Below are 144,179 nucleotides of genomic sequence, written 5' to 3'. Positions count from 1 at the left end.
AAGGTGGGGAGGAAGGCGACCAGGACGAACTTGTAGTTGCCGGTGGCGCAGGCGTCGGCGAGGCTGCCTTCGTTGCCGTTTTGGCCCCAGTAGACGGCGATGCTGCCGGCCTCCGACATCACTCCGGCGACGGCCAGCGTGATCAAAATCACACAGAACACTTTAGATGGAATCGCCATCGCGATATCGAAGCAGAGACCGCTAATAAAACCGGCCGCTTAGCAGATGAAGAAAGATTCATGCAATCTTGTCTATTTATAACAATTTAGCAATGCGATCATGGATTTACATTTACAGTAAATTAAGAACTGGTGCATGCGATTGGCCGTCAATGCCGTCGCCTGCGCGCAAAGGTCTCTAGATTTTGTCGTGTTCGATGGCAGATTGGCCGATAGCTTCTACTCTTGATCGTTTACGAAACGCAGCAGTTTATTTTGAATCTTTTTAAGCAGTGTGTTTTATTCTATTTTTGGGCATTCTCTCTTATTCATTTTCCTAATAAATTCTAAATATAATTTATACGCAATGATCTGTTTGAGATCGAGAGAGATGATGTATCCACGATCGAACTTTTTTGGTAGGTCGGATGCACGTGAGGTCGACTTTTGTCGGGTTGGCAATTGTCAGATGAGTGATTGCCAAATCAGTACTCCGGTAAAGCAGTTCGGATCCTCTGTCCCGAAACCTCTCTGTCCCCATATTTCATTGTCGATCGGACGGTCCAGATCACATCTCAAGGCATCATGACATCTTTAAGATGTGTACAGTATTTTTGTGATGTGATGTGATGCCTTGAGATATGATCTGGACCGTCCGATCGACAGTGGGACATGGGGACAGAGAGATTTCGGGACAGAGGATCCGAACTACCGGTAAAGGCCCTTGGTGTCGGCGCCTGAAAGGGCTGAAAGAGGAGTTAAAAGGGAGGCTAAGATGAAGACACTCAGGTTAAAGTGTGGTGGAGATGACAGTGATGAAGTGAAATATCAATACCACAAGGTATCTTTCAATGTTGTCATCATTAAGTCATATAGGACGTGAATAGATGATTAAAATTATCAAAGATCTGGTACCTCTTTCCAGAGTCGTACATGTATTTGACGAGGTTTGAAGGACATACTAAAAAAATAATCTTTTCACTATGATAAATAATGATAAAATTTAATTTACAAATAATATATATACTAAATACATAAATAAATAAAAAATAATATATTATTATAAATACTACTCGTCTAGCTATTTTAAAAGTAAAAATATTTATAAAATCTGAATAATTCAATTGTTAGACTATTTCTTTCTCAATCTATAACATTGATAACTCATTTAGTGTATCATATAACATTGAGACCAATGCGATGATTGCAGGTAGTAGTAAGGCGACAAGCAGTAACCATCATACAATTAGGTTGTCATTCGCACAAACGATCGGAGTAGAGTGTGACAGCCACCGCGCTATGCAATTAGGTCACACGAGCAAAGGCCAACCACCAACCCATGTTGCGTGAGATAGCCACTGCGAGAATCGACGTGATTAGGTCGCACGAACGACCGCTGTTGCATGATTATGATACCATTGGTGTTGCGTGTTGCAAGACGAAGAAGATGGTTAAAGAAAAAGATTAGGATTACCTCTTGTTCAGTGAATCCATGCATTGGTAGAAAAGAACACTGGAGAAGAAATCACGTGCAAAGAAGAGCAATACCAAAAAAGAAATTGCATTCAAAGAAAAGTCGTGCATTGGTGCGTGCCTCGAAGCAGTGAGAATAGGTTTAGCGACCATTTAGGGTCCATGTCTCTCATTCTGTTTTAGGTATAATTAAAAAAAATAGATCCTTCATTGGGTTGGGCCCTGAGGTGGTTGCCTCTCTGGTCTCATGGAAATTACAGCTCCCTCTTTCTTCTTCACTAAAGAGTGTTGTTACCTTTCTATAGCATGCATTATTCTAACTGTCGTGTCCCTTCGTGCTATGGTAACTTCACGCTATTATAACTGTTGTGTTGCATTGTTGGATTTTAACTTGGATATGACTCGGGTTGAGTTTGGCCATGAGTCGGCTGACTTGACCCGAGTTTAATCATGAATTGACTGACTCAATTGGAATGCATTGACGCCCTAGGTTTGATTGATTGGAATTGAACTTGTAAGAGCTGGTCTGACTGGATTTGAGTTTGTCTCAAACTCATTAGGATTTGCATTGATCGGCTTGCCACGTCGTCCCTGTTGTCTCTTCCATACCACACAACTTATTCGAGCAAATCAAAATGAAAGAGTTTGGATAACAATCTTCCATGTATCGTAAACTTTTTAGTCTACATAATTCTATCAGTTGTTAGTTATTCTCAAGTAGTAAAAAGTGATTTATTCGCTCCAAATGTCTTCCTGAATTAAATCATAAATAACTATTAATTTGAACAGTTAAATAACATATGGAGGATAATCACCTAATTATTAATTGAAATTTGAGCCCTAAGTCTTATGATGATAATACTATCATACGCTAACCAACTAACCAACAGTCCGTCCATCCATCCAGACAACACCTCATGAGTAAAAAGGGTTGATAATGAAAACTACTCTACGTTTGAAAAATTTAAGTATTTAAGATTAAATTGGAAAATAGATTTCTTAGAAGATCTTCACATTTCATCTTTAAATATCTGGCCTTTTTTCACAACTATTTCATTACACGTAATGATGATAAGACAATAGAAATTAGACAATAATTAAAAGAGTTTTTTTTTTATTATTATCAAATGAGCATCATACTCTATCAATCTTTACCAAATGATATAGTTGTTCTCAAGTATATTGTTCAATATTATTATCTCTTATCATACACATTAAATCTTGAATTAATTGGACATTGCTACAACACATACTTAACATGTTCAAAATATTGATATTGTAACAATTATAATTTTATAATTGCTACAACAAATATTCAATATGTTAACTTACTATTTATACGGTAACAATTACGAAATATAATTACTATAACATTTTTAGTAACTATAAAAAATAATACTGATTTAACCTATTTATATAATATTCATTGATCCGGTTGTAAAAACAGGGGACCCCTGTCCAGTAGAGTCAACGCCACGTGGAAGTTAAAGTGGCAGGAGGCCGGCCGGAGAGGGGTGGGTCCGACCGGCCGGTCGGCCGGCCGGCCGGTCGGCCGGCCGGTGTCTGGTTGATGGTTAAAGGCGCCCTGCAGAAAAACAGGGTTCCGGCGCTCAGTGGACAAGATTGCAGGGCCGAGCGGACTGCACGCTTGACCAAAGCCATAAGGTAGCATACTGCTAATAGTCTCCACAAATCGTGTGATTGAGAATCTCCTCGAGTAAACCACCGCATACGTCCGGCCGAATGTAGCGGAAGCTGGCCGGCCGGACGCTAGATCGCGAGCAAAGGGGAAAAGATCTTTCCCTGACAGCGGGTATGTTCCACATGTAGGCCATACTCCGAATCTTATGACAGGAGGTTCCTCTGTCCCATCGAGGACATACTTGGACTGTAGCAGTATGGGTCAGGTAAGCTCACTGACAATCCCTCACTTGGGTATGGGCCGCGGACACGTGTACACCTTGGTATGTGTACACTCGCTTCTCCACTGCCCTATATAAAGGCACTCATCCTTCGTCGGAGGTATGCATTCTGATATTTTGGGAGCCACTCCTTCACTATTTGCTTGCCTGACTTGAGCGTTAGAAGGTCGCCGCCGGGAGCCCCTTCCCGGCCCGACTTTTGTGCAGGATCGCCGGAGGTTCGTGCTACCAGTCGAAGATCCACGTTAGCAGCCGGGAAGCGCCACGTGCCCAGCGTCCGTTGATTCAGCATTCGAACAGGATCAATTTGGCGCCGTCTGTGGGAACGCTCCTGCATCCGAACGGAAATAATGGACGAGGCTAGACGACAACACACGGTGACGCTTTCCTCGGAGGAACTCGACGCTCTGATTGAGTTGAGGGCCGCCAAGCTTGTGGAGCAAAAACAGAAAATAGCAGCCGAGCGGCCGGAGCAGCAAGCAACTGTTGGATCGAGACCGCGCTAGAGGGGGGGGGGGTGAATAGCGCTCGTGGCTAAAATCGTTCGATTATCGGAATCGTAAAACGTAAGAGTTAATGCAGCGGAAATTAAATTAAGAGACACAGACACGAAGGAGTTACTTCGTTCGGAGCCTAAGGCGACTCCTACTCGAAGGCCCGCAATCCTTGATCGCTTTCGGTGGGCAACAACTATAAATCCGTTAAATAGTTACAGATTGCAAGTACAATAATAAAATATACCAACAACAATGTAGAATCGAAAAGACTGAGCTCCGGGTCGTCGGGGTGTACTTGCAGCACTTCAGGATGGTCGTATTCGCAGCACGTTGCAGAAGATCGCTTTTCCAAGTTGTATTTGAAGCTGCACCTCAACCCTCCTTTTATATGCGGTTCCGGGCGCCTGGATCCCTTCCAGGCGCCTGGAGTGTGACGTGGCCAACCAACCTGGATGCTCCACGTGGCGAAGTCGCGCAGGGGATAAACTTTGGTCCCGGGCGCCCGGACCTGTTCCGGGCGCCCGGACCTCCGGGCGCCCGGATCCATTCCGGGCGCCCGGACACTCTTTTTCCAGCAGGTTCCTCACCTGCAAACAAAGGTTAGTCCGAGCAAAATACCCTGCAAGACAGTGTTAGAATATGATAAAACATAGTAAGGAATAAACGACAGTCTTCGGACTGTCCGAGTCTGACTTTGGATTTCCAGCCGGAAACCCTAGGTCGACGCCTACTGTTCCCTCTGCGGGGAACGCGTCCTCACCTACTCCACTCAGGAGATTTACCTGTTGCCAGCCGATCCTCCAGATCGACTGGACTTTTGCTCAGCACCCGATGCTTCCGGACTTTCTGCTGGACATCCGCTTCCCCGGCTAGTCCAGTCTTTCACCTGGTTCGCGACACCAGGACTTTTCACCTAGGGTTACCACCCCCTAGGACTTTTGCCTGAAGCCCTCGACCTGCCAAGACTTTCCGCATAGGGTTACCACCCCTATGACCTAGGGTTACCGCCCCCTAGGGTTTTCCCTTTGCCTAACCGCAGCTAGGACTTTCCTGAAATCCTCAAGTAGACTTGTTAGACTAACAAACATCTTAACTTTGAATTCTTTGCCGTTATCAAAACACGAGTTCGATCGTCGGATGCTTCCCGCACCAACAATCTCCCCCTTTTTGATTATGGCAACACAAATTCAAAGTTAAGTAAACAAGCGAATAGATAGTCATTTTAAACATAGACAAAATTTGCTAAGTATGGATGAACAAGGTAACTAAAGTAAATTTTGCCCTATATACTCCCCCTTAAGTTTTGGCTCCCCCTTAACTTTTGCTCCCCCTTAATTTTTAATTTGAATTTTATATTTACTATATTTTTGCTACTCTCCCCCTTTGCCATAACTCAAAAAATGGGCAATGTGTAAGGGGTTGTACATGATTAAAGTTAGCAATATTCAACAGAGTTTGGAAGTTAAGGTCAATTGGAATTTAAGTTTTTAGGACCAGATTATTCATTTAAGTTCAGTTGGTCCTTAAGTCCAAGCACAAGTCATGTTTATATATTAGGTATCAGAGCTATAGAGAACAAAACATTCTTGAGAAAGAAATTGAGTATCTTTTGCCAACTGTCTAACCTTTAGTTACTTGCTGATTGTCTATAGGACAATAGCTTTTACTAGGTTAGTCAAGTTTAAGTTATTTAGGTCCAGATAGACTTGACTAGAGCTGGAGAACTTTAACTTGATTAATGTTTATTGCATATTTAACGCCTAGACTCATATTGATGCACAGATATAAGCATTCTTGAGTCCAGGCTATACCCTATGCATCTCACACCATTCTATGTTTTTCAATCACAATCAAGGTAAACCTAGGTATTTGTGAGATGCTCTGGCTTAATTCTAGGGGAACATGATATCTAGGGGGAAAGGCTAGGCTAATTCCAGAATTTGAAAGTCTATTAAAATTGGAGTTTTGAAAACTATTTTTCCTAGAATTTGAAAACAAAATAATAATAATAAGATATCTATTCTACCCAACACATTCCTATTTGCCTTCTAAGTCCACTGAACTCAAGTTCAGGTAAGGGTTTTGTAAAAATGTCAGCTAGGTTTGATTTGGACTCAACATGGTTGAGTGCAATTTCACCTTTAGCTACATGATCCCTTACAAAGTGGTGTTTTACCTCTATGTGTTTGGTCCTAGAGTGGTGTATAGGATTTTTGGTCAGATTAATTGAGCTGATATTATCAATAAAAATTTTAGTATTTTTATAGTCTAGTTGATAGTCTTTTAGTGTATGCATCATCCATAACAATTGAGATGCACATTCTCCTAGAGCTATGTATTCAGGTTCTGTAGTTGATAGAGCAACACAATGTTGCTTTCTGCTTACTAGGCACTGACCTAGAATCTGGCAGCCACCACTTGTACTTTTTCTGTCTAGCTTGCACCCGGCATAGTCTGAATCAGAATAGTCATAAAGGTCAAAAGTGCAAGTTCTTGGATACCAAAGTCCTACATTTAGAGTTCCTTTAATATACCTAAGTATTCTTTTGACATAAGATAGGTGTGACTCTTTTGCACATGATTGGTATCTAGCGCACATACCTACTGCAAATAATATGTTGGGTCGACTTGCAGTTAGATAGAGTAAGCTACCTATGACACTTCTATAGTATTTTGAGTCAACTGGTTTTCCTTCAGGGTCAGAGTCAATGTTTATGTTGGTTGCCATTGGAGTATTTATTATTTTTGAATTTTCCATACAGAATTTTTTAATTAACTCTTTAGCATATTTAGTTTGATAAATGTAGATTCCATCTTTAGTTTGTTTAATTTGTAAACCTAAGAAGAAATTAAGTTCTCCAACCATACTCATTTCAAATTCATTTTCCATTAATTTGACGAATTCTTTTAAGAATTTTGAATTGGTTGAACCAAAGATTATGTCGTCAACATAAATTTGGGCTATAAAGATGTCTTTTCCTATAGTTTTCACGAACAAAGTAGGATCGATTTGTCCTTGGTTAAATTCTTTTGATATTAAGTAATTAGATAATCTTTCATACCATGCTCTAGGGGCTTGTTTTAGTCCATATAGTGCATTTTTTAATTTAAATACGTGATTAGGGTAGTCCATGTCTTCAAACCCTGGAGGTTGGCTTACGTAGACCTCTTCCTTGATAAAACCATTTAAAAAGGCTGACTTAACGTCCATTTGGTACAATTTGAATCCTTTATTGGCTGCATAGGCTAATAACATCCTAATGGACTCGAGTCTAGCTACTGGAGCATAAGTTTCATCATAGTCTAAGCCTTCGACTTGACTAAACCCTTTGGCTACTAACCTTGCTTTGTTTCTTACTATATCACCGTGATCATCCAACTTGTTCCTAAAAACCCATTTAGTGTCTATTATTGATTTATCTATGGGTTTAGGTACAAGGTCCCAGACCTGGTTTCTCTCAAATTGTGCTAATTCTTCCTGCATCGCAATGATCCAATCTGGATCAGGTAGGCTTCTTCTATAGTTTTAGGTTCAATTTTAGAAATTAGAGCAATCTGACTAAGGTTTCTATAGGACGATCTAGTTCTGACTCCTAGGTTTGGGTCACCCAAAATTTGGTCAGGTGGGTGAGAGGAGCTTATTCTAGTTGGTCTTATTTGTGAGTCAGAAACTGGTTCTTCTGACTCATTAAGATTAGGTTGGATTTCATCATCGTCTGCTGCTCTAGGATTAGTGTCAATATTTTCATTTATATTAGGTAAATTGTTTTCTTCATCAAATATTACATTAGTTGTTTCTTCAACTTTCAAGGTATTTTGATTAAATACTCTAAAGGCTCTACTGGTTGAGGAGTATCCTAAGAATATTCCTTGGTTAGATTTGGGTGTAAATTTTCCTAAGTAATCTTTAGTATTTAAAATGTGAACTTTACACCCAAATACTTTTAGATAGTTTAGATTGGGAATTTTATTATAGTAGAGTTCATATGCTGTTTTATTATGAAATTTATTAATTAAAATTCTGTTTTGAATGTAATTTGCAGTATTTATTGCTTCAGCCCAAAATTGATGATTTAAGTGATATTCATTTAACATAGTTCTAGCTGCTTCTTGTAAAGTTCTATTTTTACGTTCCACTAGTCCATTTTGTTGGGGAGTTCTAGGACATGAAAATTCATGTTGGTATCCATTTATTTTACAAAATTGGGTGAACTTATGATTTTCAAATTCCCCTCCATGATCACTTCTTATTCTTTTAATTTTAGTATCTTTTTCATTTTCCGTTAAGTTGCAAAAATTACTAAATATTTCATACGTTTCATCTTTTGTTTTTAGAAATTTCACCCAAGTGTACCTAGAGTAGTCATCAATTATTACTAAGCAATATTGGTTCTTGTTTAGTGATTTGACTCCATGTGAATCAAATAGATCAAGGTGAAGAAGCTCAAGTATGGTGTTGGATCTTTCTAGGTTAGTTGACTTGTGGGTTGACTTGGTTTGTTTTCCTTTTTGACATGCATCACAGATTGAATTTTCAATAAATTTTAATTTGGGCAAACCTCTAACTAGACCATTTTGACTCATTTTTGAAATAAGTCTTGTGTGTGTGTGACCCAGCCTTCTGTGCCACAGTTGGGTTTCCTCTTGCTGTGTCAGGAGACACTTTATTGAGGAAATTGATAAATCAATTGTGTAGATGTTATTTTTTCTAAGTCCCTTAAGTTTAATTTCTGGATGTTCAATATTTTTAACTAGACATCCAGATTTATCGAAATTTACTAGGTATCCGCTGTCACACAATTGACTTATACTTAGTAAATTAAAGTTAAAATTTTCAACCAATAAAACATTTCGAATAATGAAATCGGAACTAAGTTCAATATTACTTTAAGTTTACCGTTGTTGCCGAATGCAACTGATCCTAGACTCTTGTACTTGAGTTTGGTAAACTTCAATTTATCTCCAGTCATATGTCTGGAGCATCCACTATCTAACATCCATTGATCCAATTCCTACACATGAAGTAGTTGAATTGGTTTCTTTTTAATGGAGATAGCGTGATTGAAGCAGACACTATGTTTATTGAGTTTGAGATTTAAGGTCTTCAAATAATTTTGAATTTTAAGTGTTTCAAATAATTTTAAGTTTAAAAATTTAAAATAACTTTTAAAAGATTTTTCAATAATTTTGAAATTAATTTTGAAAAGATTTTTAAATAATTTTGAAATGATTTTTAAAAAGATTTTTAAATAATTTTGAAATGTTTTTTAAAAGATTTTTAAATAATTTTGAAATTAATTTTGAAATGATTTTTAAATAATTTTGAAATGATTTTTAAATAATTTTGAAATGTTTTTTAAATAATTTTGAAATAAATTTTGAAAAGTTTAAATAATTTTGAAATTGGTTTTTGAAAAGATTTTTAAATAATTTTGAAATTAATTTTGAAAAGATTTTTAAAGTAATTTTGAAATTAAATTTGAAAAGATTTTTAAGTAATTTTGAAATTAATTTGAAGAGACAATTTTATTCCTTAGTCATCTCACCCGATCTACATTGTCAATCAGGGAACCCTATAATTGATGTGAGATGAATTGAGGTTCAATTTACAGGTTTAGTTTAACTTTGTGTTAGATTCAGGTTTAGCTTTGGGTTTAACAAGTAGACATTCTTTGGATAAACTTCTGGGCTATGGTGAGTCACAAGGAACTCATTAAAGTAATCATGCCTTCGAGGTTTCCCAAATAGTCCTACCCACTGAACTTAATACTAACCCTTGGTCTAACTAGTTAGGATCCATTTAAGGGTAGCTTCGGTCAGTTCCACTTGGCCAAATGCACCAGGTCGAAGTCATATCTTCCTAGACATGCGATGCCCAGGTTTTCCTAACGTACTATCATCCAAAAAATTTCACCAGTACTGTCTTTTAAGTTAAATCTAACCCTTTTTAATCTATCCTTAATTACCCTACCGGGTAGTCTACTCTTGTTTTACCCATTCCGGGTAAATTAGGTTCAGTTACCCTGTCGGGTAGTTCAGTTGGAGGTGCCAGCTAGTTTGGATCCTCCATCTACTTTTCACAATTTCGATTTGTTGAATTTTGAATTTGATTTTTAATTTTAGATTTTTAATTTAATTTCGAATTTATGAATTTGATTTTTAATTTAATTTCGAATTTTTAAATTATGAATTTAATTTCGAATTTTTAAATTATGAATTTGATTTTTAATTTTAGATTTTTAATTTAATTTCGAATTTTTAAATTATGAATTTAATTTAATTTTGAATTTTTTAAATTATGAATTTAATTTAATTTCGAATTTTTAAATTATGAATTTGATTTTTAATTTAATTTCTAATTTTTTAAATTATGAATTTAATTTAATTTCGAAATTTTAAATTATGAATTTAATTTAATTTCGAATTTTTTAAATTATGAATTTAATTTAATTTCGAATTTTTTAAATTATGAATTTAATTTAATTTCGAATTTTTAAATTATTATCGTTTTCATTTTAGCTTTCCCTGGATCACGGCCTCGATATGGTCGGTCGAGGTAGTATATTTGATCATTCGGAACCCAGTATTGGCCAAGTCCAATTTGATTGATCAATTTGGACTTGGGGACCCATGCTTGGACTGATTTACTACTTTGTTTGTTTATTAAGGATAAATAGGATTTAAATTTCTTTTTATATCCTAGCCCAGTTCTATTATATACGGCTCTTTGTGTCCCAAGAATTAGATCCAAATTCTTGGAGCCCAGAGAGAATTTTTCTAAAGTAATTTTTAAATCTTTTAACTGATTTTTCAGATTTAAATTTTCTTTCTCAAGTTGTTGTACTTGAGTTGAATCTTCAGTTAGAGGTTTTGATTTAGTTACTTCTTTAAGAATGGTTACCTCTTTTAAAAGTGACTTAATTTTCAAATTTGACTTGGCTAATTTTCGAAGTAAATAATTGACTAAATTATTAAGCCTAGGAATACTTACAGTGGAGTCTGGCCCTTCAGAAACGGATGCGGATCCGTGGCTTTGTTCGGAGTCTGCTTCTGACTCGCTCTCGGATTCGCTGATTTGGTCCCGGGCCATCAATGCGAGTAAACTCGTTTGGTTGAGTTCGTCGTCTTCGTCCTCCGAGGAAGATTCGTCCCAGGTTGCCTTTAGGACTTTCCTTCTTCTTTGCTTCTTGGCTTCCTTTTGATTGGGGCAGTTGGCTTTTATATGCCCCTTTTGGTTGCACCCGTAGCAAGTGACTTCGAACTTTGTCTTTGAGTTCTGTTGAGCCTCCTTGGATTGAACTGCCTTCTTCAGATCTTTCTTGTTGAAGCCCTTCTTCTTCTTGTAGAGTTTCTTTACAAGATTCACAAATTCGCTGGCCAGTTCATCTTCTGAATCGGGTTCGTCTTCTGATTCCGATTCAACTTTTCGTCGTCCTCTTGATTCCCGTGTTCGACTCGTTCCTGCAACCAAAGCAATCCCTTTCTCGGATGGCTGTGCATTAGTTTGTTCATGGAGTTCAAACTCACTAAATAATTCGTCTAATTTTAAGGAGGACAAATCCTTAGAGACTTTGTAGGCATCTACCATTGATGCCCACAATGTATTCCTTGGAAATGAGTTTAAAGCATACCTTATGACGTCCCGATTCTCTATCTTCTGCCCGATTCCGTGAAGAGAGTTGAGGATGTCTTGGATTCTCGCATGTACAGAACTCGTCGTCTCGCCTTCCTGCATTTTTAGATTATATAACTTATTAAGTAGAAGATCTCTTTTACTTACCTTGGTGTCGTCAGTGCCTTCGTGGAGTTCGATTAGCTTTTCCCAGAGCTCCTTTGCGGAGGTGAATGGGCCGACCCTGTTGAGCTCTTCCTTGGTAAGGCCGCACTGGAGGGTGCAGGTAGCTTTGGCGTCGGCTTCCACCTTTTTGATTAGAGAGGCGTCCCACTTCTCGCAGGGAGTCGGTTTGCCGTCGTCATCGGATGGTAGCTGAAGTCCCGTCTTAATGATCATCCATGTTTCGAACTGAATCTTCAGATACGTCTCCATTCTTCCCTTCCAGTAACCGAAATCATCTCCGGAGAATAGTGGGGGACGAACAGTACTGAACCCCTCTTGTTGAGACATTTTGATCTGAAAAAGTGCAAAAACACGAAGATCTATTCCAAGACTGAGTCTTGGATTAGTAGTGCTGGAGGCAGAAAAACGAGCTCAAGTGGTATTGACCAACTTTGAGCAAAAATGATTCGATAAAAGAATTAAAATATAGCTATAAAGCTAAATGTTAATTGACCCTTTTTTAAAAAAAAAAAAATACCACGGAAAAAAAAATTTGTTTTGAAAGGTGGTTGCACCAATTCAAAACGACTCCGCTCTGATACCAATTGTTGGATCGAGACCGCGCTAGAGGGGGGGTGAATAGCGCTCATGGCTAAAATCGTTCGATTATCGGAATCGTAAAACGTAAGAGTTAATGCAGCGGAAATTAAATTAAGAGACACAGACACGAAGGAGTTACTTCGTTCGGAGCCTAAGGCGACTCCTACTCGAAGGCCCGCGATCCTTGATCGCTTTCGGTGGGCAACAACTATAAATCCGTTAAATAGTTACAGATTGCAAGTACAATAATAAAATATACCAACAACAATGTAGAATCGAAAAGACTGAGCTCCGGGTCGTCGGGGTGTACTTGCAGCACTTCAGGATGGTCGTATTCGCAGCACGTTGCAGAAGATCGCTTTTCCAAGTTGTATTTGAAGCTGCACCTCAACCCTCCTTTTATATGCGGTTCCGGGCGCCTGGATCCCTTCCAGGTGCCTGGATCCCTTCCAGGCGCCCAGAGTGTGACGTCGCAGGGGATAAACTTTGGTCCCGGGCGCCCGGACACTCTTTTTCCAGCAGGTTCCTCACCTGCAAACAAAGGTTAGTCCGAGCAAAATCTGCAAGACAGTGTTAGAATATGATAAAACATAGTAAGGAATAAACGACAGTCTTCGGACTGTCCGAGTCTGACTTTGGATTTCCAACCGGAAACCCTAGGTCGACCCGACGCCTACTGTTCCCTCTGCGGGGAACGCGTCCTCACCTACTCCACTCAGGAGATTTACCTGTTGCCAGCTGATCCTCCAGATCGACTAGACTTTTGCTCAGCACCCGATGCTTCCGGACTTTCTGCTGGACATCCGCTTCCCCGGCTAGTCCAGTCTTTCACCTGGTTCGCGTCACCAGGACTTTTCACCTAGGGTTACCACCCCCTAGAACTTTTGCCTGAAGCCCTCGACCTGCCAAGACTTTCCGCATAGGGTTACCACCCCCTATGACCTAGGGTTACCGCCCCCTAGGGTTTTCCCTTTGCCTAACCGCAGCTAGGACTTTCCTGAAATCCTCAAGTAGACTTGTTAGACTAACAAACATCTTAACTTTGAATTCTTTGCCGTTATCAAAACACGAGTTCGATCGTCGGATGCTTCCCGCACCAACAGCAACGTCCGCGCCTGGTGCCCGAGCGTAAGCACCGCAGGCCACCGTTGCATTTCATCGGGCCCTATTCCACACCCCTAAAGCAACGGTCAAGCCGAAGTAGCCAATCGGGAAATTCTTCGTATTTTGCGCGCGCTCGGCTCGACCATTTGGGAGGAAGTTGGGTGGATGAAGTGCCGGGCGTCCTATGGGCCATCCGAACAACTCCAAAGGAAGGAACGGGTGTCACGCCTTTTCATCTGGTATATGGCGGCGAAGCGGTGATCCCCGTTGAAGTTGGTGTCGAATCCGTGCGGATCCAGAGTTACGATAAAGGCAACGCCGAGCGGAGGAACATGGAGCTGGATTTGGTGGATGAAGAGAGAGCCAAGGCGTCCGTCCGGCTGATAGCGTACCGCCAATGAATGAAGCAAAACTACAACCGGCGCGTCATTCCCCAATCATTCCAGGTCGGCGACCTTGTCTGGAAGAAAGTCAAGCCGGTCGGCGGCGTCGGCAAGCTGGAAGCTCCTTGGGCGGGCCCCTTCAAGGTTATCGAAAAGCTCCGCTCGGGCGCTTATTATTTGGAGGATGAAGACGGTCGGCAGCTAGATAGACCATGGAGCGCGAATCATCTCCAGCCTTATCGAGCTGGGTGAAAGGTGCATTGATGTAATTCATTTTTGTGTATATTTTGGTCGCCCATGTCCTTATAATGCAGGAAGCAAGAATGATTTTAAGGATCGATAATGGGTCCGTCGAGCTCCGACGTTAAATATCGAGAGACGAGCCGGCGCCTATAAACCCTCCGAGCGGAAGGCCGTCGAGCTCCGACGTTAAATATCGAGAGACGAGCCGGCGTCTATAAACCCTCCGAGCGGAAGACCGTCGAGCTCCGACGTTAAATATAGAGAGACGAGCCGGCGTCTATAAACCCTCCGAGGGGAAGGCCGTCGAGCTCCGACGTTAAATATCGAGCCAGCGCCTATAAACCCTCCGGCGGAAGACCGCCGAGCTCCGGCGTTAAATATCAAGAGACGAGCCGGCGATAAATCCTCCGAGCGGAAGACCGCCGAGCTCCGGCGTTAAATATCGAGAGCGAGCCGGCGTTTATAAGCGGGAGGCCGTCGAGCTCCGGCGTTAAATATCGAGACGAGCCGGCGTCTATAAACCCTCCGGCGGAAGCCGCCGAGCTCCGGCGTTAAATATCGAGAGGCGAGGCGTCTATAAACCCTCCGGCGAAGGCCGTCGAGCTCGAGGCGTTAAATATCGAGGCGAGCGTCTATAAACCCTCCGAGCGGAAGACCGTCGAGCTCCGACGTTAAATATCGAGAGACGAGCAGGCGTCTATAAACCCTCCGAGCGGAAGACCGTCGAGCTCCGACGTTAAATATTGAGAGACGAGCCGGCGTTTATAAACCCTCCGAGCGGAAGGTCGTCGAGCTCCGACGTTAAATATCGAGAGACGAGCCGGCGTCTATAAACCCTCCGAGCGGAAGACCGTCCACGTGATACATTCCGGCGGTAAGAGCCGATCGACGATAGAGCCTGTTCTTTAAAGCCAACATACGGCCGAGTGGCTCGCTTAGCAAAAATAGATGAAAAACCCCTTTTAAGGTAAGGTGCTAAGCAAAAGACAGTTAATACGAATTAAAAATGGAAGCGCGTGAGCGAATAACATTCGCACGCCGAGCGGCTATGCAGTCGCATGCTGAAAGGCATTTTTTGAAAACAAGCGGCTTAAGCTCATGTTATAGTATGAAGCCGATCGGAGGAGTTTTAAAGAACACTTTAAACATGACAAGAGAAAAATTTCTTGCCCAAATCCAAAGTTGCAAGAACAGAAAGATGATCTATTTACGCCAAACGCGGGGCAAACAAAGGAAACTACAGCAAAAATACGTTGTGCCGAGCGGCAAGGATACAAAAAAGATTCATTGTTTGGCCGAGCGGCCCAGTTACATGGGGATTCCTACTCTAGATATTCATAAAGCGTCGAGGGGATGTTGTTGAGGAGAGCTGTTTGATCTGCGGCCGGGATAACAGCGGACTCGGGAAGATGCCCCTTCGACTTCAGATACTTGGTGGTGGCGGTCATAGCCAGGTCGAAGGCCGTGAACATCCACTCGCAGACTTTCTCCGAGAATTCGGGCGAGCGGATGTAATTCTGTCTCAGAGCGGCAACTCGGCTCGGCTCGGCCCCTTGGTATTCTTTGAAGGTCAATTGAGACGCGGCAAGTGTTGGAGTGTATACTGAAAGCCTAAACTTTGTAAACATTCATTATGAATAAAGAATCACGTTTGGTCAAATTGTCTACATTTGTTTGTAGTTGTTCATATAATTTATATTGTAGATAACATAGTATGTGGTGTCACATGCAGAAGATGATGTTATCAGTACCTTATAAATTATAAACAGTAGCTCACGACTAAAATGGAAAGGAACAAACCATTAGAAGGTCGTAGTGTAATTAGGTATTAGTCTATCTTGACTATATAATTACACTAGTACACTCAGAGTATATTGAGTAGGACCATTAGAGGTCGTTTCTTTTATACTGACTTTGTAAAGGAACAAAGACCTCAGTTATTATGGAAGTGTGTGCTCTTAATCCTAATATAATAACAAGCACATATGTTTGATATTTATTTCTTTAATTTATCAATGGGTGAGATTTAGTTCGATGAATCAATAAACTCGATAAGTTGGGAAATGGTATCACTTATAATGTGTGTTGTTGATTATAGAAGGAAACTGTGTCCTAGAGATACTAGGTTGATAATGTCCTCAAGAGGAGCTCATAAAGATTGTCATGTTAAACCCTGCAAGTGGACTTAGTCCGACATGATAATAAGGTTGAGTGGTACTACTCTTGGACTTAGATATTAATTAAATGAGTTGTCAGTAACTCACTTAATTAGTGGACATTCGATATCTTAAACACAGAGAGACTAACACACTCATAATAAGAAGGAGCCCAAAAATGTAATTTGGGATTGGTGCGGTAGTTCAATGATAGTTCTCTAGTGGAATGAATTATCATTGATAAAATTAAGTTGTGTGTTCGGGGCGAACACGAGATGCTTAATTTTATCGGGAGACCAAAACCAATTCCTCCTCTTGGTCCCTATCGTAGTCTCTTATTTGTAGAGTTCTATACCCACCTATACCCACCTTCTATACCCACCCAATAGGGGCCGGCCAAGCTAGCTTGGGAACAAGCTAGGGCCGGCCTAGGTATGAATTTGGGTGGCCGGCCCTAGCTTGAACCCAAGCTAGTGGGGGCCGGCCAAATTAAATTAAAAAGGAATTTTAATTTTAATTTTTATTATGTGGAAGAAATAATTTATTAAAGAGAATTTAAATTAAAATATTTCTCTTATAAAAGATCTACAAAAGATTAAAGAAAGAGATTAGATCTCTTTCCTTATTTGTAAATTGGTGAGATATTTTATTTTCTCTTTAAAATTATTCACATGTTGATAAAATTAAAATTATAGAAATTTCCATTTATCAACCATGAAGAAATTTTAAAGAGAATTTTTTTTTTAAATTTCCGGAAACAAATTAGGAAGTTTTAATTGTTGATTGAAACTTGTCCAATTTGTTCTCCAATGATGTGGCCGGCCAATGTAGGTTTATTTGAGAAATTTTATTTTATTTTTCTCAATTAAATCATGTCAAGGAAATTGAGGAAATTTTATTGTAATTAAATTTCCTAATTTGCCTAGGCCAAGGAATATAAAAGAAGGGGTGAGGGTGCCTTCATGAGAGACAACATCTATTATTTCTCTCCCTCTTTTGTTCCTTGGTGTGGCCGGCCATCCTCTCCCTCTCTTCCTCTTGTGGTGGCCGAACCCTTCTCTTCCATTGGAGCTCTTGTGGTGGCCGGATACTACTCGGAGAAGAAGAAGAAGAAGGAGAGAAAACTAGCATCTCTTGGAGCTTGGTTAGTGTTTTGATTTTCTTCCTTGGTGAAGCTTTCTCTTTGTTGGCCGAACCTAGCTAGGAGGAGAAGAAGGTGATTGGTGGTTTCTCGTCTCGGAAGATCGTTGCCCACACAACGTCCGAGGTTAGAAGAGGAATACGGTAGAAGATCAAGAGGTTTTTTCTACAAGGTATAACTAGTAATTTTCTTTCCGCATCATGCTAGTTATTTATGGAAATAATACCAAATACAAGAGGCTTACGTTCTAGAATTTCGAATATGTTTTTCGATGTTGTGTTCTTTTATTTTTTCTTTTCCTTGTGATTTGATTGTTCTCTTTGGTTAACCTAAAGTTATTTTAGGAAATTAAATATTATCTTTCTATAAAAGGTTTTGTCTAGTCGGTGGTGGTTGCTCCCATATCCAAGAAGGCCATGTGCCTCGCCACGTCGAGACCAATTATGGAAATTAATATTTAATGGAATTAATAACTTAAGGAGACTTGGGTCGAACGTGTTAAGTTCCGCAGGAGATCCAAGTCAAAACCTAAAAGAACAAATAGATTAAGTTTTGGATCAAACGTGTTAAGTTCCGCAGGCGATCCAAAATTTAATTTAAAAGAACACATGGTAGCTAGGAAAAGGTTCAAACCTTTGTACAAAATTTTTGTACAGTGGAACCTATAGGTTTTCCAAGTAGCAACCAACAATTGGTATCAGAGCTAGGGTTTTGCCTCTGTGTATTTGGTATTTAGTTTAATTATGCACATGTCATACATAATTTAGGCAGGTTAATAGTAGGATGTGCTAACTTTGTGGATGCAGGATCCAACTATTATGGCTTTTAGTTATTATGTGTGTGATTGGACCCTTGGACATGTCAAGGACATTTATATGTGTGTGCATGATTGTATTAAAATACAGCAGGAGCTGTATTTAGTTTTATTAGGATTTTATTTTTGATCTAGATACATGTACATTCCTTTTATGGAATATAGGATCAAAAATGTAAAATTTTATTTATGTCGCGGATCGAATCTTGCAAAGCGTGGAACCTTCTAAGGACCAGAGGTGCAGCGGAACTAGGAGCAAGATGGATGCGACAGCTAGACCCGGTAGCGGTGGCCAAATATGGCAGCAGCTTGGGATGACAACACACGGAGGACAACTAGAGATAAAAGCCATAATAGTTGAAAATTAGATTTTCTATTTATTGCTTTTATATTGTGCTATGTGTGCATGTTAGTTTACAAGTTAAGTAGGCTAGCATAGTTAAAATTCCTCATTTATAAATAACTAAGTGGGAGAGAGATTTTTAAGTAAATCCAATGGTCTCCATTACTGGTTTGTAAGTGATGCAAACAAGCTTGCGCGTTGGCTCTGAGTGCCTTCCTCCATAACGGATGAGCTTGTTTGCAGATCACTAGAACAGATTTCCATTTTTGGATGACTATAGGAAGTTAATTAAGAGCGTGTGATCTTCCCCAATGGAAGGGGCATAATCTTATTAATGGACTTAGTGTCAAGTAATGGGATACACTTAGACACATCTAATAGTATCCTCTCCAACGGAGTCACTGCTATTATTTGTGTGACCAAATAATACCAACTATTAATTTTATTTGTCAAAAGTTAGGTTGACAATATAATAAAATTAATGGGTTAAAACCCTCCTTTTACAAATGTTGAATTTGTATACGTCCACACTAACGTGACATACAAAATTCACGGTGTTATGAGGTGTTGGTTAATTTAAAATAGTATTGTTTGAGGAATCAATATTATTCTAAATTTAGAGTTCTGACCAAAAGTTATTTGTGATTCTTAGGATGACTTTCAACCCATTGTCCATCATACTTCAACAAAATAGACTTACTGGACCTAATTACATAGATTGGAAAAGGAACCTGGACATTGTTCTGACTGCTGAAAGCTATAAATTTGTACTGACTGAACCTTGTCCTGATGCACCCACTGGTGAATCTACCCAAGAGGAGATTGAATATCATAAGAGATGGGTAAAGGCAGATGAGATGGCGCAGTGTTATATTTTGGCTTCAATGTCAAATGTATTGCAACATCAGCATAAAGATTTACCAACAGCTTATGATATTATGAACAATCTCAAGGAACTCTTTGGTCATCAGGATAGGGCTTCTAGACAAGAAGCTATGAGAAAGATAATAACAGCCACCATGCAAGAGGGTACTCCTGTGAGGATCATATCCTAAAGATGATGGCTTATCGAACGAGATACTGATCCTTGGAGGAGAAATTGATGGAAACCCGGATCGATATGATCCTCAAACGCTACCTAGAAGTTTTGAGCGATTTCCTTTGAACTATAATATGAATAAGAGGATTTATTCATTGGGGAACTACTGACAGAACTTCACAGAAGGATTATTTCGTCACAATTCTCAAATTCACTTTCTTTGAAAATGATTCTACTTCTAAACCGAAGGAAAGAAGAAGAAGAAACAAGTGGCTCAGAAAGAAAGTGAATAAATCTCAGAGTACGGGATTTAAAGTTGGAGTGAAGAAGAAGGGCAAGTGCTTCATCTGTAAGCAGGCAGGACATTGGAAGGCGGACTGTCCTCGTAGGAACCAAAACAAAGGTATATCTCATGCTCTAGTTGTTGAAACATGTTTAGCGGTGTTATCTACCAGCACCTGGTGTGTAGATACGGGAGCCACTGATCATGTCTGCAATTCTTTGCAGGGGTTCCAGGAAACCCGACGACTATCTGAAGGGGAGATTACCGTCTACATGGGCAATGCTACTAAGGTGGCAGTTGTTGCAGTGGGAGACGTCTACTTATCTTTTAGTAGAAATAAAAATTTGGTTTTAAGAAATTATCTTTATGTACCCAGTTTTAGAAAGAATTTAATTTCAGTTTCTAAACTGTTTTTAGATGGATATTCAGTTTCTTTCAGTAACGATGTAGTTATTAAAAGAAATAAAGTGATTATCTGTTCTGGTGCATTAGTTGGCAAGTTATATACTTTAAATCCAATTTCTTCCACAAAGCAAAACATGGAAATTTATAATTCATCTTCTAATTCTAATAAGAGAAAAGAACCTTCGGAAATGAACCAAGCATATCTTTGGCATCTAAGGCTTGGTCATATTAACTTAAGTAGGATTCAGAGGCTTATAGCCGATGGACTTTTGAGTTCATTAGAGTTGGAAAATTTTCCAACTTGTGAATCCTGCTTAGAAGGTAAAATGACCAAAAGGTCGTTCAAGGCCAAGGGGTATAGAGCCAAAGAAGTGTTAGAATTGGTTCACTCTGATTTGTGTGGTCCTATGTCTATCCAAGCAAGAGGAGGTTTTGAATATTTTGTCTCTTTCATAGACGATTATTCAAGATACGGATACATTTACCTAATGCGCCGCAAGTCCGAGTGCTTTGATAAGTTCAAAGAATACAAGGCTGATGTGGAGAAACGATTAGGTAAAAGTACCAAGACACTACGGTCTGATCGTGGTGGCGAATACCTCTTAGGAGAGTTTAGAAATTACTTATCCCAATTGTCTGCACCTGGAACACCCCAACAGAATGGTGTAGCAGAACGAAGGAATAGGACTCTTATGGAGATGGTTAGATCGATGATGAGTTATTCAGAATTACCAAATTCGTTTTGGGGATATGCTCTGGAAACAGCAGTATACGTTCTGAACTTAGTACCTTCTAAATCAGTTTCTTCTACTCCCATAGAATTGTGGAATGGGCGAAAACCCAGTCTAAGACATATTCGGATTTGGGGTAGTCCAGCACATGTGCTGAAACCAGATGCTGATAAGTTAGAATCTCATACAGAAGTTCGCGTGTTTGTAGGGTATCCCAAAGGAACAAAAGGTGGTTTATTTTATAGTCCTAAAGATTAGAAGGTCATTGTTAGCACCAATGCCCAGTTTTTAGAAGAAGACTATATAATGGATCACAAGCCCAGTAGCAAAGTTGTTTTAGAAGAACTTAGAGAGGACACGTCTACTTTAGTACCAACAGTACAAGATGAAGTACCACAAGAGACTGCAACACGTGTCACACATGATACACAACCACGTGCCTCGTCGTAGTGGGAGGGTTGTAAGCCACTGAAAGATTCATGTTTTGGGAAAGTCTTCGGACTTGATGAACATGAACCTGATCCTGAACATATGACGAAGCACTCCAAGATATGGATGCAGCATCTTGGAAAAGAGAGATGAATTCTGAAATAGAATCTATATATTCTAATAAGGTCTGGAGCTTGTAGAACCACCAAATGGTGTAAAAGCTGTTGGATGTAAGTGGATCTACAAAAAGAAAAGAGGGATAGATGGGAAGGTGGAAACCTTCAAAGCAAGGCTTGTTGCGAAGGGGTATACTCAGAAAAAGGGAATCAATTATGAGAAAACCTTTTCGCTAATATCTATGCTTAAGTCTATCTAGATACTCTTATCTATTGCTGCTCATATGTATTATGAGGTTTGGAAAATGGATATTAAGACAACTTTCCTTAATGGAAGTCTTGAAGAAAACATCCATATGAAGCAACTAGAGGGGTTCATTGAAAAAGGCAAAGAGCATCTAGTGTGCAAGCTAAATCGGTTTATTTATGGACTAAAGCAAGCTTCAAGATCTTGGAACATCCGATTTAATGAAGTAATCCAGTCGTATGGATTTATTCAGTGTCCGGATGAGTCTTGTGTATACAAGAAGTATGATTGAAACATGATGGTATTTCTTGTACTATATGTAGATGACATTTTGTTAGTTGGAAATAATATCAAAGTGTTGTTGGAAGTAAGGGTATGGTTGTCCAAGCAATTGGATATGAAGGACTTAGGAAAATGTACACATATTCTTGGGAACAAAGTAATAAGGGATCGCAAGAAAAGGATGTTGTGCCTATCCCAAGCTTCATATATCGATACAATCCTTGCTCGTTTTAGCATGCAGGATTCCAAGAAAGGTTTCTTACCTTTTAGACATGGAGTAGCTCTATCTAAAGAGATGTCTCCAAAGACATCGAAAGAGATAGAGGACATGAAAGCAGTTCCTTATGCTTCGGATGTAGGAAGCCTAATGTATGCAATGCTATGTACGAGACCTGATATCTGTTTTGCCGTGGGCATGGTCAGCAGATATCAGAGATTGGACTGCGGTAAAGCATATATTAAAGTACCTGAGAAGGACTAGAGATTATATGCTAGTTTACCAAGCAGACGATCTGATCCCTGTGGGTTATACGGATTCAGATTTTCAATCAGATAGGGATAACAGTAAGTCTACATCAGGCTATGTGTTTACTGTTGGTGCAACATCCCTCAGGTCAAGGTTGACCTGGTTAACCAAGCTGAGTCTTGGTTTGGGTTTAGATGTTTGACAATAAGATATTGATCGAAGAAGAGTCAAGTAGGTCAAGGTTGACCGGATACTTGACTGGGAAGTCCTAACTGGCATGTTAGGCAGGTGAAAATCCTGGTGAGTAAAGCCAGGTGAAAGTCCTAGTGAGTGAAGCTAGGCAGAAGGAAATCCTGGTGAGTGAAGCCAGGTGAAAGTCCTAGTGAGTGAAGCTAGGCAGAAGGAAATCCTGGTGAGTGAAGCCAGGTGAAAGTCCTAGTGAGTGAAGCTAGGCAGATGGAAAACCCTAGTGAGTGAAGCTAGGTGAAAACCCTAGTGAGTGAAGCTAGGTGAAAGTCCTAGTGAGTGAAGCTAGGCAGATGGAAAACCCTAGTGAGTGAAGCTAGGTGAAAGTCCTAGTGAGTGAAGCTAGGCAGATGGAAAACCCTAGTGAGTGAAGCTAGGTGAAAGTCCTGGTGAGTGAAGCCAGGCAAGGAAGGAAATCCAGATGGATCAAGAATGATCGGACATCTGGTGTTGGGAAGTCCAAGTAGGTCAAAGGATTGACTGGATACTTGGCAAGGAAGGAAGTCCAGATGGGTCAAGGTTGACCAGACATCTGGTGGAGTCAAGTAGGTCAATGGAGTGACCGGATACTTGGCAGACTAGTAAAAGTCCAAGTGGGTCAAAGGATTGACCGGACACTTGGTGGGAGTCTGGCAGGTCAAGGGAGTGACGATGCGAGGCATGATGTACCAACAGGTCAAGGTTGACCGGATGTTGGTTAGGGAGGTTTGGGACTTGGTTTTGGGCAAAACCAAGTCGGATCGATCCGTGGATCGATCAGGCCGTGGATCGATCGGTGGATCGATCCAGTTCTTCCGTAACGAGCCACGGATCGATCCGTGGATCGATCCGAGGTCCCGATCGATCGGCCGATCGATCGGGACGATGCTTCGCGTGATAAGCGCCGGATTGATCCGTGGATCGATCGGTAGCTCTGACTGGCGCCTCAGATCGATCCGTGGATCGATCAGCCTCCGATCGATTCGGAACATTCGAATCGATCGGGATCCGACCGCGTCGGGTTTAAAGCCGCAGGCGTGGTCTTCGGCATATCTTCACGAGCTCTTCTTAGATTCATTCCAGCTCCTCCACAGCTCTCTACAAGCACGTGATCGCCAGTTCTTGAAGGTTCTTGGAGGCTTTCCAAGTCAAGAGGCGGATCCATTGCAAGAGGAAGAAGTTAGGGTTAGGGTTTTTACTGCACATCTTGTAAGCTTTTGCTTAACTTGTATTTCCCTTTCTTCTTCTTCTTGTATTGAGAGTGTTGTAGGGCTTCTCCGCCTTTGGTAGTTACCATAAAGGAGTGTTATTCATAGTGGAGGGTGTGTGCGTTGGTGTGGATCCTTGGATTAGTCACCTCTTGTGAGGTGGATACCAAGTAAAATCCTAGTGTTAGCGTTTTGTGTTTGTTTCTGTATTTTCCGCTGCACATCCAAGAAGAAACAAGCAACGCCAAGCAACGAAGCGCACCGAGCGAACGCGACGAGCTATTCACCCCCCCCTCTAGCTACTTTTGGTCCTAACATTTACTTTAGGAGGTGGAGCCATTTCATGGAGGAGTGTTAAGCAGAAATGCGTTTCGGACTCAACCATGGAAGCTGAGTATGTAGCAGCCTCTGAGGCAGCTAAAGAAGCAGTATGGCTCAGGAACTTTCTAATGGACTTAGATGTGATTCCTGGTTTGCCCAAAATCATCACAATTTATTGTGATAATAGCGGTGCAGTTGCAAACTCGAAGGAACCACGAGCCCATAAAGCAAGTAAACATATAGAGCGCAAGTACCACCTGATACGAGATATTGTGAAGCGAGGAGAAGTTGTCATCGCCAAGATTGCATCAGCGGATAACCTGGCAGATCCTTTCACTAAGGCCCTTCCGGCGAAAGCTTTCGATCGGCATGTGGAGGGAATAGGAATCAGATGTATGGTAGAAGATATGGCAGCTTAGTCATTAGTATAAGTGGGAGATTGTTGGAGTGTATACTGAAAGCCTAAGCTTTGTAAACATTCATTATGAATAAAGAATCACGTTTGGTCAAATTGTCTACATTTGTTTGTAGTTGTTCATATAATTTATATTGTAGATAACATAGTATGTGGTGTCACATGCAGAAGATGATGTTATCAGTACCTTATAAATTATAAATAGTAGCTCACGACTAAAATGGAAAGGAACAAACCATTAGAAGGTCATAGTGTAATTAGGTATTAGTTTATCTTGACTATATAATTACACTAGTACACTCAGAGTGTATTGAGTAGGACCATTAGAGGTCGTTTCTTTTATACTGACTTTGTAAAGGAACAAAGACCTCAGTTATTATGGAAGTGAGTGTTCTTAATCCTAATATAATAACAAGCACATATGTTTGATATTTATTTCTTTAATTTATCAATGGGTGAGATTTAGTTCGATGAATCAATAAACCTGATAAGTTGGAAAATGGTATCACTTATAATGTGTGTTGTTGATTATAGAAGGAAACTGTGTCCTAGAGATACTAAGTTGATAATGTCCTCAAGAGGAGCTCATAAAGATTGTCATGTTAAACCCTGCAGGTGGACTTAGTCCGAAATGATAATAAGGTTGAGTGGTACTACTCTTGGACTTAGATATTAATTAAATGAGTTGTCAGCAACTCACTTAATTAGTGGACATTCGATATCTTAAACACAGGGAGACTAAGTACACTCATAATAAGAAGGAGCCCAAAAATGTAATTTGGGATTGGTGCGGTAGTTCAATGATAGTTCTCTAGTGAAATGAATTATCATTGATAAAATTAAGTTGTGTGTTCGGGGCGAACACGGGATGCTTAATTTTATCGGGAGACCAAAACCAATTCCTCCTCTTGGTCCCTATCGTAGCCTCTTATTTGTAGAGTTCTATACCCACCTATACCCACCTTCTATACCCACCCAATAGGGGCCGACCAAGCTAGCTTGGGAACAAGCTAGGGTCGGCCTAGGTATGAATTTGGGTGGCCGGCCCTAGCTTGAACCCAGGCTAGTGGGGGCCGGCCAAATTAAATTAAAAAGGAATTTTAATTTTAATTTTTATTATGTGGAAGAAATAATTTATTAAAGAGAATTTAAATTAAAATATCTCTCTTATAAAAGATCTACAAAAGATTAAAGAAACAGATTAGATCTCTTTCCTTATTTGTAGATTGGTGAGATATTTTATTTTCTCTTTAAAATTATTCACATGTTGATAAAATTAAAATTATAGAAATTTCCTTTTATCAACCATGAAGAAATTTTAAAGAGAAATTTTATTTTTTTAAAATTTCCGGAAACAAATTAGGAAATTTTAATTGTTGATTGAAACTTGTCCAATTTGTTCTCCAATGATGTGGCCGGCCAATGTAGGTTTATTTGGGAAATTTTATTTTATTTTTCTCAATTAAATCATGTCAAGGAAATTGAGGAAATTTTATTGTAATTAAATTTCCTAATTTGCCTAGGCCAAGGAATATAAAAGAAGGGGTGAGGGTGCCTTCATGAGAGACAACATCTATTATTTCTCTCCCTCTTTTGTTCCTTGGTGTGGCCGGCCATCCTCTCCCTCTCTTCCTCTTGTGGTGGCCGAACCCTTCTCTTCTATTGGAGCTCTTGTGGTGGCCGGATACTACTCGGAGAAGAAGAAGAAGAAGGAGAGAAAACTAGCATCTCTTGGAGCTTGGTTAGTGTTTTGATTTTCTTCCTTGGTGAAGCTTTCTCTTTGTTGGCCGAACCTAGCTAGGAGGAGAAGAAGGTGATTGGTGGTTTCTCGTCTCGGAAGATCGTTGCCCACACAACGTCCGAGGTTAGAAGAGGAATACGGTAGAAGATCAAGAGGTTTTTCTACAAGGTATAACTAGTAATTTTTCTTTCCGCATCATGCTAGTTATTTATGGAAATAATACCAAATACAAGAGGCTTACGTTCTAGAATTTCGAATATGTTTTTCGATGTTGTGTTCTTTTGTTTTTTCTTTTCCTTGTGATTTGATTGTTCTTTTTGGTTAACCTAAAGTTATTTTAGGAAATTAAATATTATCTTTCTATAAAAGGTTTTGTCTAGTCGGTGGTGGTTGCTCCCATATCCAAGAAGGACATGTGCCTCGCCACGTCAGTACTGGGAACTAATTATGGAAATTAATATTTAATAGAATTAATAACTTAAGGAGACTTGGGTCGAACGTGTTAAGTTCTGCAGGAGATCCAAGTCAAAACCTAAAAGAACAAATAGATTAAGTTTTGGATCAAACGTGTTAAGTTCCGCAGGCGATCCAAAATTTAATTTAAAAGAACACATGGTAGCTAGGAAAAGGTTCAGACCTTTGTACAAAATTTTTGTACAGTGGAACCTATAGGTTTTCCAAGTAGCAACCAACAGCAAGGGACTCCTGCAGAGTCTTCAGCTCGTCCTGATGCCTGCTTGCGTCGGCCGCACGACCCTCCTTCTCTTGGTCGAGCTGCTCCATCAACCCTTTGATTTTCTGCTCCAATCCCCGAGCCTCAACATTCTTCTTCTCCAGATCGGAGATGGCCGTGTTTTTTCGAGTGGTGGCCAGAGTTATTTTGGTGTCAAGCGACTTGACTTGCCGCTCGGACTCGGCCAAGGCGTGAGCCTGATCGACCGTCTTCTTATGCTTGGGCGCCAGTAAAGATTGAGCTTTCTTCAGCTCCTTTTGTAGCTCGGAATACGACGGGCCTTGAGGGCCGGACGGACCAACTGCCGCCTTCAGTTGTCTCATCTCTTCATCCGCCATCGCCAGGCGGTTGGAAACCGCTATCTCCTCCACCCATCTTTGGCAACAGAAAATTATAATTATTGGTGGCCGATCGGAAACAATGTGTACAAAACTTCGAAGAACGCGAACTTACCCCCGTGGCCTCCTGCATATGGCTATTGGCCAAGTTCCGTAGAGGAATCAGCGCGACGCGCGCCCGAGCATCGGCCCACATCTCAGCTAGGGGCCCTTTCAAGGTAATGGTGTGCTCGGGAGCGGTTGGTCGGTCGGCCTCTGGCAGCAGCTCTTCAGTCGGGAGATGAAGAGTGACCCGAATCGTGCGGCCATGACCGGAGGTCGTCCGACCGGCAGTCGGAAGAGGATCAGAAGCTGGCGCAGAAAACTGGGAATGGATGGTTGAGCGTTGGACTGAGTGACGAGCGGGCGGAAGGGTGCTAACCGGAGTAGCCTCAATTGGAACAGCCGGCTCGTCCCATTCGGAAGGCGTCCGGTTGGACGAAATAGCTTCGACCTCTGGCGCCTTGCCCCGAGCAGTCGCAGTGACCCGCTCGGATGGTTGGACCGCGGAGGTAGCCGACCGCAGGGGAGTCTCCACTCGGCGTCTCTTGGGTAGAGGTTGCTCCTCCTCCCGAGCGGAACCTTCCTCGGGGACAGTTGGTTCCCCAGTGGGGGTGGCCCCGCTGGCCACGTTTTGTTGAGAAGCTGGAGCGGCCGACTCAGCCTGAGTCCCGCTTTCCCCTTCATGGGATCCGACCGGCTGGATACCCAGCGTTTCCATTTCTTTGGCCGCTGCGGCTTCAAGCGCTGCCGCCTTTCTCTTCAGAATGCCGGCCTTTACCGACTCCATGACGATATCCGCTGCAAAGGAAAGTAGAGAAATCAGTTAGCAATCCAAATAAAGGACCAAGTAAAATGCTTACCAAAGCCGCTCGGAAGGGGAGTCCGCATTGGACTCAGGCCGAAGATGTACATCACTCCTTCGTGAAGAAGCTTATTGATGTCAAGCCGCAGACCGGCTAGCATATTTGCCACATAGAGGTAGTCCGGTCGAGTCTTGAATTTCTTCAGCTCGGGAGTGGGGGGCAAGCCGACCTACCACTTGGTCGGGAAGTTGGCCTGATCGGGCATACGGATGTAGAAAAAATAATCTTTCCAATGTTTATTGGAAGTGGGTAGTTTGTTGAAGAAGACTAAGCCGGGCCGAGCTTGGAACATGAAGGTGCCCGGCTCGGCTTGCTTAGGGTAATAGAAATAAAAGAAGACCTCCGGTCGGAGGGGGATGTTGTGAATCTTGAACAAAACAACAACACCGCAGAGAAGACGAAAGGTGTTGGGTACTAGACTGCCGAGCGACACACCGAAAAAATTACAAACGTCTAGGATGAACGGATGTACAGGGAAACGCAGACCAGCGGTAAACTGGTCGCGGAAAATACAGAACGCTCCGCGCGGCGGCCTTTGCGGCCGAGCGGAAGGACCGGCTAAAAGAAGTTCAAAATCTTCGGGGATTTCGAAATTGTCGGTCAGAATATCAAAATCACGCTGGTCGAATCGGGACTGCATGGTGGTGTACCATGGGCCGAGCGACTGTTCTTCGGGACGGGAAGAGCTAGCCATGGGCCGATCGGAATGAAATCAGGAAAGATGACAGACGAAAACAAGAAGAGAGCACCAGAACAGTACCCAGGAGCAAAAACGGGAGAAAGAAATGCGGAGGGAACACCGGAAATGAGGAAGAAAAGTTATAAAGCCTTACAGAGAGGAAAGTGATCAAGGAAGAGGCGCCGGAGAGCGTCGGAAAGCGTCGGAGAACAGAAACAGTATCGCCGGAGCTCCAAGCGCTGGGGGCAGGGGTTGAAATCGCGAAAGCAAGTGAAGGGGAATGGGAGAGAGTGAATATTTTATATGGCGGGGGTCGGGCGACCTCCGCCGTTGGATCCAGGTCACGGGAGTCAAAGTGCACATCGCGCCGTCCATTTCGAACCGCCTCGATCCCATCAAAGCCCCACGCCGCCTCCACCGTACGATGACGACAGTGCGCCACGTGGCAGTCAGCCATTCGAGGCATTTAATGAGCGCATGCTCAGCCTTAATGTCAAGGATTGGCGTAGGTTACGAGGGGATCCGGTGAGTGCCATGGTTGATTCACTTTTTAAGGCCATCTCTGCGGTAGGCCGATCAGAGGATACTAGCACGGAGGAGCCGCCTGGCTAGATTCGCAGTCCAGTTAGTCGGACAAATCGCCTCCTTCGACTAGACTTGAAGGGGAGGCAAGTGATCCGGTTGTAAGAACAGGGGACCCCCGTCCAGTGGAGTCAACGCCACGTGGAAGTCAAAGTGGCAGGAGGCCGGCCAGAGAGGGGTGGGTCCGACCGGTCGGTCGGCCGGCTGGTGTCTGGTTGATTGTTAAAGGCGCCCTGTCGAAAAACAGGGTTCCGGCGCTCAGTGGACAAGATCGCAGGGCTGAGCGGACTGCACGCTTGGCCAAAGGCATAAGGTAGCATACTACTAATAGTCTCCACAAATCGTGTGATTGAGAATCTCCTCAGTAAACCACCGCATACGTCCGCCGGATGTAGCGGAAGCTGGCCGGCCGGACGCTAGATCGCGAGCAAAGGGGAAAAGATCTTTCCCTGACAGCGGGTATGTTCCACATGTAGGCCATACTCCGAATCTTATGACAGGAGGTTCCTCTGTCCCATCGAGGACATACTTGGACTGTAGCAGTATGGGTCAGGTAAGCTCACTGACATGCCCTCACTGGGGTATGGGCCGCGGACACGTGTACACCTTGGTATGTGTACACTCGCTTCTCCGCTGCCCTATATAAAGACCCTCATCCTTCGTCGGAGGTATGCATTCTGATATTTTGGGAGCCACTCCTTCATTATTTGCTTGCCTAACTTGAGCGTCGGAGGGTCGCGCGCCGGGAGCCCCTTCCCGGCCTGACTTCTGTGCAGGATCGCCAGAGGTTCGTGCTACCAGTCGAAGATTCACGTCAACAGCCGGGAAACGCCACGTGCCCAACGTCTGTTGATTCAATAGTCGGATAGGATCATTCATATTTTGTAGCTATTGTTCTGTTCAATAATATTTATATTATAGTAGTTGTTATAATGTACTTGATCGATTTAGAATTTAACGTGTGTGATAGAGATAATAATGTTATAGGATGTTATTTTATAGGGGTTGATGGGGTTGGGACATATGATAATTTTAAAAAACTAAGGTCGCTCTTTGAATTTTAAAAAATTTTTACCCATAAAAACTAAAAAACTTTTGAGGATATTTCAACATATTTGAAAATCCGAAAAGTATTTTTTTTCAAATAAAGATTTTGTGGGGTGCAAAATTAAATTTGAACAGTCTATCTCTCGAGCCTCGAGTCCGATTCCGCAGTCTATTGTCCTCAATCTATCTCCGACTTCCGCGGGGATCATCGTATCAATGGAGCTATCTGATGACCGACATATGGAGCTGCGGGAGATCCAGAAGCTGGAAGGCCACTCCGATAGAGTGTGGAACCTCGCGTGGAACCCGGACTCCACCTCCCCGCCCATGCTGGCCTCCTGCGGCGCCGACAAGACCGTCAGGATCTGGCAGCAAGGGACTTCTGGATCCTGGGTTTGCAAGGTTTGATTTCTTTTTTTCGCAGCAGTTGGATTCCTCAAAGGACAGATTTTGGTAATTTTGATTAGGTCAAAATTGAATTTTTACTCATTTGGGGATAGTTGTACTCTATTAGCCTTTAAGATGGAGCGTTAGGTATGTGCCTGTGTGATCGGATTTCGGAGGCAATTGTTCATTGACATCGAGTTACATTGATTCTTTTTCGCTACACTCTCTCTAGATGTATCTCTGTGTACCTATATCTTTCACTATGCTATGGATACAATCTGTTTTGATTGGTTAAATAACTCAAACATGCCGTTTCAATCTTCAAATTTTAGTTGAGTTTTAGTACAAGCATGCAGTATTGGTTTGCGCAACAATGTTGGACACAATTTAATTAGGTGGGTAGGATTGCAGATTTTGAAACTTTAAACCAAAGACAATTTATATCAACTCATATAGAAATAAATAAAATAAAATATATATATGTAAATAATTAAAAATAACAAGGTTTGACTCAATTTGAGAAACTTATAGCTTGGCCCAATCCAACTTTAATCAAGACTTGTTATACAATTCAATAAATAACAAGCTACAAATTACTAAAATTTAAAATAACACATCTATGACTTGGTTATGCCCTTGAAAAAGGCAGTTAGCATATGCAAGGATGTCGCCCTTAAAATAAGAAATTTGATCTTTATTCTTACCTAAATTGGAAAAAACCAAATCTTCCAGGTCCATACTTGTGTTAAATTCTTTTGGGGTTTTGACTCAGGTATTCATGTAATGCGATACAATCACATTGCACTGCATTGGATAGTATAAACTTGTACTTTAAATCTGTACATTCTAGTAGACTATCTAAATAAAAAAAAAAAAAAATCTTATTTTGGAAATTCAAATTTCTTCATGTTGCAATACTGTAGTCCAAATGTACCTAAGTTTTTTATTTGTCTAACACAACAAGAAAGAACACTGGCTAAAATTCATTTGTAAAATTGGTCTCAGTATTTGAATTTAATAAGAAATTTCTGCAGCATACAAATATGCGCAAGCACATGCACATGCTCACTCTTAGATATATAGATTCGGGAGGCAATAGTGTCTTCTACTTTGTTTTAAGGAAAACGAATGATGGAGACCAGTACAATAGCATGCCACTCCTCATGTGATTCAACTAATAAATGCTTTGTTAAGCTTCCATTCAACTTTTAATATTACACATCCTCTTGGTAAGAAGTTGTCGCAAATCTCTGAAAATCCAACTTCTATTATACTAATTGATTTAAAATTTAAGCGCTCAGCGCTTTTATTGTTTGTCTATGATTTCTAACCTTTTTTTTTAATCAATTTTTTTGTTCCTTTGTTTTAGTCAACATTGGTCTCCCAAATCCTCACTTAAAATAAAATTATATATTATTAGGAAACCCATTTTGATTATCTATTTTCTGCCATCCTAAACTGAATTCGAACTCCATGTTTTCACTGAAATAGAGGCATGCATCATGCTTGTTTGGATACATTTAAATTCTGTTTTTTTTCCTGCTTTATCACGCTGATTATTGTATTTGAGTAACCTACTGAAGAAACGTCTCTGCTCTGCTTGCACTTAATTAACCTATTTTCATTATAATAGGCTGTTCTTGAAGATAGCCATACTCGTACAGTTAGATCTTGTGCTTGGTCCCCTTGTGGAAAGTTATTAGCTACTGCAAGTTTTGATGCTACAACTGCCATATGGAGACATATTAGTGGTGACTTTGAATGCATTGCAACGTTAGAGGTAAAGACCAATTAAACACACATTTGATATTCTAAAGTTTCACTTACGCTACAACCTCTAGTTTTTCTTCAGAATTAGACATTTTGAAAAATTAATCACGACATCTTGTTTATTTCTTTATTCCATTCTTAGGGTCATGAAAATGAAGTGAAGAGCGTTTCTTGGAATGCCTCTGGATCGTTGCTTGCTACATGTAGTCGAGATAAAACTGTTTGGATCTGGGAAATGCTGCCCAGCTCTGAGTTTGAGTGTGTTTCAGTATTACAAGGTCATACACAGGATGTTAAGATGGTTCAATGGCATCCATTTTTGGATATTTTAGTTTCTGTCAGCTATGATAACTCCATCAAGGTATAGAATTGCAAATCAAGTGATGTTATTTCCTTCTATTAGTAAATATGAGCTCAAGTCAACTTCTGGCAATTATTACTTATTGGCCAAAGTTTAGTCATGGTGTGGTTGTTAGGTCTGGGCAGAGGATGGTGGTGGTGATGACTGGAACTGTGTGCAAACAATTGATGAAATTAGCAGGTACTGAAATCTGTAGTTAGTCTTTTCTAGTGTTCTGATTGTTTTAGATTATCTCAAACAATTTGTTCTTGCTGCTGTCACAGACACCAGTCAATTATAACTGTGGAACTCAAAGCTTGATAATTAGTCCAATGCTTTCCAATTTGATCTTTTCTGAACTTTATCATGATCATTAAAACTTAAGCTATGATACTCAGCGAATCAACGCCATGTAGAACTGGTTAAAGAAACATAGTCCTTAATCAGTCCAATGCTTTCCAATTTGATCTTTTCAGAACAAATTTTATTTTATTAGCTGCTCTAGATTTTGCACAATAAAATAGTTCATCTTCAGCTGGATCTTTGACAAATCACTTAAAAGATTGTTCTCTTACAGTGCCGAAGTAAATTCCTCAATTGCCAACTTGATTTTCTCATAATCAGTTGAGAGAAAATTCTTAAAACAGTGAAGTGTTCTTCATCCTGCTATTGAGTCACTTGATGATCAAATGTCTTGTAGAGATAATAAACAACCAAAAGGTTGTTTGGCCATTCAACTTCTATTTTCATATCCTTCCACATCTATCTATTGAGATTTTGCATTTAGCTAATAGTAACATTGCTAATATTTAAAGTGTCAATGTCGAATGCCTTTTATTTTTTCATGCCATCATGATGCATCAAATTATAAAGTGATTGTGGCACTAACAGTGTTTAATTTAAAGTCATGTTCAAAATGCAGTTCTTATTCAAAGCAAATGGATATTTGGTAGCCAAGATTCCTGAAACACCTAAACGAGAGACATGTGCACGGTAAACCTAGGTTTATCTTGTAGTCTGATCATCAACTTCATCATATAATAATATATTGCAACTTGTCAATGGCAAACTTAGGTTTGTTACTGTCAATTACTGAACCAGAGTGGACACGGGATCTATATAAGAGTCTATTAACTAAATAATTCATTACTTGAAATGCAAATGGTTGCTTTTCAGAAGCACTTTTGTTTCTATGTTGTCGTCATCGTCATCATCATCATTAAGGTGGAATTGTGCCAACTATTTGGGATCAGCTACATGAATCATAATCCTTAATTGAGTTTTATCAAGAGTCAGAACTGTCGCTAGATATATATTTAGAAGTACTTACAGGTTATAACTTCCAAGTACTTTTGAAAATTATGGTGAAAGGGGCTTACAGTTTTTTGTTCCTTGTATTTTGGTGCTTCTCAGTGGTCATACATCAACGGTCTGGGCACTATCTTTCAACTCAGCGGGAGATAGAATGGTTACTTGCAGGTATGCAGCTAATAACCTGCCTAGTTATATTGTCTGGAATTGTTGACAGATCAATTTACTTTGGTCTTGAAGTGATGATCTTACATTGAAGATATGGGATACCTCAAGCAACCTACAGGGAATGAATGGGGATACTGATAGCTGCAAACTTTGGTGAGATATATTTTCCTGTGGCTGTAGTCATTACTTTTTTGTTGAATATCTATTGATGTTTCATGGTTATAATCTCACCATGTGTCACTCATCCTTAACTGAAGGAACTTTATTGGCATAAAGTCTACCACACCCCATCCAAGTTTGGTCTACTGAATGATAGACGTCATTTGATGCATGATCTGAAGAACTATCCGTGTAAACTAACTTAACACATATCTCATGCTAAAATGTGAAAGAACATTGATAGGTGAGATTGACTTGGCAATAAACCTATAATTGGAGGCCAAAGCAAACAACAATAGAAGTGAGAACAGATGGCAATAGGTCAATATTAGATGTGCATGGATAACATTCCCCAATAAGGATATTGATGAAGATTAATAAGCTTTAAATCTACACTAATTATCTACTTAAAGTAACACCATTTAACAACTTTCTGATAACATCAATTAACAACTTTAAGCCCCGGGGCATTGGTGCAGTGGCAGGGTGCCTTCTTAGTTTCCTAAGTATAGGATTGAGTCTCAGTTTCGGCGAATTAACGGATAAATTGTTCTTAATGAGTGGTTGACCTAAGAATGCTTGGTTGATGGTCCACCTGTTGCGAGCGCTTCCCGATTTACTTGGTGGCCGGTGAAAAACTTTCATATGGCCGGGCCAGTCTCCTATGATTAGTCGGCGTAAGCTGGATATGTGGTGTTAACTAAAAAAAAATTTAACAACTTTAAGTTATCACTAATTATATCTTTTGTATTATGGTGAAACACAAAAGCCAAGTTTACTAGCAAAAGTGTATCGTTTTGATACATGGGTTGCCATCTAACTAATGTGCATTGGGGCCTCGTGGCTACCCCAATGGGCTAGAGCTCTATATCACATGGCTTGTTTTTTTTTTTACTTTTTGAATTCTTTTGTATTCGTTCTCTTATAAATACGTCATCATTAGACAAACTTTTACCATGCAACTTGAAGGGCATTCAATTTCAAGGGTGTGTTTTTTTACAACAGAAGGAAACCAAGAATGAAATAAAGTGATAAAAAGTTTTTTCTAGCAACACTTTTCGTTCATTTCCTTTGGCTGACTAATGGAGATATGAAAAAGAAAAGAAATATTGCTTTAGTTTTCCTCTATATTAGTTGCATTTGATTTGAATGGAAAAGTCACTGTTACATGCAATGAAGCTCAAATCCAAACTTATGAAAATTCAAAAATGTTTTCCTTTTAAATCTATTTTTCATTATTATTTTTTATGTTTCTAATAAATAAAGTTTTTTTTCACCTTCTTTCTTTCTCACTAAGGGAACAAATAGATGGAAAATATTTCACAATTCTTTTTTTTTTATAATTTTTCTATCTTTTATTTCCCTAGTTGCTTCCTTCCTTTGTAGGAAACACGGTCTAAGTCTTAATCAAGTTATGCTCTAATTGGCATGTTCCATTTTTGTCATCCTAATTTGCCCTTCTTAGCCACATTGAAGTTAGTAATCCTATTATTTGTTTGGTTATGCCACAATCTTTTATGAGGATAATCCTCATAATGAAGGGAAAAGATTGAATGCCCATCTCCTTTGCTCCTTGGGGAGGATCATAGTTGGATACTTCTAGGGAGCAAGACAAGCACACTTGAATGATAGGTAAGAAATGTTGGATCTCGTGAGAGAAAGAAAATAATGAGAGAGAGATCATGTGGGGAAGGATATAGCAATACTTATTGGCAAGGTGTAGTGAGATGGGGCTCATCCTGGGTGGTAGGGGAACATGAGGAAGTTAGGGAGACTACGACACAAAGGGAAAGAAAAACTCAAGTAAACTTTTAACTAACCACAAACTGACTGGGTAAACACGAAAATGGGATATAATTGGGATTCAGTCTGAGCCCAAAGAAAATCCAACTTGATCCCTACTTAACCATAACCTAGAGTCTCAAACGAGCCTCAAATTGAACCCCAATCAAGGCTTGTTTCATCAAAATCAGCCCTAAACTCAACAATTCAATTTAACCTCAAATCCAATCACTAAAAATTAATTAACACTTCTATCTAATGATAAATCTTTAGATAAATTTCAGGTCATAACAAAATCACTTGTTGGAAAATGGTGAGAAATGTTTGACCTTCTGATTTTCTGATCTTGTTCTTTTGCTTAATTGTTTTTCTTCTTGTATCGCGTCTTCATTCCAATTCTACATTAAGTGATATAATTGGAGGATGATAGTACAACTATAGCAAATGGTGTTGTATGTCCTATCCATAGTTTGTAGGATCGCGATCCTATGCAGAATCGATTTGGCTCAGAATTGGATTGGTTGGGATCGAATAGTAGAATCATACGATTCTATCAAAAACTCATAAAATTTAATTTAGTATTTGATAAGATGATCAATAAAGACCAAATCAATTTGATATTTGATTAAAATTCCGTTTAAAATAAATTTAATCAAATTAATATTCATAATATTATTGCAATAGTAGGTCAAAAATATATATAATAAATAAATAAAATTTATTTTAAATTTTAATTATATATTTTAATAGGATAATTTGATTAGGATTTGAGAAAGTCTTTTTAAACTATCTTATTTAAGTTGAGAGTTGATTGAATTAATTAACTAATGCTTCAATTAAAAACCTAAAAACCTAAAGTTCACTCGTCGCTTGTCATTGTTCTCCTCTCCCCTCACCCGTGTGAGGCGCTCACTGCCATTGCTCCCCTCACGACCTCACCCATGCGAGGTGCTCACCGCTGGCCGTCGTTGCTCCCCTTTTCCCCATTGCGAGCGGTTGGAGAACCATCGAAGATGCCTCCTCACACCTCCCCTTCCGCAAGCCACCGACGTTGCCTCCTTGTGCATGCCTGCACGTCCCATCCGCTGTCGCTGCCCACCGAGACGCCAATGAGGACGCTTGGTTCTGGTGCCGCATCCGGATCGTTTGTAACGTAAGATCGATCGATCCTGTTTCGATTCTACTACAAAACTCGATATCAGTCGATTCCGGATCAATTTAGTGCTTCTGGATCCTACGATCTGGATCGTGATTTGACAAACTATTGTGCTAATGAATGAATCCATCAAATTATTATGTTAATGTTAGGTTGTTCTTCGGAATGAACGCATTACAGGGTCCGACTATAGCGTCTTGGCGATGACTGCTACATCTCCATGAGAACTCGGGTGTAGTGTTAAATATGCAAGAGTTCTCACACCGTAGGTTGGATAAGAACAAATATAATAAAAAAGTTAATGGTCTAAGATTTAGAACTTGGAATATAGGAACATTCACTGGTAAAGCAATGAAGGTAGTAGATACAATGATTAGAAGAGAATTAATATTTTGTGTTTACAAGAGACAAAATTTGTAGGAGACAATACAAATATGATCGAGAACTCCGGTTTTAAGTTATGGTAGAATGAGTAAAATAAGAAATGGAATAGGTATTATTGTAGATAGTTCGTTAAATGATGAAGTTATAATGAGTAGTTAAAAAGGAGGATAGGATTATAACTCTCAAGATAGCAGTGATGAAAAAAATTATTAACGTAATTAACATATATACATCTCAAGTAAAATTAGATGAAAAACCAAATCTAGGTTTTGGGACGATCTAGATGAGGTGTTATAAAACATTCTGCCAAATGAAATGATTCTAATAGGAGAAGATCTAAATGGGCGTATAAGAGTGAAAAATGAGAAATATGATAAGGTGCATGAGGGTTATGAGTTTGGAACAATAAATAAAAAGGAAAAATTATATTGGATTTTGCGATAAAATATGACTTTATACTAGCTAATACGTTTTTTTAAGAAAAGAGAAGAACACTTGATCATGTTGGGAATAATAAATCACAAATTGATTTTCTTATGGTTAGGAAGAAGGATATAAATATTTGTAAAGATTGCAAGGTCATTCTAGAGAAAACTTAACTATAAGGTATTATGAAAACATATACATTTCAAATATAATATCAATAGAAGGAAAATATGCATGACTTCTAAATTAAGGAAGTTAAAGGGTGGGAAGCAAACCATATTATTTACGGCGACTCGAATACGACATAAGATAAAATGGTAGTAAAGTTGAAAATAGTAGCCAGGAGTATACTCAGTGAGTCAAAGGGACGTGCACCACCAAGTAAAGAATTTTGGTGGTGGAATGAGAAAGTACAGGAGAAAGTAAAGGAAAAACGAACAATCTATAAGGTATTATATACTTGTAAGAACGAGAAAAACTTTAAAAAATATACAATATCCGAGAAAGAGGCTAAGAAATCAGTGAATGAAGTTAAGAATGGAACTTTTGAATGCTTATATCGAAAATTTGATACAAAAGAGACATTTACAGAATAACTAAAACGAGAGAGAGAAAGACAAAGGATCTTATTCAAATAAGATATATTAAAGGTGAATGTAATATGACACTAGTAAAGGATGAGTAAATAAAAGAACAGCGGAAGAGGTATTTTCTTTAACTTATTAATGAAGTTATAGGTAATTTAAGTTGGTCAAATGAGTATATAAATTTAAATTTTTATCGTAGAATTTAAATTCAGAAGTAGAACAAGCTTTAAATGAAATGTTAAATGGAAAAGTAGTTGCATAGGTATGAAAGTGTTTAGGAAAATAAGGTATTGACTTACAAAGTTATTTAACTTGATATTGAAAATGAAAAAAATATCTGATCAATAGAGGGTAAGTACTCTAGTTTTTTTATATAAGAATAAAAGAGACACACAAAATTGTGTAAATTATAGGTATTAAACTAATGAGTTCATGAAACTTTGAAAAAAAATAATATAAAAAATTAAGGAAGGAGACGACGGTGATCGAAAATCAATTTTATATTCATGCTAGAAGGTCAACAATATAAGCTATACATTTTCTCAGGCAACTAATTGAAAAATATCAAGAATAAAAACAAGATCTACACATGATATTTATTAGAAAAATATTATGATAGAGTCTCAAGAGAAATTATATGGAGAATTCTAAAAAAGATAGGTGTTAGTATAGCCTATATTGAACTAATTAAAAATACGTACATGGATGTAACGATAAGAGTGAATATTTCATGCATAATAACCGAATCATTTACATCAAGAATCAACTCTAAGTCCCTATCTGTTTTACACTAATCATGGACGAACTTATTAGACACATCCAAGACGTGGTATCATGGTGCATGTTGATTGTAGATGATATTGTTTTGTTAGATTAAACACGTGAAGGAGTAAATGCTATACTCGAATTTTGGCGGGAAACACCGAAAGTGAAAGGTTTTAGATTTAGTAGAATAAAAATAGAATATATGGAATTTAAGTTTAGCAATATTAGACGTAATGAGATAATTGTTAAGATAGAAGATGACGAGTTGTGTGGAACTGAGAGCTTTAAGTATTTAAGTTCATTTTTGCAAAAGGATGGAGCATAGTTTGAAATCTCGTGTTGTATCGGACAAAATGGGTGAAACATTTTGTTCTGCTTACAGACCGGCATTGGCACGTCCAGCATGAGGCCTACGACCACAGCAGAGGGGTTGCGCGACCCTGTCAGTCGCGGCGGAGGGATCGCGCAACCTCGTTGGCAATGGTGGAGGGATCACGCGACCTCGTTGGCAATGGTGGAGGGGTCGCGTGATCATTGGCCGTGACGGAGGGGTCGCGCGACCTCGTCGATACGATGGAGGGGCGTTGTTAGATGCGAGGGTTAGATTTTTTTTAATTAAAACTTATGTTAATAAACTTAGTCAACTCATAGCTATGATAGAGATAATCTAAATAGGCTTAATTAAATCATAATAAAATTATCTCATTAATTATATATTTTATTTATTTTAATTTAAAAAATATATAATAAATTATTTATTTATTTATTATATTAGAGAATTATGATTCCATTTTTTTCCTTTTTTTTTAAAATTTATTTTTAATATTTTAAAATATTTTATCTTTAAAAAAATATCAAAACCATATTGACACAACACGATACAGTACCGAAATTGTATTGTTCCAGTCATAGACCGAAACTCTGATACGACTCGAGATTTTAAGCTATGAGATGAAGGGATTGAGAGAGATGTCTTCCATAGAATACAAACAGGATGATTGAAATGAAAGAGACGTGTTCTATGTGATCGTAAAGTACTCCTAAAATATAAAAGGAAGTTCTACAAAATGACGGTTAGACCTGCTAAGTTATATGGAATTGACTGTTGGGTTATAACTAGAGCACATGAGTAGACAATGAGAGTTGCAGGGGTGAGGATGTTAAGACAGATGTGTAGACATACGAGAATGGGCAGGATAAGAAATAAGAGAAAGTTGGGGCTGCATCTACTGAGAGAAAACTCTAAGAGATATATTAAGATGTTACAGACATGTGCTTAGATGACCAATAAATGCTCGAGTTTGGTGATGTGAAATTATGATAAATATGCACATCAAACGAGGAAGAGGTAAATAAAAAAAGACTTGGTTAATAATAATAATAAATTAGGATAAAGTTTATTTAAATATAGATAATGATTTAGTAGGCGATAGAGTTCAATGTTGTATTTATTTGATATGTTATTTGTCTGGTCTGATAGTTGTTTATAATTTCCTATCACTATCAGGGAAATCTCGTTTTGGACTGGAACACACAATTTTGTTTTCTGTGTAATCTATTCAAACCAAAATCTCTCCAGCTTATAGTTGTATGCAGATTGGCTTCATCATTTTTTCTTTGTTATAATCTACTGCATAAGTTTTATTTTGGTGTCTAGACTGAGCATTACTTCACGAAGAATTTCAATTATTTGAATTTCAAATGTCTTTAGTTCAGGAAACGCCTATGTATCCTTTCTGGCTGATGAGTTTTTTCTTCTTCAGGAAACACCTATATACATTTCCTGGCTACCATGATCGAACAATATTTACTGTGCATTGGTCAAGGTACCAACTTGATTTTCTTGCAAGGATCAAATTTGCTATACCAGTGCAGATATTGCAAAATCGTCTATTTTTCTAGACGAATCACACGCCTATTTTTCTTTTTTACTTTCTCCTTTGTCAAAATCGTCTTGGTCATTCATTGTTACATTGCAAAATACAACGTATTTTTTTGCAGCATTTATTTTTTTGCTTTAGATAACAATAACACTCTCTAACAGGTATAACCAAGACTAACTTTTTTGCTTCATTTCTTACTGGTTTCTCATCTACTTTTGGAATTGAAATATTAGTTTCAGTGAAATACTTTGTCGCAATACAGCAAACTGAGAAGAACTCCAACTACCTAAAAATTTGGGATTTGACGATTCCATCAGAAATGGTTGGATTATGGAATTCCAGTTATGATAGTAGATTACTATTATACTCACAACTGATTGATTAGTCTGCTATTGATGTAGATATATATTGTCGCCATACAACAAACTGGGAAGAACTCCCAACTACCTAAAGATTTGGGATTTGATAACCCCATCAGAAATGACGGGATTATGGAATTCCACCTTTGAAGTTGATTACCATTATACTCACAACTGATTGATTAGTCTATTATTGAATTAGAAAGTTAAGGAATAATTGAGTAAAGACCATGACAAGACAACCGTGTCTCCAATGTCTTCAAATGTTATTTATGATATAGGTCGAGATTTGATCTATTACTCCTTTGTTTCATTGAATTCATTGGTTCCAAACATAAGAGATAGAAGGATAAGAATTGTAATGACAATCAAATGAGAGAAAATGTGATAACTGACCAATTTAACATGTGTGAATAATATCAAAATGATAATATGCAGCAACAATAATAAAACTAATGGAATACATGGTAGCAACGTGATATAATGTAGGTCAGAGACCCCACTCATACTCCATGACTTATGATACTTCAGTATGCCACCCTTAAATCCATTAATTTACTTCTTTAAATGTGGCAGTAGACCAAGCCTCTAGAAGTATGATACGATTCTAGAACTCCTCACAATGACTAGATACAAAGTATTCGGGAAAACAACCTTGATTATACTCCTCTATAGTCTAGTCAACTCTTGATTTAGATTTTTCCTGACATTAAGAAACCTTTAGGATAGATATCCTCTATCTAAAACATCGATGCCTTGCTCACACTCTACAACTTACCTTGATTTTCCTAGACGAGCTCTGGTCATTGATAGATTGATAGAGACCTTTTAGTGAATGATATAATATAAAACTCAACCTCAATTATAGATAAGAATTTAACTCTAAGTGAGTAGAATGCTACCTAAGAGAGCTTCAATTCCAAAGATGAAATCTTGCATTTCTTACTAAAGCCTCTTAGTTTCCTTTTGACACTTGAGTATTAAAGATGTTTTCTTATAAGCCTTTATGCTAAAAGTTCCACCAAAAACTATTATTTATAGTCTTTTATTGGCACGTTGGTTGACCAAAAACTAACTTTAGTCCACCAACATCAAAATATAATTGTTGGAGACTCAATGTTCAATTAGTCGGAATCTTGTTTGGCACACTTTTCCAAAGAGGAAGTAAATCCTTTTAGGAGGCCAATGACCATAGATCGAACCTATCCCATTTTTTATAGACTCAACATTCAATTTTGTAGAATGTTGGTCGACTAACATTGAAGTTTGATCAGCCTATTTTTCTAGAGAGGAAGTTGTGTCAATGCAATTCTAGTTATTTCAATACTCAATCCTAGTTGATTGAGGTAATGCTCTAGTTGATTGGGGTAATGCTTTAGTTCATTGGAGCATGTCGGGCAACCACTTTTTAGTCAATTTATGAGCGTCATAAGCATCTCTAGGATCCAAGGTATGAGCCGTCGACAGAAACATAATTCAGGAACACCCTCTAAGGCTTAAGATGAAGCTCCTTAGACAACAAACTCTACCTAGAAATTAATTCCTATTAATGCAATCAATCTACATGAAGTAAACCCAAGATTATAACAATCAAACACAAGGGTCTTTGCTTGTGTCAACCTTGATAATTATCCATGAGTTCAAATTTCTCCATATGGTTCACATTCAATCCCTAAAGTCAATCATCTAAGTTTGACCACCTCAAACTTCAATCCTCATGAATCAATCCTGCACACTCAAGTAAGAGATCCAACACAAATTTCTAATTTAAATTGCATTGCTAAAATATTAAAACACTATGGTTAAAACTAACAAGGGAGGAATTGTTGTCCCAACTAATAGAAATTAAAAACTCAGCATTGTCTAACACTAAAACCTACTCTCTATCGATGTTTGTTTCTAGGTTTCGTTGTTCCCATAACTTATTAATTATATTACAACCACATTATATGATTAACTAATCTCAAATATAAAGTGAACTTTTATTTTAATTTCTGCAAACATATTTCATTCTACATATGTTTTTTTTTTAAAAAAAAATGCATTGAGAATACTTTTTTATTGGCTTATGAAGCACCAAAAGATTATTAGTGGCAATTTCTACCCTGCCTCAAGTTGGCTTTAAGTAAGCCTAATAAAAGGAAAAAGATTTTTTATAGTGTAAGATTGCAGTCAATGTAGAGAGGATTTTTTAAAGTCATGTGTAGTTATTATATTCTCCTTAGGCTAAAGGGAAAGTTTTATAAACTAGTACAAACCACGGTACCTGTAAGGAAGCAACACATACAAAAAGTTAACGGAATTGGATTAAAGAGGAACACGCCGAGTTCACAAAAACCTAAATAAAATATAGAAATAGTCAAAAGCAATTAGGTGTTTCTCCAATAGATAATGAAATGGGAAAAATATGATGAAATTATAAACATGTTTAAGCTCCAACTGATAGATTCTAAAGTTGAAGAGTTGAATCTATTAAACTAGGAGTAAGAAGTCGAAAGAGTGTGGCATTAGTCATATGTAATAAAAATAATTTAATTAATTTTAATTACTGATGGTATAATTAATGAAGGGCTAAGATCATATAGCTGACCCCAAATAGTTGAGGCAAAGGCTTGATGACTAGGAAACTATAATAAATGCTAACATTGGAAATACCAAAAAGTGCATAATTGATTCAGCAATAATATATTTTAGTTTCTTATTTCATACTATTTATTTGAAAATTTTGACAATAAAGGATTAGTACATTATAAAAAATGATATATTTTAAATAAATTATAGTTGTAATTAAATACTGACATTTTATACTTAGACTTTTGCTATTATTATTCTTTTTTTTTTGAAATACTTAATTATTATTATCTAATCAAATTATATGCAATGCTTTCTTTGGTAATCGACTCAATAATCTAAAGGAATTGATGTTATGATTGTCATGTCAAGAATGTAGTAGCAGTGAAGAGAATATGGATATAAAAGGAGATAGAAAATATTGCTTATATTAGTTAGATTTTTGGGATATTTGATATTGTAGAAGCCCTAGAGGATCCCTCAGAATGCCAAAGGTATTTAGGTGAAAGCCCTTAAATATTTAAGCAGAGTTTCACTTAACTTCGTAGGAAGGAGGTGGTGTGACTCTTATCTTTGCCCCCTCTGTCCCAATATCCTAGAGGTGAGAGACTGACTCATCATAGAGAAGCCTAATTAATCTAAATCCAATTCAAAACACTAGACATTTAGATGCAAGGTCCTTAGTTAAGCGTGTTTTAAAGTATTTAACTTGATCATCTGGAATTAAAGGGATGATGTGACTTATTATTCTGTGATGTTCTCAATTCCAATGATGTCAAAGGAGAGCTCAATCCAACCTGCCTAGATAGTTGGGTGATGGCTCCTTCTATAAAGCATGCATGTGATACTTTCTTGTAGCAAAAGCTGACTGTTGTTTTCATAAGAACTTTCTCAAGGTTGTTTTAGAATATCCAACGCAAAAAACTTTTACATCCAAAGTGCTTCCTCACTGCTTTACCAAACACAACCTAACAACAAATCACTGATATTAGAGATTGAAATTCAATACAGCTGTGCTAAAGTTTTCTTTCTGATTTTATAAGACTATCCCATGGACAATTTCATTTGTTATTAATCTTTTTTGTTTCAATAAAGCAATAGGGTAATATCTTTGACCTATAATTCCATTACTTAAATGATGGTAGCATTCTGTTGCTCGTCCTGTCACTGATGACATGAATTTTGAAGTTAAGGTGAGGGAGCATTGCAGTGTTTGGAACCCCTTCTAACATGCCCCACTCCATTTCCTAGGTACCGTGTAATAAGATTGGAGACAATGTTATGCTCTTATCAGACTACCAGTTATAAGTCCTGATTTGCTGTTTAAGTAGTCTTCTCGGATGGGTCTAATGGCTAGCACATGAGGTGTTGCCATCATGAGGTATGGGGTTCGAATCTCAACAAAGTCGAGGTAAATGCCTCCCTTATGTGCTAGTCACTATTCCAAAGGCTAGTAGCCGTCCGTGATTTACCTCCTTCCTGTTGGCCCTGGGACGGGTTGGCGGGGGCGCTGGGGGCGAGCATATTCGTCTTTTTGCCATCATGATTTTCTGTTTAAGTAAACTGTTATATATCACACAGCATGCAGTTTATCCCTTCACTGAAGAAATGTCACAGTGCGTGATGAGTATGTATCTAAATGCAGGGAGGATGTGATTGCTAGTGGAGCAGGTGATGACACCATATGTCTCTTTTATGAGAGCAAAGAGATTTCGGTACTTTTAATTCCCCTCCATTGTTTTTCTGTATGATAATTTTTCTTCAGAATAACAGAGTCTAATTCATGTGCTTGCTTGAATTAAATAATCTCTCTTTCTCACAGTGCAGTTTTTATCAATTTACTATGGATTATATTCACTTCCCTATTCCCTACACTAATCCATCTCTAATGTCAAAGGGGTTTTTTCTATTAAGAATTGTTTCTGAATCTCTAGTTTCATTTTTGGTGAAAAATCCACAGTACATGCAAGAACAGCCCTGAAGTTGTTTCAGTTTATCAAACCCTCGTACTGTGAATAAGCAGCTACTGTATTAGTTTTTCTGCACCTACAAATACTTTCCATGACTAAAGCCCTTCCGATCCGAAAGGAATCTCCTCCATTGGTCCACATAGTACTTGGTTCCAAGTTCCAACATCATCCTGGGTTCTCTTTTAGCTATTCCTCTCTTTTACCCGCTGTCTCTTTTTTATTTTCCTCATTTCTAGATATCAAATTGACTATCATATAGGAAATTAGCAGACTTCAAATACATATAATCAATTAAAACCTTTTTTTTTTCCATTTTTTTTTTTGAAAAAAAAGTATTAGACAAGCTGAAAAAAAAACTCAACCTCTCTGTACAGCATGAAAATGGATCACAGGCCATGGTTCCAGTTGTTTCCGAAGCTTTTGCTTTATCAATGCCCAGTATCATATCCAGTTGTTGCCAAACTTATCCGAGTTATAAGTGAGCTTATACAATCTGCAGGTTTTTGTTTTTTTTTATATCACCTTCATCTGGAAATTCATCTCAAATGTTGACATGTGTATATCGACGCACTGCTTGCTCATGCTATTGATATATTTCTTTTCCTGAAATTGTCGGCATTCACTTAATGTAGCAATCATTTATTACAAGGCAACCGAATCTATGTATAAATCTGGTTTCAGGATGCTAAACCAAATTACAAGATTCTGCTGAAGAAGGAAAAGGCACACGAGATGGACATAAACTCAGTGCAATGGAATCCCAAGGTTAACACTCGTATGCCCCTAATATATTCAGAGGCATCTACAGTTTACCCTAAGACTCCAGCCTTTGACAGCGTCATCCGGTTAAATTTTGCAGGAACCTCGGATTCTTGCTTCAGCTAGCGACGATGGCACAATAAGGATATGGGAACTATCAGAAGTGACAAGATGATCATTAGAGCCATGCAAATTTCGATAAGATTATATGTTATGCATCCTGATATGTATAAGAGGTGCTTGCTTCTATGTTGTAGTGGAACAAAGCAATTAAAAAAAGATTGAAACAGTTGAATTTTACCAAGATATGTTCATGACAATTCTGAAAAATGACGTGGACGTGGTGAAGCTAAATTGGCAAGTGAAAGACATGGTGCAGTAAAAGGGAAGGAATTCCAAGCAGAGTTATGGAGTATATATGAAAGATGGATTTGAATAGTTTCAGATGTTACTTATGAAGTTTGTGATAGATTTATTAATTAAATTTTAAATATTAGTCTCAAACAAGGTGATTTAGGGTTAAGATTGTATCAGCATTGAACTTTCCTCCTCTCTTTTCTGAATTTCTCTTTAATAGTATGATATTAGAGTGAATATTTCCATTGCTTATTTTCTCTTTTAAATGGTAATCTGTCTCCAGGCTTGTTGACTTTCCTCCTAAGTTGTTGGGAGCACAACTTGCAAAAGTCAAAATCTTGAATGTATTTTATTTTACATTTTACTTATACTTCAAAAATAGATTTTCTACCAATTAATATCTAGACTTTGCCTTCATTAATATCAGAAGTAGATGATTTTCTACCAATTCATCTATAGATAAATCCAAAACATACTTTTGAGCAACGGTACAGTGGCAGGACATCTTTTTAATTTTTCAGACATATAAGAAGTTTCAATCTTAATTTTTTATAATAAATCAATGATCTAAGAATGTTGGATTGATAAACTTTAATGATTGCTGAAAAATTTTTATGGGACTGAATTGATTACTCGCAGGATTAGTCGGTTAGCTAGTGTCAATTAAAAAACAAAATCCAAAACACAATATGCATACACAAAAATCAATCTTTAAAATTTTTATATCATTAACTAATTACAAGGGTAAACATCCTCCCTTTGATTTATCTACTTACCAAGTAAATCCGACTTCTCAAATATTTCTCATTTGAGAAAAAAAGATATTATTATTATATCCAACCTTAGACTCCACTAATTCTAAGGGCGTGTTTGATTCGGGGTTATCGCTGATAACCTTAGTTGGTTATCAACGATAACCTTGTTTGGTTTAAGTAATTGGTGATTCCTGGTAATGTAATATTCCCGCCACGTCAGCAATTAGGGAATATAACCCGGAATGGGAAAACCTTGGAAGCCTTAGGTTTTCCACGATTCCGAGGTTAACAAAATTTTTCTTCCCAGATTATCCTCCAAGCGACAAGCGGCAATGGTGAGCAGGTGGGCACCGTGGAGCAACGACGGCTAAGACGGAGCAACGACTGACAAAAGGATATATTTGAAAGGGTAAGTCACAATGTCTCCCAACAACTGACTTTGTCCAAGAATTTGATCACAACGAGCACATTCCTCGCCTTCTGAGAATCTAACCCTGACTATCGGGTTGCATTCTGCATGTCTTTACGTATAGCAAATATCTCAAATACTATCCATTTGCTATACAAGTTCCAGGTATAGCAAATATCTAAATAAATATATGCAATTTGAAAAATTAAAATCTGCACAAAGACCTGGATAAAGAGATTAAAATTAAAGTATTAATCGTATCTACTCAATAAACCATTTTCTACATATCAAATATATATTTTATATAATTCGAAACAACAAACGCTTTTCTTAAAACCCATGAAAAACCAAGAGCTGATTATCTTGCAATTAAATACAAAAGTTTTGACAAGAACATAAACACTAGGGCTGGAAATGACTCCAGTTTATCTGCACTCAACCTAATTAAATGACTCGAGTTTATCTGCACTCAACCTAATTAGATAAACGAACAGGTTCCAGCTGAGCTCAATCAGAATCAAAATGTTCAAAGTTAAAAAGAGATAAAAGTAATACAAATCAAACGAGTTTCGGATATTATTGGTGAACTTCGCCAAACGAGTTTAGCTCTCTAATGTTCCAACTTGTTTATTTTACAAATTTCAGTAATCGAGAGAATCAAGCAAAACACAATGTATTATCGCTTGGCTAGTCTCCTAGTAACATATACAAAACAAGCCTACAAGCACTTCTATTTATCGTAAACAAGCGAAAAGGGCATGGAGATCTATAATGACGAGAAAATTGGCAAAGGAAAGTAGCAGCTTTCAAAGGAAAAAAAAAAACAGTTTGCAGGATCAAATCCTGGGAAAGCGTGGACGCCCTTTTCTCTTTAGGAACTCGGGAATCTCTACCATACTGCCTTCGCTGGAAGGCAATTTCTGTCTGCTTATTCCGAGATTATCTACGCCAATTTGTGTTCCCTAAAATCTTATGGGTGTCAATTCACTATATAGATTATAACTGAAAATATTGTTCGGAATATTGATGAACATACTGTACCTGCATTCGAGTTTCACTTTCCTCCTGGCGTCTGAAACCAGTAGCAATCAGTGTTATGCTCACCTAATACAGAAATAAAATGGTTCTTGTTAACAGTCGTCTAAGCTCATTCGAACAATTCAAATATCATACTGACGATATTTGCAAGAAAAAGCAGGCATGCATTTGCTCTGTTCGTGTATATGGTAGTGAAACTTGGCAAAATTAAGCAGCCATTTAATATTATTAATTAACATATAATGAGAAAATGTGTCGTACAGCAAATTTTTTTAAAAAATCTTTGACGCTAAGCGATTAAATAAGAAAATGTACAAAGACTTTATTGACTTACTTGACCACCAAGTGACTGGTCAATAACTGCACCAAATATCAAATTTGCATTTGGATCTACAAGATCATATATGACTTCTGCTGCAGCATTGACCTGAAGGAAAAAAAACATCAAACCAAACCACAATGAGAAGTTGATATCTTGAATGCATGTACGTCCTAAGGATCTATATATGCAAAACCTTTTAGCTGGTCTCCTCCAAAGTCCACACAAGATGTGATTTTCAACGAACCAATATTATAAGGATATTAAAGTCTTGATCAAGTTCATAAAAAAGGTAATGAACTCAAAATTCACAGGAATAAGTAGAAAACATGACCTACCTTTTATATTGAAGAGGGGAAAAAAAAACCTTCACCAATTAAGGAGATGAAAACAGGTGAAATATTTTATTGCCTCAGTTTCACGAGGAAGAATATGAACACATCAAAAAAACTCAAACAGAAGCATCCCTCCAATAAATGCCAAAAACAAATCATGTAATAAATTTCATCTAATCTTTCCTGACAAAAGCTTATAGAAGCAAAAAAGTTAGCAATGTTCTTCCAAACAATTTAAATTGAAACAGCAAAAACTCAGTACCTCAAACAAGGTCAGATCATTTCCTCCAGTAATGTTCCAGACAATGCCAGTTGCACGTTCAATTCCAATGTCAAGCAATGGTGATTGAATTGCATTTAGTGCAGCATCTCTTGCCCTTGTTTTTCCTACAAAATGATATCAGAGGGCTAAAGGAATGTCTCATACATAATGCACCATAATTTAGTTATCCAGTCTACTAAAAAAATAAAAAAAAATACTACTATTCACAGAGCTAGTCACAATTTTGAAAATGGCAGGTCTGCCAACACAGTTGACTATGCAACAAATAGCACAAACTGCAATTAGTATAGCAATAGACTGTTTTTCCCCTTTATCAGGCCATTTCTGATTGGCTAGATAAAATAGACAAATAATGCATATCTCGTGGCAAGTACAAGTGTGTGATATTTCAGAAAACAGTGCTAAACTAATAATCTATCACTATGTCCACATAAGTACTTCTAAACTCTGACGTTAGCAAAGCCTTGGGAACTTCAGATATATTGAATCAATTGCTTGTGGTGATACTCATTTACTTCAATCAACCTTGTTTTTAGTAGTAGATTCATAGTTATCCATCAAAAAGGACAGTACTAATGATTATGCCAAGGAAACCGTGCACAAAATATGTACATTCAACTAACAACAAAGGGACAACTGATCTAAATCTTGGCCATATTTGGAAAAGTATAGGTAAAAAGATTAGAGGACAAGCATATGAAAGACAAACATATGAGACATGCCATAATAACTGTCTTCTTTGCTATCTTCCATCGAAATACCAAAAAAAAAATGATATGGTCTGCGTTCTGCACAGACATCAGTTGCAATGAAATTACCTGTAGCAGTACCAATACCCATTAAAGATGAACCTGCATCCGCCATAATTGTGCGCACATCAGCAAAATCAACATTGACAAGACCGGGAACCTGTGAATTTATGTTAAGATAATAATCCAGTCAGAAACAATCATGTACTATTTCATGAGAAGGGAGCAAGAAGCAAAATTATGAAAAGTAGCCTTTGAGAGTTTTATAGCATCTCAGTCTACTTAAGAAGACAAGATTATAACCACTAATACATGTTTCATTAAAAAAAGAAGAAAAACTTCCTTGTAAACAGTTTGAGATATCTGGCCAAGTAAACACTAGGCTTTTGTACTTATGATGCAGAGAACCATGAAGCAACTTCTTACTAAGATTAATGATTAATTCCAAACAATATAATGGAGAAATAAGGCTTTCCATGTTTGTTTACCGTGATTATATCAGAGATTCCACGAACACCTTGTCGAAGAATATCATCAGCCAAGTTAAATGCTTCAGTCACAGGAGTGTTGGGTGAAACGGCAGTCAATAATTTGTCATTTGGGATAATTATAAGAGTGTCAACATTGTTTCTCAAAGCTGCAATTCCTTCCTGTGCTTGAACTGTGCGCTTTCTTCCTTCAAATGAAAATGGGGTTGTAACTATACCCACAGTCAAGATGCCCATGGATTTAGCAATTCCAGCAATTACAGGAGCACCACCAGTTCCTGTCCCCCCACCCATTCCAGCCTGAAAAAGTTAATTTTCCAGTTAATAGAGATTTTCTCTTACAACAGAAGCCAATGTATATATCTGAATTTCCTAATCGTATAGCATTTCTAAAAACCTACACAAGTTTCATTTGTTACATAGGTTTCTTCAGAAGACTGAATATATAATCAGAAGAATAAAGTAACATGCCTTTACATGCTCGAGCATCAACTTCAGGCTATAGCAAAAACAAGAAAATTAAAAACAAGTTGAGAAAAGAAACAATTTATGCATTTACAAATTTTGATGGCATGAAGTATCTGCAACAGTCCATTAGGATAAAATGAGACAATTGATCCATTAACTTTGTTAAGTTATACCACTAGACCAAAATGCTTAATTCCAAGTTAGTACTGCTTCACCCATCAAAGCATACAAATTCCATTGGCCTACAATAGTCCATGTCCCTAAATGCTTATGTCTTGCCATTGTTAATGTCCAAATTCCATCTAGCAGCATACAACCATCCCTAGTTGCTGCATGTAATACCAAATGGTGGTCCCCTCGAGACGGTGCGGTGGTTAAGGCATGGAGTGTTGCCACATGAGGTCTTGGGGTCAAAACTTGGCGCGTCCGAGCATACCTTCCCCCATGCCTTGGCCACCTGCACTAATGGCTAGTAGCCACCCGTGATTTACCTCCTCCGTGCCTAGGGACGGGCTGGCGGGGGTGCTAGGGGCGAGTGAATCGCCTTTTTGCCACATGTAATACCAAATGGTGACTCTGCCATCACAACATCCCTAGGATTAGTGAGCCATAAGAAAAAGGAGCAAAAATATTCCTCCAATGATCTATTTTCCTTGTAGAGCTCAAGTTTGGTGTCATTGAGAAAAACTAGAAACAAACCACACAATTATTGCTTCATATGTCTATGAAAAAGCAAACAAAAAACTTAAATTAGGTTACCCACAATAAAATTAATGGGTCTAATTTCTTTATTAGTGATTACCTGCAAAGTATAATTGAGAATGTAACCAGATATTTATCTTATTGTTCTAAGGATGAAAATATTTTTCAAATCAATTTATTACCAGGACTTGTTAGGCAGTAGCCAAAAGTGTCGGTAGCCTCAGGAACTTATTCTCCATGGTTTGGAGAAATAAAAATAGAATGGGACAACAACAGCAACTCAAAAAATATATGCAGTTACAGAAGTTGTCTGTGTGATATGTGTCAGTACATAATAAAATAGCACTTCTCCATACAATTTCTTTAAATAAATATTGATTAACTATTGAGTGTCTACCCTGAACCCTAAATAAAGATTAAAAAAAAATCATAGATCTATAAGGAACAAATATTCAAGGAATTTTGACAATATATGATATTACATTAGATGGAAATTACATGAAACATACTGGGACTAGAGTTGATGTTTTAGATTTTTTTTTAAAAAAAAATAATATCAGCAACAAGAATATGTGGAGAAGAGAAATCATTATGTCCCCATCATACATACAAACAACAGAAAATGAATTCCTGGCCTCTAGCAACTAATTGAATGTCAACCAATCGTAAGGAAGTAGGATGAACTTACTGTGACAAAAACCATGTCAGAACCAGAAAGTGCTACTTCGATTGACTCTTTACTTTCATTGGCAGCATTCATACCGATATCAGGGTTCCCGCCAGCTCCAAGTCCCCTAGTTAGCTCCTGACCAATTTGCAACCGGTTCTCAGGGAAGACAGGAGACATCCTCATCGCTTGCACATCTGTATTGACGATCCAAAACTCCACTCCTTTCATGGAACTCTCAATCATTCTATTGACCGCGTTGGAGCCTCCGCCACCCACGCCAATAACCTTGATCTTGGCTTCGTTATAGTGGCTCTCAGCAACGGAATCTCTATAATTCTCAACGACGGCAGCACCTGCCTTCTCCATCGGACCATTAACAGGCTCGCTCCTCTCTCCACGGAGCAGGGAAACTTCAGGATGTAGGCGTAAGAACGGATCTTTGTCGCGGTACGAACCGAAGCCGCTGGAGTTCGCAGAACATCTAAGACGATAGCTCGAAAGGTTCCTCATACCCAAGCACCGATACGAACCTTCTCCGGGGGGCATTCGGCTTGGCCATTTCCTGGAGGAGAGGGCTCCTCCAACAAGAACTGCCGACTACATGAGCAAAGAAAAAAAAAAGGAAAAACGATCAGGGTAGAGGAATGGGATTGGAATGCTCAAATTGACCGAAAAATTCGGATTCTAAGCGATGACAATGCGCTTGCATGGTCAACAAACAAATTTGGGGACTCGATTCGGAGCGCCCAATCATGAAAAATCGGTCAAAAAGGGAAAAAAATCCAAAGATTGAAAGGATACCTGCAAGATTTCGACAGCTCCCGGACGCATCTGAGAGGAGATCGGATTGTAAGAATCGAAGAGGGAGGGATGCAAAGTCGGAGGAAGAAGGGGAGAAGAAGGGTATTGCAGTGAGGATTTAGTCGAAGAACTCGAAAGCTGTTTTGACCTAAACTCCGCTACAGGAGTAGCAATGACTGCGTGCCGTTTTAATACACATAACGGATCTGACTGTTTTATTTTAAATATTAAAATATTTTTACCTTTTTATTTCTAAAGAGGAATTTTTAAAAGGACGTACGAAATTAAGAAAATAAGTAAATATCTATTTGATTGTAAAAGTGATTTTTTTTTAAACTCATATAATTAAAACCTTGCATTTTCTATATATAAATTTGCAACCTTAAGATAACTAATTTTTTGCTTTCATTTAATCACATTTTCAAGAGTTTTAATTTAATCAACAAATTCAAAAACTTTCATTAAAAAAGCCTTTAAATATACCAAGCATTTTCATCCCTTCAACACCAACAATAAGAGGGTACACACTAGGAATAGAGATAGAAATAGAGTTGTTTATGTGAAAATCTAACCCTCATGTACGTCTGGAAGATAATTGCCTACGGGGCTACGGTACAACGGTCAATCTCTTCAAGCGGTTAATTAAAATTTAAAGTCTAAATTTTAATTGCAGTGCACTACATAGATTTTCTTCGAGCTGATATGGGCTGATAGCGAAATTTGACCCTAATCCATGCCATTCAGAGGGGCAATCCAAATGGGTTGAACTCCGACATAGGGTCAAGCGAGTAGTTGTTGGAATGTGCCGAATTGAGGCACTAACATGCAAAATACTAGCAATGCAAGTTATGATATTTGGATTAGTTGCGGTGCTCGAGAGGCCGAGCACTTTGGAAGTTGACACGGTCGGATGCCATGAGTGTCGAGCTGGCTAATAGGCCCGTCAACATGCCCAAGACCTTGATGAGCTAGAGGAGGACCAATATCCCAGGTATCAAGAGTGATTTTGACAGTAAATTCATTTAACCCTAATGTTCCATACACATACCCCTTATATACAAAGGATCTCATACATCATTCTATTGCATTGAGAGAGAACCTAACCTTTTGTACCTTTTTCCTCATGGAACTGTAAACTATTCATGTAGAAAGGTGGCTTTCTACCAAACCCTGATGCTCTTTTAGCCTGTAAAATGCACCACCACCTCCACCTCCACCTACAACATGAAACCCATTTCATTCGTTTAATATAATTAATTACGTTGGATTGAGATTCCAATAATGGAGCGCATGCATGAATCGGAGATCAAACTGAGTTTGTATATATTTTATTAGGTTTAATTACTATGATACAAGCTCCCTCCCTCCATTAATACTCTGTCTCCTCAGCTCTCTCTGAAGTTCTCTCCTCACCTCATGGCCTGCTCCATCTTCTTTCTTATCTTCTCTTTAGTGTCCCTCCTCCTCATGAGCAAGCTCCTTCTTGGAGCAGCGATTCTTCAGGCTAATGGATGTCCTCAGCAGTGTGGAAACCACTCGAAGTTGTTCGTCTTCGGGGACTCCTACGCCGACACCGGAAACTTGGGGCAGAGGTTGGGAAGAAACATCGCTCGTTCATGGTTCCCTCCTTACGGAATGAGCTTCCCGCACAAACCAACTGGCCGTTTCTCCGACGGCCGTGTGCTCACCGACTTCGTTGGTATGTCTTTCATAATTCTTCTTCTTTTTATTTTTTACTTTTTTATTTGTTTTTATTGATCTTAGTGCAACAATAAAATTATTACCGTATAATCTAAAGTTATCAGTTCAAATCATGAAAATAGTCTCTTCTAATACTAGATATAATATTACAATAGTTCAAATATGATCTAACTGTAGCCCCTCGATGGTACATGGTGCGATAGTAAGATATAAGACGAGCTTCCATGCAACAAGGATTTTATTCTCTGGCAAGATATCATACGCCCGCAAAACTCAAATCAATCTATCTTGATGTTAAGCCGTACACTAGGAATGATTTATATTTTTAAATTTATCTTAGTGATCGATACATTTTTTTTTATAAAATTAAATCAATTATTTTCAAAATTAGTCCGATAATAAAACATAAAATAAATATTAACAAATAACAGAAGGCGAATACATTCGTCCTCAGCGCCTCCGTTAATTTATCTCAGGGTCAATACGGAGGAGGTAAATAATGGACGACTACTAGTCTTTAGATAGTGATTAGCATATAAAAAAGATATTTAAAATTCAAACACCTCATAATAATATCTCATGCGTTAATCACTTTCTATAGGAGTAGACAAAATAAATATTAACAAGAGCTAAGAGAGCTAGCCTAGGTGAGATGGACTACTCTTTGATCAGTTCTTGTCACTTGCATGTTCTGCTTTTTCTGTACCATCTCAACTTCACTCTCTTGGCTGACTTGACTTCGTTTGTCACCGCGCGGCGTGGCAGCTTCTTCCATGCGAATCGGATCGCCCGTCCCGTACAGAATGAGGCGGGCGCCGGGCGCCAGCCAGCTCGCGTCCTACGGCATGAACTTCGCCGTCGCCGGCTCCGGCGTCTTCGACACCGGCAACTTCCAGCGCAACCTGGCGCTCCAGATCGACCAGTTCGAGTCTCAGATCGACTCCGGCGTCTTCTCCGGCTGCGACGTCAGGGCCTCCGCCGCGCTCGTCGCCGTCTCCGGCAACGATTACCTCCACCTCGCCCAGCGAGATCCGCACTACTTGCTCGTGAGTTTGCTTGCTAGCTAGTTTAATCGCAGTAAAATTTCGGAACTTAACGTACGCGAGTTTGTTTCAGCATCTCGATCGGTTCATGAGCGCCCTGTTCGCCGAGCTGAAGCGGGACCTGAAGCGCCTCGAGCGCCTCGGCGTCGCCAGGGTGATGGTCACCAACCTCCACCCGGTCGGGTGCACGCCCTACTACACCCGGCCGACGAATTACACTCGCTGCTCCGCCGACGTGTCCTCCGCCGTGGCGGAGCACAACCGCCGGCTGCGCGAGTTGATGTCCGAGTTGGGGAGGGGCGGCGCCGCGTCCTCCTTCATTGGACTCGACGTCCACGGTGCCATCTCAAGCCTTCTTCGCCGAGGTGATCGATAATCTTCCTTCTTAATTTCTCGATACGGTACTGATTGTGGTTGTTGTCCGGCGAAATCGGCGGCATCGGAGGTAGCAGAGAAGTTTGGGAAGCCGCTGGCGCCGTGCTGCGAGAGCAGGGGCGAGGGGGGCAGCTGCGGGCAGGTGGACGAGGAGGGAAAGGAGGTTTACAGGGTGTGCGGGCGGCCGGAGGAGCACCTGTACTGGGACGCGGTGCACCCGACGCAGGCGGCGTGGGCGGCGGCGTTCGAGTTCCTCCGGCTGCCGGTGCAAAATAATTCCAAGTGTCCAGGGCATTAATCCAGAGATAGTCAATCTTTTTCTTGATTCGTTTATCAAATGTTCTAATAAGCTTAGTTGAGTTGGTAAACAGGATGATATATTTATATCAAGGTTCATAGTTGAGTTGATATTCAGATGATATATTTATATCATAGGAGTAAGATTCATATCTTTTATTTATCTAAGGTTATCAACGAAAATACCGACACGTCATGTAATTCGGAATCAAAAAATATAGGAAATCTTATGTTGTCAGTTCCTGAAAATCGACCCCTGACTATTACGCCAGAGATACCATGCGTCCACCATCTGCGCTACACCTTGGGGACTTTGTTTATTATATCAAGGTTCATAGTTGAGTTGATCTAAAAACCTTAAACTAATGAGTCGTTTATTATAAGTTTTTTTTAATTTATTCTGATAGTTAGATGGAAAATTTTGATAGAACTAAATCAGTCATCCGTAAGCTAAACACATGATGCCAAATAAAAAAATTATATACCAACTTTTGATTGCTTTTTTAAATGTTTGTTAATGTTTTAGTTGTTCATTTTTTTTTGGTACTATTGCTTTTTTCTATTTGATTATTGATATAGGCAATTGCTATATTATTAAAAAAATATTATATTGGTTGAATTTGAGATGTCTTGGGCTCTTGGTAGAGTATTTTTTTTTTACTTTTCATTATAATTGTTTTAGCATAATTATATGTTAACGAAATTAATGGTTTATTTTAATACGATAATGTCTAAATAAATATACATCAATACGCTGTCTCCTCAATGTAAATCACCATGAGAACCTATTTGGTATATTAGTTGGTAATTTAATAAGACGATTGATATATTTTGATCATTATTATCTAGTCCCCTAAAAGAGTTGTGTATATAAGTTTCGCTCAATGTATTCTAAAAAGAAATATTTAAATATCAATTTAATATATATCAAAAGTACCATACAAAATCCCATCAATGAGAAATTTGAGACGTAGATCGATAAGAGTAAGTATTTTTTTTAACCGGAGTCAAGAGTCATGGACTTTCCATAGGATCCATTTACCAAACAGGATTTAATACTAGTTTAGCTACATTAGAAAAATGATTAATCAGACTTAGCTACATTAGCAGCTTAGCTTAGCTTAGCTTGTTGATGAAATTGTATGAGATGACTGGGATTTATTACCTGACAGGATTTAAGGTGGCAGCGGCTGATTTATCATTTTGTTTATGACACTACCTTGCCGCCGCCGCCGCCACCTTAAAGTCGACAGTATCTCTCCTTTCTCACCGCGTTAGATGTTAGCACCTCTATGCTACGTCAAATAAAAATATATCTTATCTTAATTTGATCTAGAATTACACAAGAAAAAGCAAATCGATATCATTTGTACATTTTAGATGTTAAAGATGATAAATAACATTTGTAGGGATTCACCTTTACTCGATAAGCTATATTCACAACTTGACAATATAGATGATCATAGTCTATATCTGGCCAGGAGTTTTAAAAAGTTTTTAGTATAACTGTAGATGAAGTTGATGATCAAACAACTTACTAATCAAGAGGTTAGATAGAACATCGATGAAGTTGGACATGAAGACTTGACTGGTACCAGTATTGATGTCGAACAGAGTAGAGAACAATGGAGAAGATTGTGAACCACATTTATTAGTCCATTCATCTCACACAATTTCATCAACAATTGATTTAAATATACCTGCACAATGGCTTGATTTTGAAGATCCTGAGGAATCATGGGCCGCGGAAGACATCGCGGACTCGACAGGGACGATTGTGAACGGCATTTACTAGTCCAGTCATCTCACACAATTTCATCAACAATTGATTTAGACAAAACTGCACAACAAAACATGGGGAGATATCGCAGAATCCAACAAGAAAGTTGCACAAGAAACTGAAACCTTAACACGATACTTTCACAGCTGCTAATGCAATTGGAATACAAATTTCAAGTGTTCAAGAAACGTTGATGACTTTAGTATGAATTATTTGGATTAGGGTTCAGGGTCAAATAACATAGAATCTTCATTTAGATTGTAAGAGTATATTTTTGCAAAAAAAAAAAAAAAAGTGAATTGAAGAAAAAAATGTAGGAGCAGTCCATACAATTGGAAACTTGACAAATTCTGTAAACAAGTCCAGATTACTAAGCTCATCAGTGTGGTAACAAAGAACAAGTATAGAACATAAAGTGCGCACTAGCAGACTTATAACTGATCAATTAAAGGAATAATTTAATGGATAATGATCTTACTATATTCCTAGTATAATATTATTTCGGTATCTTGTATGCACAAGTGTAGTTTCATATTTTTATTTGAGAAAAATTATTGTTCTTTTTAGAAAAACAATGTGTTATAATTAGTTGTAATTTATATAATGGTTTGTATGTTCTTAACCTTCACACGCCAATATATCACATACAACCAAATGACCCGAAGTAATGCAATAGTCATCTGCTAAATAAAAAAGTAACATGAACATGATGAGCTTACATGATCCTCAGCTGATTAGGTAGGCAACATGCAACTTATTTTCGACCTTGATCACCAACGAACTGTTCCAAACTTGTTGAAATGAACACATTAGAAGCCGTTTGTTGAGGTAGGTCTGGTGTCACATAAAGTAAATATTTGATGAATCTCTGCAGTTACAAAAGAGAGCATATCAACTGACTTTCAAACTGCAATTTAATGAAGAAATATTTTAGAGAAACGTGACAGAATATTATACATTAACCTGCTCATGCTGATCTAACAAAATAGTGAGGAAGACATACTCATTTAACAGGTTGGCGAGGCTGATATTTTAAAGTGCCATTAGGATGAGATATAAGATCAAAATCAATAGGAAACAACTCAAAATGCACAAGCAATGCTATCACTATGCTTGTTGCCAAATAGCAACATTACTAAAGTAATACCCAAAGACTAATCTGCGAACAACTTTCTTTTAAAGAAAGTAAGTTGGTTATAGTCCCATCTGATTCGTATTTGACTCATAACCCTATCACAAATGATTAGCAGGAATATTCTATTTTACCTTCTTTTCCCTTTTTAGTAAGTCAACCGGAAAGATATTTCATTCTTAACAACCAAGTCAAAAGTACAAGTGATGGTTTCAATATTGAATTTCGATCAAATGTGACCCAATAACAATCAGAGTTTAAAAGAATAGTTGTTGCCATTTCCATGAAGGATTACATCCAAAGGACTGAAATGGCTCAACTCTACGAGAGATCAACAACAGGCAACAGAATGGGAAGACATAATGGCGAACATGGGAACATCAAGTGGTCAGGAAATGTCTCCAAATAAACTGCATAAGTCTCAACAGCATATTATCCTGATATCTTAGAAAAACAAAATTACAGCAATGTTGGTTTATAGAAAGAAAGGTTTAAATTATTGTTTTGTATCAAAGTTTGGATGCTTGGCCTAAATGGTAAGGTTTTCAGTATACTATGCCCACACTCAGCATGATTAGGCACACACATCAAAGCATGCCAGGATGATTTTAAACTTAGTATATTGGAATCAATCTGTTTAACTAATAAAAACATAAGTTATGACTTAATATCTATTTAGTTAATCAATTAAATTTGAAAATCTAGAATTTGGAGTTAGAGTTGGACAAAACATGACATTTTACTTCCAAATCAATTTGAACAGCTACTTCATAATTCAAGATAATGGTGTGGCCATCCCAAGCTCACCAACCAGTAGTTTGTTTTCCACCATCAACCCAAAGCAAAACCTGGTAAGAATTGAACTAGAATCATCCTGAGTGCATGGATCCCCGTGTGTATGCCTGTGCATTCCTGTGTGTATCTGTAAAGGAGGGGATACACCAACTGAGACAAGGCTGGTACCAGATACAGCATTGATTCGACCACCTCTTGGTTCGGGTGACATGTCAATTTTGGTCAGTGAGCAGAACAGTAAGTTTTGCGCATGCCAACCGAATTAGTATGAAATTTTAAACAGCAATATAAAGTACAAATCATTATTCAAGGATTCTAATAAATGTAATCACACTCCAAGCTAAAGATGCCTAAAATTGGCTACTCTTGAAAGAAATTACCTTAACCATACAAGATTAAGGTACTACAATAAGACACTAGTAGTGCCAATAAGTCGGAGCCCAATGCTTGGATAAATCCACAGATGTACTATCATAACACACCAATTAAAGAGCATAGATAAGCTCATAATCGCAAATAAGCCTATCAGATAAAGAGTAGGCAAAGCTTAGTAGATCAAAAGGACAATCTATTTGCGCTGAGCAGCAATGGGTAATGCAATCTTTTTGTCCAGACCCAAGCTTAAGCTTAGGATGATAGGGTCAGATACAAATGAAGTGATTAACATATCAAACTCATATACAGAAAAACAAACAGCCATGTACAGAAAAATCACTGTTAAATTGAAAACTTCCCAGAAATGTTGCTGACAGTTTGTCATAGTAAAATCATGAGAAAAAGCATAGTACTTCTAACTTACAGTCAACTGGTGCACAATTTCAGCATTTGAATCAAAATGCCAATCCGGTTCCAATTGTCGAACAAATGACATGCGCCCATTCTCAGTACTACAGAAAAGAACCAACAAATCAAAGAAAGAAAAAGATTGGAACATCAGAATGACAGAAAGGGTTTCACTTGTGATATGTTTAATGTTACAAAGGATCTAGAAAATGAAGCACAAGTTCCATGATTCACAGGTAAATTAGCTATTTTTGAACATATACTCAATGTCACTTGAGAGAAAACAGAAACCACTGGGTTCATCAAAACATTAAAATGTGAATATTAAACACGAAGTGGCAATGTAATTAAGAATTTTAATTTAATTTCCACGAGATAGGATAAGTTGACTTTCTACTAGCAGTAAAAACTTTAGTGACTTGTATATTTTGAAAAAAATAGATCTGTATGAAAATGAGCATCATGAATCCAAGTTATCTACTAAAATAGAAGAAACTTATCATGCTTTCAGACTAATTTGCTTAGTAAGTTGATTATCTCCTCTTACAGATAATAAACAAACTGCAGCTGAAACTAAAATGCTGAAGAGGAGCAGCATCAAGTGCCAAAGGGACCACACTTTTACAAATCCCAGATAGACTTCTGAAAGACATAATAAAGAGTAGTCATGGAATAATTATTCTTACATTTGGTTTATACAATGTTACAAGGAATGCACTCGGAATCCTATTAATAATAAAAGAAAACCTATATATATGTAATTTGTCTGACTCATCTTGCTATCTGTCTAACCTTGGCCCACAAAATCGCCTAGCTCATCCAAGCAGTCCAAACTGCTCAGCCCACAGGATTGCATTCCCACATGGCCCATTCAACTTCACCTGGACTGCCTAGCCTGGCCAAGCTACCTGACCAGCCGACCTTGACCAACTCAACTGGTCCTTCAGGTATGTATGGTCTAGCATGCCAGACCGACCCATTCCATGGGGGCCCAATTGACCCGATTGGTTAGGCTTGATTTGTCCTGCTCAAGCCGCATGTCCAACTCCAGCCTACTTGAATGTGCCAATCAAATGCATTACTTGAAAGATGAAATAGATAAGGAATAATTATTCCTGATAGTTATTTCTTATGACTTTAGAATAACTATTTCATGGAAATAGGCATTCCAAGATAACTTAAACATATGAATAGAATAGGTATTCCTATGAACCAAACACACCACTAGTGAAGTGATATTCATAACTTGATCTTGAAGGACCGTTGGGCCGGCTAGGAGAGGGTTGTTGGATAGTCCTGTAGAATAAAATAAACAACCCTTCTCGAACTCTTAAACTAACACTTGCATATATAAAGTAAACTGCTAAATTAAAAGCATAAAGAAAAAGGCGAGGCACAAAAGGTTTACTTGGTTACAACCGATGTGGTTATTAATCCAAGGAAGATCAAGCTCACTAAAAAAACTGCTTCAGGCGGAGAAGCCTCGTACAGCGTGGAAGTGCAGAAAACAGAAGCTCAACTCTAGACTAAAGCTTACAAGCGTTGGAATTACAATTCAGAGTTCGTTGAAAAGCTTCTGGACCAAGGCTATATTTATAGCCTTGGTCGGGGCGCCTGGAAGGGTTCCGGGCGCCCTGGGGGGATAAAACTTATCCCCCAACGTTCAGATCGAGTCAAAACTCGATCTGGTCAATTTTACTGCTCAGGGCGCCCCGGAGGGTTCCGGGCGCCCCGGAGGGCTCCGGGCGCCCCGGAGGGCTCCGGGCGCCCCGGAGCCCAAAGTCAACAGTTGTTGACTTTTTCGTCCGGGACTTCTTCTCTGGTTCAGTCCCGCCTCGGTCCGGTTCTTCTCCTCCGGATCCACTCGCTTGGGTGATCTCTGCCATCCGGAAAAAGGCTCACCCGAACCCAACTTCCGGTCTTCTCGAGCAGCCTTCCGCTCCGGCTTCCCGCGTGTTTCCTTCTCGTCCACCAGCGTACTCATCCGCAGTCTTCGTCCCTCGGTCGCACCGCGTGCCGACCTTCTCGCTAGCTGCGTCTCTTGCTCCCCGAGCAATCTTTCGCTCCGGCTTTAGTCCCTCGGAACCACCGCACGCTTCCTTCTCGTCCACCGGGGTACTCTTCCGCAGCGCCTCGTCCCTCGGACGCACCGCGTGCCGTCCTTCTCCCTAGCTGCGTCTTCCGCTCGAGTACCTGTGCTCCTAAGCTCCTGCACACTTAGACACAAGGTTAAAACAACGCAGGACCTAACTTAACTTGTTGATCACACCAAAACAACTTTGGGGTTCCAACAATCTTCCCCTTTTTGGTGTGATCAACCCAAGTTAAGCTAGGGTCAAAACTAGACATAAAATTAAAACAAGTTATTGCAACAATGTGCAACAAGATAGAAAAAATTAAATTTTGAAAATTTTCAAATTTTCAATTCATTTAATTTTCAATTTCTACCTCCCTAGACTTATACTTTCCCTTCTCCCCCTTTGATCACAATAAAAATGGGGTTAAAAAAAAAAAACAATCTAAGGGTTTGACACTTAGAAAAATTATAGAAATCTATTTCAATGATTTTCCGAGAAAACATATTTCCAAGTTAAGGAAAAAAATTTCTAAGTCAAAGAATAACTTTTGAAAAATTTCTATGTTTTCACCATAAAAAAAATCTTTCTAAGTCCAAAAATTTATGCAAGAAAATTTAAGAAAATTGATAACATTAAAAAAAATTTCTATGCATTTATTTATTTATTCTAATACTTATATCAGAAAGTTTTAAATTTCCATTTCAATTTATCATAATTTCTTAACTTTGAAGCAAGAAAATTTGAACATGTAGAAATTTGTAACATGTCATTTTCTATTGTATTTTGAATTCCTAATTTGCAAAGATATTTCGATAATATAAACTTGATAAAGTTTCTTGACAATACTTCTGATTTGCAAACTTCGTTCGACAAAATATTTTGTAATTTGCAAAAGTATTTTGACAATATAAATTTGCAACAATCTGTGGATAATAGATTTACTACTCCGAAAAACTCTTTCGATAATATCTCTAATTTGCAAACTTTGTTCAAAAAAATATTTCGTAATTTGCAAGATTCTTTTGTCAAATCATTTTGCGATTCGAAAAACTCTTTCAAAGAGATAATTTGTACTTCGGAAAAGTTTTTAGATCCGGAAAAAGTTTTCGAAAAATTACTTTGTGATTCGCAAGAATCTTTCGTCAAAACATTTTGTAATTCGAAAAATTCTTTCGATGATTCAATTTTTGATTCGCAAAAATCTTCAGGTAATTTGATTAATTGAACCAGTTGTTCAGAGGTTCGAGTCCATACCTTATTTATCTCGTCAGCCGTTGGTTCTCCCCCTGTTGAATTACTTTCTTCCGAAGATTCTCCCCCTTCATTGATCTCGGGATGTACTTCGGTTGTTGGGGTTGTCTCGGTAATTTCTTCCGTCTCGGATTCTGATGACGGCTCGATGTCTATTGAGGGGACGACTTCAATCGGTTCTTCGTAGAGTTTTAAGAACTTTTCCCAAAGTTCTTTTGAGCTGTTGTATTCGCCGATTCTTTTGAGATCTTCATTTGGTATCACGGTTAGGAGATGAAATTCTGCCCGTCCGTTTGCCATCGATTCGTTACGTTGCTTTTTGTTCCAGAGACGTAGATCGAGTCTTTCTCCGTTCGTGTTCTTCGGTTCTTCATAACTAGATTTTAAAATTAAAGAAATACCAAGGTCTGAGTTAAGGTATACCTCCATTTGTTTCTTCCATGAAGAAAACTCCCCCTCGAATGCTGGTGGGTAGTCGCTAGCTCCGGCCATCGTTTTGTTGCTTCAGACGGCGGTTAGTCCTTCTGAGACGTCTCGGCTCTGATACCACTTGAAGGACCGTTGGGTCGGCTAGGAGGGGGTTGTTGGATAGTCCTGTAGAATAAAACAAACAACCCTTCTCGAACTCTTAAACTAACACTTGCATATATAAAGTAAGCTGATAAATTAAAAGCATAAAGAAAAAGGCGAGGCACAAAAGGTTTACTTAGTTACAACCGATGTGGTTGTTAATCCAAGGAAGATCAAGCTCACTAAAAAAACTCCTTCAGACGGAGAAGCCTCGTACAGCGTTGAAGTGCAGAAAACAGAAGCTCAACTCTAGACTAAAGCTTACAAGCGTTGGAATTACAATTCAGAGTTCGTTGAAAAGCTTATGGACCAAGGCTATATTTATAGCCTTGGTCGGGGCGCCTGGAAGGGTTCCGGGCGCCCTGGGGGGATAAAACTTATCCCCCAACGTTCAGATCGAGTCAAAACTCGATCTGGTCAATTTTACTGCTCAGGGCGCCCCGGAGGGTTCCCCCGGAGGGCTCCGGGCGCCCCGAAGGGCTCCGAGCGCCCCGGAGCCCAAAGTCAACAGTTGTTGACTTTTTCGTCCGGGACTTCTTCTCTGGTTCAGTCCCGCCTCGGTCCGGTTCTTCTCCTTCGGATCCACTCGCTTGGGTGATCTCTGCCATCCGGAAAAAGGCTCACCCGAACCCAACTTCCGGTCTTCTCGAGCAGCCTTCCGCTCCGGCTTCTCGTCCCTCGGAATCGCTGCGTGTTTCCTTCTCGTCTACCAGCGTACTCATCCGCAGTCTTCGTCCCTCGGTCGCACCGCGTGCCGACCTTCTCGCTAGCTGCGTCTCTTGCTCCCCGAGCAATCTTCCGCTCCGGCTTTCGTCCCTCGGAACCACCGCACGCTTCCTTCTTGTCCACCAGGGTACTCTTCCGCAGAGCTTCGTCCCTCGGACGCACCGCGTGCCGTCTTTCTCGCTAGCTGCGTCTTCCACTCTAGTACCTGTTCTCCTAAGCTCCTGCACACTTAGACACAAGGTTAAAACAACGCGGGACCTAACTTAACTTGTTGATCACACCAAAACAACCTTGGGGTTCCAACACTTATGACTTTAGAATAACTATTTCATGGAAATAGGCATTCCAAGATAACTTAAACATATGAATAGAATAGGTATTCCTATGAACCAAACACACCACTAGTGAAGTGATATTCATAACTTGATCTTGAAAAAAGTGATCTACTCCATAGGACTAGTAATGAACCTTCACGTTTCAAAAACATGAGGACACTAATTCATAAATACTTCATTGGAAACTCACGAAATTATGCCAATTCAGAACCTATAACCTTGAAAAGTAGCAACCAAAATGAACAAAATTTTAGTATGTGCATAATGCTACAGGAAACAGTTTTATTATTACTCAACAACTTGACACTTCTTGAAGAAGACTGGACAATGTGTTTTTAGTTTGCTAATTATACAAAGACAAGTTTTCCATGAGCAAATGAAATTTATTAACACATGCAAATTTTCTAGTATGAAAGATGCCAAAGCTAAACAAATCAACCATGAGATAATAAACCAGCCTTTCTGCCTTCATTAGGATGGAGATAATGAAGCAAGCTTAAAACAAGATAACCCACCTTATTTCTCTCTTACCAAACCTCCAGAAGTGAATACTCCAGCATCTTCCAAAGCTGAAAGAACCCTTTCCTGCATCACACACTTCTTCATGAACCAAATTTGCTTTACATTAATGACAAAAAAGGATAGAGTTACTGATAACAGAAAGAAATCCAGCAGCAATATTATCAACATCGATAAACAATTATGATTGCATATCATAGAGATAACACTTCAAGCTCATATCACCAGCAGTCTTATAAGTCAAGGTAAGATAACACTTCAAGCTCATATCACCAGCAAAATCTTAGATTTCCCTGATAAAATGGAAGACATCAAAACACTTAGATCATTTTTAGGCTTACTTAATTATGCAAGGCCCTATTTAAAAGATATTGGCAAAATAAGTGGACCTCTTTATAACAAAACTTCGCAAACAAGACAAAGATATTTTAATTAACAAGATATAGATTTAGTTAAACAAATCAAAGTAATGGTTCAACAATTACCTCACTTAACTTTACCTTTAGACACTGATTATTTGGTAATCGAAACAGATGGCTGTAAAACAGGATGGGGAGGAGCCTTATTTAGTAAAAAATCTAAGTATGACCCCAAAACTTCAGAACAATTATGCAGATATGCATCAAGAAAATATAAAGAAAAGGGGAGACTTACCTCCTTAGATTTTGAATTACTAGCGGTCATTTATTGTTTAGAAGCTTTCCTATTATTTATCTGTAATAAGCCTAAAATTACTATAAGAACTGATTGTGAGGCTATAAGTAAAATATAGCCAACAGACAAAAGAAGTAAGAAAAGAAAAGGATTTTATAAGGGTCTCTAAATACTCGGAGCTTACCTCGATTCAAGAATGGTGTAATAACTCCCGAACACCAAACCTAGAGTACCTTGACCTTGCCTCTCTTACCAAAGTTACCACAAATCAGTTAGCCAACAACCTTGCGGTTATTTACGACCGAACCTGTCTGTCTTCCTAAGTCCACTTGAAAAATTTTAAGTTAATCCTAGAGCAGTGCCGGAATCTCGAGGAAGAAGTTTTAAAATTAAAAATTGCTTTGAAAAATCTAACGCTGGTGTACACAGAAAATAAGCCATTAACAAAGCAAGAAGTTCGAGCACTAATTGCCAAACTAGCAGAGCAGCCAAAGCTTTTGGAGAAAGAGGCGCTGAAGCTAACAGAAGAACTCAACAAGAAGCTCGAAAGAGTGGAAACCCTCCTCCATAAATTGGAGAGGTGAACCACTTCATGAGCAGCTACACCATCTCAAAGAGCACTCTTTCTTACAAAGAAGCAGTCAAAGCCACTGAGCAAATTGAATCCCTGGCAATCGGATTCGCAAGGCCAAGTGATTTCCAAGGTCTGATCTCTAGAAACTCTGCCATAATTAAACAAAACAACACACAACTCCAGCTATTAGTTCAAATAGCTAAAAGTTTGAAAGATATTCAGGCTAATTTGAAGACTATTATTGAAAAGACAAAAGGAGAAGTCCACACAACCTCAATACCTGACAAGCATATTGACAAACTGAAGAATCTTTTAGGCCCTTCAGAAAAATCTAAAGAAGGAAGAGGTAAGCTCCGAGTATTCAGAGACCCTTATAAAATCCTCAAAGAAGAACAGGAAAAATTAAAGAATTAATGACGACAAGGGCAATAACGGAGCAACCTACTACCTCTACCCAATCTCCACTATTCGAAGAGCATATCAGAGAATATAGAAGAAACCAGAGAAGACTCTACAATGCCCCGCAAGCAACTAGAAGACTATGCCGGCGACTCACTGGAGGATCCGTTCCGGTACATACACTTGAACAGCAAATAAATCCTCAAACTCAACTGGGACTCTATCTATGCAAGAAAGAGCAACATTAGTTCCTGCAGAAGTATTGTATCATTCCGGAAGGGATGATTCACATCATCGGGTCTACATGCACAGATCCGAAGAAGTCATCTTAGTTACCGAAGGTAACCAATTAGACAAAGCTTTCATTCAAGACGAAAGTTTTAATCAGCTCCAAAGAAGCGGGATGCAGTATATACACCTCGGTGTCTTACAGGTGCGTATCCAAACCCTTCATCGATAGGAAGAAGGTACCATGGCCTTGATAGTTTTCAGGGACAATCGCTGGATGGGAGATCAGGCGATTCTAGCAACCATGGAGGTGGACCTAACAAAAGAAAGCCAATTGGTATACGTCATACCTAACATCATGCTAACAATTAGTGACTTTTCAGAAATATTCAAGTTTCCAGGGGTCTTGTGGGCAGGCTCTCCAACGGTCCCAACGTAGGCTTTGCCTATGAAATTCAGGGAGTTGTCGATTATTTGACAAGCCACGGCGTACGTGCTCTACCCAGCAGACGATATTCCACTACTAGTCTGCAAGGATTAAACTGGGTGATAAAACCCACCCAGATCTGCATTCCTATGCAACCATCCGAAGTTAATAGCAGAAACTTAATGGGTGAAAGAATTTCTTTAAGTTTCAACAACTATGTGGTTGCATCATCAGCCAAGCAACCTCATTACAATGAATAGGACGAAGAAATACAAAGTGATGAGGAAACCTTTCACACATTGGCTGTCTTGATTAAACGAGCTCCTGGTGTTCTAGCCTATGCTGATGAATATACTGAGGAATATGAGCAGGCGCCAGCCTATGCTGATGAATATGCTGAGGAACATGAGCAGGAGCCACAACCAGATGCTACCCATTCATTCTAGTACGAAAACTCTCTCCAAATGCAATAATACCCCAACAAAAATTTGCTGGTGCTGCAGGATTTGATTTGGCCGCAAGCCAGCAATGCACTATAAAGCCCAGAGGGCGAGGTAAAGTTCCAACGGGTCTCAGCTTGGAAATTCCCTGGGGAAGTTACGGCCGTATTGCTAGCCGATCAAGTGCAACATGGAAATTGGGGATTAACGTTGGAGTTGGAGTTATTGACTGTGACTATCGTGGTGAAATTATCATTCCGGCATTCAATCACTCTGATACTCTAGTCACCATTCAGCAAGGTGAATGTATTGCATAAATAATCTTTGAAAAATTTTTAATGTCGGATATTTATGAAGTTCCAGATTTAACTATAACCGCGCGAGGCGAAAGTGGTTTCAGATCGACATCCCAGACACCTCTATATTTTCTAAACTATTACCTAAGGAGAAGCATGCTGTCTCAGTACTTGTAGAGGATATCCTCCCTCAAGATGATTTAGTGGAAGTCCTTGCAGGAACTACAAGTCCAGGGGCCTCTGTACTCCGGTCCATGGATACTTTCCTAGAAACCCTTGAGGACGAGGATGACCTCCTTGATCAAATTTCCTATATGACATCAATCACTCATCCTATGGAACAGCTAAATCAACCAATCTAGGATTGTTCAGATACGGAATCAACAGAAGATGATTGGGTTAATCCATTTGCGACAGAAGAGACCACCCAAACCCAACCATCCCAACTAATTGCGACGGGATATGAAATGGAATACCCCAGCTTGAGACGTCTTGTGGAAGGCCAACCCGAACAACAGTAGACATACTCCACAAGTACTGTCATTCTAACTCTGATACCAATCATTCTAACTCTGATACTTTTAACATGCAAACATAGTTTTAAAAAAAATGGCTCAATTTTACCTCATTAATTTACAAGGGGTTATTCAGATTCACAATTTGGTTTCTAAAAGATAATCTTAAACAGAGTACTCTGCAAGTTCAGACTTATTTCATTTTTTTTACACCATATGTTGAGCATTTTATTATGTATAAACATAAATTTAATTATTTGATCTACATTTAAACATGATATTAACCTATAAGCTCAAATTAAACTTGGATTTTTGAAACACATCATTATGTCTACACTTTATTTATTCTACGATCTTAAGATCCAAACCTACAAGTTGCACTACCATTAAGGTGATAAAGAGAGTTTGACAATAGAGAAAAATCATAATATTTTATCCTCAACAACCCACACAGTGGGATTCTTAGGAAATTCAATTCTTAGTGGAAACTAAAATCATCTTTGAAATTTCTTGTCAGACCCCATGGCAATTAAAAAAATGTGTATCACCTTTGCCTAAAATAGCAGTCCAGTATATAATTGGTCCAATCACTGAAACATTAAATAGTAAATTAAGTCATATTGGCTGGCAAAACAGAAGAAGAAAAGATGAGCTGTATAGAAGCAGAGCTAAATTCTTAGTCAAATACTTAATCTTAGTTGGAATGATAAATACCAAGAGCATCTGTATGGTGTTGGTTGTAGATGTAAAAAAACAATTTGGAAAAGAGTACAAAATGTCCAGTCAAACAATCTTCAGACAAGGTATAGTGTTGGCTGAAAATATAAAAATAATTATAATAATAATAATTTGGTCCACAGTCTTATTAAATATTCTTAAATTGTTTGCAATGTCAATTCACAATGCATTCTAACAGCAAACCCCACTCAGATTTAAGAAAATTAAGTTACAGGAGTAATAAACAACAAGAAACCAAATAGAAACATTACTGAATAGGTAAAATGCAAAATTTAACAATCACCTTTCGACATTCATTCAACCTATGTCACACTAGTTGCTCCAAAGACAGCTGCAAAATTCAATCACCATGGTCAGCCTTAGGCAACAGTTGTTAATCATAGATACTTAAAGTTGAATTGCTAAAAGTACCTTTAATGGTTGGAAGAATTCATTCACAGATCTTTGTTCTCTTGAAACTCCAGAGTAGTGAATTTCAGAGGATTGGATGCTTGTATCTAGATGTAAGTTGATAGTCGAAAAGTTAGGTGATGTGGAAGATCGTCTGCGCTGCCTTATTTGTTGTTCTGGAGTTGTTCTCAAAAGTTTCCATGCAAAAATTAGTGAAATAGCGAGAGTAGCAAGTGCTGTGATAGAACGAAGTTTCTGAAGTAAAAAAAAATTTATACACTTGAATCATTCTAACAAAGATCTCTCACCATGACATCGTATAAAAAGTCAAAGAAATAGTTTTTTACATGTGCATGCATAAACAAGGTAGGATATTTGACAAGATTCTATGCACAGAAAAGAACAAGTATATGACATAGATATGAAGTTATTAGCTGGTATAGAGGATACACAAGGTATAGAGTTGCTTTTCTTTTCCTTGAACACTGCCCATAGCCAAAAATATGAGTCAGAGAACAATTACAAACAATTGAATAGCCTCCCAATACATACCCTAATTCATAAATATCTTACTTCCCTGACTACTATACATGTAACACCAATTCATCTCAGATTCGCCATCATCATTGTCAATATGTATTTGCCCCAACAATTTGGGGTATGTTGTATCGATTTTATGTCTCCATTGAGCTCAATGGAAAATTCAAAATTATTCTTGTTAGGATTGTTACGCACGTGAGGGGGGATGAATCACGTGGTTTTAAAAACTTTTCTTTTTAACATTTTGAAAACAGGTACGCAGTGGAATAGACGTAAAGAGATAAAGAAGGAAAACAGGAACACAAACGATTTTACTTAGTTCGGAACCTTCGGCGACTCCTATTCCAAGACCCAGATTCCTCGGACCTATTGATGGGTAATCCACTAAAGCCTCTTCCGGAACTGCCGGAAGAGGAAATTGAGTACAAATAAAAGAATAGGAAAATGTAACAATCCTACACTTTCCTTTCGCAGATATGTAAAGTAAGTATAAAATTAAAACCAATTACAAACACGAAGACGTCGAAGTGAGAGCTCTCGAGCGCCGGTGGCATCCTGTCTGCAGTAGTCGGGCGTGGCAGTGTCGTAGCAGAACAGTGGCACGAAGTCGGAGCATTCGAAACGTTGGATGAACACATAGAAGGTTGTAGAAGAGTTGATTAAGCACAGGTCGAAGATCTCTTTTATAGAGCGTTGAAGGCACCTCCAATGCCACTAGAGGCGCCTCCCATCCGCTAAGTTCTATCTCGAGAAAACAACTTCTTATCATCGCTGAGGTCTTCTGCGTTATTCGACCGAAGGTGCCTTTAAAGCTCTCCGAGGCGCCTTCAGCAGCAGCACCTAAGGCGCCTTGAGTACTGTTCATCATGGCTGATTTTTCTTTCTAACTCCTATAAAAACATGTTAGTCTAACAGAAAAATATCTAACCTGTAAAACAAAGTTAGCACAATAATAAGATAATAGTAATAATTAGTTCCTGTCTTTCCAAGACTAGGAGCTAGTCATGATCTCAGTTTAGGTTTCCAAAATGGACATAAATTGGATCGCGCCTAAAGTCCCCAATTGAGACTCGTCCTCACTGGAACTCTCTCCTCCACTTTCCATGCAGAATCGTTTGACTCCCTCACGGTTCACCAGGTCTCCTCGCCAATTGTCAAGTCTATAGACCCAACTGAACTTCGGCCTGTTGTCAGGTTTTGCGGACCCAGTCGGATTTCCTGCTAGATATCGGGTTACTCCTTGACTTATCTGGACTTCTACACCAACTATCAGACTCTCCAGACCTAGCTGGATTTCAACTTGGTGTCAGACCAGTCAAGTCCTGCACACTTAGTAGGGTTAGATCACACAACACATCTAACTTTAACATCATTCATCAAAACTCAGGTTTGATCATTGGTGCTAACTACACCAACAATTATACCACTAGTGATACTTAAATCGGTTTACTCATGATCATTATATTTACTATTTTTTCTCTACTCCTCTTTAGCCTTTACACCTCTCACTATAGGTGAGCTAACTCTTCTAACTATAGCATTCACTGAACCACCTTTGGACATGCCCATGCGGCCATTCCGTCTTAACATATTTTCTTGCATCTTATAATCTATTGAAGCTACAACTTGGATGTTAGTAGCTTATTTATCTTATCATATCTAGCAACTACAAGAGTCTGTCTTAGGATTCTTATCTTTGCTACATTAAGTACGTAATACAAAATTAATGGTACTGTGAATCATCAAACACAGTGATAAAATAAATAATTGCAGAATTTGATAGTCATATAATTCAAATAAAATTTCAAACTATTTGACCATGAAGCTAGCTTATATTCTCAATTTCAGATACTCAGATTAGGGAACATGCTAACTGTCTTTCCTAAGGTTGGAGGCTTAGTAAGTTCAGGTCATATCAAGAGAAAATCTCGGTTCCCAATTCAAATCCAAGTTGAGAGCCAATGACGGCTCAAGGCATAGGCCTTAATGGCCTATGCCTAGGGCCTAATAAAATTGAGGCTCCTAATTTTTCATATTTTAGTATATATATATATATGATTTTGTTAGGGTCGAAATGTAGCTAGAGGGGGGGTGAATAGCTCGTCGCGCTTATCGTTGCTTGTTTCTTGGTGATGATATGCAGCGGAATGTACAAGAAACAAAAATACAACGCTAACACAAGGATTTACTTGGTATCCACCTCAAAAAGAGATGACTAATCCAAGGATCCACACACGACACGCTCTCCACTAATAAAACACTCCTTCTCGGTCGCAAGCGGAGGTGGAAAAACCTCGTACAAACTCACACAACAATAAGAAGAAAAGAAGAAGCAAAATACAAGTAAACCTTACAAGATTTTACATAGCAAACCCTAGCTAGCTTCCCCTTCTTGTTTGGAACGCCTCTTGACCTTGGAAGTACACAAACACCTTGCTCTAAGAAGCTTCAAGAATTGGCGATGAGTAGTGGAGAAAGCGCTGTGAAGATCAAAGAAGGATCGGGCGTTGTCGTGCTGAAGAAGACGCTCGCAACGGCTTTATTCAGCGCCAACGGTCGGATCTCAATCGATTGAATTGCTCTCAATCGATTGGGGAGGCTTTGGATCGATCGGTTGATCGATCCAAAGCGCCTCTGTGCTCTCTGGAACTCGCTTGAATCGATTTCCCGATCGATTCACTAACCCTCGCGCGATTCCAGTTTCTCAATCGATCACTCGATCGATTGGAGGCTTCCAATCGATCACTCGATCGATTGGAGGCTCCCAATCGATCGGGTGATCGATTGGGAGGGTCTCTGTGCTCGCGCCGATTCTCCCCAATCGTTCCACCGATCGATTGGGAGAAGATTTTGTAGCGGCACCTCACCCAATCGATCAACCGATCGATTGGGCATGAGTCAATCGATCGATTGATCGATTAATCCAACTTGATTTGCCCTAATCAAGTCCCAACCCCTTAAAACCCAACATTTGGTCAACCATGACCTGTTGGGGCATCATGCCTAGCATTCGGTCACCCTCGACCTGCTAAGACTTCCTCACCAAGTGTCCAGTCAATCTCTTTGACCCACTTGGACTTTTCTCCTCGTACCAAGTATCCGGTCAACCCTTTGACCTACTTGGACTTCTCAATACCAGGTGTCCGGTCAACCTTGACCCATCTGGATTTCCACGTGCCTGGCTTCACTCACAGGACTTCCCTTCTGCCTAGCTTCACTCACTAGGACTTCCCATCTGCCTGGCTTTACTCACCAGGACTTTCCATCTGCCTGGCTACACTCACCAGGACTTTCACCTAGCTTCACTTACTAGGATTTTCATACTGCCTAGCTTCACTCACTAGGTCTTTCACCTAGCTTCACTCACCAGGATTTCCCTTCTGCCTAGCTTCACTCACCAGGACTTTCCATCTGCCTAGCTTCACTCACCAGGACTTTCCATCTGCCTAGTTTCACTCACCAGGACTTTCACCTAGCTTCACTCACTAGGATTTTCATACTGCCTAGCTTCACTCACTAGGCCTTTCACCTGGCTTCACTCACCAGGATTTCCCAACTGCCTGGCTTCACTCATCAGGACTTCTCAGTCAAGTATCCAGTCAGTCTTGACGTATCTGACTCTTCTTCACATCTAACTAGTCAACCTTGACCAGAGGAGAATTGTACCAACATTCTCCCCAAATGAACGATTGCACCTGCAATCTCCATGTATTGTCAAACATCGAAACCCAAACATCAAGACTCAAACTTGAGTTATCTCAAGTTTAGTCAACCAGGTCAACCTTGACCTAGGGAATATTGCACCAACAGATTTAAGATTTTAAAATTTAAGGGATGGATTATAATGGATTTAAACTAATAAGATTTTCCTCTAAGGTTCGGAATTCCCTCTTAAGTTTTAGTATTCAAAATAAACAATTTTAGGTACTCACGGGGTATAATATATATATTAAGGATGTTTTAAGGAATTTTTTATTTTTAAAATTTTTTAAAAAATTTAAAAAATAGAGTCGGGGCGCCTTGATTTAATCCAGAGCCCTGACCAAAATTTTTAAAAAAATCTAGGTGCCTAGATTAATTTCAGGCATCCCGATAAATTTGTCACGGACTGTTCCACATGGAATGGTTCGCAACTTATCATTACACTATTTTTAATATATATATATATATATATATATATATATATATATATATATTAAAAATATTCATCCTTAAATTTAGGTCAATTTAAAAAATATCAATTTTAAAATTTAAATTATTCTAATTTTATTTATTTTTTATTTTTTCAATTGTATATCTTATTTTTTTTAAAAACCCCAAATGATTCTTTCTTTTCTATGTTGATCTCTAAAAAAAAAATATTCTAATAATTATCGATAATCTAGTAATTTTTTATTTTCTTATTAGTCTTCTCACGTCTTTTTTCTCTCTCACTCGATGATCTCGTGTCTTTCTCTTCTCTTGTCAATAATATTTTCAAAGGACATCATTTTCCTTCCTCACTGATGATTTACCTTACGCGTTTTTTCTTCCCCTTTCAGATAAGAACATAAAATAAGGATTTTTATTCATTTGATTTGATACAAAATAGTATATTAGTTTTTTTAAACATTAAATTGATTTTGGATATTAAAAGCATATTATTCAATAAAAATATGAACTATATAGATTTGTTATTAATATTAAAAATAAAAACTCAAAAGAATCAATTGAAAATTTAAATGAAAAATCACTTAAATTTTTTTTAGAAGATAATACTTTGGGAAAAAAAAATATAAATAATAAATTCAAACTAAAATCAATACGTGAGATATTAAAAAACATTTTTTATACATTAATAACTTATAATACTACTAATAAGATTTGTTAATATAAAGTTATGAAACAAAGTTTTTAAAATTAAAATTAATAAAATGTTATTTATGTTCAATAATATCTCATAAAAAATAAATAATTTAACAATTTTATCCACAGAAAAAAATTATTATCAGCCTTAAATATAAATTTTTAATTAATTTTTTCATCTCAAAAAAATAAAAAAATTAAATTTTATATAAAATAAATTAATATTGTTTTTTGAAAATAAAAATAAAAATTTGCCTAGGGCCTCCAAACCAGTTGGGACGGCCCTGTCGAGAGCCTTCCCGAAATAGTCACACCGTGATAGCAAAGTATCAAATGACCACTAAAAAAAACATTAAAAAATACAATGAATTGAAAATCAAAGCAAAATAAAGTCGAAACTTGAGAGATGCAAGAAGATCGGGAACCTGGAAGTCAACATCAAAGGGTAAGCGTTGGGAGAACTCGGCAAGCGCCGCCATGAACCGTTGCATCAGATCGCGGAGCTCGTTGCTTTGGGTGGGGAGGCTGGGAGACAGGTCCCATCATGGATTGAGGCGCGGCCGTCTCCTCCTGGTGCTCAAATGAGACCTAGAATCCTCGCATCAGCCATTTCCCCTCTCGTGGTTACTCTATCCTTCTTCTTAGTTTATTATTTATTCCCTCCCAAATCCCACCCCAGTGGGGAGGTGGAAAGGAAAGGGAGGAAGGAGAAGGGAGGAGGATAAGGGAATTGGCCTACCTCTATCTGTCGGTTATAAATTGATCCGTTAATTTATCTCTTTTAAGTTTATTATTTATATATTAAAAATATTCAAAATTATTTAAGAATTTTAAAATACGTCAAAAAAGTTTTCATTTAGTTATAATTGATATTTATTTTTTTAAAAAAATATTTTTATTTAACATATTATTAATATTAAACTTCGTAATTTTAATTCATGAAACTATTATGAAGTCATGTGGATGCCATGAATTTGAATCTATTTTTAACATCCAATGAATCAAGTGAATGTATCCAAAGTATAAGATGAATGTATTTTACTACTGCAATGTATAGATTTGTTCAAATATATTTAGCCTTAATGTTGAATATATCTACATACTCTAAAAATAAGGAGTTGTAAATATCATTTTAGTAAGAATAAATAAGGATTCCTTCTTTTCTCTCATCTCATTTTTTTTTTCTCATTCTCTCGCTCTCTCTCTAGTGGTTATTCTATTATTTTACAACATGTTAACAGTAGGACCAAGTAAGAAGGTTGTTATCGGAGCCCCTAGGGCGTAGCGTAGATGGTGGACGCATGGTATCTTTGACATAATGACCAAGGGTCGATTCTCTGGAACTGACGACCTGAGATTTATCCTGCTATGCGTCTATGGCCTGTGTACCTGTATGAACCTCCTTCCATATTCGTAGGGTCAGCACTAGGGGAGCCGCTAAGATAGCGCATAAAAAAAAAGGTTGTTATCGGAAAAGAAAACTCAAGTCATTTATTTTCAATAACATTACTTTGATTGGTAAACAGTAATATCTTATATCATTCTTATTTTATTTGTTAGATTTACCAAACATCAAAATGGAGTTTTCCAGAAGTGAACTCTCCATTGATGATGACAAAACATGTCTTGTAGATAGTCAATACACACTATTCTTAAAGATAAGAAATTCTTTATTATGATACAAGTGTGCATACTATATGTGGTAGTATAAAAATGATTGAAGGTTGAAGAGATAACATCCTTTTACTCAAAGAAATAAAAAATCTTTATCAATAACGTTTTATATTCCCTCAAGTCTCAGATAAATAAATGGAGTTTTAAAGATATTCGTCGAAATGAATATCATGTTGAGATTGCAAATGAAGATAATACATAATATTTAATTATAACAAATATTGTCTTGGGTAAGAAAATTATATTAGAAAAATTAACTGCAGTATCATCTGAGTTACACTATACAAATATATGTATCATTGAAGTATATGCCCTTGCAAAGCAGAAGTTTGTTGAACAAAATAATTTCACCGCATGGCATGATCGATTAGGGCATCCTGATGACAAATTCCGCTGTCTCCCAGTGCCTCAGTCAGCTCGTCCCTAGAACAACACAGAAAAAGCAAATCATAAGTGATTATTAGTCTTGGACAGTTGAATAGTACATGAGGGAGGACAGACATCTAACTACTAGCCAGGATTTAACCCTATACCTCATGATGCCAATATCATCATGCACTAGCCAACTATATGTCTCGAGGGGACTTCAATTGGGGTATCTTGAATCTATAACGATGTGGCGAATCATTAAGAATTCATATAAGCATTCATTGAAAAATCAAAATATTTGACTTCCTAATGAAATTTCATACGCTGCTTGCTCACAAGGGAAGTTAATAATAAGGTCATCAATAACTAAAATTAAGATAGAGTCCTTAACATTTTTAGAACGAATTCAAGGTGATATATGCAAGCCCATACACCCACCATGTCCATGTGGACCATTTAGATATTTTATGATATTAATTGTCACATCAATAAGATGGTCATAAGTGTGTTTATTATCGACTTGTAATCAAGTATTTGTAAGGTTCCTTGCACAAATTATTCGATTATGAACTCATTTTTCGAATTATTCAATTAAAGTCATTTGTCTCGATAATGCTGGAGAATTTACTTTTCATGCTTTTAATGATTATTGCATGTCCATTGGAATAAATATTGAACATACAGTAGCATATGTTCATTACACACAAAATGACCTCACAGAGTTATTGATAAAACATCTTCAATTAATTGCAAGACCTTTGCTAATGAAGACAAAAGTTCCAATTTCTACTTGGGGGCATACTATTTTACATATAGCTACACTAATCCGCATCATACCCTTCGAGTTATTATGAGGTTTCCCCTTTACAATTAGTTAATGGTCAGGAACCAAATATTTCTCATCTAAGAATTTTTGGATGTGCGGTTTACATGCCCATTGCTCCACCACAACGTACTAAGATGGGTCCTCGAAGAAGGTTGGGAATTTATGTTGGATTTGAATCTCCATCTATTATTAAATATCAAAAACAATTGACAAGAGATTTATTTACAGCATGCCTTATCAATTGTCAATTTAATGAAATAACATTCCCAGTATTAAAAGGGAAAAATAAACAGTTGTAAAAGGCAATTATCTAGCTTGAACTATTATTATCTCATTTTGATCCTTAACAAAGCAAAGTGTTCAAAAGATTATTCACTTATAAAATTTAGTCAATCAAATACTAGATGCATTTACTGACCCAAAGAAAATGACAAAATCATGTATTGCAGCTGCTAATGCTCCAATTACTGATGTCCCCGAAGGACAACCTAAAATTGCAAAAAAGCCTAACCTACAAGTGAAACTAGTAGATCTATTAGTTCTAAAGATAAATGTTCTCATAAAAGAAAAGAATCAAAGGCTCAAAATGAGAAAGTAATAACTCTGAAAGAGTCTCTAATCATTGATAATATGATTCCAGAAGAATCTCATGTACATGATAATTAAGAGATCTCTATAAATTATGTTATGACTAGAAATAGATTGAATCAAAATGTAATTGACACCGATGATATTTTTAAGTATCATATTGCATATAATATTGTGAAAGATGACAAGGATCATGAACCAAAGTCTGTTAATGAATGCAGGCAAAGAGGGGAGGTTACTCTATCTTTCTTCTTAGTTAATTATTTATCTCCTCCCACCCAACCACTTATGAGAGGAGGTTAACTTCCTAAGGTGAAGGAAGGGGTTGAGGAGAGGGACGGAGGATTTTTATCCTCCCTTATTCCTCATCTATTTCCTTGAGTTCTTTTCTCTTCCCTTTTAACCTCCACTCGGACAGAGTAAGGGAAGGGAAACTTCTAGTTTTCCTGAAAATAAAATTTATTTTAAATTTTATAATTTGAGTGAAATTTTTTTTACATCAGCTAGCTATCGATAATGAAAATTATTGATAATGAAAATTAGATATCACATACCAAGGAAGATAGAAAAAATAATTTAAAAAAAAGTGGAAGAGACAAAAAGTAATAATAAAAAAAATGAAAATTTTAGAATAGCTATATAGTGTGTAGTGAAAAATGATTGTTTAAATTTAATAAAGTAGATGATTTATTCTAAATTTTAGAGATATTATAGAGAAACTGATATGAATACTCTTAATTTATATTTCAAATCGGGGGTAAAGAAATAGGTCATTTGAGGATATGGGGAGGATAAAAGATTATAAGTGATACCTATGATGTGCATAATCATTTTTACTATAATTAGTTTATTATTTATTTATTCAAATTATTTTAAGAATTTGAAAATACGTCGAAAAAAAGTTTTCATTTATTGATATTTAATTTTTTAAAAAAATATTTCTATTTAACATATTATTAATATTATACTTTATAATTTTAATTTATGGAACATATTTATAAAATTCTATTTGTTCAAAACTTTACTTGTAAAAATCAGTTTTTTTTATATTAGAAATAATATTTTTAATTGAAATAGGCTCCGCTTAAAAAAAAAGTGAAATCACTCTAAAAATAATAATTGTTAACTGAAATGTCTTTTTATATGATCATAATCTCTTAAAAATTAGGAATTGTTTGGCCGTTCGATCATTAATTTCAGTCGCTACTATTAATCTTAGTCGTCACGTTATTAATTCTAATTGCCTATATTAATATGAACCGTTCAGTCATTGTTAGTCATTAATTTCAACATAACTTACTATAGTAAGAGATAGAGAGCTCAACGAACTCTCTGGACATGATTGAATTAGTTAGAATGGACAAAATTACTATCATAAAATAAGAATTCTAATTTCGACAAAGTCAAAAAAAAAACTCTCCTGCTGGGATGATGTATTCTACCTTTTGCTATTACAGAGATCTCAAGGAACTAGGTTGAAATATATTGCTTAGGGAATTGAGCTCGGAGCGAAAAATTCAAGGAATTGAGCTTGAAGCAGAGAGTTCAAGAACTAATTTGGGAGTGGAGAGCTCAGAAGAATCTTAAATAGGTTATACAAAAGAGTAGGGTCATAAATGAACTCATAAATAAGTTTGGTATTCAATTTGATGAAATTTTATTTATGTTCATTCAATACACATAAGATTAATTAAATAAATAAATTTGAACAACTTGTTAAATTAAATAAAAAAGTTTCAACAGATACGTGTTCAGTTCGTTAATGTTAATGAACAATATTCGTGAATAATTATACTAAAAGATGATTATGCTCACGTACCTCAGACTTCTCTCACAGCTCATTTCCAGGTTATATGAAAGAAGTAAATCACATAGGTAGTTTATAGCCAATCACCACCAAGTGGCTAGAGGGTGGGAGGAGTTTTTTTCCTCGAGGATATGTGCTGGTTGGGAATTAATCCCTTATACCATTGTAGCAAAGTTGCTACCCTTTAGCCAACTGAGCATCCCATGGGGACAACAATATTTATGAATAAGAATAATATTCGAGAATAACGTTCATAAATAATGTTCATCAATAAAACTTAACTTTTAAAAAAAATAGATTTATATTATCAAATTCAATAATCAACCAAACCAAACTAAAATATAAAAGTTCAAATAAACTTGAATTACGAGCTCGATGACATCTAAATAAACTGAGTTCAAGCCAAGCTTGAACTCAACTAAAGTTCAAGCTCATAATAAAGAAACCAATCCAAGTTTGAATAATTATTTCAATGACTTGATTTATTTTAAGCTTGATTTGGCATGAGTCGACTACCATATCAAACAAACTTGAATATCAGCTTGATTTGTTTACAACCCTAGAGAGAAGAGAAGAAAAGAGAAGAGAAAAGAAGAGAAACTATATATATAGAAATTTGTTAGTTTGCATATCCGTCCGGACATGACTCTGTGGGCGATTGAATGAACCCGGGGCTCTCGAAAGTGATCCAAGGGCCCGAAAATGGATTGGGTACCCTGACTGACTTTCAAGTATCTCGAGTTCATTTAGTCATCCACGGAATCACACACATATAGATGTGTAGACTAAAACTCCTCTCTTTATATAAAATAAAATAGGAAAAGAAGTTAAAATCCAAAGAGCCACGTTGAGTTGGCTATCTCATCTAGTCAAATTGGGTCGACTTCATCGATCGACCAACCAATGATTATTGACTTAGTTGACTTACACTTAATCAAATTAAGTTGACTATTGAACGAGCATAAATAAAAAATATAAGATAGCAACATTGCCATAAAATAAAAGAAGATCCCTATACATTTTCCAAAAGTGTCACTCTCGCAACGTGGATCCAACCAACAAACTCTATAATCTGAGTTCATTCTGATCTGAGACAACATCTACAGATCTTTGTTTGCTGTATAATAATGTATGTATTTAAGTGGGAGACATACAGATGTCTGCTAGTTGTTTGCACCAACATCATCATTATTATTATTATTATCATACTAGAGTATTCATGTTGTTTAAAAACTTGTATCTGGTAGTGAATCAGCAGGGCATGTTCTAGGATCAATATGGTAATCATTGTGCTTCAAGATCTAAAAGATTTCCAAAGTTCATTGATATCTTCAACAATATAAATGCTTGAACCTTCAAGTATTTGGGATGAAGTAGTTTTGCAATATGTGACCATGCACTTTTTCAGAGTACTTCAAGTTCTTTGTTTTGGCATATGTTATTTCTTCAAATCATAACATATTATTTGCACGATATAATCTAGGGTTGACTTGTCGGTAATAGTTAAAATCTCTTCGATTCCTTAGTTAGTCTATAAGGTATAAATAAATTGAATCGAGTCGAATAATATGAAGATATTTAAATTCGAGTTTAAAAAATATATATGATATTTGAATTCGACCCAAAAGTTGAAAATATAAATAATTTTAGAGCTCGATTCAAAATAAAATTCAAACTCGAGTTCGATTTTAATTCGAACATAATTAAATTATAGTTTGAAATACTTAAATTCGAATTCGGCTCGAATTATTCTAAGTCACTTGGGCTGCCGAACACTAAAGAAATTGAAGAAATTAAAGTGCTCATGCTACCGAGCACTTTAGAGACTAAGGTAGCACTTCAAATGTATTGAGTATTCAAGAACCCAAGCTAAACCACAAGGAGCATTGGCATGTCATGTGTCTCGTACCGGTTGGTGTGGAGTAAGTCACATAGACTAAACTTTGTTTTGATAATTTAAATATCCAATTCTTATAATTTGATTAACCCTGAAGGTGATAGGTCCGACCCCATAAAAGTTTTTCATCGATCAGGATAAATCGAGAAGCGTAGATGAATTTTGATAGATGGCCTAGTGTCATAAGTAATTCGGATTTCTCAGGTGTAATGTATCTTGGATGAGATTCAAATGCTTGTTGCCTAGGGAGTCAGTCCCAATTTATTCCTAGAGAATTATTCCCCTAAAACTTGATCTCTACTCTCTTATAACAATCTACTACTGAGTTCTAACTCGGGTATACCTGTGGGAGCACCATAGCCCTAACTTGTGGCAAAGGTGATGCACGTGTTGGTTCTGGTGGTTGTGCAACCTGAGCGTGGGTAGAATAATGGTATAACATAATTTTGGTGAAGTCAAGGTTATAGTTGAACTCTATCTCTTTAAAATGAATTTGCTCCACACACAATGCTCACAGAACATGACAATTGTCTCCCAAAATATGACTTTATCTTGCGTTAGCAGCACTGAAAATCACAAGACATCTGAATCGAAGAAACTTCTCGAATTTTTTAAAATGCAAGTATGGAATGCAATACTTGCTTTGATTTGAATGGAATGAATGAAATGAGAAATGAGAGATCTTATTTATACCAAATGAAGGGATAGAAGAACTTTTGGATCAATTATATCTCATTCATCTAACTTGAATTGGATAATCTAGATCGCATCGCTTCCCAAAGACACCATTATAACAAAAGGTGAATACGCTTGTCCCTAGCACCCCCGCCCCCAAGGACACCATATTCCATGCCTCTTCATTTGGATGCCTTCATTTTGAAATCAATGGTTGAGATTGAGTCATTTGAAAGGGCACTTATGCCTTCTCATTGGGATGAATCTAATTTATCCATTTTAATTCGACGATCCAAATTAAGTCAGGTAATCAATCCATGTGATTTGTTATTCACACACTAATTGGTTAAAAATTAATGTTTTACCATAAACGCCTCTCCATGCTTATCCCAAGACATTTGGAAGGGAGATAAATCACGGTGACTGAGCGACGACTCTTTAGATGGGAAGGATTTTATTCTTGAGGGGATTGTTCCCCCAGAGATTTAATTTTTGTTCTCTTATGACAAACTGCTATTTAAATACCAACTCGACTATGTTAGTGGAGGTACATAGCCCTAAACTTTTTTTTTGATAATTCAATTATCCAGTTATTCAAACCGAATAATCCTGGAAGTGACCGATCCGATCATACGAAAATTTTTCATCAACCATCAGGATAAATCGAGAAGTACTTATGGAGACCTATTCAAGTGGCCAATTAATGTTGTTAAAGTTGTCATCTTATTTAAGAAAAATCTCTAAGTGTACCGTAATTGAAATTCAACCCTTAAATATCTTATTAACGGCTTAAAAAACTTTAAATTGTTGAGCTAGAAGGAGATTATTATCCATGATATCCACGATGAAACATTAGTTTCAACAAACGATGATTAAACATCAATACAAAGTACCACGTACCAAATCTTTAGCACTACTTTAGTGGATAAAACGTAGTCAACAAGACGTTGTGCCCCTTTCTGTTCTCTTCTTCATTTAATATATTCAACAGTAAGTCATTTCCACCAGCTGTTTTTTTATGCATTTGTTGGCCTCCTGGACAATAATATATGCACTTGCACCTTCATATCTCTTCCTTTTGATCCATCCCCTTCCTCTTCCTCTCTGCGGGGCCAAAAACAGGATTTTGATGCAGCATTTGGGTTGCAGAACCTTCTTCCCCGAATCAAAGAAAGTGGTCTGCAGTTCCATTCAAGTTCCCTTGCAATCAAGATGAAGGGGCTCTTCAAAGGAATCAAACACCTCTTTGGTAGGAACTCTTTCAGATCACCTATTTCTCTTTCTTTCTTTCTTTCTTTCTTTCTTCCAGAACAATGAACCCTACATTCAGGTTCAGCTCAGAAGGAGCATGAGATGGAAATAGGGTTCCCAACAGATGTGAAGCATGTCGCTCATGTTGGCTTCGACAACCTGCATGGAACCTCCCCATCTTGGGTACTGAAGATCAAATCTATCCAACAAAAATCCTTCCTTTTTTCCTCTGTTCATGTGATTTTTAATTTTTTTTTTTCTTCAGATGAATAACTACAAGGCCTCACCTGACTACTTCGCCTCTGGTTCTTTCAGTCATCTCGATTCCACAAGCAACTCCTGGGCTTCCCTAGGTACCTCGAGAAGTTCTCCTCTGCATGTGTTTTTTTACTTTCGGGTTTGTAAAGCATTTCTGATCCACAGATTTTGAGCAGAGGGGGCTTCAACCTGCTGCAGCAGCAGATCCTCCTGGTACAGTGCCAGAGCATCCATGTCCAGAGCTGCCGAGGGCACCTAAAAGGCCCAAGAAGAAGAAGGAGAAGGTGAAGTCCCCTTCCCCGACGAGATCTTCTGCGGCATCAACAGATTCATACTCCACGGCAATGGAGGATGTTGGTGATCAAATGAGGGGGACTTTTAGAATATATGTAAATTAAGGGTTGGATGTGCATACTATTTTCTCATGCCATGTTCTTTGAAAAGCTAATTAACTTGAGTTATACTTCCATGAATCTTTTGGTAGACTAGGATATTAAGGGGGGTATGTGTGTGTGGATAAGTAGGTTTTTGATGGTCATTTTCTTTTTTTTTTATCGATCCATATCATTAAAAGGGCGATCTTTTAAATTTTATTAAATTTGATATTCAAATTATCTCTTTGTGCGATAAAAAATGACTCACTCATCCATTGTCGGTCTCATAATAATCCATTGTCGGTCTCATAATAAGATAAGGGATTAAATCATGGTAATCGAGCGATGACCTCTCTAAGTAGGAGGAATTTTATTTTTTAAGGGATTATTTTTTAGGATTCGATACCTGTTCTTATATGACAATCTACCACTAAAGTATCAACAAGATTAACCGTAAGTATTCCATCTTAATACAATTTTGATCAAACTTATTCCAAGGTGTTTCACGATAAATTACAAAGAGATATTGTGAGTATTAAATTACATATGAAATGCTTTTTGATAAATTTTGAAAGAGGAAACTTCTTCTAATGATACGGAAAATGAGGGATGTTGTTTTAATTTTGGGTCATGTTTTTTGAAAATGAGGGGGCATTCAGGATATATATAAATTAAGGGTTGGATGTACACACTACTTTTCTCATGCCATGTTCTTTGAAAAGCCAAGACCATCTTTAATTGATACTCTTTTACACCATTTTGATATAAAACAGACACCAAATACACTCTAATGGAAACCCTAAATTTGCACATTTTTTTGGTGCAAGTAAACAATGCAGCACCCTAAATTTACCCAACTTTTCGCAGCTTTGTGTTATGTTTAATTAGAAGGCCAGCAGATTAAGGCAAAGGGATGAACGCTTATTAACTTGTTAGGGAAGAAAGCTCTTTCTTTATTTTCAATTTTCAATTTTAATTTTCTAAAAACAATATTAATTGTCATCTAACAATACTAACAAATGTACCTGAAATCTCATTCATATATATAGAATCAATCACTGTTCGCATCAATCCAAGATACCAGAAACTATATAATATCAAAGTAAAAAATAAAAATAACCAATGAATGAATTAACGAATTGCTTTTCTAGCCTCTGGCTACGGTGCAACGGCAACAACGATTCTCAACCACTCACGAATCAATCTCAGTCACGGCACTACTCTGCATGTTAGGGAGTGTGAATCTGCAGAGGGGACAGGTATTACTCCGTGTCAGCCACTCCCTCAAGCAATCATTGTGAAATATATGACGGCACGGCATCTCCAAAACACGAGTCATTATATTGAAGTCATCCAAACAAATTGAGCATACGCCGGGCTCTTCTACGATCTTCTCTTGAAGCCCCTCCACCAGCGCTGCAGGTGCCCGCGGCGTGAGCCCTCTGACGGGCTCAACGTCGATGTGGTCACCCTGGGAGAAATATTGTTGTTCCAAGTAATAGAGCGGGGTGAAAATGGAATGAGCCACCCTAGGAGGAATCACAATCTGAGAGAAGAACTCCATCGTGGATAATTGCATGATCGGAAAACGATCGTTCACCGCTCTAGTGTATCTTCGAAAAGCTAACAAAAGAAGATCAAGGTCGATGGTGCGCACGTGATCTGCCGCCACATGGGAGAGCATCCGCCGCGTCTCGTCGTCCCAAGCGGCCTCATCAAGGATATAGTGTGGCTGGATGGTGAAGTGGGCGTGCTCAACGGCATGGGTGTTAGGAGAAATCGTCCGAAGGGAAAAGTGCATGATCAATTCGGGTGGGAGTGTGTACCGGGAACGCCGTGTCACCACTCTCGCCTCCATGCGAATTACATAGCCGTTTGCGGTGGCTTCCCAACCGGCCGAAACCTCCATTGCAACAGCGTCCACAACTGCATTGCTCATCAAGGCCGAAGACGACGCCATCAAGAAGAGGAGCTAGAGAGATGGCAATTAAGGGAATATTATTGCAGAATTAAGAAGAGTCGGAGGAGGGATTGATCGTTTATATAGAGCGTGTTTAACAAATTTTGATTCTGTTAATTAGTTCCTAGTAATTCTCTAATCAATCGACTTGTTATTATTATTTTTTTGAATCGTAAACCAATGCATTTCCTGTCCAAACCAATGCATTGCCGCTAAATTCTGTAACCAATTTAATATATAATTACATTTGGAAAAAAATATTTGTTCTTATTTATCATTATATATCTTTATACGATCCGTAAATCTTATAAATATCTAATATTTAATTATTTAATAGTGATTGTTTATAAACTATTAGGGAATTTTGTTAGAGTCATTAGTTTAGATTGATCCCGTTGAATTGACTTGCCTCGCCTTACTAAATAATTTAAGTCAGCTTCAAAATTTTCAGCCCAACAACTCTAAATTGATCGTTGGATTTTTGGCGCACTAGCTTGCACAACAACTCTAAATTTAATTATGGTTTAAAAATTTATATAACGTATTTTATTTTATTAACATCAGAATCAGCGATTAACTGTTTTTTATAATAACATAATAATCAATATATATATATATATATATATATATATATATATATATATATATATATATATATATATATATATATATATATATATATAATGTATTATTATGAATAATAAATTGTGCCGTTATACATAATTATTATTAACAGAAAGTGAATAATATAACATAATAAATTAAATCAATGAATAATCAAATTGCTTGAACACGTTTATATGCGGTTCTGAGCTAAGCTTGACACAAACTATCACAAGTCGTTCCTTACCGTTACAAACAATATATATACCAAGATTCGTGCCTTACGGCCCACACATTTGGTTGCTTGAATTGGATCCAAGCCTAGCCTAAATCTATGACTCATCCAAATAGACGCATACTGCCCAGCAAGGTGCCTTGCTGGACAGTTGGTTCGAGCAGCCACCACGAGGAGCGGCTGTTTTCTACGATTTCTGCAAATCTAGAAAAAAAAAAAATATTGAACCAATTAATATCAAATTTAGGATGACCAATTTAATTCTATAGAAAATTTTTATCGATCATTAGAATAAATCAAGAAATTCTCGCGACAGACGACGGCCCAAAAGCTTAAGATTTTGTAGTTGTGCATCTCATTTGAAGGATAAAAAATATTTATAAATGCATTTACATCGTAATTATGGATCGAATCGCAGATCCGTAGATGACAACTTGACACTCTTCAGTTGCACAATAACCCCAGTAGCACAATTAATCTTCAAACCTAGAAGCAACAAGGTAGTGAGGTCTGGCGTCATATGAAAGTCATATATCATGCCAAAACATCAATTCATCATTTGACAGCTTGCAAACGGCAGAATGCGCACCAAACACTCTAAGAAAAAAAGTCAATTAACTATGGAATAATCGACCGTTAATTGGTCACTATTTGAGAATAGCGATCCATTAATTCCGTCGCCATAAAATTGGTCGTTGACATTATTAAATGATGAAATTTTAGTTCTGTCACTAAGTAACGATGAAATTAAATTTTTCATCATTAAAATTAGCGATAAATATTAACATTCTGTCACTAAAATTAGTGACTGATTTAATTCCGTCGCTAAATTTGATGATGGATAATTTAATTTTGTCACTATCTAACGACGGAATTAAAATTCCGTAGTTAAATTCATAAACTGAATTACTATTTTGTCGTAGCTTTAGCAACGAAAATTTTAATCCCGTCGCTAATATTGACGACGGAAACTATAACGGTATCATTAATTATATTAATCACATATATTTAATGTTCACTCGCTAATCAGAGAATATTAAATATCTATCTCTAATTAGTGACAGAAATTTAAATATTCATCACTACATTCATTAAAATTTTGACAAAACCTTCCCATTTTCCCCTTTATATTTAGAGAAACAACATCACACTGTCACAAACAAGGATTCTCACACCACATTCACATTCATAAAATAAACAACATAACATTTAATCCAACACATTTACAACACAAATGATACATATATCAAAACTCATTCACAAATCCACATATTCACAAACAACATAACATATAATACAAACGATACGTATCAAAACCAAGTTCAATAAGTTTTCAAATTCAATCACAACATATCCAAATCTAATAAGCAAAGATAAATATCTCAAATTTAACTAATAACATCCAAATCTAATAACATCGTTAAATATAATACCAAAGATAATAAAAATCTCCTAGCCTCCAATCCCACTCCAAAACTAGTAGTACATTTAATCCTATACAAAGTATAATACAATAAATTATTAATAAAATAAAAAAAGTAGCCATACATCATTAGAATTATGATTAATAAATTAATTTTAAACTAAACAAAGTGAACACTATAATTATTTTACACACCTGACTTCTAGTTTGAATATTTAATGACAGTGATATATAAAATAGATCTATAATATATTGGTTGCTACTCGAAAAATCTAGATGTTTCACTGTACAAAAATTTTATACAAAGGCCTGAACCTTTTCCTACCTACCATGTGTTCTTTTAAATTAAATTTTGGATCGCCTGTGGAACTTAACACGTTTGATCCAAAACTTAATCTATTTGTTCTTTTAGGTTTTGACTTGGATCTCCTGTGGAACTTTATACGTTCGATCCAAATCACCTAAGTTATTAATTCCATTAAATATTAATTTCCATAATTGGTTCCCAGTACTGACGTGGCGAGACACATGACCTTCTTGGATATGAGAATAACCACCACCGACTAGACAAAACCTTTTAAGGAAAGCTAATATTTAATTTCCTAAAATAACTTTAGGTTAACCGAAAAGAACAATCAAATCACAAGGAAAAGAAAAAACAAAAGAACACAACATCGAAAAACATATTCGAAATACTAGAATCGTAAGCCTCTTGTATTTGGTATTATTTCCAAAAATAACTAGTATGATGTGGAAAGGAAAAAGTACTAGTTATACCTTTTAGAAAGACCTCTTGATCTTCTACCGTATTCCTCTTCTAACCTCGGACATTGTGTGGGCAACGATCTTCCGAGATGAGAATCCACCAAAGCACCTTCTTCTTCTCCTAGCTAGGTTCGGCCAAAACAAGAGCTTTACCAAGGATGAAGAAAATCACCAACCAAGCTCCAAGGGATGCAAGCTTTCTCTCCTTCTTCTTCTTCTCCAAGTAGTATCCGGTCACCACAAGAGCTTCAAGCCAAGAGAGAGGTTTCGGCCACCACAAAGAGGAAGAGAGGAAGAGAATGGCCGGCCACACCAAGGAATAAGAGAGGGAGAAAAATAATAGAGGTTGTACCCTTTGAAGGCACCCCACCCCTTCTTTTATATTCCTTGTCTTTGGCAAATTAGGAAATTTAATTACAATAAAATTTCCTTAATTTTCCTTGACATGAATTAATTGAGAAAAATAAAATAAAATTTCCCAATTAAACTTATAATGGCCGGCCACATCATAGAGAGACAAATTAGACAAGTTTCAATCAACAAATTAAAACTTCCTAATTTGTTTCCGGAAATTTAAAAAAAAATTTCTCTTCAAAAATCCCTTCATGGTTGATAAAAAGAAATTTCTATAATTTTAATTTTTCAACATGTGAATAATTTTTAAAGAGAAAATAAAATATTTCTCCAATCTACAAATAAGGAAAGAGATTTAATCTCTTTCTTTAATCTTTTGTAGATCCTTTTAAGAGAGATATTTTAATTTTAATTCTCTTTAATAAATTATATTTTCCACATAAAAAAAAATTAAAATTAAAATTCTTTTTAATTTAATTATGGCCGGCCCCTCTAGCTTGGGTTCAAGCTAGGACCGGCCACCCTAAACCATGCTTAGGCCGGCCCTAGCTTGATTCCAAGCTAGCTTGGCCGGCCCTAGCTTGATTCCAAGCTAGCTTGGCCGGCCCCCTTTAGGTGGGTATAATACTCTATAAATAAGAGGCTACGATAGGGACTGAGAGGAGGAATTGGTTTTGGTCTCCCGATAAAATTAAGCATCCCGCGTTCGCCCCGAACACACAACTTAATTTTATCAATAATAATTCATTCCACTAGAGAAATATTATTGAACTACCGCACCAATCCCAAATTATATTTTTGGGCTCCTTCTTATTATGAGTGTGTTAGCCTCCCTGTGTTTAAGATATCGAATGTCCACTAATTAAGTGAGTTACTGACAACTCATTTAATTAATATCTTAGTCCAAGAGTAGTACCACTCAACCTTATCATCATGTCGGACTAAGTCCACCTGCAGGGTTTAACATGACAATCCTTATGAGCTCCTCTTGGGGACATTATCAACCTAGTATCTCTAGGACACAGTTTCCTTCTATAATCAACAATACACACTATAAGTGATATCATTTTCCAACTTATCGAGCTTATTGATTCATCGAACTAAATCTCACCCATTGATAAATTAAAGAAATAAATATCAAATATATGTGCTTATTATTATATTAGGATTAAGAGCACACACTTCCATAATAACTGAGGTCTTTGTTTCTTTATAAAATTAGTATAAAAGAAATGACCTCTAATGGTCCTACTCAATACACTCTAGGTGTACTAGTGTAATTATATAATTAAGATAAACTAATTCCTAATTACACTACGACCTTCCAATGGTTTGTTCCATTCCATTTTGGTCGTGAGCTACTGTTTATAATTTATAAGGTACTGATAACATCATCTTCTGCATGTGACACCACATACTATGTTATCTACAATATAAATTAATTGAACAACTACAAACAAATGTAGATAATTTGACCAAATGTGATTCTTTGTTCAAAATAAATGTTTACAAAAGCTTAGGCTTTCAGTATACACTCTAACAATCTCCCACTTATACTAATGACTAAGCTGCCATATCTTCTGCCATACATCTGATTCCCATTCCCTCCACATGCCGATCGAAAGCTTTCGCTGGAAGGGCCTTAGTGAAAGGATCTGCCAGGTTATCTGCTGATGCAATCTTGGCGATGACAACTTCTTCTCGCTTCACGATATCTCGTATCAAGTGGTACTTGCGCTCTATATGTTTACTTGCCTTATGGGCTCGTGGTTCCTTCGAGTTTGTAACTACACCGCTATTATCACAATAAATTGTGATGATTTTGGGCAAACCAGGAATCACATCTAAGTCCATTAGAAAGTTTCTGAGTCATACTGCTTCTTTAGCTGCCTCAGAGGCTGCTACATACTCAGCTTCCATGGTTGAGTCCGAAACGCATTTCTGCTTAACACTCCTCCATGAAATGGCTCCACCTCCTAAAGTAAACACATAGCCTGATGTAGACTTACTGTTGTCCCTATCTGATTGGAAATCTGAATCCGTGTAACCCACAGGGAGCAAATCGTCTGCTTGGTAAACTAGCATATAATCTCTAGTCCTTCTCAGGTACTTTAATATATGCTTTACCGCAGTCCAATGTCCTTGTCCAGGATTACTATGATATCTGCTAACCATGCCCACGGCAAAACAGATATCAGGTCTAGTACATAACATTGCATACATTAGGCTTCCTACAGCCGAAGCATAAGGAACTGCTTTCATGTCCTCTATCTCCTTTGATGTTTTCGGAGACATCTCTTTAGATAGAGCTATTCCATGCCTAAAAGGTAAGAAACCTTTCTTGGAATCTTGCATGCTAAAACGAGCAAGGATTGTATCTATATATGAAGCTTGGGACAGACACAACATTCTTTTCTTGCGATCCCTTATAACTTTGATCCCAAGAATGTGTGCACAATCTCCTAAGTCCTTCATATCAAATTGTTTGGACAACCATACCCTTACGTCCGATAATACCTTGACATTGTTGCCAATTAACAAAATATCATCTATGTATAGTACAAGAAATACCACCACGTTTCTGTTACACTTCTTGTATACACAAGACTCATCCGGACACTGAATAAATCCATATGACTGGATTACTTCATTAAACCGGATGTTCCAAGACCTTGAAGCTTTCTTCAGTCCATAAATGGACCGATTAAGCTTGCACACTAGATGCTCTTTGCCTTTTTCAATGAATCCTTCTGGTTGCTTCATATGAATGTTCTCTTCAAGACTTCCATTAAGGAAAGCTGTCTTGACATCCATTTGCCAAATCTCATAATCCATATGAGCAGCAATGGATAAGAGTATCCAGATAGACTTAAGCATGGCTACCGGTGAAAAGGTTTCCTCATAGTCGATTCCCTCTTTCTGAGTGTACCCTTTTGCAACAAGCCTAGCTTTGAAGGTTTCTACCTTCCCGTCTGTCTCTCTTTTCCTTTTGTAGATCTACTTGCATCCAACGACTTTTACACCATTAGGTGGTTCTACAAGCTCCCAGACCTTATTAGAGTACATAGACTCTATTTCAGAATTCATTGCCTTTTGCCAAGATGTTGCATCTATATCTTGGAGTGCTTCGTCATATGTTCGGGGATCAGGTTCATGTTACCCAGGATCAAGTCCGAAGACTCTCCCAAAAACATGAATCTTCCAGGCTGCCTTACAACCCTCCCACTACGACGAGGCACTGTCTGTGGTTGTGTATCATGTGTGACACGTGTTGCAGTCTCTTGTGGTACTTCATCTTGTACTGTTGGTACTGAAGTAGACGTATCCTCTCTAAGTTCTTCTAAAATAACTTTGCTACTGGGCTTGTGATCCATTATATAGTTTTCTTCTAAAAACTGGGTATTGGTGCTAACAATGACCTTCTGGTCTTTAGGACTATAAAATAAACCACCTTTCGTTCCTTTGGGATACCCCACAAACACGCGAACTTCTGTACGAGATTCTAACTTATCAGCATCTGGTTTCAGCACATGTGCTGGACTACCCCAAATCCGAATATGTCTTAGACTGGGCTTTCGCCCATTCCACAATTCTGTGGGAGTAGAAGAAACTGATTTAGAAGGTACTAAGTTCAGAATGTACACTGCTGTTTCCAGAGCATATCCCCAAAACGAATTTGGTAATTCTGAGTAACTCATCATCGATATAACCATCTCCATAAGAGTCCTATTCCTTCGTTCTGTCACACCATTCTGTTGGGGCATACCAGGTGCAGACAGTTGGGATTGAATCCCGGCCTCTGATAAGTAATTCCTAAACTCTCCTAAGAGGTATTCGTCACCACGATCAGAACGTAGTGTCTTGATACTTTTACCTAGTCGTTTCTCCACATCAGCCTTGTATTCTTTGAACTTATCAAAGCACTCGAACTTGTGGCGCATTAGGTAAATGTATCCGTATCTTGAATAATCATCTATGAAAGAGACAAAATACTCAAAACCACCTCTTGCCTGGACAGACATAGGACCACACAAATCAGAATGAACCAATTCTAACACTTCTTTGGCTCTATACCCCTTGGCCTTGAAAGGCCTTTTGGTCATTTTACCTTCCAAGCAAGATTCACAAGTTGAAAAATTTTCCAACTCTAATGAACTCAAAAGTCCATCGGCTATAAGCCTCTGAATCCTACTTAAGTTAATATGACCAAGCCTGAGATGCCAAAGATATGCTTGGTTCATTTTTGAAGGTTCTTTTCTTTTATTAGAGTTAGAAGATGAGTTATAAATTTTCATGTTTTGCTTTGTGGGAGAAATTGGATTTAAAGTATACAAATTGCCAACTAATGCACCAGAACAGATAATCACTTTATTTCTCTTAATAACTATATCGTTACTAAAGGAAACTGAATATCCATCCAAAAATAGTTTAGAAACTGAAATTAAATTCTTTCTAAAACTGGGTACATAAAGACAATTTCTTAAAACCAAATTTCTATTCCTATTAAAAGATAAGTAGACGTTTCCCACTGCAACAGCCGCCACCTTAGTAGCATTGCCCATGTAGACGATAATTTCTCCTTCAGATAGTCGTCGGGTTTCCTAGAACCCCTGCAAGGAATTACAGACATGATTAGTGGCTCCTGTATCTACACACCAGGTGCTGGTAGAAAACACCGCTAAACATGTTTCAACAACTAGAGCATGAGATATACCTTTGTTGTTTTGATTCCTACGAGGACAGTCCGCCTTCCAATGCCCTGACTGCTTGCAGATGAAGCACTTGCCCTTCGGCTTCTTCATTCCAGCTTTAGATCCCGTACTCTGAGATTTATTCACTTTCTTTGCTGGACCAACTTGTTTCTTCTTCTTCTTTCCTTTCGGTTTAGAAGTAGAACCATTTTCAGCATAGTGAATATGAGAATTGTGACGAAACAAACCTTCTACTGCTTGAAGTTCTGTCAGTAGTTCCGCCAATGAATATGCCCTTTTGTTCATATTGTAATTAAGGCGGAATTGCTCAAAACTTCTAGGCAGTGTTTGGAGGATCATATCGATCTGGGTTTCCCTATCAATTTCTCCTCCAAGGATCTGTATTTCGTTCAGATAAACTATCATCTTTAGGATATGATCCCTCACAGGAGTACCCTCTTGCATGGTGGCTGTCATTATCTTTCTCATGGCTTCTTGCCTAGAAGCCCGATCCTGATGACCAAAGAGTTCCTTGAGATTGTTCATAATATCATAGGCTGTTGGTAAATCTTGATGCTGATGTTGCAATACATTTGACATTGAAGCCAAAATGTAACACCGCGCCATCTCATATGCTTTTACCCATTTCCTATGATATTCAATCTCCTCTTGGGTAGATTCACCAGTGAGTGCATCAGGACAAAGCTCAGTCAGTACAAACTTATAGCTTTTAGCAGTAAGAACAATGTCTAGGTTCCTTTTCCAATCTATGTAGTTAGGACCAGTAAGTCTATTCTGTTGTAGTATGATGGACAGTGGGTTGAGAGTCATCCTAAGAATCACAAATAACTTTTGGTCAGAATTCTAAATTTAGAATAATATTGATTCCTCAAACAATACTATTTTAAATTAATCAACACCTCAAAACACCGCGAATATTGTATGCCATGATAGTGTGGACGTATACAAATTCAACATTTGTAAAAGGAGGGTTTTAACCCATTAATTTTATTATCTTGTCAACCTAACTTTTTGACAAATAAAATTAATAGTTGGTATCCTTTGGTCACACAAATAATAGCAGTGACTCCGATGGGGAGGATACTATTAGATGTGCCTAAGTGTATACCATTACTTGACACTAAGTCCATTAATAAGATTGTGCCCCTTCCGATGGGGAAGATCACACGCTCTTAATTAATTTCCTATAGTCATCCTAAATGGAAGTTTGTTCTAGTGATCCACGAACAAACTCATCCGATATGGAGCAAGGCACTCAGAGCCAACGCGCAAGCTTGTTTGCATCATTTACAAACCAGTAATGGAGACCGTGGAATTTATTTAAAATCCCTCTCCCACTTAGTTATTTATAAATGAGGAATTTTAACTATGCTAGCCTACTAGACATGTTTACTAACATGCACACACAACATAATATAAAAGCAATAAATGAAAAACTAATTTTCAACTATTATGGCTTTTATCTATTTTTGTCCTCCGTGTGTTGCCAACCCTAGCTGCTGCCTTATTTGGCCACCGCCACCGGGTCTTGCTATCGCATCCATCTTGCTCCTTGTTCCGCTGCGCCTCTGGTTCTCAAAAGGTTCCACGCCTTGCAAGATTTGATCCGCGACATAAATAGAATTTTACATTTTTCGATCCTATATTCCTCGAAGGAATGTACATGTGAACTAGATCGAACATAAAATAAAAATTTACATCCATCGATCCTATATTCCATAAAAGGAATGTACATGTAACTAGATCAAAAATAAAATCCTAATTAAAAACTAAATACAACTCCTGCTGTATTTTATAATACAATCATGCACACACATATAATTGCCCTTGACATGTCCAAGGGTCCAATCACACACATAAAGAAAACTATAAGCCATAATAGTTGGATCCTGCATCCACAAAGTTAGCACATCCTACTATTAACCTGCCTAAATTATGTATAACATGTGCATAATTAAACTAATACCAAATACACAGAGGCAAAACCCTAGCTCTGATACCAATTGTTGGTTGCTACTCGGAAAACCTAGAGGTTCCACTATACAAAAATTTTGTACAAAGGTCTGAACCTTTTCCTAGCTACCATGTGTTCTTTTAAATTAAATTTTGGATAGCCTGCGGAACTTAACACGTTTGATCCAAAACTTAATCTATTCGTTCTTTTAGGTTTTGACTTGGATCTCCTGCGGAACTTTACACGTTCGATCCAAATCACCTAAGTTATTAATTCCATTAAATATTAATTTCCATAATTGGTTCCCAGTACTAACGTAGGGAGGCACATGACCTTCTTGGATATGGGAATAACCACCACCGACTAGACAAAACTTTTTAAGGAAATCTAATATTTAATTTCCTAAAATAACTTTAGGTTAACCAAAAAGAACAATCAAATCACAAGGAAAAGAAAAAACAAAAGAACACAACATCGAAAAACATATTCGAAATACTAGAATCGTAAGCCTCTTGTATTTGGTATTATTTCCAAAAATAACTAGTATGATGCGGAAATGAAAAATTACTAGTTATACGTTTTAGAAAGACCTCTTGATCTTCAACCGTATTCCTCTTCTAACCTCGGACGTTGTGTGGGCAACGATCTTCCGAGATGAGAATCCACCAAAGCACCTTCTTCTTTTCCTAGCTAGGTTCGGCCAAAACAAGAGCTTTACCAAGGATGAAGAAAATCACCAACCAAGCTCCAAGGGATGCAAGCTTTCTCTCCTTCTTCTTCTTCTTCTCCAAGTAGTATCCGGCCACCACAAGAGCTCCAAGCCAAGAGAGAGGTTTCGGCCACCACAAAGAGGAAGAGAGGAAGAGAATGGCCGGCCACACCAAGGAATAAGAGAGGGAGAAAAATAATATAGGTTGTACCCTTTGAAGGCACCCCCACCCCTTCTTTTATATTCCTTGTCTTTGGCAAATTAGGAAATTTAATTACAATAAAATTTCCTTAATTTTCCTTGACATGAATTAATTGAGAAAAATAAAATAAAATTTCCCAATTAAACTTATAATGGCCGGCCACATCATAGAGAGACAAATTAGACAAGTTTCAATCAACAAATTAAAACTTCCTAATTTGTTTCCGGAAATTTAAAAAAAAATTTCTCTTCAAAAATCCCTTCATGGTTGATAAAAAGAAATTTCTATAATTTTAATTTTTCAACATGTGAATAATTTTCAAAGAGAAAATAAAATATCTTTCCAATCTACAAATAAGGAAAGAGATTTAATCTCTTTCTTTAATCTTGTGTAGATCCTTTTAAGAGACATATTTTAATTTTAATTCTCTTTAATAAATTATATCTTCCACATAATAAAAAATTAAAATTAAAATTCTTTTTAATTTCATTATGGCGGGCCCCCTCTAGCTTGGGTTCAAGCTAGGGCCGGCCACCCATAAACCAAGCTTAGGCCGACCCTAGCTTGATTCCCAAGCTAGCTTGGCCGGCCCCCTTTAGGTGGGTATAGAAGGTGGGTGTAGGTGGGTATAGTACTCTATAAATAAGAGGCTACGATAGGGACCGAGAAGAGGAATTGGTTTTGGTCTCCCGATAAAATTAAGCATCCCGTGTTCGCCCCGAACACACAACTTAATTTTATCAATAATAATTCATTCCACTAGAGAACTATTATTGAACTACCTCACCAATCCCAAATTATATTTTTGGGCTCCTTCTTATTATGAGTGTGTTAGTCTCCCTGTGTTTAAGATATCGAATGTCCACTAATTAAGTGAGTTACTGACAACTCATTTAATTAGTATCTTAGTCCAAGAGTAGTACCACTCAACCTTATCATCATGTCGGACTAAGTCCACCTGCAGGGTTTAACATGACAATCCTTATGAGCTCCTCTTGGGGACATTATCAACCTAGTATCTCTAGAACACAGTTTCCTTCTATAATCAACAACACACACTATAAGTGATATCATTTCCCAACTTATCGAGCTTATTGATTCATCAAACTAAATCTCACCCATTGATAAATTAAAGAAATAAATATCAAATATATGTGCTTGTTATTATATTAGGATTAAGAGCACACACTTCCATAATAACTGAGGTCTTTGTTTCTGTATAAAATCAGTATAAAAGAAACGACCTCTAATGGTCCTACTCAATACACTCTAGGTATACTAGTGTAATTATATAGTTAAGATAAACTAATTCCTAATTACACTACGACCTTCCAATGGTTTGTTCCTTTCCATTTTGGTCGTGAGCTACTGTTTATAATTTATAAGGTACTGATAACATCATCTTCTGCATGTGACACCACATACTATGTTATCTACAATATAAATTAATTGAACAACTACAAACAAATGTAGATAATTTGACCAAATGTGATTCTTTGTTCAAAATAAATGTTTACAAAAGCTTAGGCTTTTAATATACACTCTAACATAATATTCCTGAAAAGATATAATACAATTAGAGATGCTTCTAATATGAAAATTAATAGATCTATTTTGCATGTTTCATAAGTAATAAATAAAAAATGAAAAGTTAAATGTCAACACACTTAAAGATGACAATAGGTCGAATTCGAGTCGGATTCCATATCCTTCATTCCTATATCCATCGGATATCCATCCTATACCTATACTCATTAAAGGATCGGATATTTTCTACACTGATAATTTTTCTTCTTTTTATTCAATTATTATTATTCAACAAAAATATATTAAAATTAAAATCATATTATCGAGTATTTGGGCTGAATATCTGATATCGATAGTCCATCCATACCCTCCTCAATTTGGGTCTGATATCATATCTGACATGGGATTCAGAGGATATTATCATCCCTAAACACACCTCTCAATCAACTACTGATCAATATTGTGAAGGTCTAAGTCTCATGAGAGTCAAAATGATGCGGCGTTTGACTCATTTGTGTTGGGACCAAGGGGAGCTGGAGGGGGGGGGGGGGGGTAATAACTGGCTCACTTCGATAAAGATGATCTTGCAATGAAATACTTGAAGCGAACAACTCTTCAACAGTAACACAAGGATTTACTTGGTATCCACCTCCTTGAGGTGACTAATCCAAAGATTCATACAGTGCACACATCTACACTATGAAAACACTCTTTCTCGAAAACGATCTAGAGGCGGAGAAGCCTCTTACAAGCTCACAATACAAATTACACCAAAAATAGTAAGAATAATATAATGAAATCTTAGCTTACTCTCTTCTTGTTGCTCGAATCTACCTCTTGGTGGATAGAAATACAACAACACTAAGCTCCAAGAACTAGTGTTGAGTGTTGTGTGGAGAACGGTCATGAAAAACCCTTTTCTAAGATTACCTCAAGTGCCTTAATCGCTTAAGAATCTCTTAAGTGATTACCACATCAGCAACCTGCTTAGAATAGTTATATTTTTTTTAACCTTAAGTGATTATCCCAATCGGTTAAGAGGAGCATAATTGATTAACCTGATCGATTTCACTCCCTTTTGCTCGATCGCGAGAAAGGCCTTAAGCGATTAAGCTTCCTAGCTTAATCACTTACCACAACTTTGTTGGGGCCAAGGGGATCTAGAGGGGCAGGGCAGGGCTAAATAGCTCGCTCACTTAGATGGAGATGATTTACAGTGGAATACTTGAAGCGAACAACTCTTTAATGCTAACACAAGGATTTACTTGGTATCCACCTCCTTTAAGTGACTAATCTAAGGATCCACACAGTATACACATCTACACTATGAAAATACTCCTTCTCGAAAATAATCCGGAGGCAGAGAAGCCTCATATAAATTCACAACACGAAATACACCAAGAAGAGCAAGAACAAATACAATGAAATCTTACATGAGATTGCAACAATGAAATCTTAGCTTGCTTTCTTCTTGTTGCTTGAATTTGCCTCTTGGTAGAAGGAAATGCAACAACACTTAGCTCCAAGAACTTCCAAGAATTGGCGTTGAGTGTTGTCATGGAGAACGGTCATGAAAAACTCTTTTCTAGGATTATGTTTGGCGCCTTAATCTATTCATCTTTTTCCTAGTCGATTGCCGCATCATTTGACCGTCCAACACCTATAGAATGACTCTTTTTTTTTTATAATCTTAATCTATTAGTGAGTCATCCCAATTGATTCAGAGATCCTTAATCGATTACCTAATCGATTCCATAACTCTCTGTTCACTCGCAAAAATGCCTTAATCTATTAGCATACTATATCAATTATGTTTCTTGCGACAAAACACAACCTAATTATTTGACCCAATCGATTAGCAGTGGCTGAATCGATTGAGCCAATCGATTCATCCTTATTTTTGGGAATTCCTCTTCGCAAATCTTCTATCCCTAATTAATTGGTCCAATCAATTAGACTTAGCCCAATCAATTGACCAATCTATTCGGGCTCTTTCTATGTTCTCGCAAGAACCTCCTAATCGATTACATAATTGATTAGCTTAGGGTCAATCAATTCTAAGGTTCCCTTACTCAACATTAGGTCAACTGTGACCTGTTGAGATTTTTTCACTAAGTGTCCGATCAATCCTTTGATCCACTTGGACTTTTCTCCACTTACCAAGTGTCCGATCTTCCATGACCCACTTGGACTTCCAAACACTAGATGTCCAGTCAACCTTTGACCACCTGGACTTTTTTCTCATGCCAAGTGTCCGGTCCTCCATGACCCACTTGGACTTTTAAACACTAGGTGTCCGGTCAACCTTTGATCTACCTGGATTCACTCACCATGACTTTTCTCCACCTAGCTTCACTCACTAGGATTTTACCACCTGGCTTCACTCACCAGGGTTTTCTCACTTCCTAGATTCACTCATTATGACTTTTCAACTATCTGGTTTCACTCACCAGAACTTTTTAACTGCTTAACTTCACTCATCGAGACTTTCTAACTACTAGCTTCACTCACTAGGACTTTCCAATTGTCTGACTTTACTCATCAAGACTTTTCCACTGTCCGACTTTACTCATAAGGACTTTCCAACTGTCTGACTTCACTCACCAGGACTTTCTTCACTGCCCAACTTCACTCATCGGGGCTTCTCATCTACTTGGTTTCACTCACCGAGACTTTCAATCTGTCTGGCTTCATTCACCAGGACTTTCCATCTGCCTAGCTTCACTTACCAAGACTTTTCACACTGCTCGACTTCAGTCACTGAGACTTCTCACACCAAGTGTCCAGTCAATATTGACTCAGTTGATTTTCCTTCTTATGCCAACCATTTCGTTGGTCTTGCACTTGCCGAACCTCTAGTTAAGATTTTTTTAGTTAAGTATCTAGTCAACCTTGACCTACTTGACTACTCTCTTATATCAAATTGGTCAACCTTCGACCAGTGGAGAATGACACCAATAATCTCTCAAATGGACAATTATACCTACAATATCTATATATTGTCAAAAATCAAAATTCACGCTTGAGTCAAACTAGTCAACTTTGACGTAGGGACAATTACACTAACAATCTTCTTCTTTTTGATGTTTGAAAATACTTTTAAGTTAAGCTAACCCATATTAGCTTAACTCCAACTTCATCCCATGCTTGAAGCATGAATGTGAGTTTCTAACTTAAATCCCATATTTTCTCCCCCCTTTGACAAATATCAAAAACTCTTCCCCTTAAGAGTTAATGTTGTCAAAGTAACTCAATGAAAGTTCCATACCCTTCATTTTATACTATGCTCACCCTTAAGCATATATTGTATGCTCACCCTATATAACATCCATTCATTTCAATGAAGATTTCTAATCTTCCATTAAAAACATCTATTCTTTTAAGGAGAAACTCCCTCTCAAAATATACTCCAAACTTCTATCATTACACCAACAATGATTTAGAATTTCTAAAACTTTAGAAATCTAAAATTGAAATTTTGTGACTCAAAATTTAACTTTGAAACTAAACCTCCTCCTAAACTCCAAGTTAGCCTTCTTTAACCATTCTATTCTTGTTTTCATCAAGAAAACTTCCCTTAAATACTTATAAATACATTTCAGAGGGTTAGGGATGGTTAACTCAACTAAACGTGGCTTAATGGACTAAAATTAGACCATTTCAGCCAAAATTAGCAATGTTAATCGATTTGTTTCAGCTACCAATCGATTACAGCCTCTCTAAATTGATTGAAGTTGTTGGATCGAAAGCGCTAGAGGAGGGGGGTGAATAACGCTTATGGCTATTTCGTTCATTTCGGAAAACTCAAAGTAAAATACGTAGCGAAAAATAAAACACAATGCAAACACCAAGTTTTTTACTTGGTTCGGAGTCTGTGGCGACTCCTACTCCAAGGCCCACACGTAAGAGTGCTTTCGATGGGCAATCACTAATCAATTCGAAATAAGTACAGGTACAATGATTGATTACAAGTAATAAGAGAACTTTTAAAGAATACCAACAACTCAGAAAAATGAATCTTCAGTGCAATGGTTGTTGGAGCAACTTTTGAGCATCGAGGAGGCATTTTCTGAGCAGCTCGAAGAAGCAAAAGCCGTTCGTTGTGTTGTTCTAAGGCTTCTGGTCGAGGCTCCTTATATAGGCTGTTCTGGGCGCTTGGACCACATGGCTCTGCCACTCCGTGCGCACCACTAAACCTTGCCAATAACTTTTGGGTTCCAGGCGCCTGGACCGACTCCGAGCGCCCGGACCCCTTCTGGGTGCCTGGACCATCTTTCTCCAGCACCTTTATTTTCTACAAAATAAAGTTAGTCCAGGCAAAAATAATATATTTAATATAAGATTTGACAGCCTTTAACTGTCCAATTCTGACTTTGGATTTCCATCCGGAAACCCTAGTCGAACCGACGCCTACTGTTCCCTCACTGGGGAACGCATCCTCACCTACTCCACTCAGGAGAGTTTACCTGTCGTCAGTTGATCCTCCAGACCAACTGAACTTTTGCTCACCGTTCGAAGCTTCCGGTCTTCATGCTGGATGTCCGCTCCACGACCCGTCCAGTCTTTCACCCAGTTCGCGACACCAGGATTTTAACTTAGGGTTACCACCCCCTAGGATTTTGTCCGAAGCTCTCGACCTGCCAAGCCTTTTCGCCTAGAGTTACCACCCCCTATAATCTAGGGTTATCGCCCCTAGGGTTTTCCCTTTGCCTAACCGTAGCTAGGACTTTCTTCGCCCAGGGTTACCGCCCCTAGGGTTTTCCACCTGCCTAACAATAGCTAGGACTTTTGCCTAAGTACACTTAGAACTTTCCTGCAAACTCATCCAACCTTGCTAGATAACAAGATAACCTAACTCTGAACCCTTTGCCATAATCAAAACACAGGTTCGATCATCGAATGCTTCTCGCACCAACAATCTTCCGGTTTTTTATTATAGCAATACGGTTTAAAGTTAAGTAAAACATAACAATAAATAAAGGAGCATAAACACTATAATTTGGAAAACCCCCCTTATGCTCCCCCTTTCACAAAGATTATGTTTAAATTCGTTTGAATTCTTAACTTTGACTTTACTCTCCCCCTTTGACATAAATCAAAATTAATACTAAGTAGAGAGAAGTTTGTTTTACATAGAAAAAATATTTATTTTTTTTAACTTTAAGCTCCCCTTGAAGGGTAGCACTTAAGAACTTAGGTAATTTTTAAGCATTTGAAAGTGAGTCAGCCTTTAAAAAAAAAACTTAGCTTTTGAAAATTAGTGCTTTGAAATAGATTTTTCTAATTTAGAAATGCTTTGAAAATACTTAGTTTTTTCTAAAAGAATAACATAGTTACATTTTGGCTTTAAAAATAATTGTTTTGTAAAATAGTTAGCTTTCAAAAGAAGTTGATAAGAACTTAGCTTTATAAAGGTTTTGAAAAAGACTTAATTTAAAATTTTTGATAAAACTAAGTTAAGTACTTAGCCCTTAAAAAAAACTTTTGATACCAAAAATACTTTTAGCTTTAAAAATACTGTGATAATAACTTCAACTTTAAAAATATTAACCCGAGTTGTCACTACATCAAAAAGGAGGAGATTGTTGGTGCAGGTTGCACTAATAGTCTAGTTTTGATGTATGATAAATAGGTTAAAGTTAAATGGGTTGTTTGTCTAACGTTTCTACCAAGTGAGCAGAAGTTGACTGGTCTGAAGGACCTGACACCAGGCTGAATCCCAGCTAGGTCCATGGGACCCGATAGTTGGTGTGAAGTCCAAATAGGTATACGAGACCCATTATCTGACGGAAAGTCCGGTTGGCTTTGCGTGACCTAACAACCGGTCGAAGTCCAGTTGGGTCGCGGACCTGACAATTGGCAGGAAGACCTGGTGGGTCAGAAGCAAGTCGAGTGACTGCAAGTGGTAAGTAAAGGTAAGCAACTGGAGGAGAGATCCAGTGAGGACACATTCCCCGTTGAGGGAACTGTAGGCATCGGTCCAACTTAGGTCTATTTGGGAAACCTGAGCTGAGACCTTGACTAGATCCTGGTCTCGGGGAGACATGATCTAATTACTACTCATATTTTATTATGTTGTGCTAATTTTATTTTACAGGGAAAAATCTATTTTTGGTTGCCCAGGACTAACCTTTTTTGCGAGGAAAGCTGCTGAAAAAAACGGGTCCGAGTTCTCGGACCAAGCTCGTCCTGGCGGGTAGTAGGCACCTAGGCAGCCCGGGCGCCTAGAGTCAGTCCAGGCGCCCGGACCCGAAACTTCATCCACAAGCTGATGTGGAGTGCGTTGGTTGGCCGAGCCACATGGTCCAAGCCCCCGAAGGGGTTCTAGGTGCTCGGAATGGACTTATATAAAGGCCTTTAACCCAAAGCTTCAATACAACAACTACTACAATTTTCTTCTTGCTCGATGCTTCGAAAAGGCTCTCGCAACGCTGCTACACTCCATCGACAACCGACGACCAAGACTTTTCAATTCTATTATTGTTGTTGGTAACTTTTTCTAGTTCTTGTACTTAACTCTTGTAATCTTTTGTGAACTGTTAGTGGATTACCTAACGAAAGCATTCGACAAGTGCGGGCCTTGGAATAGGAGTCATCGAAGACATTGAACCAAGTAAAACTCAGTTTGTTAGCATTGGTTCATTTTTTCTTCCGTTGCGTACTTTGATCGTTATTCACCCCCTCCCCTCTCTAGCGTTCTTTTCTATCCTACAAGCATGCATGGAGCAAACTTTGAGAGAGTCTCGATAGCTAGGGGAGTCTCACCAAGAGGAAAAAAGAAAGTTAGAAGCTTTATTGGCTACTAATGAGTCTAAGGTCCATGCGGAAGTGGCCTTAAAAACTAAAGCATTGCCAAACTTAACTAGGTAGACTGCGCTATTACAAGAGCTGTAGCCTTCCTTTGCTTAGGGATTTGCTGGGTGACTTAGAGAAATATCTTTTAGAGATATGCAGATCTTGGAACAACAACGTAACTTGGACACCCAAGAAGTCCGGCTAGAATCCCTACAAGCCGAACTAGACACCGCCAAGTCTGAGTTATTGTTTTACAAGGTTGAAGAGGACAATCGTTTTGAGGTCAGATGAAAATCCTACCTTGAATTCCAAGAATTTGGTGAGATCTTTGGGAATCATATTGCAAATACCCTCACTCTAGGGGTTGAAGGGGTAATTCAATAGTTGCGTGAGGGTGGCTACCTCTCAGCTAAACCTCCCAGGAGATTTATAGACAGACAACGACTATTAGTAGAACTCCCCAAGAGTATTTTAAGCAAGTTTGACTGAATGTAAGGTATTATTATATGCTTGTACCATGTAACTATAGGAATTATATATTAATTACATAAAACAATTAAACACTTACAACGATCTCCCATAAATTTGCAATAAGTGACAGCAGGACTTGTTGTCGGAAGAACGACCATAAAATTAGAAACCTCTCCGCAATTCCACGAACTAAATCCCGTAGCCTTGGATGCCCTTCTTCCTCTCTTTCTTTTTTCTCATGAAGGATCCTAGATGTACCCCTTATAAAGGGAAAATAACCTAGGGTGTTGGAGTGTATACTGAAAGCCTAAGTTTTTTGTAAACATTTATGTTAAATAAAGAATCACATTTGGTCAATTTATCTACATTTGTTTGTAGTTGTTCAATTAATTTATATTGTAGATAACATAGTATGTGGTGTCACATATAGAAGATGATGTTATCAGTACCTTATAAATTATAAACAGTAGCTCACGACCAAAATGGAAAGGAACAAACCATTGGAAGGTCGTAGTGTAATTAGGAATTAGTTTATCTTGACTATATAATTACACTAGTACACTTAGAGTGTATTGAGTAGGACCATTTGAGGTTGTTTCTTTTATACTGACTTTATAAAGGAACAAATACCTCAGTTATTATGGAAGTGTGTGCTCTTAATCCTAATATAATAACAAGCACATATATTTGATATTTATTTCTTTAATTTATCAATGGGTGAGATTTAGTTCGATGAATCAATAAACCCGATAAGTTGGGAAATGATATCACTTATAGTGTGTGTTGTTGATTATAGAAGGAAACTGTGTCCTAGAGATACTAGGTTGATAATGTCCCCAAGAGGAGCTCATAAGGATTGTCATGTTAAACCCTGCAGGTGGACTTAGTCCGACATGACGATAAGGTTGAGTGGTACTACTCTTGGACTAAGATATTAATTAAATGAGTTGTCAGTAACTCACTTAATTAGTGGACATTTGATATCTTAAACACAGGGAGACTAACACACTCATAATAAGAAGGAGCCCAAAAATGTAATTTGGGATTGGTGCGGTAGTTCAATAATAGTTCTCTAGTGGAATGAATTATTATTGATAAAATTAAGTTGTGTGTTCGGGGCGAACACGGGATGCTTAATTTTATCGGGAGACCAAAACCAATTCCTCCTCTCGGTCCCTATCGTAGCCTCTTATTTATAGAGTACTATACCCACCTATATCCACCTTCTATACCCACCTAAAGGGGGCCGACCAAGCTAGCTTGGAATCAAGCTAGGGCCGACCTAAGCATGGTTTAGGGTGGCCGGCCCTAGCTTGAACCCAAGCTAGAGGGGCCGACCATAATTAAATTAAAAAGAATTTTAATTTTAATTTTTATTATGTGGAAGATATAATTTATTAAAGAGAATTAAAATTAAAATATCTCTCTTGAAAAGGATCTACAAAAGATTAAAGAAAGAGATTAAATCTCTTTCCTTATTTGTTGATTGGAGAAATATTTTATTTTCTCTTTAAAAATTATTCACATGTTGAAAAATTAAAATTATAGAAATTTCTTTTTATTAACTATGAAGGGATTATTGAAGAGAAATTTTATTTTAAAATTTCCGGAAACAAATTAGGAAGTTTTAATTTGTTGATTGAAACTTGTCTAATTTGCTTCTCTTTGATGTGGCCGGCCAAGACATGTTGTTTTAAGAAATTTTGTTTAAGTTTTCTTAATTAATTTATGTCAAGGAAAATTAAGGAAATTTTATTGTAATTAAATTTCCTAAATTACCAAGGCCAAGGAATATAAAAGAAGGGGAGGGGGTGCCTTCATGAGACACAACTTCTATTATTTCTCTTCCTCTTTTCCTTGGTGTCGTGGCCGGCCAACCTCTTTTCTTCTCTTCCTCTTTGTGGTGGACGAATTATCCCTATTGCTTGGAGATCTTGTGGAGGCCGGATACTACTTGGAGAAGAAGAAGAAGAAGGAGAGAAAGCTTGCATCCCTTGGAGCTTGGTTGGTGATTTGTTCTTCATCCTTGGTAAAGCTTCCTTGTTGTGGCCGAACCTAGCTAGGAGGAGAAGAAGGTGGTTGGTGGTTTCTCATCTCGGAAGATCGTTGCCCACACAACGTCCGAGGTTAGAAGAGGAATACGGTAGAAGATCAAGAGGTCTTTCTAGAAGGTATAACTAGTAATTTTTCCTTTCCGCATCATACTAGTTATTTATGGAAATAATACCAAATACAAGAGGCTTACGATTCTAGTATTTCGAATATATTTTTCGATGTTGTGTTCTTTTGTTTTATTTTTCCTTGTGATTTGATTGTTCCTTTTGGTTAACCTAAAGTTATTTTAGGAAATTAAATATTAGCTTTCCATAAAAGGTTTTGTCTAGTCGGTGGTGGTTGCTCCCATATCCAAGAAGGCCGTGTGCCTCGCCACGTTAGTACTGGGAACTAATTATGGAAATTAATATTTAATGGAATTAATAACTTAAGGTGATTTGGGTCGAACGTGTTAAGTTCCGCAGGAGACCCAAGTCAAAACCTAAAAGAACGAATAGATTAAGTTTTGGATCAAATGTGTTAAGTTCCGCAGGTGATCCAAAATTTAATTTAAAAGAACACATGGTAGCTAGGAAAAGGTTCAGACATTTGTACAAAATTTTTGTACAGTGGAACCTCTAGGTTTTCCGAGTAGCAACCAACATAGGGGTATAAGGGATAATTTGCCCCTAAGAAGTGGGCAACGTGGGTTTCCCCTACGTTCCCATTTCCTACATCTCCCACTCATCCAAGGTAAGCCACTAAGACCAGTTCATCCAAGTTAGTCACTAAGATCAGTTAGTCATAAAGACTAAATAAGTCACATAGACTATTTAAGAGTTTAGTCACAAATATCATATTAGAACATTCAATCCATACTTAGAGAAAATGGTTCATGCGACAACAAGCACATTGAGCGATAGTTGCTAAGAAGATTGTTACACCTTACATAGTCGCTCTCTAAGCGATCAATGCTAACAAAGTTGTTACACTTTACTTAGCCGCTCTTCCAAATAAATTAGAGACACTCTTCATGGCATATACCTCTCTCTCCTGGTGGCACATAGCCTTTATCTAGGATTCATCCAATCTCCCAGTGGCACACAACCATTTTCTTAGAGATATCCATGTCTTGCTATTTATCCATATTAAATAATCTTCATTTACATCAATATGAACATCTCTAATCCCTTATAATGACTATTATGCCAAGAGCATGTTTTATATTCAAATATTCACTATCATTTCTATACATAACAGAAATGGGTCGACCAATGAATAACATCAAAAGATGTAAATCTATTTAATCTTTATTTTTAGCTAGAATCTATTCATTCTAATCAGTTATTTTCCTAGTTATGTGTCATAGATCAAATCATACATAGCCATAGGATACATGCTAAAGTAGCAGACACTGATTAAAACTTTAAGTAAACAGTTAAATAGTCACTAAGGCCAAAAATTGAGATTAACTTATAACCTCAAAGGTCTTATATAGTAGAGAAATAGGGATCCACTCTCCTACTACCTTTATTATCGCAATAGCACATGTGGTATGAATTGCATGCTACGATATTATTCTCTTTACTAAAAAGAGCGCATATTTTCTTTAAATTTAATATTGTACAGATTTTGATCTAGACATACCAATGTCTAACCCTGAATTCAACATATGAATTTTAATCTGGCTTTTAACAGATTTAGTAAATGGTGGGTGCATTTACTTCGATCATTATTAACATATAAATGATCTCAACTTGACACAATTATCAAGATGATCTTAACTTATGGGTCTGTCTCTGTTCATAGCTAAGTAAGCTGTTCCTTAAGTAATGGTCTTAACTCTATTTATACTCAACAAACAGAGATGATTGTCCATGTGAGTGGACCAATCTCAACCTGCCATATGCTCACTGAGATCTTATATGAATGTAATAAAAATAACATATACAATGAATAAATTATGATAAATCACACAATCAAATCATAAAGTCTGATTATTATTTCAATATTGTTACATTCTACGAAGTCCCAAAGACTTTACATGTTCTTTAAATGACTCTCTAGTCATTGTCTTAGTAAAAGAATCTACAAGCATAGCACGTGTAGGGACATACTCAAAAATTACTTTTTTTAGCCACAATATCTCTCATAAAATTATATTTAATTTCTATATGTTTGATTTTGCTATGATACTTGGGATCCTTGGAAAAAAACTATTGTAACTTGACTGTCACAGTAGGCAGTTACTAGACTCCCACTGTCCTCAACAATTTTCAGATGCTTCAGGAACCTTCTTAACCCTGCTTCTTGCACAGCTGCTGAACATGCCACATATTCAGTTTCTATAGTCGACAAAGATATACAAGATTATTTCTTGCTGTTCCAAGAGATGGTGCCACTATTCAGCAAGAATGCATAGCTTGATATAGATTTTCTATTATCCAGTTCCCCAACCAAATTTACATCTGAATAACCTTTCAGACTCATATCTGGTCCTTGAAAACAGATATAATAATCTATTATCGCCTTCAGATATCTGAATATCCTTTTTACTGCCTTCTAGTGTCTTGGTCCTAGGTTTGACTAGAAGCGACTAACTAAGCCAACAACATAGCTGATATCGGGATGTGTACACAACATAGTGTATATAAAACTACCAATAACACTAGTATATGATTTTTTATCCATTTCAACTATTTCCTTTAGGGTTTTAGGACATATACTCTTGCTCAAAATAATACCTTTCACAATAGGTGTATGTTCTATGTTGTAATTAGACATGCTGAAATGATGTAACATCTTATTTATATAAGACTCTTATGACAAACCCAAAAGTTTTTTAGGATGATCTCTAATGATCTTCACTCCTAAGGTGTACTTAGCTTCTCCCATATCCATTGTATCAAATTGTCATGACAACCACTTCTTAACTTCATTCAAATACCCAATGTCATTTCTAGCTATCAGCATATTATCAACATATAATGATAAAATGACATACTTTCCTTTTTCTCTTTTCAAGAAAAAGCAATGATCCTCATTGATCATCTCAAAACTATAAGATAAAACGACTTCGTTAAATTTTATATTCCATTGTCTTGACGCTTGCTTTAGCTCATATATAGACTTTTTAAGTCTACATACCTTCTCCTCTTGGCCTTCAGCAATGAAACCTTATGGTTGAACCATATAGATTTCCTCATCAAGCTCACCATTAAGGAAAGCAATTTTTATATCTATTTGATATAATTCCTGTTGGTGTAATTGACCTCTAGAGTTTCGATGTTTGACAATATGACCAAGGGTTGACCCAAACATGACTTAATGTTTGGGAGAGAGAGAGAAGTCTAGTCAGGACTAGATTACTAGCAAAGGTAAGTCCTTGTTAGAATGTATACTAAAAGCCTAGCTTTTGGTATAAAACATTTATCTAGAAATAAGAATCACATTGGTCAAATGTCTACATTTGTGATAAATATAGTTGTTCAATTAATTTATATTGTAGATAACATAGTGTGTGGTGTCACACACAGAAGATCATGTTATCAGTACCTTATAAATTATAAACAATAGCTCACGACCATGATGGAAATGAACAAACCATTGGAAGGTCGTAGTGTAATTAGGTGTTAGTTTATCTTAACTATATAATTACACGAGTACACTAAGAGTGTATTGAGTAGGACCATTAGAGGTCATTTCTTTTATACTGACTTTATAAAGGAACAAAGACCTCAGTTATTATGGAAGTGTGTGCTCTTAATCTTAATATAATAACAAGCACATATATTTGATATTTATTTCTTTAATTTATCAATGGGTGAGATTTAGTTCGATGAATCAATAAGCCTGATAAGTTGGGAAATGATATCACTTATAGTGTGTGTTGTTGATTATAGAAGGAAACTGTGTCTTAGTAATCTAGGTTGAGAATGTCCCCAAGAGGAGCTCATAAGGATTGTCATGTTAAACCCTGCAGGTGGACTTAGTCCGACATGACGATGAAGTTGAGTGGTACTACTCTTGGAGCTAGATATTAATTAAGTGAATTGTCAGTAACTTACTTAATTAGTGGACATTTGTTATCTTAAACACAAGGAGACTAACACACTCATGATAAGAAGGAGCCCAAAATGTAATTTGGGATTGGTGCGGTAGTTCAATAATAGTTCTCTAGTGGAATGAATTATTATTGATAAAATTAAGTTGTGTGTTCGGGGCGTGCACGGGATGCTTAATTTTATCGGGAGACCAAAACCAATTCCTCCTCTCGGTCCCTATCGTAGCCTCTAGTATATAGAGATTTATACCCACCGCATACCCACCTTCTTACCCATCCAATGGGGCCGGCCAAGCTAGCTTGGAACCCAAGCTAGGGCCGGCCAAGACCAAGTGGATGAGCCATGTAGGTGGCCGGCCAAAGCTTGGGTCCCAAGCTTAGGTGGCCGGCCACTAGAATATTAAAAAGGATTCTTATTAAAATTATTTCTTATGTGGATATCATGATTTTAAAAAAGAGTTTAAAAATGAAAAATTTCCTTTTATAGCTTTCTACCAAATATTAAGAGAAGAGATTAATCTCTTTCCTTATTTGTAGTTTAAAAGGATGGTTTTAATTTTTTGGTAAAAACTTTCCTTATTTGTAAATCATCTACATGTTTAAAGAGAGTTTAAAATTTGAAATCTTTCCTTATTTGTTGATTAAAGGAGGATTTTAAATTTTAAGAAAACTTTCCTTGTTAATCATGTTCATGATTTAAAAGAGAGTTTAAAATTAAATATTCTCTTTTATAAGTTTCTACAAAAGATTAAGAAAAGATTTGATATCTTTCCTTATTTGTAGATTAAAAGAGATTTTAATTTATAGAGATAACTTTCTTTTTATCCACATGTTTAAAAGAAAGATTTTAATTTATTAAATTTCCTTTTTATAAACCAATCATGAAGGGATAAAAATTATTGGAGAAATTTTTATAAATTTCCGAAAGCAAATAAGGAAGTTTTAATTGGTGTTTAAAATTTTATTTGCTTGAAGATTTTATTTGTTATGGCCGGCCATTGTAATTTGAAAAGAGAAAATTGTTTTAATTAAATAAATTTTCCTTTCAATGGCAAAACAATTAAGGAAGTTTTTATTAAATTTTCCTTATTTGCCAAGACCAAGGATTATAAAAGAGGGGGTAGAGGAGGCTTCAAGGCTAAGGACTCTATTCTATTTTTCTCCCTCTTTTCCTTGGTGTGGTGGCCGACCCTTCCCTTTCTCTTCTCTCCTCTTGTTGTGGCCGAAATCTATCATCTCTTGGAGCTTGGAGGATGTGGCCGGATCAAGGAAGGAGAAGAAGGAGAGAAAGCATGCATCCCTTGGAGCTTGGTTGGTGGAAAATTCTTCATCCTTTGGAAGTTCTTGTGCTTGGCCGAAACTTGAAGGAAGAAGGAAGAAGGTGCCTAGGTGGTTCTCATCTTGGAAGATCGTTGCCCACACAACGTCCGAGGTTAGAAGAGGAATACGGTAGAAGATCAAGAGGTCTTTCTAAAAGGTATAACTAGTAATTTTTCTTTCCGCATTATACTAGTTATTTTTGGAAATAATACTAAATACAAGAGGCATACTATTCTAGTGTTTCGAATTTGTTTTCGATATAGTGTTCTTTTGTTTTTCTTTTCCTTGTGATTTGATTTTTCTTTTCGGTTGACCTAAAGTTATTTTAGGAAATTAAATATTAGCTTTCCTTAAAAGGTTTTGTCTAGTCGGTGGTGGTTGCTCCCATATCCAAGAAGGCCATGTGCCTCGCCACGTCAGTACTGGGAACCAATTTTGGAAATTAATATTTAATGGAATTAATAACTTAGGTGATTTGGATCAAACGTGTTAAGTTCCGCAGGAGATCCAAGTCAAAACCTAAAAGAACAAATAGATTAAGTTTTGGATCAAACGTGTTAAGTTCCGCAGGCGATCCAAAATTTAATTTAAAAGAACACATGGTAGCTAGGAAAAGGTTCAGACCTTTGTACAAAATTTTTGTATAGTGGAACCTCTAGGTTTTCCGAGTAGCAACCAACAGTCCTAACCAAAGGTTAGGCAAAGTGGAAGTCCTAGTGAGTAAAGCCAGACCCTAGTGAGTGAAGCTAGGTGGTGGAAGTCTCGATGAGTGAAGCTGGGCCCTAGTGAGTGAAGCTAGGTGGTGGAAGTCCCGGTGAGTGAAGTCGGGCCCTAGTGAGTGAAACTAGGTGGAGGAAGTCCTGGTGAGTGAAGCCAAACCCTAGTGAGTGAAGCTAGGTGGAGGAAGTCTTGGTGAGTGAAGCCAGGCAATGGAAGTCCTAGTGAGTGAAGCTAGGCAACCCTAGGAGGTAACCCTAGGTTATACTTAAATTTTGTTAACACTGTTTTTATCTATTGTGCTAACTCAGTGTTGCAGGGAAGTTCAGTTAGGTCGACGGGTTGACCAGGTAGTTGACCCAAAGTCCAGACGAGTCGACGGGCTGACCAGATGTCTGGCGGGTAAGTGAAGGTAAGTCACTGAAGGAGAGTGACTGTGAGGACGCGTTCTTGGGAAGGGAACTTAGGCGTCGATCCAACTTAGAACCATTTCGGAACTCTAAGTTGAGATCTTGACTAGATTCCGATCTCGATGAGATGGAATCTAATTAATATTTTATTTAATCTTCAACTATGCTAATACTCTGTTTTGTAGAATATATAATTGTCTCGGACTAACGTTTTCTTGCAGGAATGAAACTGCTGAAAAACAAGGGCTCGAGCGCCCGGAAGGGATCCGGGCGCTCGAAGGCAAACTTTATCCTCAAACGAGCTTCGCCATGTGGAGCACCCTGGTTGGCTCGGTTACGTCACATTCAGGGCGCCCCGAAGGGATCCAGGTGCCCCAAACTTCCTATATAAGGAGGGTGAAGGCTGGAGCAGAACAACAACAACAAGATCTTCTATCACGTGCTCTGCTGTGCTCCTGCGATGCTGCAAGGCTACTCCGACAAAGTGTCTTCTTTCTTCTTTTCCTTATTATTATTGTCAAAATTTCTTTTAGCATTTCCTGTAATTCAATTTTGTAATACCTTTTCGAATTGCTAGTGGATTGCCTAACGAAAGCACTTGACGAGTGCGGGCCTTGGAGTAGGAGTCGACAAAGGCTCCGAATCAAGTAAAATGAATCTTATTAGCATTGTTGTCTTTTGATTTTTCTACTGCGTGACTCGATAAATTTTTTATCACTATTCACCCCCCTCTAGCGAATTCTCGATCCAAGTCATAATGTGCCACAAAGGCTAAAATAACTCTTATTGATATAAATTTCACTACAGGAAAAAAATATCTCTTTAAAATCAATATCCACCATTTAAGTATATCTTTTTTGCTACTAAACAAGTTTTGTATTTGTTAATCGATTTATCAGCTTTCTTCTTTATCTTGAGAATCTACTTATTCCCAATAGCCTTTCGACCCAGAGAAAGATAGACTAAGTCCCAAACATGATTCCGATTCATTGACTCCATCTCTTCATCCATTACAACTTTCCACTTTTCTCTAACTTTATATCCCAATGCTTCCTCAATGGATTGGGGTTCATCATTGTCAACTAAAAGTGTTATCAATGTCTCATCCTCAATATCAAACCTCTTCTTAGGTTTGATTTTACGAACACTTCTTCGTAAGTTGGACTGTTGAGAAGTCAACTCATGACTTGATATATTACTCCAATTTGGTTGACTAAACTTAGGTATCCCTTTTGACACCTCTCTTGTTGATAATATTTCATCCTCCTCAAATAGAGGAACTGTTTTATCAACATCACCTATGGTTGGGAACTTTGTTTCGAGAAAATTGGCATCTCTTGAATCTATTTCAGAGATGGTTCCATCTAGTTGCTTACCTATGAAAACATAACCTTTGGAGGTCTCATGATATCTAATAAAGATATATTTCTTACCCCTATGTTCCAATTTTTCATACTTATGAGAACTATCATAAACATAAGCAGTTGGGTCTCAGATTATTTAAATCTGATTTTCTATCTGTCCAACGTTTATATGGGATAGATGGAACTGACTTTGAAGGCATCTTGTTAAGTATATATGCCGCAATTAATAATGCATCTTCCCAATAGGAGATATGCAAATTAGCCTGCGCCATCATAGATCTACCCATTTCAAGAAAAGTCCTATTTCTTCTTTTAGCTATCCCATCTTGCTGTGGAGTTCCAGGGATTGTCAGCCGTCTAATAATCCCTCTATCATTACATATTATCTTGAATATATCAATCAAATATTCCCCTCCATGGTCAGTGTGTAAAGTCTTAACTTTACGTTCTATTTGATTCTCAACTTCGTTCATGTAATGAATGAAGCAATCCAATGCTTCAGATTTATGAGAAATCAAATACACATGACCGAAATGAGAGAAATTATCAATAAATGTAATGAAATAGGAAGCTCCATGTTTAACCTTCACATTCATTGTACCATAAATATCCGAATAAATTAACTGAATGATGATTTAGCTCTAATAGCCTTAGCAAATGGTTTCTTAGTTGCTTTTTCAGCAAAATAATGCTCACATATAGAAAAGTGAATCTTAACACGAGTGGCCAATAGACCCTCTCTAACTAACTGATTTATACGTTCTTGTCTTATGTATCCTAATCTAGCATGCCAAACCTCATCAGTTAAATCTACATCACTAGTTAAAGCAATGTTCGAAAAATAACCTTCAATTGCACAATTGACATCTAGTTCTACATCAAGAACCATAAAATAATTTGTTAGAAAATCATGTTCAATTGACACTAATTCAATCTTAAGTTCAACACATCGACTGTAAAAATTAATAGAATACCCTAAATCAAGAAGACATGTAACGGAAACAAGATTCTGTCAAATTTCAGGAGCATACAGGACATCATGTAAAAATAAAACACCTACCACCACGGATGATGAGTTTGCAAGTGTCAACTCCTTTGACATCAACTCTTGCATTGTTTCCCACATAGATCCACTTGTTGCCAACTGGTACCTAACGGTGCTCAACAAATGTAACTCGCTCCCGAACTATATGGTTGGTTGCCCCCGAATCTATAATCCACAAAGGATAAGAATCAGCCAACACCGAACTAGCAACAAAATGCTCAGGAAAAGAAGACACACTTGGATTTACCTTTTTCAGCATAGTGCACTCCCGAGCGAAGTGACCCTTCTTGCTACAGTTAAAACAAGTCAACTTATTTTTAGCTTTCTTTCCAGTCTTCTTTCTTATCTTCTTGATTGGGCCCTATCTCACAGTAGCAGCTTCTTTCTTCTTTCCCTTCCTTTTCTTGAACAATTTCTTTTTCATGGATCCAGATGATCCTGTTGATTGCTACTCGGAAAACCTAGAGGTTCCACTGTACAAAAATTTTGTACAAAGGTCTGAACCTTTTCCTAGCTACCATGTGTTCTTTTAAATTAAATTTTGGATCGCCTGCGGAACTTAACACGTTTGATCCAAAACTTAATCTATTCGTTCTTTTAAGTTTTGACTTGGGTCTCCTGCGGAACTTAACACGTTCGACCCAAATCACCTTAAGTTATTAATTCCATTAAATATTAATTTCCATAATTGGTTCCCAGTACTGACGTGGCGAGGCACATGACCTTCTTGGATATGGGAGCAACCACCACCGACTAGACAAAACCTTTTATGGAAAGCTAATATTTAATTTCCTAAAATAACTTTAGGTTAACCGAAAAGAATAATCAAATCACAAGGGAAAGAAAAACAAAAGAACACTATATCGAAAACAAATTCGAAACTCTAGAATCGTATGCCTCTTGTATTTAGTATTATTTCCAAAAATAACTAGTATGATGCGGGAACAAAAATTACTAGTTATACCTTTTAGAAAGACCTCTTGATCTTCTACCGTATTCCTCTTCTAACCTCGGACGTTGTGTGGGCAACGATCTTCTGAGATGAGAACCACCAAGCACCTTCTTCTTCCTTACAAGTTTCGGCCATCAAAACTTCTCCTAGGATGAAGAGGTTCGGCCACCACCACCATGCTCAAAGGGATGCTAGAAAAGAGGCTTCTTTTCTCTCCTTCTTCTCCTTCTTAGATCCGGCCACCAAAGCTATCTCCACCATGAGAAGGTTTCGGCCACACAAAGGAGAGGAGAGGAAAGAAAGGGCCGGCCACACCCAAGGAGAAAAGAGAGGAAAAATAGAATAGAGTCGTTAGTCTTGAAGCCTCCTCTACCCCCTCTTTTATAATCCTTGGTCTTGGCAAATAAGGAAAATTTAATAAAAACTTCCTTAATTCTTTTGCCATTGAAAAGGAAAATTTATTTAATTAAAATAATTTTCTCTTTCAAATTATAATGGCCCACTCTTCTCCCCAAAACAAGGAGAGTTTTAATTAAAACAAAAATTAAAACTTCCTAATTTGTTTCTAGAAATTTATAAAATTTCTCCAATAATTTTAATCCTTCATGATTGGTTAATAAAAGAAATTTTATAAATTAAAATCTTTCTTTAAACATGTGGATAATTTCCAAAAGGAAAGTTATCTCTAAAATTAAAATCTCCTTTCAATCTACAAATAAGGAAAGATATTAAATCTTTTCTTAATCTTTTGTAGAAACTAATAAAAGAGAATTTTTAATTTTTAAACTTTCTTTTAAATCATGAATATAATTAAAAGGAAAGTTTTTACCAAAATTAAAATCAACCTTTTAATCTACAAATAAGGAAAGAGATTTTAACTCTTGTCTTAATCTTTTGTAGAATCTTATAAAAGGAAGGATTTAAATTTTTAAACTCTCTTTTAAATTATATTATCCACATAAGAAAAATTTTAAAATTAAAATTCCTTTTTATTTTAATAGGAACGACCACATGAATTCACCCATGAACATACCCATGGCCGGCCCTAGCTTGGTCTCCAAGCTAGCTTGGCCGGCCCCTATAGGATGGGTAAGAAGGTGGGTATAGGTGGGTATAGTACTCTATAATTAAGAGGCTACGATAGGGAACGAGAGGAGGAATTGGTTTTGGTCTCCCGATAAAATTAAGCATCCCGTGTTCGCCCCGAATACACAACTTAATTTTATCAATAATAATTCATTCCACTAGAGAATTATTATTGAACTACCGTCCCAAATTATATTTTTGGGCTCCTTCTTATTATGAGTGTGTTAGTCTCCCTGTGTTTAAGATATCGAATGTCCACTAATTAAGTGAGTTACTGACAACTCATTTAATTAATATCTAAATCCAAGAGTAGTACCACTCAACCTTATTATCATGTCGGACTAAGTCCACCTGCAGGGTTTAACATGACAATCCTTATGAGCTCCTCTTGAGGACATTATCAACCTAGTATCTCTAGGACACAGTTTCCTTCTATAATCAACAACACACACTATAAGTGATACCATTTCCCTGTTGGTGCAACCTTAGGTCAAGGTTGACCTGGTTGACCCGACTCGAGGTGACTTGACTCGAGTTGTATTTTGATGTTTGACTTGGGAAGATTGTCGGTGCAACCTTAGGTCAAGGTTGACCTAGTTGAGTTGCATGTTGATGTTTGACACTCGTGAGAGAGTTCTATTCTTGATGTGAGACAAGAATAGATGGTTGGGAGATTATTGGGGCAACCCTAGGTCAAGGTTGACCTGGCTGACCTGAAAAGTCCAAGTATGGAGACTTGGCACTGGAAAAGTCCAAGCAGGGAGCTTGGCACGCGAAAAGTCCAAGTATGGAGATTTGGCACTGGAGAAGTCCAAGCAGGGAGCTTGGCACGGGAAAAGTCCAAGCAGGGAGCTTGGCACGAGGGAAAGTCCTAACTGGGATGTTAGGCATTGGAAAGTCCCGTGAGTGAAGGCAGTAATGGGAAAGTCCTAACTGGGATGTTAGGCTGGGGAAAGTCTTGGTGACCAAGCCAGTGGGAAAGTCCTAACTGGATGTTAGGGAATGGAAAGTCCTAGTGAGTGAAGCAGAAAGTCCTAACTGGGATGTTAGGCAGTGTGAAAACCCTAGTGAGTGAAGCTAGGTGAAAGTCCTGGTGAGTGAAGCCGGGCAAGGGAAAATCCAGATGGATCAAGGGTGATCGGACATCTGGTGATGGGAAGTCCAAGTAGGTCATAGGAGTGACCGGATACTTGGCACGAAGAGGAAAGTCCAAGTGGGTCAAAGGGATTGACCGGACACTTGGTGGGGAGTCTTAGCAGGTCAAGGGAGTGACCGGATGCTAAGCATGATGTACCAATAGGTCAAGGTTGACCGGATATTGGTTTGGAAGGTTTGGGACTTGGTTTGGGCAAAAACCAAGCTCTGGATCGGTCTGCAGACCGATCCAGCGATACGTTTATGTATTTGATCGATCTGGTGACCGATCAGATGACAAATAGGAGGTGATCATGGTTCTGTGGGCTTACTGATCGGTCTGGGGACCGATCAGCTTGGAGCCTGATCGGTCCCCGGGACCGATCAGGGACGCTACCACCTGAGGTGGGATCGGTCCGGGGACCGATCAGATTCCACACAGAGAGTTGGGCAACTCTCTGTGAAAGCTTTCTGATCGGTCTGGGGACCGATCAGCACAGGGCCTGATCGGTCCCCACGAACGATTAGGAGGTTCCCTGATCGGTCCATAGACCGATCAGGGACGGAACAGAAGCGAAGGCTTCTTCCCTGATCGGTCTGCAGACCGATCAGGGTTCTAGCCGTTGTGACGCAACGGCTAGTTTCTTCGCTGTTTCTTCTTCACAGGTATAAGGAGACGAGGGCATCTTCTGTGCATATCTCTCTTTCTTTTTCCTCCTTAGAACTTCTGTTCTTCCGCTGCTAAAGCTTCTGCTTCAACTGAGCTTTGATTGAGCTCGCCTCCGAAGCTTCGCGTGAGCTTCCAGTCGTCGACAAGCTGCTGCGTTTGGGTTGTGAAGTTGCTGCTTCACCTCCAGTCGACAAGAAAGCAAGCAATTGGTAGAGTGCTATTGTATTCATATTGTATTGCTTTTCTTACTGTTCTTGTACTCTTTGTTTGTTGTTGCAAACGTTTGTGGCGAGGTTTCTCCACCCACAAGGAGTATATTGTATTAGCCGGTTCTCCGGGGACTCATCCACCGACGGATTTGTTGGTGCAACCTTAGGTCAAGGTTGACCTGGTTGACCCGACTCGAGTTGACTTGACTCGAGTTGTATTTTGATGTTTGACTTGGGAAGATTGTTGATGCAACTTTAGGTCAAGATTGACCTAGTTGAGTTGCATGTTGATGTTTGACACTCGTGAGAGAGTTCTATTCTTGATATGGGACAAGAATAGATGTTTGGGAAATTGTTGGTGCAACCATAGGTCAAGATTGACCTGGTTGACCTGATTCGGGAAAAGTCCAAGCAGGGAGCTTGGCACGCGGAAAGTCCAAGTATGGAGACTTGGCACTGGAAAAGTCCAAGCAGGGAGCTTGGCACGAGGGAAAGTCCTAACTGGGATGTTAGGCAGTTGGAAAGTCCTGGTGAGTGAAGCCAGTAAGAGAAAGTCCTAACTCGGGATGTTAGGGTAGGAAAGTCCCGTGAGTGAAACCGTAAAGGGGAAAGTCCTAAGCTGGATGTTAGGCATTGGAAAGTCCCGTGAGTGAAACCAGCAAGGGAAATCCAGATGGATCGGGGATGATCTGGTGTTGAAAAGTCTAAGTGGGTCAAAGGATTGACTGGACACTTAGCGGGAGTGCTAGCAGTCAAGGGAGTGACCGGATGCTAGGCATGATGTACCAACAGTCAAGGTTGACCGGATGTTGTGTGGAAGCCTTAGGTTTAGGGTCGAAAGTTTTGGATCGGGCCGCGGACCGATCCAATGATACATGGCTCATCCGATCGGGTGACCGATCGGTGACCGATCGATGCTATCGATGGTTATCGATCGTCGGAGACCGATCGGCGAGATCGGGCGGCGAGAGAAGTTCGATCGGTCCGTAGACCGATCAGAGTTCTGATCGGCCGTCGACCGATCGGATTCTGATCGGTCCATGGACCGATCAGTGACGGAAGCATAGGCTTCTTCCCCATTGGTCCGCATCGATCAGATAGGCTCGATCGGTCCACGCATCGATCAGGTTCTAGCCGCTTGACGCAACGCGCAGTTTCTTCGCTTTCTTCTTCGCAGTATAAAGGGGTCGAGAGCTTCAGGGATTCTTCTTCCTTCCTTCTTCTCTTCTGCTGAAGATTTGTGGGCTGCGATAAGAGCTCTGTTGAGTTCCTTCCGAAAGCTTCGCGTGAGCTTCCCGACTGGAACAGCTGCTGCTGTTAGAGTTTTTGAAGCTGCTGCTTCATCCGGACTCCAGTCGACGAGAAAGCAAGATTGGTAGAGTGCTTGTGTATTCTTATTGTATTTCTTGCTTATTCTTTGTACTTGTACTCTTTGTTTGCTGTTGCAAACGTTTGTGGCGAGGTTTCTCCACCCACAAGGAGTATATTGTATTAGCCGGTTCTCCGGGGACTCATCCACCGACGGATTGACTGGTCTCGTCCACCTTACGGACACGCCGAGGAGTAGGAGCCCTAATCTCCGAACCTCGTTACATCCTTGCGTTGAGGTTTGATTTCTTCTCCTGTTTTTCTTTCTACGTTGTTATTTCCGCTGCTAACCTAATTTGTAGAAAGAAACGAGCAAAGATTTGGGGTCGGCTATTCACACCCCCCTCTCTAGCCGTACGAGAGATCCCAACAAGTGGTATCAGAGCGAGGCCGCTCTTCATCGGATTAACACCCGTGGGAGCAAAGCTAGAGAATGGATCTCTATGGAGAAGATGTCACCATTCCACCTTTCTACGAATGTGGCGACTTCGCGTATTGGAAGGTAAGGATGAAGTACTTTCTTATGACTAACATAATGAATTGGTTTTGTGTACAAGAAGGTTTTACTCCTCTGGTGGATAAGGAAGGAAAACCACTTGAGAAGAAGGAGTGGACAAGAGAACAAATTCACAAATCCGAAATCAACAAAGAGGTAACGAAAATAATTGAATTTTCATTGCCTACTAACATCTTGTGTAAGATAGGTTACAACAATGCCAAGGAATTATGGGATAACTTGGCCAAGTACCATGAAGAGAGCTCCACTTCAAGCCATGAAGAGGAGCCTAGTGAGCCAAGTAGCTCACATCATGAAGAGAGCAAATTGGAAGTTGAGGGTTACTCAACATCTAAAGAAGAAGAGGAAGTGAGTTCTACTTCAAGATCGGAGCACGAAGAAGAAGCTTCTACCTCCGGGAGGGATGAAGAAGAGAGCATCCATTCATCCTCAACCCTAGGTAACTCAAACACTTTAAGTTCAAGTAAATTGCATATAATGTGTTTTGAGTGTAGGGAATTTGGGCACTACAAGAGTAAGTGTCCAAAGAGGGTAAGGAAGACTCCACCGGCGCCAAAGGTCAAGGTAGCCGGAGTCCCGACACGCAAGGGCAAGGAGCACGTGGTGTGCTTCCAATGCAAGGGGACATTATCGGAGTCATTGTCCGAGGGGGAGGCAACCTCACAAGGGCAAGAGACCGAGCACTTCTATAGGGGGAGCTAAGGCAAACCCTAAGGTATCATTTAAGTCTCATTCGTGCAATACTAGTAAGATGCATGCTAGAAATTTTATTGCACTAGTCAATAATGATAAGCATGATAACATTAGAAATCGATACACATGCTTAGGTGCCAAACATGTGAGCCTAGATAAGGATAACACTAGGAAAGCCAACCCTAGAATTACCTCATCTAAGGTTAAGGAGAACCTAGGTAGGAATCCCAAATCAACTAGACACATGCCTAGGAATGCCTCAAAGAAAAATGACAAATCAAAAATTGAGGTACTAGAGAAGGAGAATCAAGTCTTGAGGTCAAGACTTGATACTTTGGAAAATGCTCTTAAGAACTTGGAGAAGTCATCTCTAGGGTTTAAGGGTCAAAAACCAATGTCCAAGGACAAAAAGGGTTTGGGTCACAAACCTAAGTCCCAAATGGTCAAGCCCACTTACCACAATGTTCCATTTGATTATGGAACAAAACCTAGGGCTAGGAAGACCATTACCAAGGTTACAAGGGGAGTCACCCCTATAGTTGACCTTGATGAGACCCAAATGACCAAGGCTTCAAAGCCTAAGAGGGTCATTAGGAGGGTTGCTAGGGAAGTTATCCCTAGTGAATATTTAGTGAACCCAATGAGCTCTAATAGGTATTGGGTTCCTAGGAGCATCTTCTCTACCCCATAGATGGGTTAGAGAGTGTCAACTCCAATTAGAAGGGTAGTTAACCCAACTTTGAGGAAATTGACACTCAAGGAGCATTTTCAAGGTTTTGATAACCTTTGAAAATGAAAAAGAATTATTATTTACTCCTTAAAGAGTAAATTGTGCCATATTTGAAAAATATCGATTTCAATCTTATTTGGCACAATTTAAGAAAACCTAGAGAAATACCATAATTGGGATTTTGGTTTTCTCTTGGGGATATATGGGCAATCTAGGGTTAGATTTTAAGTTAGCAAAGTGGTTAAGGATACTTAGATAGGTAATCTAGGTATATTTATCTATGCTAATTTACCATGATTGGTTGCCATATGCCATGCCATGACATCATATTTATCTTATTATCATTTGAAATGTCATGATAATGCTTAGGTTATCTATATGTCATGCTCTAGTCAAGTTTCATACTTTATGCCATGACATCATGACTTTGGCACATATTTTCCATTTATGATATCATTTATGCCATGTCATCATCTCTTGCATTAATAATCAATGAATTTGATTTAAGGATAAAAACACATTTTGATATTGAGATCAAAGTGTAGTTTAGCAAATGCATGAGAACTTAGTCTAAGATAACCTAAACCCATATCTCACATCAAAATTGACTTGGATGTGTTTGATACACTTTAGATGTGTGTGAGATATTAGGATCATGAGTTAGGATCAAGGTACATAGGTCTTGTACCTAGATGAGCCTAATTCAAGAAATGAAGGATCATAGGGAAAGCTTGTGTACAAGTCATGTACATTTAGCCCTAAGATTATGGTCCTAAATTCAAATGGTTTTAAAAGCATTTTAAAATTGATTTGAAAAACCTTGATGAAGCTTTCATAGTGATAGCATTCATCATTGAACATTGTGATACAAAGTTGACTTAACTTTGAACTATTTCAAAGCTTTTGAATTTTGTATCAAGATTGAAAAATAGAAACTATTTTCATAGAAAACTATTTTTCCATGATAGTGTATGTTATGAGGAATGTATCCTCAAAATTTCACGATTTTTGGAATTTTCTGGAATTTATTAGGAGTTTCTGAATTTCCGGAAGGGGAAATCAGAAATTCTGATTTCAGTGGCTGGATCGGTCCGGGGACCGATCCAAGGAAGATCTGATCGGCCTGCGGACCGATCCAGTGAGATCCAGGAGCTTGGTGCGATCTGGCGAAGGCCTGATCGGTCTGGTGACCGATCAGTGACGATCCAGAAAGCGTGGATCGGTCTGGGGACCGATCCATGGGGTTCCTGATCGGTCTGGGGACCGATCAGTGCGTGCCAGTTTCTGATTTTCAGCTGTTGGTCTGAAATTTCAACTGGAAGTTGGGTTTTGTGGATTTCTAAAGGTTTGAAACTCTCCAAGACATTGTTGGTGCAATGGTCAAGGGGGAGTTTTTACCTAATTGTCAAGGGGAGTTGACTTTTAGGGGGAGTTTTTACTCTTAAAGACTTGAGTGATATGAAATTATCACTAAGTTGGTTGTTGAGTTTAGTATCAAGGGGGAAATTAAGAGTTTCAATGAAAGGTATGGGACTTTCATTAGGAAGAAACTCTTGACCTTGATATCCTCCTTTTCTTTTTGATGTGTGTCAAAAAGGGGAGAGTGTTCATTGGAGAATTATTGAAGAACCCAAGCTAGGTTATCGGGTTAACCTAAGCTAGGGGAAGAATGTCAAGGAATGTTCGAGGAAGAACATTGGAATACTTTTTGATGTGTGTCAAAAAGGGGGAGAATTATTGGAGAACCCAAGTTAGGTTATCGGGTTAACCTAAGGGGAGAATGTCCAGAGAATGTTCAAGGAAAGAACATTGGACATTGGAAGATGGTTGGAAAACCTAAGTTAGGTTATCGGGTTAACCAAACTTGATTATGGTTTTGTCAAACATCAAAAAGGGGGAGATTGTTGGTGCAACCTTAGGTCAAGGTTGACCTGGTTGACCCGACTCGAGTTGACTTGACTCGAGTTGTATTTTGATGTTTGACTTGGGAAGATTGTTGATGCAACTTTAGGTCAAGATTGACCTAGTTGAGTTGCATGTTGATGTTTGACACTCGTGAGAGAGTTCTATTCTTGATATGGGACAAGAATAGATGTTTGGGAAATTGTTGGTGCAACCATAGGTCAAGATTGACCTGGTTGACCTGATTCGGGAAAAGTCCAAGCAGGGAGCTTGGCACGCGGAAAGTCCAAGTATGGAGACTTGGCACTGGAAAAGTCCAAGCAGGGAGCTTGGCACGAGGGAAAGTCCTAACTGGATGTTAGGCGGTTGGAAAGTCCCGTGAGTGAAGCCAGCGGTGAGAAAGTCCTAACTCGGGATGTTAGTGTGGAAAGTCCCGTGAGTGAAACCGAGGGAAAGTCCTAATCGATGTTAGGCATTGGAAAGTCCCGTGAGTGAAACCAGCAAGGAAAATCCAGATGGATCGGGATGATCGGACTGGTGTTGAAAAGTCTAAGTGGGTCAAAGGTTGACCGGACACTTGGGAGTGCTAGCAGTCAAGGGAGTGACCGGATGCTAGGCATGATGTACCAACAGTCAAGGTTGACCGGATGTTGGTGTGGAAGCCTTAGGTTTAGGGTCGAAAAGTTTGGATCGGGCCGGACCGATCCAATGATCATGGCTCATCCGACGGTCCGTGACCGATCGCTGACCGATCGATGCTATCGATGGTTATCTCGATCGGTCCGAGACCGATCGGGAGATCGATGGCGCCGAGAAAGAAGCCCGATCGGTCCGTAGACCGATCAGAGGTTCTCTGATCGGTCCGTGGACCGATCAGGAGCTTCGATCGGTCCATGGACCGATCAGTGACTAAGCATAGGCTTCTTCCCCATTGGTCTGCGGACGATCAGATGTTACTGATCGGTCCACGCCGATCGAGTTCTAGCTGCGGCGCAACGGCTAGTTTCTTCACCGTTTCTTCTTCGCAGTATAAAGGGGTCGAGCTTCAGGGATTCTTCTTCCTTCCTTCTTCTCTTCTCAAGATTTGTGGGCTGCGATAAGAGCTGTTGAGTTCCTTCCGAAGCTGCGTGAGCTTCCTCGATCGGAATGCATTGTTAGAGTTTTGAAGTCTTTGCTTCATCCGGACTCAATGACAGAAAGCAAGATTGGTAGAGTGCTTGTGTATTCTTATTGTATTTCTTGCTTATTCTTTGTACTTGTACTCTTTGTTTGCTGTTGCAAACGTTTGTGGCGAGGTTTCTCCACCCACAAGGAGTATATTGTATTAGCCGGTTCTCCGGGGACTCATCCACCGACGGATTGACTGGTCTCGTCCACCTTACGGACACGCCGAGGAGTAGGAGCCCTAATCTCCGAACCTCGTTACATCCTTGCGTTGAGGTTTGATTTCTTCTCCTGTTTTTCTTTCTACGTTGTTATTTCCGCTGCTAACCTAATTTGTAGAAAGAAACGAGCAAAGATTTGGGGTCGGCTATTCACACCCCCCTCTCTAGCCGTACGAGAGATCCCAACAGGATTGACTGGACTCGTCCACCTTACAGACACGCCGAGGAGTAGGAGCCCTAATCTCCGAACCTCGTTACATCCTTTTGTTAAGGTTTGGTTTTCTTCTCTTTCGTTTCTTTGTATTTTTCGCTGCGCTAACACGTTTTGTAGAAAGAAACGACGATTTGGGGTCGGCTATTCACACCCCCCTCTCTAACCGAGTATGAACGATCCCAACAAGTGGTATCAGAGCAAGGTCGCTCTTCATCGGATCAACACCCGTGGGAGCAAAGCTAGAGAATGGATCTCTATGGAGAAGACATCACCATTCCACCCTTCTACGAATGCGGCGACTTCGCGTATTGGAAGGTAAGGATGAAGTACTTTCTTATGACTAACATAATGAATTGGTTTTGTGTACAAGAAGGTTTTACTCCTCCGGTGGATAAGGAAGGAAAACCACTTGAGAAGAAGGAGTGGACAAGAGAACAAATTCACAAATCCGAAATCAACGAAGAGGTAACGAGAATAATTGAATTTTCATTGCCTACTAACATCTTGTGTAAGATAGGTTACAACAATGCCAAGGAATTATGGGATAACTTGGCCAAGTACCATGAGGAGAGCTCCACTTCAAATCATGAAGAGGAGCTAAGTGAGCCAAGTAGCTCACATCATGGAGGAGAAGATTTAGAAGTTGAGGGCCACTCAACATCTAAAGAAGAAGAGGAGGAGAGTTCCTCTTCAAGGTCGGAGCAAGAAGAAGAAGCTTCTACCTCCGGAAGGGATGAAGATGAGAGCGTTCATCCATCCTCAACCCTAGGTAACTCAAGCATTTTAATTTCTAGCAAATTACACATAATGTGCTTCGAGTGTAGGGAATTTGGGCACTACAAGAGCAAGTGTCCAAAGAGGGTTAGAAAGACTCCACCGGCACCAAAGGTCAAGGAAGCCGGCGTCCCAACACGCAAAGGCAAGAAGCACGTGGTGTGCTTTCAATGCAAGCAACGGGGACACTATAGGAGCCAATGTCCGAAGGGGAGGAAACCTCACAAGGACAAGGGATGCACATCGATAGGGGGAGCTAAGGCAAACCCTAAGGTATCTTTTAAGGCTCATTCGTGCAATTCTAGTAGGATACATGCTAGTAATTTTATTGCATTAGTCAATAATGATAAGCATGTTAACACTAGAAATCAATACATGTGCTTAGGTGCTAAACATGTTAACCTAGATAGGGATACTACTAGGAATGCTAACCCTAGGATTAACACTTCTAAGGTTAAGGAAAACCTAGGTAGAAACCCTAAATCAACTAGACACATGCCTAGGAACACCTCAAGAAAGAATGACAAATCAAAACTTGAGGTAATAGAAAAGGAGAATCAAGTCTTGAGGTCAAGGCTTGATACCCTAGAAAAGGCCCTTAAAAATTTAGAGAAGTCAACTCTAGGGCCTAAGGGTCAAAAGTCCCAGGACAAGAAAGGTTTGGGTCACAAATCTAAGTCCCAAGTGGTCAAGCCCACTTACCACAATGTTCCATTCGATTATGGAACAAAACCTAGGGCTAGGAAGACCACCACCAAGGTCACAAGGGGAGTCACCCCTAGAGTTGATCTTGATGAGTCCCAAATGACCAAGGCTTCAAAGCCTAAGAGGGTCATTAGGAGGGTTGCTAGGGAAGTTATCCCTAGTGAATATTTAGTGAACCCAATGAGCTCAAATAGGTATTGGGTTCCTAGGAGCATCTTCTCTACCCATAGATGGGTTAGAGAGTGTCAACTCCGATTAGAAGGGTAGTTAACCCAACTTTGAGGAAATTGACACTCAAGGAGCATTTTCAAGGTTTTGAGAACTTTTGAAAATGAAATGGAATTATCATTTACTCCTTTGAAGAGTTAAATGTGCCTAAAGATTGGAAATTTCATTTTTAATCTCAATTGGCACAATTTGGGAAAATCTAGAGAACTCTCGAGGAAAAATGAAACATGCCAAGTTTTGAGGATAAATTTGATCTTTAAGTGACATGAATTAATCTAGAGTTCAAGAAGTGTCAAAATTAGGATTTTGGCATTTTGGGGCAATCTAGGATTAAATTTGAAGTTAGCCAAGTGGTTAAGGATACTTAGATAGGTAATCTAGGTATATTTATTTATGCTAAATCTTGCCATGATTGTTTGCCCTCACATGTCATGACATCATGTTTAGTTTTATTATCATTTGAAATGTCATGATAATGCTTAGGCTAGTTTTTATGTCATGTTTATTTAAGTTTCAAACTTTATGCCATGACATCATGACATTGGCACATGTTTTCATTTATGATACCATTTTATGTCATGTCATCATCTCTTGCATTAGTAATCAATTGAATTGATTTAAGGATGAAAAACATATTTTGATATTGAGATCAAATTTGTGTTTAGAAAATGCATGAGACCTTAGTCTAAGATACCTAAACCCATATCTCACATCAAAATTGACATGGATGTGTTTGATACACTTTAGATGTGTGTGAGATATTAGGATCATGAGTTAGGATCAAGGTGCATAGTTCTTGTACCTAGATGAGCCTAATTCAAGAAATGGAGGATCATAGGGAAAACTTGTGTACAAGTCATGTACATATAGTCCTAAGATTATGATCCTAAATTAAAGGGTTTAAAATCATTTCAAAATTGATTTGAAAAACCTTGATGAAGCTTTCCTAGTGATTGCATTCATCATTGAACATTGTGATACAAAGTTGAGTTAAACTTGAACTATTTCAAAGTTTTTGAACTTTGTATCAAGATTGAAAAATGGAAGTTATTTTCATAGAAAACTATTTTTCCATGATAGTGTATGATATGAGGAATGTATCCTCAAAGTTTCGTAATTTTTGGAATTTTCTTGAATTTATTAGAAGTTTCTGATTTTCCGGAAGGGGAAATCAGAAGTTCTGATTTCAGTGGCTGGATCGGTCCGGGGACCGATCCAGGGAAGATTTGATCGGTCTGCGGACCGATCCAGAGTATTGTGGATCGGTCTGCAGACCGATCCAGTGAGTTTCAGTAGCACGAGTGCGATCTGGTGAAGGGCTGATCGGTCTGGGGACCGATCAGGGCGTGCCGAATTTCTGATTTTTCAGCTGTTGTCTGAAATTTCAGTTATGGAAATGGTGTTTTTGGATTTCTAAAGGTTTGGAACTCTCAAAGACATTGTTGGTGCAATGGTCAAAGGGGGAGTTGACCTTTAGGGGGAGTTTTGTTGGTTGCTACTCGGAAAACCTAGAGGTTCCACTGTACAAAAATTTTGTACAAAGGTCTGAACCTTTTCCTACCTACCATGTGTTCTTTTAAATTAAATTTTGGATCGCCTGCGGAACTTAACACGTTTGATCCAAAACTTAATCTATTTGTTCTTTTAGGTTTTGACTTGGATCTCCTGCGGAACTTAACATGTTCGACCCAAATCTCCTTAAGTTATTAATTCCATTAAATATTAATTTCCATAATTGGTTCCCAGTACTGACGTGGCGAGGCACATGGCCTTCTTGGATATGGGAGCAACCACCACCGACTAGACAAAACCTTTTATGGAAAGATAATATTTAATTTCCTAAAATAACTTTAGGTTAACCGAAAAGAACAATTAAATCACAAGGGAAATAAAAACAAAAGAACACTATATCGAAAACAAATTCGAAACTCTAGAATCGTATGCCTCTTGTATTTAGTATTATTTCCAAAAATAACTAGTATGATGCGGAAAGAAAAATACTAGTTATACCTTTTAGAAAAACCTCTTGATCTTCTACCGTATTCCTCTTCTAACCTCGGACGTTGTGTGGGCAACGATCTTCCGAGACGAGAAACCACCAATCACCTTCTTCTTCCTTGCAAGTTTCGGCCATCAAAACATCTTCTAGGATGAAGAGGTTCGGCCACCACCACCATGCTCCAAAGGATGCTAGAAACGAGGCTTGCTTTCTCTCCTTCTTCTCCTTCCTTGATCCGGCCACTAACAAAAGCTCCACCAAGAGGTAAGTTTCGGCCAACAAGAGGAGAGGAGAGAAATAGGGCCGGCCATACCACCAAGGAAAAAGAGGGAGAAAAATAGAATAGAGTCGTTAGCTTTGAAGCCTCCTCTACCCCCTCTTTTATAATCCTTGATCCTGGCGAATAAGGAAAATTTAATAAAAATTTCCTTAATTCTTTTTCCATTGAAAAGGAAAAATTATTTAATTAAAAACAATTTTCTTTCTCAATTTTATTTGGCCGGCCACACCAAAGCTACAAACAAGGAGAGTTTTAATTAATTAAAACTTCCTAATTTGTCTCTAGAAATTTATAAAAATTTCTCCAATAATTTTTATCCCTTCATGATTGGTTTATAAAAAGGAAATTTAATAAATTAAAATCTTTCTTTTAAACATGTGGATAAAAAGAAAGTTATCTCTAAAAATTAAAATATCTTTTAATCTACAAATAAGGAAAGATATCAAATCTTTTCTCAATCTTTTGTAGAAATTAATAAAAGAGAATTATTAATTTTTAAACTTTCTTTTAAATCATGAACATGGTTAAAAAGGAAAGTTTTCTTAAAATTTAAAATCCTCCTTTAATCAACAAATAAGGAAAGATTTCAAATTTTAAACTCTCTTTTAAACATGTAGATGATTTACAAATAAGGAAAGTTTTTACCAAAAATTAAAACCATCCTTTTAAACTACAAATAAGGAAAGAGATTAATCTCTTCTCTTAATCTTTTGTAGAAAGCTATAAAAGGAAATTTTTAAGTTTTAAACTCTCTTTTAAAATCATGATATCCACATAAGAAATAATTTTAATAAAAATCCTTTTAAATATTCTAGTGGTCGGCCACCTAAGCTTGGGACCCAAGCTTTGGCCGGCCACCTACATGGCTCATCCACTTGGTCTTGGCCGGCCCTAGCTTGGGTTCCAAGCTAGCTTGGCCGACCCCATTGGATGGGTAAGAAGGTGGGTATGCGATGGGTATAAATCTCTATATACTAGAGGCTACGATAGGGACCGAGAGGAGGAATTGGTTTTGGTCTCCCGATGAAATTAAGCATCCCGTGTTCACCCCGAACACACAACTTAATTTCATCAATAATAATTCATTCCACTAAAGAACTATTATTGAACTACCGCACCAATCCCAAATTACATTTTGGGCTCCTTCTTATTATGAGTGTGTTAGTCTCCCTGTGTTTAAGATAACAAATGTCCACTAATTAAGTAAGTTACTGACAACTCACTTAATTAATATCTAGCTCCAAGAGTAGTACCGCTCAACTTCATCGTCATGTCGGACTAAGTCCACCTGCAGGGTTTAACATGACAATCCTTATGAGCTCCTCTTGGGGACATTCTCAACCTAGATCACTAGGACACAGTTTCCTTCTATAATCAACAACACACACTATAAGTGATATCATTTCTCAACTTATCGGGCTTATTGACTTATCGAATTAAATCTCACCCATTGATAAATTAAAGAAATAAATATCAAATATATGTGCTTGTTATTATATTAGGATTAAGAGCACACACTTCCATAATAACTGAGGTCTTTGTTCTTTCATAAAGTCAGTACAAAAGGAACGACCTCAAATGGTCCTACTCAATACACTCTAAGTGTACTAGTGTAATTATATAGTTAAGATAAACTAATACCTAATTACACTACGACCTTCCAATGGTTTGTTCCTTTCCATTATGGTCGTGAGCTACTGTTTATAATTTATAAGGTACTGATAACATGATCCTCTGTGTGTGACACCACACACCATGTTATCTACAATATAAATTAATTGAACAACTACATTTATCATAAATGTAGACATTTTACCAATGTGATTCTTATTTCTAGATAAATGTTTATACCAAAAGCTAGGCTTTTAGTATACACTCTAACAATCTCCCACTTATACTAAAAGACTAAGCTGCCATATCTGCTGCCATACATCTGATTCCCAACCCTTCAACATGCCCATCAAAAGCTCTCACCTTAAGGACCTTAGTGAAAAGATCTATAGGTCATCATCTGATGCATTCTAGGCAGCAACAACTTCTCCTCGTTTATACGATTTCTCGTATTGGGTGGTACTTGCGCTCTATTGTGTTTACTTGCCTTTATAGACTTATGGTTTCTTCGAGTTTTCTACTGCACCAATATTATTACAATAAATTGTAATAATCTTTGGATAAACCAGAAATCATATCTAAGTATATCTTGTGGTTATTGAGTCATTCAGCTTTTATGGCTAGCTCAGAGGCTTACTATATACTAAACTTCTATGGTGGAGTCCAGAAAAACACCTATGCTTATCACTCTTCCATAGTTATGACTTTAGCTCCTAAAGTAAACACAAAACCCCGAGGTTGACTTATTATTGTCCCTATCCGATTGGAAGTCAAAATCCATGCAACCCACAAGGACCAAATTAACTGCCTTGTAAGCTAGCATATATTCTCTAGTGCCTCTAAGGTACTTCAATATATGCTTTACTGCAATCCACTGTCCTTGTCCAGGGTTACTTTGATATCTGCTAACTATGCCCTTGGCAAAACAGATTTCTGATCTCGTGCATAGCATACATTAGGCTTCCGACAGCCGAAGCATAAAGAACTGCCTTTATTTCCTTTATCTCCTTTGATGTCTACAGAGACATATCTTTAGATAAAGTTACTCCATCCTGAAAAGTTAAGAAACCTTTCTTGGAGTTTTGCATGCTTAAAACGAGCAAGGATTTTTCTGATATATGAAGCTTGGGATAAGTAAAATATTCTTTTCTTGTGATCACTTATTACTTTGATCTCAAGAATATATACATTCTCCCAAGTCCTTTATATCGAATTATTTGGACAACCATACCCTTACTTCTGACAACATTTTGATATTGTTTCCAACTACCAAAATGTTATCTACGTATAGTACAAGAAATACCACCACTTCCATCACACCTTTGTGTATACACAGACTTATTTGTATACTAAATTCATAGACTTTGATAAACCGGAGTTCTGGATTACCTCATTACCAGTAGACTGATTGAGCTTGCACACAAGATGCTCTTAGCCCTTTGCAATGAACCCTTCGGTTGCTTTATATGGATGCTTTCTTCAAGACTTCCATTAAGGAATGTCTTGACATCCACTTGCCAAATAGATAAAAGAATCCGGATAGAGTTAAGCATGGCTACCAGTGAAAAAGTTTCCTTTTTCATCAAGCCTTGCTTTGAAAGTTACTACCTTCCTGTCTATCCCTCTTTCCCTATTATAGACCTTTTTACACCCAACGGCTTTTACACCATTTGGTGATTCTACAAGCTTCCAGATTTTATTAGAATACATATATTCTAATTCTGTTATTCATTACTCTTTGCCAAGATATTGCATCTTTATCTTGGAGTGCTTCGTCATATGTCCGGAGATCAGGTTCATGTCCTCCAGGGATCGAGTCCAAAAACTCTCCCAAAACATGAATCTTTTTAGGTTGCCTAACAACCCTCCCACTACGACAAGGCACTTTCTGCAATTGTGTATCATTTGTGATACGTGTTGCAGTTTCCTTGTGGTATCTCATCTTGTACAGTTGGTACTAGATTAGACATGTCTTTTATTATTTCCTTAAGAACAAATTTTCTTATGGGCACATGGTTTATTACATAGTCCTTTTCTAAAATCGGTCATTGATGCTAACAATGACCTTCTGATTTTTAAGACTATAAACCTACTTTCATTTCTCTAGGATAACCCACAAACAAGTGAATTCCTGTCCAACTTATCATTGTCTCTCTTCAGCATATGTGCTGGACTACCCAAATCCGAATATGCTTCAAAATAGGTTTACGCCTATTCAGCAATTCTATATGAGTAGAGAGTTCTGACTTTGGAAGGTACTATGTTCACTTCCGTTTCCAGAGTATATCCTTAAAATGAATTTGGTAAAATAACTCATCATCAATCTACTTATTTCCATAAGAGTCCTATACCTTCTTTCTACTACACCATTCTGTAGAGGTGTACCAGGTGCAGTTAGTTTGGATTGAATCCCAACTTCTGATAAGTGACTCCTAAATTCTCCCAAGAGGTACTTGCCACTATGATCTCACCATAATGTCTTTTTACTTTATCGTTTCTCCACATCAGCCTAGTACTCTTTGAACAAATCAAAGTACTTAGTCTTGCGGTACATTAAGTAAATTTATTTGTATCTTGAATAGTTGTCTATAAAATAGACGAAATATTCAATACTACCTCTTGTCTGGATAGTCATAGGATCACCCAAATCAGAATGAACCAATTTCAACATATCTTTGACTCCATACCCCTTAGACTTGAAAGCTTCTTGGTTATTTTTCCTTCCAAGTAAGACTCGCAGGTTGGAAAGATTTCCACTACTAATGAACCCAAAAGTTCATCAGCTACCAATGAATCATACTCAAGTTAATATAACCTAGCCTTAGATGTCAAAGATATAATTGGTTCATTTCCGAAGGTTACTTTCTCTTAAAGTTAGAAGATGTGTTACTAATTTCCATTTGTTGCATCGTGAGAGTTATTGGATTTATAAATTGCCAACCAACGTACCAAAACAGATAACTTCCCTCTTTTTCTTAATAACAACTTTGTTATTAAAAGAGGCAGAATATCAAGTTCTTTGAATAGTTTAGAAACCGAAAACTAGTTCTTTCTAAACTTGGTGCGAAAGACAATTACTCAAAAATCCATGTTTTATTCTTATCAAAAGATAAACATCTCCCCTGCAATAGCTACCATTTTACAGTAGTGTCCATGTGACGGTGATTTACCTTTCATTTAGTTGTCGGGTTTCCTCGAACCCATTGCAGACATGATTAATGACATCTTGTATCTACACTCCAGGTTCCGGTAGATAACACCACTAGACATGTTTCAACTAATGAATTAAATACACCTAAATTGTTCTTAGTTCTTAGAAGATAGTCTAATGTCCAAGTCCTATTTCCAATCATTACAATTGGGACTACTAAGTCTTTTCTATAGTATGACTACTAGGGGATTGACAAATATTTAAATCCTAAGAATCACAAAAAATATTTGGTCAAGATCAACTCCTTAAAAATCCCCATGAATTTTGTATGCCACGTTAGTGTGGACGTATACAAAATCAAAGAGGAGATTTTATCCATTAATTTTATTATCTTGTCAACTTTACTTTATGACGAATAAAATTAATAGTTGATCTATCTTTGATCAAATATTTGGTCAAAAACTTTTGAATTTAAAAAATATTGATTCCTCAAACAATATTATTTAAATTCACCAACACCTCAAACACCGTGAATTTTGCATGCCACGTTAGTGTGGACGTATACAAATTCAACATTTGTAAAAGGAGGGTTTTAACCCATTAATTTTATTATCTTGTCAACCTAACTTTTTGACAAATAAAATTAATAGTTGGTATCATTTGGTCACACAAATAATAGCAGTGACTCCGATGGGGAGGATACTATTAAATGTGTCTAAGTGTATACCATTACTTGACACTAAGTCCATTAATAAGATTATGCCCCTTCCGTTGGGGAAGATCACACGCTCTTAATTAATTTCCTATAGTCATCCAAAAATGGAAGTCTGTTCTAGTGATCCACAAACAAGCTCATCCGTTATGGAGGAAGGCACTCAGAGCCAACGCGCAAGCTTGTTTGCATCACTTACAAACCAGTAATGGAGACCATGGGATTTATTTAAAAATCCCTCTCCCACTTAGTTATTTATAAATGAGGAATTTTAACTATGCTAGCCTACTAAATATGTAAACTAACATGCACACATACAATATATAAAAGCAATAAATAGAAAATCTAATTTTCAACTATTATGGCTTTTATCTCTAGTTGTCCTTCATGTGTTGTCATCCCAAGCTGCTGCCATATTTGGTCATCGCCACCGGGTCTAGCTGTCGCATCCATCTTGCTCCTAGTTCCGCTGCGCCTCTAGTCCTCAGAAGGTTCCACGCTTTGCAAGATTCGATCCGCGACATAAATAGAATTTTACATTTTTGATCCTATATTCCATAAAAGGAATGTACATGTATCTAGATCAAAAATAAAATCCTAATAAAACTAAATACAACTCCTACTGTATTTTATAATACAATCATGCACACACAATAAAATGCCCTTGACATGTCCAAGGGTCCAATCACACACATAATAACTATAAGCCATAATAGTTGGATCCTGCATCCACAAAGTTAGCACATCCTACTATTATCCTACCTAAATTATGTATGACATGTGCATAATTAAACTAATACCAAATACACAGAGGCAAAACCCTAGCTCTGATACCAATTGTTGGTTGCTACTCGGAAAACCTAGAGGTTCCACTGTACAAAAATTTTGTACAAAGGTCTGAACCTTTTCCTACCTACCATGTGTTCTTTTAAATTAAATTTTGGATCGCCTGCGGAACTTAACACGTTTGATCCAAAACTTAATCTATTTGTTCTTTTAGGTTTTGACTTGGATCTCCTGCGGAACTTAACATGTTCGACCCAAATCTCCTTAAGTTATTAATTCCATTAAATATTAATTTCCATAATTGGTTCCCAGTACTGACGTGGCGAGGCACATGGCCTTCTTGGTTATGGGAGCAACCACCACCGACTAGACAAAACCTTTTATGGAAAGATAATATTTAATTTCCTAAAATAACTTTAGGTTAACCGAAAAGAACAATTAAATCACAAGGGAAATAAAAACAAAAGAACACTATATCGAAAATAAATTCGAAACTCTAGAATCGTATGCCTCTTGTATTTAGTATTATTTCCAAAAATAACTAGTATGATGCGGAAAGAAAAATACTAGTTATACCTTTTAGAAAAACCTCTTGATCTTCTACCGTATTCCTCTTCTAACCTCGGACGTTGTGTGGGCAACGATCTTCCGAGACGAGAAACCACCAATCACCTTCTTCTTCCTTGCAAGTTTCGGCCATCAAAACATCTTCTAGGATGAAGAGGTTCGGCCACCACCACCATGCTCCAAAGGATGCTAGAAACGAGGCTTGCTTTCTCTCCTTCTTCTCCTTCCTTGATCCGACCACTAACAAAAGCTCCACCAAGAGGTAAGTTTCGGCCAACAAGAGGAGAGGAGAGAAATAGGGCCGGCCACACCACCAAGGAAAAAAGAGGGAGAAAAATAGAATAGAGTCGTTAGCTTTGAAGCCTCCTCTACCCCCTCTTTTATAATCCTTGATCCTGGCGAATAAGGAAAATTTAATAAAAATTTCCTTAATTCTTTTTCCATTGAAAAGGAAAAATTATTTAATTAAAAACAATTTTCTTTCTCAATTTTATTTGGCCGACCACACCAAAGCTACAAATAAGGAGAGTTTTAATTAATTAAAACTTCCTAATTTGTCTCCAGAAATTTATAAAATTTCTCCAATAATTTAATCCCTTCATGATTGGTTTATAAAAAGGAAATTTAATAAATTAAAATCTTTCTTTTAAACATGTGGATAAAAAGAAAGTTATCTCTAAAAATTAAAATCTCTTTTAATCTACAAATAAGGAAAGATATCAAATCTTTCTCAATCTTTGTAGAAATTAATAAAAGAGAATTATTAATTTTAAACTTTCTTTAAATCATGAACATGGTTAAAAGAAAGTTTTCTTAAAATTTAAAATCCTCCTTTAATCAACAAATAAGGAAAGATTTCAAATTTTAAACTCTTTTAAACATGTAGATGATTTACAAATAAGGAAAGTTTCAAAAATTAAAACCATCCTTTTAAACTACAAATAAGGAAAGAGATTAATCTCTTCTCTTAATCTTTTGAGAAAGCTATAAAAGGAAATTTTAATTTTTAAACTCTTTAAAATCATGATATCCACATAAGAAATAATTTTAATAAAATCCTTTTAAATATTCTAGTGGTCGGCCACCCAAGCTTGGGACCCAAGTTGGCCTACCACCCACGGCTCATCCATTGATCTTGGCTGCCTAGTTGGGTTCCAAGCTAGCTTGGCCACCCCATTGGGGGTAAGAAGGTGGGTATGCGATGGGTATAAATCTCTATACTAGAGGCTACGATAGGACCGAGAGGAGGAATTGTTGGTCTCCCGATGAAATTACACATCCCGTGTTCACCCCGAACACACAACTTAATTTCATCAATAATAATTCATTCCACTAAAGAACTATTATTGAACTACCGCACCAATCCCAAATTACATTTTGGGCTCCTTCTTATTATGAGTGTGTTAGTCTCCCTGTGTTTAAGATAACAAATGTCCACTAATTAAGTAAGTTACTGACAACTCACTTAATTAATATCTAGCTCCAAGAGTAGTACCACTCAACTTCATCGTCATGTCGGACTAAGTCCACCTGCAGGGTTTAACATGACAATCCTTATGAGCTCCTCTTGGGGACATTCTCAACCTAGATCACTAGGACACAGTTTCCTTCTATAATCAACAACACACACTATAAGTGATATCATTTCTCAACTTATCGGGCTTATTGACTTATCGAATTAAATCTCACCCATTGATAAATTAAAGAAATAAATATCAAATATATGTGCTTGTTATTAT

General features: G+C 37.9%; 6 protein-coding genes across 7 annotated transcripts in view; 3 read left to right on the top strand and 3 right to left on the bottom strand.

Moving 5' to 3' along the window:
* The window catches only part of LOC122049431 (acidic endochitinase-like), a 1,109-nt gene extending 900 nt beyond the window's left edge, over window positions 1–209 (bottom strand). Inside the window, exon 1 of the mRNA XM_042610814.1 lies at window positions 1–209. This exon is cut by the window's left edge and continues 309 nt beyond it. Coding sequence (XP_042466748.1) covers window positions 1–179 — 179 coding nt within the window. The 5' untranslated portion in view covers window positions 180–209.
* Window positions 210–30,937: 30,728 nt separating this feature from the next.
* Window positions 30,938–48,176, top strand: LOC122046824 (protein CIA1-like). Its single transcript, XM_042607720.1, has 10 exons — window positions 30,938–31,205; window positions 32,824–32,970; window positions 33,103–33,321; window positions 33,437–33,501; window positions 34,714–34,779; window positions 34,852–34,932; window positions 41,802–41,864; window positions 46,497–46,566; window positions 47,503–47,586; window positions 47,681–48,176. Exons 1-10 carry the CDS (start codon window positions 31,020–31,022, stop codon window positions 47,753–47,755), a joined length of 1,056 nt encoding a protein of 351 aa, XP_042463654.1. The 5' UTR covers window positions 30,938–31,019; the 3' UTR covers window positions 47,756–48,176.
* A 1,474-nt stretch (window positions 48,177–49,650) lies between these two features.
* On the bottom strand, window positions 49,651–55,110 carry LOC122046823 (cell division protein FtsZ homolog 2-1, chloroplastic-like). Its single transcript, XM_042607719.1, has 8 exons — window positions 54,955–55,110; window positions 54,172–54,750; window positions 52,314–52,613; window positions 51,895–51,985; window positions 51,056–51,180; window positions 50,474–50,566; window positions 50,143–50,205; window positions 49,651–50,063 (listed from the first exon to the last, which is right to left on the bottom strand). Exons 1-8 carry the CDS (start codon window positions 54,982–54,984, stop codon window positions 49,938–49,940), a joined length of 1,407 nt encoding a protein of 468 aa, XP_042463653.1. The 5' UTR covers window positions 54,985–55,110; the 3' UTR covers window positions 49,651–49,937.
* A 1,245-nt stretch (window positions 55,111–56,355) lies between these two features.
* On the top strand, window positions 56,356–58,463 carry LOC122048579 (GDSL esterase/lipase At5g03610-like). The gene is made up of 4 exons (XM_042610132.1): window positions 56,356–56,653; window positions 57,421–57,701; window positions 57,772–58,063; window positions 58,151–58,463. The coding sequence occupies exons 1-4, from the start codon at window positions 56,371–56,373 to the stop codon at window positions 58,369–58,371; spliced, it is 1,077 nt and encodes a 358-aa protein (XP_042466066.1). The 5' UTR covers window positions 56,356–56,370; the 3' UTR covers window positions 58,372–58,463.
* A 1,429-nt stretch (window positions 58,464–59,892) lies between these two features.
* LOC122046822 (peroxisome biogenesis protein 22-like) lies at window positions 59,893–79,134 on the bottom strand. Of its 2 annotated transcripts, XR_006130392.1 has the most exons (8): window positions 78,811–79,134; window positions 73,022–73,176; window positions 72,894–72,941; window positions 68,336–68,405; window positions 62,877–62,964; window positions 60,870–61,018; window positions 60,071–60,210; window positions 59,893–59,958 (listed from the first exon to the last, which is right to left on the bottom strand). XR_006130392.1 is itself a non-coding variant. In XM_042607718.1 (6 exons), the coding sequence occupies exons 3-6, from the start codon at window positions 72,901–72,903 to the stop codon at window positions 60,905–60,907; spliced, it is 282 nt and encodes a 93-aa protein (XP_042463652.1). In that variant the 5' UTR covers window positions 72,904–72,941; window positions 73,022–73,176; window positions 78,811–79,132; the 3' UTR covers window positions 60,728–60,904. The 2 variants fall into 2 exon arrangements, 1 of the variants encoding a protein (XP_042463652.1); XM_042607718.1 differs by lacking the exons at window positions 59,893–59,958; window positions 60,071–60,210 and having other exon boundaries at window positions 60,728–61,018; window positions 78,811–79,132.
* An 8,440-nt stretch (window positions 79,135–87,574) lies between these two features.
* LOC122048578 (CRIB domain-containing protein RIC10-like) lies at window positions 87,575–88,128 on the top strand. Its single transcript, XM_042610131.1, has 3 exons — window positions 87,575–87,655; window positions 87,738–87,825; window positions 87,896–88,128. Exons 1-3 carry the CDS (start codon window positions 87,575–87,577, stop codon window positions 88,126–88,128), a joined length of 402 nt encoding a protein of 133 aa, XP_042466065.1.
* The last annotated feature ends 56,051 nt before the right edge of the window (window positions 88,129–144,179 follow it).

Source organism: Zingiber officinale, chromosome 2B (genome assembly GCF_018446385.1).
Source record: "Zingiber officinale cultivar Zhangliang chromosome 2B, Zo_v1.1, whole genome shotgun sequence".
NCBI classification, from domain to species: Eukaryota; Viridiplantae; Streptophyta; class Magnoliopsida; order Zingiberales; family Zingiberaceae; genus Zingiber; species Zingiber officinale.
The sequence above is the reverse complement of the archived record's forward strand: the minus strand, read 5'-3'. Positions and strand labels throughout refer to the sequence as shown.

Excerpts from the sequence above, each read along its gene's own strand:
- LOC122046824 (XM_042607720.1), top strand. The coding sequence starts at position 31,020 with ATGGAGCTATCTGATGACCGACATATGGAGCTGCGGGAGATCCAGAAG. Across the intron at positions 41,865-46,496 it reads TTTACTGTGCATTGGTCAAG|GGAGGATGTGATTGCTAGTG; the intron begins GTACCAACTTGA and ends ATCTAAATGCAG. Across the intron at positions 46,567-47,502 it reads ATGAGAGCAAAGAGATTTCG|GATGCTAAACCAAATTACAA; the intron begins GTACTTTTAATT and ends ATCTGGTTTCAG.
- LOC122046823 (XM_042607719.1), bottom strand. The coding sequence starts at position 54,984 with ATGCGTCCGGGAGCTGTCGAAATCTTGCAG. Across the intron at positions 54,751-54,954 it reads GAGCTGTCGAAATCTTGCAG|TCGGCAGTTCTTGTTGGAGG; the intron begins GTATCCTTTCAA and ends TTGCTCATGTAG. Across the intron at positions 50,567-51,055 it reads ATGATCTGACCTTGTTTGAG|GTCAATGCTGCAGCAGAAGT; the intron begins GTACTGAGTTTT and ends TTTTTCCTTCAG.
- LOC122048579 (XM_042610132.1), top strand. The coding sequence starts at position 56,371 with ATGGCCTGCTCCATCTTCTTTCTTATCTTCTCTTTAGTGTCCCTCCTC. Across the intron at positions 56,654-57,420 it reads TGTGCTCACCGACTTCGTTG|CTTCTTCCATGCGAATCGGA; the intron begins GTATGTCTTTCA and ends GCGGCGTGGCAG. Across the intron at positions 58,064-58,150 it reads CTCAAGCCTTCTTCGCCGAG|AGAAGTTTGGGAAGCCGCTG; the intron begins GTGATCGATAAT and ends CGGAGGTAGCAG.
- LOC122046822 (XM_042607718.1), bottom strand. Across the intron at positions 62,965-68,335 it reads TTTGGTAAGAGAGAAATAAG|TACTGAGAATGGGCGCATGT; the intron begins GTGGGTTATCTT and ends TCTTTTCTGTAG. Across the intron at positions 61,019-62,876 it reads AAATTGTGCACCAGTTGACT|AGATTCATCAAATATTTACT; the intron begins GTAAGTTAGAAG and ends TTGTAACTGCAG.
- LOC122048578 (XM_042610131.1), top strand. The coding sequence starts at position 87,575 with ATGGAAATAGGGTTCCCAACAGATGTGAAGCATGTCGCTCATGTTGGC. Across the intron at positions 87,656-87,737 it reads ATGGAACCTCCCCATCTTGG|ATGAATAACTACAAGGCCTC; the intron begins GTACTGAAGATC and ends TTTTTTCTTCAG. Across the intron at positions 87,826-87,895 it reads CAACTCCTGGGCTTCCCTAG|ATTTTGAGCAGAGGGGGCTT; the intron begins GTACCTCGAGAA and ends TCTGATCCACAG.